The sequence below is a fragment of the Pinus tabuliformis genome, chromosome 8 (genome assembly GCF_031772625.1).
Source record: "Pinus tabuliformis cultivar Carrire ecotype Pingquan chromosome 8, CPIR1, whole genome shotgun sequence".
Lineage (NCBI taxonomy): Eukaryota > Viridiplantae > Streptophyta > Pinopsida > Pinales > Pinaceae > Pinus > Pinus tabuliformis.
In genome coordinates this window covers 337043233-337187411 of record NC_142294.1, presented here as the reverse complement: position 1 = coordinate 337187411, position 144179 = coordinate 337043233, and the positions used below count along the sequence as shown (strand labels likewise).

General features: G+C 34.3%; 1 protein-coding gene, 1 long non-coding RNA gene and 1 pseudogene across 3 annotated transcripts; 1 reads left to right on the top strand and 2 right to left on the bottom strand.

The window, feature by feature from the left end:
* Nucleotides 1-22294: 22294 nt before the first annotated feature.
* Nucleotides 22295-23038, bottom strand: LOC149235509 (transcription factor bHLH94-like). Its single transcript, XM_089368570.1, has 2 exons — nt 22629-23038; nt 22295-22538 (listed from the first exon to the last, which is right to left on the bottom strand). Exons 1-2 carry the CDS (start codon nt 23036-23038, stop codon nt 22295-22297), a joined length of 654 nt encoding a protein of 217 aa, XP_089224696.1.
* A 50705-nt stretch (nt 23039-73743) lies between these two features.
* On the bottom strand, nt 73744-77428 carry LOC149235508 (uncharacterized). Of its 2 annotated transcripts, XR_016268298.1 has the most exons (3): nt 76929-77286; nt 76001-76107; nt 73744-73833 (listed from the first exon to the last, which is right to left on the bottom strand). It is a non-coding gene; the product is annotated as an uncharacterized LOC149235508 (long non-coding RNA). The 2 variants fall into 2 exon arrangements; XR_016268297.1 differs by lacking the exon at nt 73744-73833 and having other exon boundaries at nt 75916-76107; nt 76929-77428.
* Nucleotides 77429-88092: 10664 nt separating this feature from the next.
* Nucleotides 88093-110133, top strand: LOC149235507 (potassium channel KAT3-like; annotated as a pseudogene).
* Nucleotides 110134-144179: the final 34046 nt, after the last annotated feature.

Below are 144179 nucleotides of genomic sequence, written 5' to 3'. Positions count from 1 at the left end.
CAGATTCCACCTCTTTGGTGTACCAAAAAAATCATTAAATTTCTAAATTAATTGGATTTAAAATATCGTGGAAGCTCACGAGACATCGTTTAATTTCTAAATTTATTAGAATTATAATATCGTGGAAGCTCACGAGACTTCGAAATTGAAGAAAGCCATGTGTAGAACAATATATAACAGCTAATGTTCAACTTGACAAGTCTTAGATCGATAGTTGTCAATCACGAGAAATTGAATTTTCTATTTCTCCTTCTTGATTTTGGAAGACGTTCGGCAAGGCAATATCTACAACAAGCGTGAACGTGAGCGTTCACCGCAGACAGTTAAATCAATGTACGAGTTCCAAAAAACTCCGTGGACCACCCTTGTTTTGCAAGATATTTTATCCAGAAGAAGCATATATTTATGGTCAACTACGACATTTATCTCAACACCTGTTTTTCCGTGTGGTGACAGGCCGCACAGCCTGCGGCCTCAGCTACTGTCGAAGAGTTTTATGGATAAAATAAATCCATGAATGAGAAACTTCCACACACATATATATATATATATATATATATATATATATTCCATCTGAAATGCCCGAGATAATCTCTCCTCGAATAATGTATAATATCTTACGGTATTATATTGATCCGAATAAATTTGAAAAAATATATTTTTCCATCTGAAATGCCTCACATCATATCAGATGGATGAAGGTATAATTTATAAAATATCGCGTTTATTGGCAACTAGCGAGTAAATGATGATTATCAAAGTCGATAACCAATTTCAAAGATGCGTCGTGAAAATACCAAATTATGTGAAAATCGTATTAAACAATACATGGCAAGAATGTTTTACGTTAGTCAGCAATATAAATGAAATGATTCTATGATATTATACGGCCAAATAGTTATTTTATAAGTAATTTTATATCACTAATATTAACAAATTCATAAATTAATTGATTAATATTACTATCATTACTTATAATAATAGCAATAATAATATCAACAAATCAATCATAATAATAATTAGTCCCATGGTTCCCAAGGAAAGCTCAACCCGAGCCTTCTTCAAGATTTCATGGCAACCTCTCTTGCCATGCAACTCCCTGCATCATGCTTTCACATGTCAACCACATCTTCCAAATATCAAGACAATCATATTTATCAATTTGAAATCAACTTTTACAAACAATCATGCCATAATCCATAGTCATTGGACATAATGTTACAACTATCAACTACATTCAAGTACATATCAACTGTCTCAACACATACATGTTAGTACAATCATCTTAAAACAAGTCATTTGAACACATACTCATATTAAGCAATTCATCAATCATTCAACCACTTGCAAACATACCATGTTAAATAAATCAATTAGATGACATAATAGGCACCAAACACTCAAATATCAAATAGATGACATAATCAACTATGAAACACCAAGTATGATACATAAGAAAACTCATACCTTAGTGTACCTCAGGGAAGGCTATATTGTCTGTATAATCAATCTAGTTAGAAAATAATTATTATTATGAATTATTTTCATAATTAAAAACTAAATAAAAATTTTAAACTAGTATTATTTAACAATTAAATCTATGAATAATAATAATAATAATAATAATAATAATAATAATAATAATATTTACTATTTAGAATATTACTTATTAATAATAAAAACCAAAAAATTAAAATTAAAATTAAAAATTAAAAATTAAAATAAAGTTATTAGGCAACTTTCAATAAAAATATTTCTTTAACTATTTATCCTTCCACAAAGCTCTTCTTCTATCATCATTCAGATTAGTACTATAATGAATCTTGTTGGGATTTGAAACGTTGATAGAAATATGGTTTTCACTCTGGATACAGACTAAGCTCAATAAGTATATATAATTTAAATCAAATTTAAGAAATATAGACATATTTTTTTAAACTAAATTACAAAATATATAATAAAATAAATTTTAATTTAATATATATTTAAAAAAAATCTATTCGATCTTTTATATATAAATTAAATTATATATATATAACTTTTTTAATATATTTTATTGGATATATATATATATATATATATATATATATATAAAATAAAAAAATAAAATAAAATATATTAAAATATATATATTAAATAAAAAAATAAAATAAAATATATTAAAAAAATATAATATATATATATATATATATATATATATATAATATTGATAATTAAATTAAAATTCTAAATTTCTTTACTTAAAATATTTTCAATATTAAACAACAGTGTATAATAAAATATATATATAACCATAAAAATAATAAATCTAAATAATATGAAATATGCTTAATATTAAGTCAATTGATAAGAATTATTAAAAATTATCCATTGATAAGAATTATTAAAAAAAAATTATCAGATTTAAAAGTGCCTGACCTACCAAACTTAAAACGTTTAAATAACGAAAAAATTAAATCCATATCTTCTCAATAACAAAGAACAAAAATACCGGGAGACCAACTACCCTCTGCCTTGTCCCAAATTTTCTTCACATTTGGAATAAGATGTGTCTGTGCTCTGGTCAAATATTTCAATGTTTAGTTTCAAAGAAACGAATCGTGCTTATCTACTGCAAGCCTCTGAATGAGATTCATTAAGAATCCATGGTTGTCTAACCCAAGAGACCATCCTTGAAAATTCTAAACTCCTTCGAAAGATGTCATGTAGCTAGAAAATGCCGTCTCTGCTCACGCATTCGCACTTTAATCTCTCTGTCTTGAAGATCGCATGTCTCTTCTCAGGTACTCAACATCCTTAAACAGCGTATGGGCGGACATAGGTAGTTCTATTTATAATGAGTTAGAAGAGGTGGCCTATCTCGTGTGTTGATTTTCGAAGGGATATTTCACGAACCTATGCAAGGGTTGAAAGATCCATACTGTATACATATAACTAATTATCAAATATTTTAACTCGATATATATATAGTTTGTCAAAAGCGATTGTACGACCACTTCCGAATCCCGCAGGAAAAGAAAGCCCAACTCCCCCACTCCCTAACTCCAAACTATTACAACAATATAGCCGCAGCCTTCCCCCCAGCCTTCCGGGAGAGAGTACCATGGAGCAGTCCCAGCCAGCTTGAGACCAGTCCCGGAGCCCAGCTTGAATCCCCAGACCAGTCCCAGCGACCATAACGAGGAGCCGCTCCAGGACCAGCAATATGTCTCTCTGACTATCTATATATATATCTATATATATATGAAATCGGAAGATGCATATATTCTGAAGCTCAGGTCCAATTTAAACTTCAGGACGATGGGTGTACTGACTATGGTCACAAAACTGATTCTCTGGTAGTTGTTAACCTTCAGGGAGCTTTCCATTCTTAATCATAAAACATTGTCAGTGCTGAACAAATACCTTCTCATTCTGATAATTAGCAATGAATGGGTATCTCTTTGGGGAACTAATCGAGCCATCACATGTTCTATCTTATAGGAGGAAGTGGTTTCAAAAGAGAAACGCAGACAACCGAAAAATCTAATGTTTAATACATATGCTAGAACGTCCAGACCAAAGTGAAAACCACTGCTGTAATATGTTTTGGAGATAAAAGTAAATAAATCTTTGCAGGTTTGAAACTAGGCCCAGTATCAGATTATCACTATATGAACAATCTGAGTAGGTTTATGTACTAGGTAGTTTCAAAGACTCGTTACATTAGCTCGCTGTTTGTCCTCGCCCACAAACTAAAAGGCTCTATTATTCTAGGACTACAGTCTGAAAAATTACGCTGAAATAAGGATGTTTTCAGATTCTCTTTCATGCTATGAGGGAAAATGTTTATGCAACTCATCAACTAATTCAGGGTTATATTCAAGGTCGAACAGACAACGAATTAACGAATAACTGCAATGTTTATTTGCACCAGAGACTTATAATATTGACTTGATAAAGCGTTGTCTCTGCTTCCATAAATCAATTGTCTGCAACAGAAAAACATTTTTTCTTTTGTACAAACTTTGGAATAATCATGAATTTAAGCTCAGAAGGATTATAATTGAAGTTGCTGGAACATGTAAACATACCCGGGACACCACGCTTCTGCTTTTTTGTTTGTTTTCCTGGCAATTGTCTCCTTGCATGCTCGCTGTACCTGAACATGGTTTAGGGCCTGAAACCCTGAGTAAAAGCGAATAATAGTATATTTATAGCTATATAAAAGGTATTAGGTGAAATACAGAATGTACATATGGGTAGTTCAGGGCCAGTAAAGCGCGCATGCATTTGACTAGTTGTTAGAGGAGCTCAGCGCAGCCGAAACTCCACCTTCCAAACCGTCAACTGTTGCGGTAGTTACATTTTATTATCATCCCAATGGAGAGCGCCCCTATTCAGGACTATCAATATTTAATTTGACAAATAAATATTTTAATAATCAGTTTTCAAGGAAGCGTGATCGCAACAACACCCCACCTTTGAGTAGTGTCTAACCTTCTCCTAAAGATCATGATAATGATAAGACATCCGTTTTCCACATACTCGTATTTTTTGGACTTCACTGGTTCAGACTCGATGGTGTGTATGGTACGTTAGCGAGTATTACAATAAATGATGGGACCGGTATTGGAATTTGCCGACCAAATTGTCTTATTCCAGCTATCAAATATTTACTGGTTCAGACTCGTTGGTCTGTATGGTAAGTTAGCGAGTATTACAATAAATGATGGGACCCAGTATTGGAATTTGCCGTCCAAATTGTCTTATTCCAGTTATCAAATATTTTTCACAATTTTAGGTTTATTTATAATAACTAGCACAACCACATTTACCAACGTGATTGATAAACACTCATACGTTTATATGAAATATATATACAACCATATTTTTCAATATGGTTGATATACGCCCATAAGCTTATTTCAACGACATTAATAATTATTATAGGTATTTAGGAAAATTAATAACTATATAAATATTATCAATTAGACTTAAGATTATTAATAACTATATAAATATTAACGACCAGATTATTTCTATGTATTATTATATAAATATTATATTAATATTATGATAATAATATAAACTCCTAATATATATTAATTAATAATAAGCTCATAATAATATTTAGATGATAATAATAATAATATGTTATTATTATTATTATTATAATATACAAATATAATTATTATTATGATAATAATATAATCAATATTATTATAATAAGAACAATAAAGACCAATTATTTATTATTTATGATAATTAATAACTATACAAATAATAGCAACTATATTCTTATATAATTATATATTTATGATTATTATATTAATATTATTATAATAATATAAACTCATAATAATATTAGTATTATTATTTATTATTATTATTATTAGGCTTTAGTATTTTTAATATTTATCTTAGGGTTTGTATACATAGAGTTAATTATTATCCGTATTTAAGATTATTAATAACTATATAAATATTAACAACTAAATTATTTATATATATTATTATATAAATATTATAATAATGATATAAACTCCTAATATATATTAATTAATAATAAGAATAGCTCATAATAATATTAGATTATCATTATACTATTAAAATAATATAATAATATAAAATTATAAAAAAAATAACAATTATATTGTATTAATAATAATAATAATAATATCGGATTATAATATTATAATAATATTTTTCCTGTAGAAAAAGTCGTAATTTATATTCATATTGAAATAAATTACATTTTGTAGATGCTTATAGCATATGCATATAGCTGTCCATGAAAAGGACCAGTATACTGATAAAAATAAAAAATGTTTACAAATACATCAAGCCTATACTTTCCTGCTCTTCTTCTTCTCCACCCTACGCCAACCCTGTGAGTCAGAAGGGGGGACAATGAGGGCCTGCAAGTACTCTTGTGTGTTCACTGGAGGTTCTTTGTCGGATTCTGATCCTTCAGATCCATGAGTTCTTTTGTTGCCACTAACTTCCAGCTGTGGAGTTTTCTGCTGCTTTAAATGGCCCTCCATTTGAGGGTCTGGTGCTTTTTCTGTCTGTGTGCCATTCTGTTACATATTTGTGTCGGGTTCCTATTGGTTCACTGCGTGCCCTGGATGAATGTCCTCTTCTTCCAGCGATTCTGTATTCTGCCACCCATTTGGCTTTTTTTGCTGTTTCTTGTTTCCTTTTGGATTTTTTCTGGCCAGTGGGCAAGAATTTTGGAGGTGTCCTATTTGCCGACAGCTGCAGCATCTGAATGCAGTGTTTTTATAGTCTAGAGGTTGTATCCACTCAGTGTTGTTATAGTTTAATGAAATTTTATCAGGCGGTCCCTGACTCAAATCCACTTCAACGCAAATTCTGGCAAAAGTGAATATTCCTCTGCTATATCTGTCTTCATCAATTTTTAGGAGTTTCGCCAAGGAATTCCCAATGGCAGTTAATACTGTATGGTGCCAGAAATGTAATGGGAGGTTGTGAAGCCTCACCCAAACAGGTGTTGTTGAGATTTTCATAGTGTTTGCGTCAAATTCAGCAAACCAAGGGGTAACAAAGAGGCCTGCATTACCCCAAAACCAAGGCCCCTCATTGATGATACTATCCCTTTCTTCCTCTGTATGGAAATTTACAATGAAAAAACCTTTTGAACATAGGTATATATCACATTCTGGTGTCCAGCGGGAATATATCCATTGATGTAAAGCATCGGATTTTGGCCAGTAACCATTAAATCTACATATGACAGCATGTTTAGAGAGGTCAGAGTGTAGTGTAATTACCTCTGGTATAGTTACTTTGAGCATGTAATATTCCAGTTTTTGTTCTACTATATGTGGCCCTGGTTGCTCTGGTGGTGACTCTGGTTTGTTCTGCTTTTTTCCTTTCCCCTTGACTGCATCACGAAAGGAGCCTGGAGTCTGTGATCCACTGGCTGCTGCACCTCCCTGAAGCCTCATGTTGACAATAATGTTAGATCCTTGCTTAATGTTGTAGTGGCCAATTTCCCTGTGATCTTGTATCGATCTACCTTCTGAGAGCAGATGTTGATATCCTTCCGGGAGGCCGATGTGATTGGCAATGATTTTCTTCAGTTTAGAGACTTTATCTGAAGCTTGAACCCAGATTAGGGTTGATTTCCCAGAGGGGGGCTTTATAAAGATTTGGAAGCGTGGATCTGATGAGGATGCCGCTATAGAAAATGTGGGAACTATTCTCCTCATTTCTGTGTTGAGGCTGTCATCCTGCCGTATAGCCCCTTCTGAAATCAGGGGGATCAGATTGTTGAGGAGGACCTGTTCAGGACCCTTCCCCGCTACCAAAATCGATTTCTTGAATGCACAGTGTTTTGGGTTTTCCGCATCCCGGATCGGATAGCGTTTCGCAGGCCAGAGTTCCTGGGCATTTGGATCTTGTCGTTTCCTTTGTTTGTTGGGTAGATCCAGTCCAGATCTAGGCTGTTTGTATCTGATCTCAGCAGGAGGGGGTAGATCCGCCGCATGCAGCCAGCCTCTGTTGGTTTTGCGCTAGATCCGGTGGAGAATCTAAACTCATCTTCGGACTTCGCATTGTCTGCCGTCGTATCAAGCCCTCGACTGCCATTGTCAACGGCTTGAGTATTCCTCTGTTCTTGGGCGAAAAAACAAAGTCTGCTCCCTTTGTAAAACACGTATTCCGGGCGCCGTAAACCAGCCAGCTCAAATCGGCCTGACGGCGATGTGTTGGAGCCAATAACAGGTTTCCTGCGTCCAATGCAGGTTGTCACAGGACTAGAGTTTTTTGTCCTGATCGCCATTCCTTCCTCTCAGCAATTTCCTTCTCCTTATAATAATATTATATTATTATTATATTATTATAATAATAATATAGTCAATATTATTATAATAATAACAATAAAGACCAATACTTTATGATAATTAATAACTATACAAATAATAGCAACTATATTCTTATATATTTATATATTTATAATTATTATAATAATATAAAATTATATTATTATTATTATTATTATTATTAGGCTTTAGTATTTTTAATATTTATCGTAGGGTTTTCATGGTGAGAGAATCCTTGTCATAATGTGACATTCAGCCATGGTTGGCCATGGTTGTCTATGGCTGACAATGGTTGACCATGATCGATATTATAAACCTAAGGGAATAATAAACCCAAGGCATTGATATTATAAACCCCAAGGAATAATAAAACTAAGGTATTAATACGAAAACCCCAAGGGAAAAATATTAAATCCATGGGACTAATATTATAAATCCAACATTGTTAAACCCAAATATAAACACTACAAACACTAAAATAAACATGGTTTATTTTCATGGTGAGTCAATCTTTGTCGAAATGTGACATTCAACCAAGGGACTAATGTAATAAAACCAACATTGGTAAACCAAATATAAATACTACAAATTCTAAAATAAACATGGTTTATTTTGACAGTGAGATAATTCTTGTCACAATGTGACATTCAACCATGGTTGACGATGTTTGGCTATGATTGACAATGGTTTACCATGATTTATATTATCAACCAAAGGGAATAATAAACCCAAGGGATTGATATTATAAGCCCAAATGAGTAATAAACCCAAGGGATAAATACTAAAACCCAAGGAATTATGAAGCCAAGGGAATAATATTAAACCCATGGGACTAATATTATAAACTTCACATCGAGTAAAGGCAAATATCAATACTACAAACACTAAAATAAACATATTTTATTTTGATGGTGAGACAATCCTTGTCACAATGCGACATTCTAACATGGTTCACCATGTTTGGCTACGATTTATATTATAAACCTAAGGGAATGAAAAAACCCAAATTTTGATATTATAAACCCAAATAAATAATAAACTGAAGGGAGTAATACTAAAACCCCAAGGGCATATGAACCCAAGCAAACAATATTAAGCCCAAGGGACTAATATTATAAACCCAATATTTGTAAACGCAAATTTAAATATGACAAACACTAAAATAAACATGTTTTATTTTCATGGTGAGACAATCTTTGTCGAAATGTGACATTCAAGCATGGCCCAACATTGGTAAACCCAAATATAAATACTACAAACACTAAAATAAACATGGTTTATTTTGATGGTGATGAAAGATAATTTTGGGGTTTAACCAAAATCCCTTTCATTTACAAATAATCGATCTTAGGACCTATGGGTTATGAGCACATTACGTTATCGGCACAATTTCATAACGGAGGCTTTTTTAGCACTATCGGCACTATAATTCCATAGGAATTACATAATACACTATCCTCGCTATTTAAAATGGAAATAATGTAATTATACGTAAAAATCCACTATCGGCGGGTTATTCCATAAGAAATGGAACAACAATATCGATGCTTCGCTATCAGCATTTCCCCGATGTGATATAGCTGTGGCACTTATCGACGATAACAGTTGGCAGGTTCAACGCCATCCTACTAGGCTCCTCCCACTTAAAGCTTGCGATGCGAATAGTTATGCGATGCACTGATCAAAGCAACACGATATTAAACTCTGTCTATCCAATAGTTCCGATTGATCACGATCCGATCAGATCTGGTTATGTGTTATGCACTGATTTCCAATAGAAATCGGATTTATGCTTGTAGGACTTAATCAATGCATGAATTAAAAATTATTTTTCGTACTCAAGATACAATAATTTTTATGGATTATTGCCATGCCTTCTACTGTAAAATAATTTGGGATATTTTTTTTAGTTGGGTATGTAGTTTCTTAATGCATGAGATGGTTGTTCAAGTTATTCTCTCTTTTGAATTTACACAAGTGTTGCTATTGTATTTTCATTGGATATAGTTTACATGTATGATGGTTTAGCGGGAATTTACTCATAATTACATGTTATTCCTTTCCGAGCTTTGACACCAAATGATGAAAGTCAAGCATGGTTGACCATGGTTGGCTATGATTGACAATGTTTTACCATGATAGATACTATAAACCTAAGGGAATAATAAACCCAAGGGATTAATATGGGAAACCGAAAGGAATAATAAAAGGAAGGGATTAGTACTAAAACCCCAAGGGGTGATGAACCCAAGGAAATAATATTTTACCCAAGGGACTAATATTATAAACCCAATGTATATAAACCCTAAGACAAATTTTATAGACATTGAAATAAACATGATCTACCATCATTGATTTTCATATTGAGACAATCCTTATCACAATTCCATGTTGGATCATGGTCGACATCATAATAAACCATGTTTGACTCAGGAATAATAAACCCAAGTGATTGATATTATAAACCCAAGGGATTAATACTAAACCCCAAGGGATTATGAACCAAAGGGAATACTATTAAACAAAAGGGACTAATAATATAAAACCAAGGGAATTAAAAACCCAAGGGATTGATATAATAAACCCAAAGGAATAATAAACCAAAGGGATTATTATTTATTTTCATGGTGAGACAATCCTTGTCACAATGTGACATTCAAGCATGGTTGACCATGGTTGGCTATGATTGACAATGGTTTACCATGATTGATATTATAAACCTAAGGGAATAACAAACCCAAGGGATTAATATGAGAAACCCAAAGGAATAATAAAATGAAGGGATTAATACTAAGAACCCAAGGGATTATGAACCCAAGGGAATAATATTAAATCCAAGGGACTAATATTGTAAACCCAACATATATAAACCCCAAGACAAATATTATAAACATTAAAATAAACATGATCAACCATCATTGATTTTCATGTTATAAACCTAAGGGAATAGTAAACCCAACTTATTTACATTAATACTAAAATCCCAAGGGATTATGAACCCAAGGGAATAATATTAAGTCGAAGGGAGTAATCTTATAAACCCAATATTGATAAACCCAAATATAAATACTACAAACACAAAAATAAACATTGTTTATTTTGATCGTGAGACAATCCTTGTCACAATGCAACATTTAAACATGGTTGACCATGGTTGGCTATGATTGACAATGGTTGACCATGATTGATATTATAAACCCAAGGGAATAGTAAACCCAAGGGATTAATACTAAAACCCCAAGGGATTATGAACGCAAGGGAATAATATTAAACCCAAGGGACTAATATTATAAACCCAACATATATAAACCCTAAGACCATGGTCGACATCATAATAGACCATGTTTGACTCGGGAATAGTAAACCCAAGCGAGTGATATTATAAACCCAAGGGATTAATACTAAAACCCCTAGGGATTATGAACCCAGGGGAATAATATTAAGCCCAAGGGATTAGTACTAAAACCCCAAAGGATTATGAACCCAAGGGAATAATATTAAGCTGGGGGACTAATATTATAAACCCAATATTGATAAACCCAAATATAAATAATAAAAACATAATAATAAACATGGTTTATTTTGATCGTGAGACAATCCTTGTCACAATGCAACATTCAAACATGGTTGACCATGGTTGGCTATGATTGACAATGGTTGACCATGATTGATATTATAAATTTATTGGAATAGTAAATCCAAGGGATTAATACTAAAAGGCCAAGGGATTATGAACCGAAGGGAATAATATTAAACCTAACAGACTAATATTATAAACCCAATGTATATAAACCCTAATACAAATATTATAAACATTGAAATAAACATGATTGACTATCATTGTTGTTCGTATTGATACAATCCTTATCACAATTCCATGTTGGACCATTGTCAACATCATGATAAACCATGTTTGACTCAGGAATAATAAACACAAGCGATTGATATTATAAACCCAAGGGATTAATACTAAAACCCCAAGGGATTATGAACCAAAGGGAATACTATTAAACAAAAGGGACTAATAATATAAACCCATGGGAATAATAAACCCAAGGGATTGATATAATAAACTCAAAGGAATAATACACTCAAGGGATTATTATTTATTTTCATGGTGAGACAATCCTTGTCACAACGTGACATTCAAGCATTATTAGCTATGATTGACAATGGTTTACCATGATCGATATTATAAACCTAAGGGAATAATAAACCCAAGGGATTAACATGAGAAACCCAAAGGAATAATAAAACGAAGGGATTAATACTAAGACCCCAAGGGATTATGAACCCAAGGGAATAATATTATCCAAGGGACTAATATTATAAACTCAACATATATAAACCCTAAGAAAAATATTATAAACGTTAAAATAAACATGATCGACCATCATTGATTTACATATTGAGACAATTCCTATCACAATTCCATGTTGAACCATGGTTGACATTATAATAAACCATGTTTGACTCGCAAATAATAAACCCAAGCGATTGATATTATAAACCCAAGGGATTAATACTAAAACCCCAAGGGATTATGAACCTAAGGCAATATTATTAAACAAAAGGGACTAATAATATAAACCCAAGGGAATAATGAACCCAAGGGATTGATATAATAAACCCAAAGGAATAATAAACCCAAGGGATTAAGGCTAAAACCTCAAGGGATTATGAACCTAAGGCAATATTAGTAAACAAAAGGGACTAATAATATAAACCCAAGGGAATAATGAACCCAAGGGATTGATATAATAAACCCAAAGGAATAATAAACCCAAGGGATTAACACTAAAACCTCAAGGGATTATGAACCCAAGGAATTATTAATATTAAAAAGTTGAAGAACGATGAAAACCAATAATCTGATATTATAAACCATTGGGAGTTAATAAACGTAAGGGAAAAATACTTTTTTAAAGCCTTGCTTTCAAATTACTTCCTATCGGGACAAAAACCCCCTCATTAACCTTTATAAAAGCTTCGCTAACCCTTTAGCTGCACATATATAACCTTTTCCTCTTTAAACCTTGGTTACATATATATTTAGCGCATAAACCTTCTATGGGCGCTATTTTCTTAATAAACCATTTAAAAAGGAAATATACGCTTACCACACCTTTTTTGCCTTGGTACAGCCTTGGCATTCTTTTCAATATTTACCTTTTCGCTTATCGCAATCGCATTTCTCCGCGGGTTTTGTTAACAAAGACCTCTATCGCATCCGATATGCGATAATACGATTCAGATCTCAAAACTTATTAACTACGCCACATAACACCATTAGGTACACTCCTTTGTATGTTTCATTACTTCTCTACCATTGATCTTCTCCCAAAATATCCAATGATTCACATTGGTTTCGAGTTGACCACATGCACGAGGGTTAACCGCCCAATAAAGCGGTTGCCCACTACAAATCTCTCCCACGTGTCGTGATATGTATGGAATAAGTTGATCAATGCTCAAACCACTTACCATCTAGTCCTCACCCAAAATACCACCTATGGTTATAAACCCACCTTTTCTCTGTGTTAAGTCCTGCGCTCCTTCACCGTGCGATGACTGTCGATCTATGAGATCGACGGTTCTCGCTCTTTGTCGTCACGCTGTTGATCTATAATATCCAACAGTTCTCGTATACTGAAACCACACTTCTTCGTTTGTCCCTTTAAATTGACTTTAATTCATTCTTCAGTGTTTTCTCCGTGTTTTTATTTTTTCTTCAGGGTTTCTTTCTTCAACTATTCTGCTGCTCAATTCTTTTTGAGCCTCAATCCTCTGGGAATTCTCACGTCGATTCCTCTCTAGAGCTTCATATGATTCTTCAGCTGGATTCCAAAATCCCTAATGATGCCTCTGAATCATTCTCTCCTCTCTGCGTGTGTATATATATTTTTGAAATAAATTTTTAGTGTAAGGGATTAATATCATAAATACAGGGCACTAATAAACCCATGGGACGACAAATGCGTATGAATAATATTAGACATAAGGAATAAATATTATAAACCCAAGGAATTTAAATATTATAAAACTTAGGATTAACATTATAAACCTATCTCATTAAGAAACCTAAGAGATAACACTAAAACCTCAAGGGATTATGAATGCAAGGAATTATTAGTATTAAAAAGTTGAAGAACGAAGAAAACCAATAATTTGATATTATAAACCATTGGGAATTAATAAACGCAAGGGAAAAATACTTTATTAAAGCCTTGCTTTCAAATCCTTCCTATCGGGACTAAAACCCTCTCATTAACCTTTATAAAACCTTTGCTAACCGTTCAACTGCACATATATATCCTTCCCCTCTTTAAACCTTGGTTACATATATGTTTAGCACATAAACCTTCTATCGGAGTATTTTCTTAATAAACGATTTACAAAGGAAATATACGCTTACCACACCCTTTCCGCCTTGGTACGGCCTTGGCATGCTTTTCGAGATTTACCTTTTTGCTTATCGCAATCGTGATTCTCCGTGGGTTTTGTTAACAAAGACCTCTATCGCATCCGATATGCGATAATGCGATTTCGGATCTCAAAACTTATTAATTGTGCCACATAACACCATCAAGTCTGCTCCTTTGTATGTTTCATTATTTCTCTACCGTTGATCTTCTCCCGAAAGATCCAAATATTCACATTGGTTACGGGTTGACCACACATAGGGGGGTTGACTACCCGATAAAGCAGTTTCCCCACTCCAACTCTCTGCCACGCGTCATGATATGTATGGAACTGGTTGATCAACGCTCAAACCACTTGCCATCTAGTCCTCGCCTGAAATACCGCCTAAGGTTATAAACCCGCCTTTTATCTGCGTTAAGTCCTGTGCTCCTTCATTGTACGATGACCGTCGATCTATGAGATCGATGGCTCTTGCTCTTTGTCATCACGCCATTGATCTATAAAATCCAACGGTTCCCATATACCGAAACCACACTTCTTCATTCATCCCTTTAAATTGAATTTAATTTATTCTTTAGTGTTTTCTCTATGTTTCTGGTTTTTCTTTAGGGTTTCTTTCTTCAACTATTCTACTATTCAATTCTCTTTGAGCCTCAATCCTCTATGAATTCTCACTTTGCTTCCTCTGATTCTTCAACTGGATTCCAAGATCCATAATGAATCCTCTGAATCATTCTCTCCTCTATGCGTGTGTATATATATTTTTGAAATAAATTTTTACTACAAGGGATTGATATCATAAATGCAAGGGACTAATAAACCCATGGGATTACAAACGCGCAGGAATAATATTAAACATAAGGAATTAATATTATAAACCCAAGGAATTTAAATATTATAAAACTTAGGATTAACATTATAAACCTATCTCATTAATAAACCCAAGAGATTAATATTAAAAACCCAAGCGAATAACATTAAACCTTAGGATTAATAGGGATTAATCAACCATGGATTAAGGACCATGGTTGAACATGATTGATTTTCATATTGAGACAATATTTGTTGTAATGTGATGTTGGACCATGGTAGAACATTAATAAAACTGCATATACAAACATTGTTAAATGTGGTTTAGAATGGTTGACAATGGTTGATTTTCATATTGAGACAATATTTCTCAAATATTGTGATGTTGGACCATGGATATGAATTGCCATGGTTGATGATGGTTGAAAATAATTTACTTCCATATTGATACAATCTTTGTCACAATGCGACATTGGACAAAGAGGCCTATCTGATTAATAAACCCGAGCAATTAATATGAAAAACCCAAGCGATTAATATTAAAACCCTGGGATCAATATTATAAACCAAAGCGATTACTAAAAGAATTGGACTAATATAAAAAACCTGAGGGATTATAAACTGAAGGGAATAAAATTAGACCCAACGATTAATATTAAACCTTTGGAATATAAACCCTACGATTAATATTATAAACCTTAGGATTAATATTATAAACCCAAGGAATTTATATTATAAAACTAATAGATTATAAACCTAAGGTATCTATATTAAACCTTAGGATTAATATTATAAACCCTATAAATAATATTATACCCTAGGAATATGGACCCTCAGATTAATAAACCCAAGGGACGTTAGACCATGGTTGATAATGGTTGACCATGGTTGACGATGGTTGACGATGGTGATTTTGATATTGAGACAATATTTGTGCCAATGTGACGTTGGACCATCATTGAACATGATTGACCATGGTTGACCATGATTGAGCATGATTTTGAGAGAATCTTTGTCACAATTCGACATTTGACCATGGCTTATTTTCATATTGACATAATCTTTGTTATAATGTGACATTGGACCATGTTTCACCATGAATGACCATGGTTGATGATGATTGACAGTGGTTTAACACGGTTGATTTCATATTGAGACAATCTTTGTCACAATGTAACATTGAAACATGGTCGACCATGGTTGACCATGATTATAAACCCAAGGGATTTATATTGAACCTTAGAATTAATATTATAAACCCTATTAATAATATTATACCATAGGAATATGGACCCTTATATTAATAAATCGAAAGGATTAATATTATAAACCTAAGGGACTAATAAATACAATGGATTAATACTAAAAACCCAAGGGAATAATATTAAACCCAAGGGTTTAATATTATAAACCCAAGGTATATAAACCCTAAGATAATGATGAAAAACCCTAGAATAAACATGGTTGACTATCGTTGACAATGGTTGATTTTCATATTGACACAATCTTTGTCAATGCGATGTTGGACCATTATTTCACATGATTGATTTTCATATTGCGAAAATATTTGTCGCAATGTGATGTTGGACCATGGATAACCATGGTAGATTTCCATATTGACACAATCTTTGTCCCAATGTGACATTGTGCCATGTTTGACCGTGGATGACCATGGTTTTCATAATGTGACATTTGACCAAGAGACCATCTTCATCACAATGTGACCATGGTTATTGACCATGGTTTACCATGATTAAGAATGGTTGATTTTCACATTGAGACATCTTTGTGACAATGGGACGTTGAACCATGGTTGACCACGATTGACCATGATTGATTTTTATTTGAGACAATATTTGTCACAATGCGGCATTTGACCATGGTAGACCATGATTGAAGATGGTTGACATGGCTGATTTTCATATTGAGACAATAATTATTATAATATGATGTTGGACTATGTTTGACCATGAATGGCCATGGTTGACGATGATTGACCATGGTTGATTATCATATTGAGACAATCTTTATGACAATGTGACGTTGGACAAAGAGACAATCTTTGTCACAATGTGAACGTGATTATTGACCATGGTTGACCATAGTTGACAATGATTGATCATGGTTGATTTTCACATTGAGACAATATTCGTCAAAATGCGACGTTGAAACATGGTTGACCATGGTCGAAAATGGTTGACCATGGTTGATTTTCATGTTGAGATAGTTCTTTCATAATGTGATGTTGGACCGTGGCTGACCATGATTGACGATGGTTGATTTTCGTATTGACCATGGTTGAGCGTAATTGACCATGATTGATTTTTATATAAAATCTATGTGACAATGCGACATTTGAATAAATATTATAAACCCTAAAATAAACATGGTTGTCCATCATTGACCATGGTTGATTTTCATATAGAGACAATCTTTGTCACAATGCAACATTGGACCATGGTTAACCATGAATGACCATGGTCTTCATAATGTGACATTGGAGAAAAGGACAATGTTCATGACAATGTCACCATGATTATTGACCATGGTTGACCGTGATAATATTATTTAATGTTATTAATATTCATAATTAACGTTAAAATTAATATTTATTAATATTAATAATATTAAAAGTAATATTAATATTCATATTCATATCAATTAATATAAATATTAATAATTAATATTAAAATTAATATTTATAAATAAATGAGAGTACATTTCGGATTAATCACATTATTAGGATTTGGTCAACATTTCGAACCAACTAATGTGGTTCATCCATATTAGATGTGATTCATCCACATTAGTTGGTTCAAAATGTCGACCAAATCCTAATAATGTGATTAATCTGAAAAGCACTATCATTTACAATATGGATCATAAAAGCCTAATATCTAACATTTATAAATAATATTAAAACTTAATATTAAAATTTTATTAATATTTAATGTTATTAATGTTGATGGTATATTATATTAATTAATTAATTAATATAATATCAATAATATTAATAGATTAAAATAATAATAATACATAAGATTGTAAATTAAAAAAAATTAATATTATTTTTAATATTAAATGTTGATGATATTACTTATAATAATAATGCTGATGTCATTAATAATTTTAATATTGTTAATTAAATATGATGAATATTAATATTTTGTAATTATAAGTATTAATAATTAATATTAAAATTAACATTTATAAATATTAATAATATTAAAAATAATATTAATGCTGGTATTCATATTAATCAATATTAATATGAATATGAACATCAATTTTGTCCACAGTTCTTGGATAGTTGGTAATAAGATGCTCTATGAAGGCACTCCTTCATGTGAATTCATTGGTTCAATTTCATGCCCGGATTGAGGTGATATATGAGACATGATGAAGATGTAGTCCTACCAAGCTTAATTTTTTTTTATTAATATTAATATTAAACTTCAAATTCAAATAGCTTAAAAGGCAAATTTATATTATATATTATAACCTATAATGAATTTTCAAATGAAACCTACCTAAGTTATATATTATAACTTAAAATCACCATTAAAAGTTAAACAATATTATATCTTCACTCATAACTTTTTGCTCATTTGTGAGAAATCAAAACTATGTTAATATTGGTTAAATGAATATAGTAAGTCTTTTCTTTTCATTCCAAAGAAACAAAAACCATATTAATATTGTTAAAAGGTAAAACTGTTATCACCATTTTAAAATTGGTTTTAAAACCATGTTAATCACATGATTAATTAATGTAAATTTATAATCCAACACTAATTATACAAATAAAGTTTTTTAATGATTAGCATAATGATATTACAAACGCGTAGGAAATGCGGGCACAAAATTGAACCAATCACCAATTTATTTATCATTGTAAATTTACAAACCAACACTAATTATATAAACAATGTTTTTTTTATTACAAGAGTGGATTTCCTTCAGATGCATAAGGCCCCTACATATGCCAAAAACAAGAAAAAAGTATTTAATACAACCAGAATTTTTGGAACAACAAATTTATTTGTAGGTATTTGTGATCTCCGTAGTCTGGCTCTGCATTTGTGAAATGTCAGTTTATCTTTAAAATCTCAGAGTTTATTAGATCTGGCGTGTTTACAATTGATTCTTGAGTCATAGTTAATAATGAGTCGAGCTCGGTTTTTAATTCATGCTTTAAAAGAAAAGTCCCATAAGTGCAGTCTAATTTCCATTGTAAATGGGCGTTTATCATAAGATCTGGACCTGAAAATTTACGAAGGTGGACTTTAACCCTATCGGGTCTACGACCCTGATCGCATCAGAGCATTCAAGCGACATTGTATCGAGCCTTCAAATCTTGCGACTTGCGAAATTACGATCGGCCGATATGCAATTTAATCACAACCATTGGATCAGTGATTAATTGTGACTGTTGGATCATAAAGTAATATCGCGTTAGCCTGTGCTAAGTGATATTGCATCGCTTGTTAAGAAAGGGACGAAAGGAAATAGACCTGGGAGCATTGCGATTGCGATATGTGATCGGATATCACTAAGTATTATCATGTCACTTCAAAGAGGAGCTTTGGCTTACGAAGATTGCGATTGTAATACAGTGATCGTTGAGTTTAATCAGATCGGAATATTCAAAGGTAAGAGCCCCGGTCCTTTGTGTATTGCGAAGTGCGATTACAATAATATTGCATCACATCCCTTTTAAATAAATGCATCTAATTTTTTTTAAAGGAAACTCTGGTTATTGCGGTTATAAAAAGAGTTAGCCCATTAATGAAGAAATAGTCTAATCTAAGGGTAAACGAATGATATTCTGATTGAAACTCAAGAAGGAATTCCGCCAAAATTAGAAGAAATTGTGAAAGGTTTTGAACGTTTTTCAATCACGCCTGCACCCGTGCCATCATTTCCCCTCTCAGTATACGAAGATCTTGAAACGCTTCTCCAGTTCTTTGTAACTCCTCATGATAAAAACACAGAAAATTCAAATCAAATAAGCTCTACTAATAGTGACCAAAATCCATGTTTTTAAGATATAATGAACCAGCGTGTGTATATATATTTTTGAAATAAATTTTTACTGCTGAAAGGCACGAGCATTTTGGTATATGTCACCAGTTGGAACAAAGAAATACCCCAGCTCCAGTTTCTGTTCCTTTTCTAAAATTGCTTTGCTTATGGCTACTCGAGCGTGTCTCAGGTCGATTTCCACCTTCGGAACATTACGCCTCCCCTTCTGCATTGCTTACCATGCATCCATCCACAAAAAAAAATTCAATTAAATTTTGTTCCCATTTCTTAAAACCCATTAAATTAACTAAAAATTATTATAAAAGTATTGTAAAATATTATTAAAATTGGCTGACTCGTCTAAAATTTTTCTCAGAATACTATTGGCTATTATCAACGAGAAAACAAAAAAAGATTCACCTATATTAGGTTCAATCACCTTATGGACAGAGCTGTTGTTATAAGGAATTTTGCCAATTGATTCGATCGAGGGTGAGGGTGCTGGGGACTAGGATTCATGTATTGATACAGAGGGACCAGGTGAAGGCAATCCATGATTCTTTGCGAAATAAATGATAGCACCAGATTGACATAATAGGAATCGAGGAGCAAAAAACCAGCGACGATTAATACAAGAGCGAGCACTAGACTCCACTTCGGGTTACATAGTTCATCCATAATGGCCGGGCTTCATGGCATATCCCCTTCACAAGAGTTTTCCCCATGTCTTTGAGGGCATCATGCATTCATCCGTCAAATATTTTCAATTGTATCAATTTGCATTACATGCATAGTTCCCGACATACATTATTTTATATTTTCGGGATATACACTATGTTACATGCCTCGAGCGAAGCTTCATCTAATGTGTCACTCCATCTAATGTGTGGTTATTTGCATGGAGGAGGCCAATTGAAACGGTAAGTGTTGGATATATGAAATTGAAACTGCTAGTGATTGCCATTCTAAATTAATGTCTTACATCCCTCTGGCCACATTTTGTATAGGAGTATTGAAACGGTGAGTGATGTCTAGGTAGAATTGAAACAGTTGGTGTTCCTAAGGGAATTGAAATGGATGGTGATGGTGATTCGTACGTTTCACAACCATTTTTAATCTTTGCACTTCGTCTTAATCATAATAGGTGGCGATTAACAAATGGTATGGTAAATCTTTAATGAAGGTTTGTAAATTTTTAATTTAAACACGGTTTAATCACATGATTTAGATATGCAAGAAAGTTACTGTTGCGAATTTCATTCATTGATTTAGTGACGACTAGGAGAATGCATTGGCATATTTCAATTTAGGCCGTTCGATCAAAATATTAATTAAGAAAATGATTAAAGTGCCCAACTCCAATGGGAGGGACACCTATCGGCGTAGAAATATAGTGAATAGTGTGAAAAGTAGCCCATAAAAAGCACAGGGAATAGTGCGAGAAAGGCATAAATTATAGGAAGTTAGAAACCATCTTTCCAAATTTGAACCATTAGAGATCGATGAAATCTCGGTTGGGATAAAGCCTAACTTTTCCTTATTAATAAAGATTTTTTTTTAAGAAAAGATGTGTGAAAAGGTAAATTGATAAGTAGATTATAAATATGTATCTAGTTTAATGCAGTTCTGTGTAGTGATATCATGCTATTACTGCAGCATTTAGGGTTTGATTACCGGCACTAGGTTATATGGAAAATATTGATTTGAAGGTAAATGACAAAACCGAGAGTTATGGAATCAACTGTTGGACACCTAATCCTCTAAGGGTTTGTGTGGAAGCTGAACAACCAAAAGGAGTCCAAGAGACCACTTGGAATATGAATCCAAGGGTCACACCATGTACTATAAATGTATATCATTGTTAATAATATAGACAATCTCTTGCTTATCTTTCCTATTTTTTTGCTGCCATGTGTGTGTTTAACATGGTATCAGAGCCGACCAATTCTGGCCCTGCTCAAATTTGCCACTAATTTTGTGGCCTTTTCTGTGCTAGGAAATCTGTCCCAGTTCAGGGATTTGACAATCTTGCAACTTTTCTTCTTGTGATACAATAGACCCAGCAACTTAAGTCCCTCAGTTCTTTACATTCTAGTTTCCTGATACGTTGGAGAGGATTATATGATACAAACATGCAGAGTAAAAAGTAACTAAGAAACGAGGCTTCTCACTAGATTTGTACTGTTGGAATGGTTGATACTGAATATCTACTGAACTGCACTTGTTATTTCATTTGCAGATGTGAATTGACATTCTTCTTCAATCTTGAGGTTGAAGGAGTAGAGCACTAAAATATCAAGAGTGGTAATATTCAAGTGTAAAATTGTCATATCAAGATTCTCAAGAGCCAATATGACTTTGAGAAGTTGTCCAGGCCTCTTTAGAGAGAGAACTTTGAGACTGGCATGTGTTTCAATCACAGTCACCTCTACATCAGTGATTGCAGACTTGCTTTCTACAGTAATTTCATTATGCTGATCCAAATTAGAGCTTTCCATCTCACATTTTAGTTATGTTCACTGTGATGAATATGAAGTATACTGTCGAGGGAGGAAGAAAACGTTGAAGGGAGCGGCAGTTGATTTCGGACTCTGAGATCCTTCCAGTTCACATTGTTTTCTACACTTTTGAGCTTGAGCTTGAAGAGACTGCAAGAGTTGTTCCAGTTCTTTAACAAAGTCAATTTCACCTCCAATAATGGAGGCCTGATCTCCCCTTTGGATGAAAGAGACTGGCATCAGGAAACACAGGACTGTAAAATGCTCATTCATTTGCTTTCTCCTATTGTGCTCAACAATAATGTGAGTCATCCTTTGGCTCTCAACTTCTTCACTGTTCTTGCAGACCTTGGAACACTTCCTCTTCCTAATTCGTTCACAGGTGGCTGTATTGGCTTGGTAGCCATTAATATTCCCCAATCTCTTGTCGTTGCAATTGTCTGAAGAATTCATAGTGTTGATGCATCTGTCAAAGGCCACTTCAGGAAGCCAAGATTCACTACTAAAAAATGTGGAAAGATTTATCATTTGGGCACAAGTTCTGTATGGAAATTTTTGGCTGAACATACACATATGTATCCTCATTCTTGTGCTTGTAAGGCAAAACTGAGATCCTCTCCTGAAGATTCATTGAAAGGAGCACAATACAATATTGAGCTAGCCCACACTAGAGGTTAACCAGACAATAGTTGCACTTTTTCATTTCTGGGCCAGCCCAAGCCTTCTTTTGCATAGAATGGTCACCTGTAGCCTAACAATGATTGCTGCCACAACTTATTATTCCTAAACAGAGCTTGAAAGATTCAAGAAAGGTCACTCTATTCATATGTTTGATGGCAAAGCATCTGACTTCAACAATAATGAGTTCAACTCCTGAATGCATTACACCCTTGCCATTCCATTAGTCATATGGAGCAAGTCAATTCCATGAGAAGTTAAAAAGGTACGAGAAAATGTTTATTTTATAATATTCAACTACTTGAATGCCACTATATGCCCTGAGGAGAAAGTAGGGGTGTAACGGTTTTGCACAAGATTTTTATCCTCACCATGATGGTGGAACGAGGTCTACGTAACTAGATTTGAAACTGACCTATTTCTTATTTTGAGTCTCATCATTCGGGAATGCACAATATACTTTTCCTTGTATATGAATGCAACCAACCACCGTTGTGTGTGAATTTGGAGAATAATTGTAGAGTTAAAATCTTGCTTTTGATTCATTCCTCAAGGAAGAATATCACTTGATTGTCGTAGTTTTCTCGGAGAACAAATTTTGAAAATACCTTGTAGTGACATTGGTTCATAGTTGTGAACAAATTTTAAAGTGTAAATTTGACATTGAAAAAAAATGGCCATAATTAATGAAGTATTAGAGTTCCTCAAAACTCTAATATTGTCTACTACTCATGATACATTAAAAGTCAACAAAGTTTCTCTCACAGACATTCAGGTCTATCTACAAAATGCACAAGAGAAAATTGAATTTTTGCAGCTTGAATCTCAGCTACAGCGAGCAAAATTACAATAATGGAGTCATCATTCTGAACTTGTTTCTGTTCAGAAGATTGAAACAAACTCCCATAAACAACAAGACAATAATGTTACATTTGATATAGATCGAGTGCCCAATAAAACAGCTGAGTTACATACAGATGCAAAAGTTCAGTTTGCACTTCCCAAGCCCATCATCAAACCATGGGAAGAGCTTGTCCACAACAAGCACAAAACTGGTCTTGGATATGACAAGGACGTGTCCTTTCATATTCCAGATTACTCAAATCCCATCTAGTTTTAGAGCATTGGATTCCTTCATGACAGTTCACTTCTAGCTGTTCTAGATTCTGCCCCTTTTACATAGCAACAGATTGTGAAATGCCAACACTGTGACCGAGTTGGTCATCTGAAAGATCATTGTTTTGATCTTCATCCATGTAAGAACTCTCATAAAACTGGTCATTCTTCAAACAGATGCTTCAGAAACAAACCTCCTGCAAGAAAAAAGATTCATCTTGGATGGATCACTTCTTGGCAATGGGTATCAACAGCCAAGAAGATATTCCAGTCACATGTTATAACTTGTTCTAGAGTATTGAACAATCTTGTAGTTGAGTTTTCTCCATCATCTCACCATGTATTTGACAGTGGGGGGAATGATGGTCATCTACAAGCTTCAAAGTCACATCAAGCGAGCCCGAGCCACAACTTGACACACCTGATTCAGAGTTGTAGCCAGAGACAAAGATTTCCCTGAGCATGCCTTCAGTTTGTGACACCTCTTCAAAGAATTGGGGACACTTCCTCTAGCAGAAGACTTCAGCTTCTTGCTAGTTTTGGAAGAGTTCCAGGAATTGCATTAAGCATTCCAGAGTTGTTGTTCATCCTTAAACCATCATAGGTTGAGACCTCCCTTTTCAGGTTGAGGTTCTCCTTTTTATGCGGGGTGAGACCTCCCTTTCATGGTTGAAGGTTTCCCTCTTCAAAAAATCAGGAGCACTTCCTCTAGCAGAAGACTTGAGCTTCATGCTAGACTTGGAAGAGTTCTGGGAACTGCGCTAAGCATTCCAGTGTTGGTGGTCATCCTTAAACCATCGCCCTTGATACCAACACTTTCAGAGAGCGCATTCAGGCTACTGCTCCCATGCATTTTTGCACGTTTTGTATTACAGCTCTCTTCTTGGACTCATACATAACCCTTCGGATTAAGGGGGGAATGTTGGACACCTAATCCTCTAAGGGTTGGTGTGGACGCTGAACAGCCAAAAGGAGTCCAAGAGACCACTTGGAATATGAATCCAAGGGTCTCACCATGTACTATAAATGTATATCAATGTTAATAATATAGACAATCTCCTGCTTATCTTTTCTATTTTGTTGCTGCCATGTGCGTGTGTAACATCAACGAATACTAGACATAATTGGGTAGCCGACCGTCCCATGAATGCCATATTATTCTGAAGTTTATTAGCGATCGAGTAAATTGTTCTCAACCTTGTGAGTTTTTCCTTAAAAAAATTGATTGTAGAAGTGTTTGAATTTTGTTTTTATGGTAAAATAAATTCAATATTATTAAAATTTCAAAAACACTAAAATCTGGAAGGTTGACTGCTGTACGTGAGATTTCCAAATAATTTTAGCAAATTTATCAGAATCTCAGAAAAAATCCATTAATTTCGAAGCCAATTTACTCCATTTTTAGAGTACACATATTACTCCCTATATGTTAGGTATAACAGGATTCACGGACGCACTGGGCAGAAGATATAGAATCTGACGTTAACGGTCTGAATTTAAAAATGAAATATACACGCGCTGACATTGCGGCGGTGTAATGGTCTTCGAAGCATGATCGTATTTTATAGATAATAATATGCTTTTAGTATGGTGTGGTGGAGGATTGAAGTAATTGCTAGGTTCTATTCCATAATCTTGGTTAATAATATCTTATTATATTGTAGATAAATTGGTATTTTTATAACCAATAAATAAAACAGCGTACACTCAGCAATGATTCAAACCAGTAAATAATAGTAATAATAAATATAAATGAATGCCCCAGGAGTTCACTTCTTTTAACCAGTGTTGTGTATTCATCTTATTAGTGAGAACTTTTTGACTATAAAGGGAAAAGCACAAAAGCTAATACATGAAAGATTTTGTTTTCTTCTTGTTTGGCGAAGCATTCAAGTTGATGACTCGAAATATTTTGAAGGGCTTCTGAACTTTTAATCTTTACCACCTTATCGGTTATCCGTAATCACAGAGGCGATAGCGAGAATACCAAATTTAAAGAAGGAGAGCGAGAACACAAATTATACAATGGGCAGCGAATTGCCCCTTTTTACCGGTATTTTAATCCATTGTACTGCCTTTACCTTAATTATAATATTTTGTTTGATTATTGTTTTTATCAGAGTTTAGGTAGGGGTTAGTTTTGGGAAAATAAATTATCGTATAGATTGCCTGAGGTTATTGAATTTGGTATAATGTTAGTTACAGTAACTCATGTATAAATAGATAAAGAGTTCTTTTGTTCCAACATTAAAATTGACTTGATAAAAAAACTCTATTTATTTTAAAGGAAAAGAAAAATACCAACGCTCCTTTTAATAATTTATAATTTTAGTCTAACATTAACTTGACAAAAAAATTTATTTATTTTAATGGAAAAGAAAAATAGCAATGTTATTTTTAATAATTTATAATTTTAATTTAACTTTTCTTTTCAGTTATTGTTTTGTTCTAAATTTTTATGGGAAAAACCTTCTTGTTTTTGGATATTTTAAATATTGTATTTTTTTAAAATATTTTTGAAAAGAATGAAAGAAGATGTGTTTGGTTTTTTTTGTGATGCTTCATAATAAATGTTCCGAGTTTTTTGACAAATATCTCGCTAAATAGATTATCCCATGCGCTGGCTGTCAACATATCTGCATAATTTTCCATGTTGTCTTTGAATGCCTCACATTCTAAAATGAAATTCTTTTCTGTTTCCACTTTTCTGGAAGAACAAAAAATGCATACTCTTTCCTCTCACACTTCTTTTGGCCTTTTCCAACACCATGTTTCATAACGGAGTTTATGAGAATTAGTCTTTAACTGAGCAATAAGAATTTTTGCTCCGCAAAAGATATTTGCCTCTATGTATGCTTTTGGTTGATGACTATGAGTGGGATTAAACACTTCAATATAATACTTTTTCTTTATTCCTAGCTCCTTATCCCATGTATGCATGTGGAACTTATCCATAAAAAAAAGCTTTTATCTCTTTGTTGTGTATGAGACACATGTCTAACCAAGTACCCCATTTGCTAAACCATTTGTTATTTTGTTACATCCAAGTCTTTTTTTTGTTGCACAATGTGTCATTAAAGACAATATTAGATCATCTACCGTCTTCCATTTGCTCAATGTTTTTTAAATACCTTATGACTCGCACCATATTAATTGCTTCAATAGGAGCAACCCCTATTTCACTTAACAAGATAGCATAAGGAACTGCACTTTTAATCTTGAATTTGTTTGTAATCAAACACTTCTGAATTTCCTCAATTTGTTTCCACTGGATGTCGGATGTAATGTTGGCCCATAGTTCACAACCATAGAGAGTCATCGGGATCACTAGAAGCCCAAAAAGTGTTTGAGTGGTTTTCTAGTCCCATAACTCTGCCTCTCTACACCTATTTTGAAAAGCATAAAATGCTTTCCTACCTCGCAATGTTCTTTTCGTTCTACATCCATCCCAGCTTAGATTTTTGTTGAAGTCAATTCCAAGGTATTTGTAATCCGCAGCTTCTTCCAAAATTTTGCATTCAAAGTAGAACTTATCCTCTTTATGTTTTTTTTTATTAGAGAAAACCACTACTTCCATTTTACTGATATTGACTTGCATCCCCACAATTCTACGAAAATGCTCAAGTGATAGTAAGGGCTCTTGCAAACCAAGAGTCAATTTAGCAATCAGAATAAAGTCATATGCATACAAAAGAAGCCTTATTTCAAACTTTCCCAAATAGATACCATCACCCTTAACCACTCCTCAAACTTGTTGATATATAAACCAATACCTTGCAGTTTATTTTGTTCATAAAAATCTTAATCCAAATTTAACATCCTATTGGTGACTCTTATTGTTTTTCATCATGCTGGAAACATTCCTTTCTTTAGTTTTATTTCTAACATTTCCTCCTGTTGCCAATATTATTTTCTTTAAATCTCTTTCGAACTTAAATAATAAATCCCACTTGCTTCAAATTAATTATTCTTTTAATTCTTAATTTTTTAATATTTTTATTATTTTTATTATTATTTTTTTAAGGTTAGAATTAATATAAATAAAAAAGTTACAATTTAATTAAATACTTTTAATGAAAAATAACATTAATTAGCATAGATTTATATTAATTTTGAATTTACCAAAATTTATAAAAACTAAATTTCTCAAAATGCAACTTTTTTTCCATTGCAAAATTTGTATAAAAATTTAAACCTCTAGACATTTGTTTCTTCTAAGCAATTGATAGAGCTAAAGTTAAAATAGGTCTATATTGTTACTTAATAATATTATTTATATTTACATATATTTCACATCACTATATAAAGAAATATTCTTAATTTTTATTCTATTAAAATTTTGATTATATATATATATATATATATATATAGGAAGATTGGGAGAAAGTAATGAAATAACGACCTTTGTTCTAGGGCACAGAAATACACTTTAATCAGCCCTTTCTTACTAGATCTTGACTCATCAATAATGTGGTGTCAAAGATGTTGTAATACCACTCAGTTATTGTAAATGTTGTGTTTTATTTACATCTACTGAAAAGACTTGGTAAACCATGCGGTATGTGGAAATCGAAGTCAAAAGCATTAATGTTTAATGTTTATTTTTACTTTATAATAAAGTAGATTAAGGAAAGTCATGGATATCAAGGGGAAAAGGAACTAAATGAAAGAGTTTTGATTTATGAGATATTTAGAGGACAATTACACCATTTCCCTAGAGATAGATCATTTCAATTGGGAAAATAAGTCAATGGGGCATGAGAGGAAGCCCAATGAAACTACGAAGGGAGAGATGTTGTTAAGGAAATACAAGATGATGCTAGTTATGATATTCTTGATCTTGTTGGTGCTAGTGGAATCCATATGTGAGATTTGTTGATTCTGTGAGTTCTTGGGTTGGACTTGTTGATCCAAATTCTCTTAGCTACCAAAATTAACAAAGATCTTTTACTTTTGTGATGTTAGAAAATTTGCATGTGAAAGAGTATGAAGAAACCACATGTGCATAATTTAAAGAAAAGGAAATATAAATGAAACCACCAAATCAAAGAACACACACAAATTGATAGCGAAGTCCACCTAGTCTAGGTTATGTCTCTGGGACTGATGTCAAGAGTGGGGAGGCCGCTTGATTGAATGCTGCAAGATGATGATGAGGACATGTTGTATTCTTTGTCATTAAAAGGAAGAACTACATTAACTAGATTTCCATGTCTCTCCATGAGATGTACTCCTATAAGAACTCACACACATATAAGCTCTCCTGCATGTCTGCAGAAGGCTTGAAAATCAACTGCTCAGATGAAGGAAATTCTTGCGCCATCGTGTTCCTTGGGAAAATCCATGAAATATGAATGTAAACTCGACACATTTCTAATTCGGTCAAATCTCGGCTCCCTAGGAATCTCAAAGATTGCTCACAAGATTCTATTTTTGGACACGGGAAAAAATTATGCTTCTGAGATTAATAACTGGACTATGCCATTAAAATCCTTTTGAAAAACTAGTTTATTTGAGAATAAACTTGGCACCCTCATCTCTCATATATTCTCCATGGTTCCATTTGAACCATTTGAATGGCATTTTATAACAAAGTGTGAGGGTGAATAATATAAAGTGTGTGGTTGGCACAATGTTTGGCATATTCATATTAAGTTACTTGCCCGAAATCAGTAAAAGATCCTCTTGATTCTAAACACCACAAAGGGGTTTATTTGGTCCCTTGTTAATGCGGCAAGGCCTACATTGGTGAAAGCGGTTGTTCTATATTAACTTGGATTCAAGAACATGCAATAGACATTAAGCATAACTGCTCCAAAACCTCAGCTTTGGCTAAGCACTCTAGTAAAACCAATCATCACATTTGCATTGAAACTCCTGTGTTGTGGCCAAAATTGAGTAGTACCACCATAGAAAATTTAGAGAAGCTATCAAAATAGGGAAACACCCCAATAACCTCAACTGTAATGATGGTTAGAAAATAAGTGATAATTGGATTCCCATGCTAACAATGGATTCTACCATCTCCTAGACAATCCCAACCCCATTTCCTCTTGGTCCTCCTCTTTCACTCCTTAAAAAATTTAGTAAGATTAAACTCATTTAATTTCATTTAACCCATTAGTTAACCTAACTCAAGTATTATTCAATACAAAACATTAATCTAGCATCTGGAACTTATGAACTTCATTAAAATATCTTAATTAATTATCAATTAATCTAAAACTTATGAACTTAGAATATCTTAATAAATACTAATTAATATAGATTTAATATCAACATTAAAACATTAAATTCTAAAAACTATTAAATCAAAGTTTAAGGAAAATACATTATTAACATTCAAGTAGTAATTTAATAGTTTAATTATGTTTAAAAAGAATACAGAATAAAAAATAAAAATAAATAAATAAATTAGAATTAAATTAAATTAAATTAATTAAAACCACACCAATATCAAACTTGTCGGCTCTTCACACTACCATCCCTACAATATCCTCTATTTATTACACATCATTCTCTGAATTCTTCACATATCTAATCGTGATGATGAACCACAGAGGATGGTTGAAAATGTCAATACAAAAAAAAGTAAAAATGCGATGAATCTAGAAGATAAAACCACACAAAGTTACTTGTTATTAAGGTGGTTCTGGGTTCAAAACCCATGGAATCCTGATTTTGGTTTTAATATAAATTTCAAACGATATAATATATTGTATATGTATGTCCATATTGTAATGACTCCCAAAACCATGAGAATAAGAGAAAATGGAGATTGCAACATGCCAATGCCACTAGGGCCTAATTTGAGGTCCCATGTGATACCATATAATTGGGCCATGTGACAATTACTCATTGATCCACATCATATTCCACCTATTTTCCTTCTGTCGACTTGTGATAATGCCATGTCACTTTCTTCTGAGTCCACTTGGCTTGTTGACCAGGATGCCACATCATCTTTGTGGGTCCCATTAGGTCTACTGACTATGCTTCCTTGTGGAAGCCATTGGAAGTGCCACGTATAACCTTGGTTGACATTGGCTTTGAATTTTGCCTCGTTTGACCAAAACTTTCACTCACTATAACTTTTGCATACGAACTTGGATTGAGGTGTTCTTTATATCATTGGAAATATTATGACAATCTCCTGGGTATGATCTTTGTTTCACTAAAATCCAAGGACTTTGATTTTTGAGCTTTTCCTTAGCCCTCTTCATTTTCTGAATGCTTCTCGAGCCACCTAGATAATTCTTCCCCACAGAGGAGATTTTTGTCCTTTAAACACATGAACACTATCTGCAATTTTTTGTACTCCCTCATCTATACAAAAGGTGCCTTAACAGGTTACAAACCAAGTGCCTTAACAGGTTACACTTCCTCCTCCACCTTTCTCCTTCAGGGCCATAAGTGATGAATCGACACTTGTACTCTGTGAAAACCTAGAGTACATCTTGAAAAATGCATGTTCAATTACATGACCTATCATGACCCAATCAAACCCCATACTTGCGAAGAGTTTATAACACTCTCTTTGGTGAAGTTTATATTAGAATCATAGCAGAAACCAATACCCCAGCTATAGAAAAGGGCAAAAAATATCACCATGTTTTCATAATTGATGGAAAACACTTCATCACTTTTACAGACATGTCGCAACATGTGATTTACAAAATGTGGTTATGCCCAACAACTTAAAAATTCTACCCATATCTTAACCAACCAGGTTGATGGGATTTCTTCCTGTAGTTGGCTTTGTCATTTATTTGCTTTACTAATAGGTCCTTCTTCCTTCATAGGTTCTTTCTGGTCCTCCTTCGGTCATTGCTCTGGATGGAGCTCCCAACATGTGGCTCTCTAATGTCCATGCTTGTTATAATGGCTGCAAAAAATATTTTTCCTCCAGACCTTTCTGAACTTCTTCCTTCCCTAATGTGGATAAGGGTTTACATGTCTTGTTATCTTCCTAGCTTCGATTATCCTCCAACACTTGCAAACAACATGGTTATACAAGCCACAAAAAGTACATGGTCTTCTATGCAACATTTTTTGTTCACCATTAACAATATGCTTGTAATAAAAAAAACATTAACATAATGAGAGCTCTTATGCCTTTCTTCATTGTTTCTGGTGTGAAATTGGTGATGAGACTCGCCTTAGTTCTTCTTCTGTAATTCTCATTGTCACGAGAATATTTTGATGTACTTTCAACATATTTTTTCTTCAATGGCTTCAACAATGGCTTGGAAGTTTCTTCTACGTTAGAACACTATCCTTCAATGTATCCCAATCATTCAAGTAGAGGTCTTTGTACAACCTCCAATGGCTAAGTCATTCCTTGGCCATTAACACCAAGTCCTCCTCCTTTATACCTCATCTTGGTGATGATTCTCATGTTAGTTGTTGAAATTGGTACGTCAATGCTTCCAACAAAAATTACGTTATATGAAAATGAAACTGAAGAATTACGAACATTGTTTACCTCATTTGTTGATTCTAAAACAGGTGATGTTGGCTTCACTAATCCTTCATTGCACTTCAACTTTTCCAAGGCCACTTATGTGGCTCGTAATTGAAGCTACAATCTTTTCTTCTCCTCTTTATCTTCTTGTAGAAGTCTCCTGAATTCAACATTCTTTGCTTGAAGCATTTCATTGATATCTTCATTTGAATGATGGGAAGAAGATTACGAAGAAGTATATTCAACCAAGGCTGGATATGGATAATCATCCTCTTCTCTCTCTTTCTCCTATTCATTTTCTTCCATTTCCTCCTCATAATCTTCATACATTATATCTACCATGATTTCCATCCTGAGGAGGTCCTTTTAGAGATATTTATGATCCTCCATTTTCCTTCTTATTGCATGTTCAATCTTTGGTTTTTGTTCACACTCACAATTTGAATCAGCAAGAAGACCGCTTTGATACCAAACTTGATCCATATATTTTAATTCAAGGATGCATAATTAACTGAATTTAAAAGAGCATGTAACCAGGTGAAGCATACACATAACAAAAGAGGAAATCAATAGAATCCATGAGAATAAAGGAACACAAACAAGTTGATAATTGAGTACACCCAATGTGGGCTATGTATCTAGACCCTTCTCAATGTGGGGAGGCATGTTTCATTAATTAGCAGAGAAATAAAATTACATGAAATTATAAAATGACACCTTACACCTCCACTTATGTGGATGGCCTAAAAAAGTAGACCTCTGCTAATGAAATAGACTACATCACTGAATTCCTAGTGAAAAATCATAAAAAATGACTATAAAGTCAACCCTTTTCTGTATTGGTGACCTCTAAGCTGCTGAGGAATATTTTAGACTCCCTACATGAATATTCTCCCAGGATTCCTAAGAATATTTCTCAAAATCCCCAATGCGATGGGATGCAAATCTGGCTATGGGTTCCTGCACGCTGTTGTGTTAGGCCTATAACTGCTCCATGGATCCTCCTCTACCCGTCACTCAATTTGAATGAGTTTAAATAATGTTGGTCAAGCAGACCAACCATAGCTCGCTTGTGGGCATAGTGGTGGTCGTCCGGATTAGGCCCCAGGAGGCCCAGGGTCAAATCCCACTTTAAGAATTGTTATAATGTGGTTTTTAGCATGTATTTAATTGTGGATTGACACTGACGGACTAGCCGATGGACCCATTGGTGATATATTATATATTTATTATATTGATTGGATTATTGGCTAGGTCATCTTGGGGGGATTTACCGCTCAGTAGTCGTTCAATTTTTTTTTTTTTTAGTTTTAATATTATTTAGTCCCAAGGGTCCATTTCTCCCACCATAATTTTTGGTGTTACAGGAAAAATCAACCATGCAAAAAAAAATTGTCATCAATCATCGCAAAGGTCAAAATTGTAACCTTCTTATGAAAATTGGCCAATTTCTGACTAGGCATCATGTGGCATGTCCTGATTCATTTGTACTGGCAACTAGGTTGTTGGTTGGGTCGCTGATGTCACCTACCATGTGTCACCTTCTGATTGGCCCTCTATCGACAGTACTAAAAAATGATCGTCCTCACATCATCATCTGTACTACCAACATCAGCACCACGTGTCATCTTGTGTGGGTCTTGCATATCAAAAACTTAGTTGTTTCATAAAAACTTTAGCAGGCCATATCTTTCTCATACGATGTTCGATTGAGGTGTGATTCATGCCGTTGGATTCAGAATGATGAGCGCTTTGATTTTAGATTGGTGTCACTACATTTAGAGGACTTTGGAAATTTGGCCTTTTAGGATTCTCCTATATCATTCCTCCCAAGTAATGAGATCTTGGGCTCCCAAAAGCCTTATTAGTCAATTAACAGGTGAGGAAATTGCTTACACGCTTTCTCCTTTTTAATCGAGTGAGCCTTACTTGGATGCATTCCCTTGACACCAATATGAATGTACTCCACATCTCCTCGTCATGAGGTCCTATTTCTCCTATCAAGAATGATACCTTCAGGTAGCTTGTCCAAGTATTCAGGTGCAAAATTGTCCATTGTAGGAACGTGTCCAAACTCTTCGGTGTCTATGACCAAAGGAGCCTCATAAAGCTTCAAGTTTTCAATGTTCACAACTTAGTACATCTGCATGTATGTTGGAAGATCTAGATGAAAACCATTCTCTCCAATCTTCTCTAATATGGTGAAAGGACCATATCAGATTGGTCTCAAATTATTTCCTTCCCCCTTCATTCTGTCATTATGGATGTGGAGCCAGCCACACCGTATCTCTAACCTGAAATTGGTAATCAACCTAGTACTTGTCATGTTGAGCCTTGTATTGAGCTTGAATTTTCTCCAGTTGCTTCTACACTTCCTGGTGAATCATTTGAATGCGTTCAATAAAATTCTATGCCTTTCCCTTGTCATTTTTCTCACTTGAATCATTGTCTCTCCCAAATACGATGTCTAAGTGATCCTTTGGAAAATATCTAAAGCATGTCTCAAATGGTTATCTCTCAGTGGGTGAATGCACAACATCGTTGTATGAATGTTGTACATAAGGAATGCACAATATCATTGTATTAATGTTGTACATAAGGAAGTTTCTCATCCCACAATTTTGGATGCTTCCCACAATAGCCCTGGAATAAATGTATTGTTGTGCGGTCAACAACCTCTATTTTCCTGTCATTCTCCAAGTGAAATGTCATACGCCTCTTCAGCTTGGTGTCCACTATTCTCCACAAACTCGCCCAAAACTATCCAAGAAAATGAGAGTCCTAATCCAACACAATGGATGTGGGAAACCCAAAGTGAACCCATGCAAATTAGAAGAGATGAGTAGTCAATTTTGTAGTGATATTATTTTTACAAGGCACTAAGAAACACATTTTACTAAATTTATCCACGACAACATACAAATAGTCATGACCTCTCCTATACAAAGGAACACCAACAACAAAATCCATTGACACACTTTTCCATGGATGACTCAGAATAGGGAGTGGTGTGTAGAGCCCCAATATTCTATTAGTGGGCTTGCAAATTGAACACAACACACATCCGTTTACATATCTTGTTATATGTTTTTCATATTAGGTTAATAATAAAACCTTTTCAAATGACACAAAGTTTTCCCTACACCGAAATGACGTGACACAAGAGACGTATGTGCCTCTCTGATTACATGTATTCTTTAATTGGTGGGGATAAAAAGTTTTCGAAGATGGTACAAAATTTTTCCCTATAAATGGTAATTGTCTACTTGTGATCCACGAGTCAAATTTTCATAAATCTCCTTGAAATCTTCATCATCAACATAATTTTCATCATATATTTCAAAAGATAAAGCAGTTTTTCAAAACAAAGATGCATAAATAAGAGGGCGAGAGAGGATATTTTCCACTTTGTTGCTAGTTCCCTTCTCGTACTTTATTACCAAATGAAAATGTTGAAGGAACCCCATCCATCTGAAGTGATGAGCCTGTTGAAGCTTGGTTTGCGACTGGACGTATTCCAAGGGCTGGTGATCTGCGTAAATGATGGTCTCTTTCCAATCAAATAGCGCTTCCACTTTTTCATGCTTTGTACCAAGGAATACAAATCCTTTTCATATGTGGGATAGTTAACAACAGCTTGGGAGAATGTCTCTAAATGGTAACATAGAAGTTTCATTTTCTGTATCAACACAACTGCAATGGAATACCCATTAGCATCTATCTCAATCTCAAAATGCTGTTATAGATAAGGTAAGGCCAAGGCTGGTGTGATACTGATATTCTCTTTTAGTGTATTATAGGAATTTTGCTACTTCCACCCCACCGAAAGGTATCTTTCACACTTGTCAAAACATGCAAGGGGGATGCAATGATAGAGAAGTTGGCAAGGAACCTTCTCCAGTATTTTACTGCACCCAAAAAGCTATGAACATTTGTAACAATTATGGGCTTAGGCCACTTTACAATCACATCAAATTTAGAAGGATATATTTTTAACTGTCCACCTCCAACCATATGACCCAAGTAAACAAAAGAGGCCTTACCAAATTCACCTTTAGACATTTTGACATACAATTTCCATTTTTGAAAAACACCAAGCACCCTTTTAACATGACTCACATGATCTTCCCATGTTGTACTGAAAACAAGAATTTCATCAAGATACACAAGTACAAAATCACTAAGAAAAGGTTTGAAAATGTCATTCATCACCCTCATGAATGTGGCCGAAGCATTGCATAGTTAAAATGGCATCACCAAACCCTTGTTTTTTGTTGAATGCAGTCTTCCATACATCCCATTCTGTAATCCTAACCTAATGATAGCCACTACGCAAGTTGAGTTTTGTGAAATAGACAAAAATTTTCAATTGGTTTTATATATCATTAATGCAAGCGAGAGGGTATCTATTCTTCATTGTTATTGTGTTTAGTTCCCTATAGTCCGCGCACATCCTCCATGTGCCATTGTTATCTGGAACAAAAACAATGGATGAGTCGTATGGAGAAGAACTTGGCATTATGACTCCTTGGTTCACCAATTCTTGCACTTGTTCCTTTATCTCCTCCATCTCAATGGGTGACAAGCTCTACATACCAATATTTAGTAAAGAAACATCCTATCACAATTGAATTTTATGTTGGATATCATGCTTTGAAGGAAACAAACTTGGTTCTTGAAAAACTCCATTATAGTAGAATCAATTTCATACAATTTTTTTTTATGAGTGGGATCACCATCTTAGAAAGCTTCAAATGTATCCACATCTTTTTGGCTCACAACCATGAGCATGCACCCTTTTCTAGAATTGATCAACATCTTCATCTGACCTACACTTACACGACTTGCACTCATCTTGGCATGATGAGCCCTAACATTGTATTCCACCTCATCTTTCATGAGATGATACTTGTTTTCAAGGTGAAAGAGAAGTTATTTCCCGTCATACATATATGGACTCCCCAATACAATGCCACAAATATCTAAAGGTACAACATCAATATCAACCTCATCTACATGTTTGGATGCAATCATAAATCAAACCTTACATTGTTTGGTTACATGCAACTTTTCTTGGTCACACACCCAACCAAGAGGCCATGGTTTTGGATGAGGCTTGGTTTCCAACCCTAATTTATTAACCAGGGATTCTGAAATCAAATCTACTGAGAGCCCTGATCAATCAAGGTTTCCACTTTAGTATGTTTCATCAAAACTCTAATATGGAACAATTCAGTCCTCTTTCATTCATTAACAATAGACTCATGTAAAGGACTCGTACTTGCATGCATTTCCAAATTTTCATTAGCATGAAGAGAAATTTTACCTTGTATAGTCATTTTTGTGATTTGTGTCTTATCACCGGATTCGCATTCAAGGTCTTGTTTCACGGTTGCCACCGTCATTTTCTTTTCTTTTCCACCAACTCTCTTTGGCTTCAATTCTAGATGCAACTTCCAAAAATGTTCATCTTCATGGCCTTCCTTCTTACAATGTGTGCAAGATGGATTTTCTCCTTCTTCCTTCCTGGTTGTAGATTCCTTCTCATCCTTTCCATTTCCTTTTATTTTGAACTTTCCATTATGAGGTTTGAAAGACGATTTCTTGGGATGGTCCTCCTTGTCATTCTTTCCCCTCCTTTCAAGGTGAATGGACTTCACACTGGCCACATCAATAGTAGTAGGCTGAAATAAAAATAATGAATGCCTGATGTAACTATGTAAAGAACCAATATAATTTATTACATTTTATGGTGAATCAAGTGGAATGCCTAAATTTAAAGCTTGTTTTATAAACTCTTTTGTGAAGCTTTGCACATTTTGAACCTTGCCTTGTCTTAAATATTTCCATTACATTAAAGCTTTTTGTTGATAACCAAAAGGATAAAGTTGACATTTTATGTAGAAAAAAATCAAATTCCTTGGATTGTAATGTAACCATGTTTTTTCGTATAGTCTTCATTGCTTTAGACATACCTTGCTAGGTCACTATTGGGCAACTATTCTAGGAGTGGAAAACTAGCTCAAGGATGGAATTGATGGTTGCCATTCTCATTGGTTGGGAGGAGTGGTATTTCTCCTTTGTGAAATCCTTAACAACCTAACCCTAAGAGATAAGTTTTTTATCTTGTTTATGTTTCCCTTAGAAAAAAACTTTTATTGTAAATGATAATAGTATGTGAAATATTCAACTATAAGTAGTGACTTAATGTAAAGGATTTATGAAATTATCTGTAAATTAATAGAATGGGAATATGTGAAAAATATCTGATATACTTATGGTAAAGTTTTTATTCAAGGATCTGTGTGAAAGGGAATGTGAAGAAATATTTCTTTTTTTGCTACAGTTCAATTTTGTATATGATGATGATGATGATTGTTAACATCTGCTGAGACCAAACTTTGGTCTATCAAACCTAAAGAAGCAAATTATTTGTTTTGATTTAAGATTTTATTCCTATGCTCAAACATCTTAGAGAGAAGCCTCTCGAGCTCACTCTAATTTTCACATTGTAAAAGGTTAGGAAGGTCAGTATTGTGACAAAGATTATGAAATTGAGATCTAATATGGTTGTATGCGGGGCACTCTAAGAGGATGTGGTTTTCATCCTCGATGTTCCTATTCTCACATAGATGGCAGATCCTTTCCATCCATGGTGTTTTAGGAACTGCCCAATGACCTGTTTCACTATGGATCTCATGAGAATTTGTTCTAATCTTTGCTATATTGATTTTCTTGTTTGATCTTGTTAAAATAGAGAGATACTTTTGATCCTCTAGGGTGGGGTTGATGACCTTCTTATAACAACTTAATTTTCTTTTAGCCGCTAAATCTTTCTCATGCTACAATTTTTCTTTGAACTTAGAAGTAACAATATCTTTAATGTTATTAATGTTTTGCAATGCATCATTCTCATTGATCTCCCAATAGTTTAACCAGGCCCTCGTGTCTTTATACCACCCCCACTTGAGCCTTAGGTGGTTTTGACTGGAATTTAAAGCTAGCTTAGGAAGTCTATGATCGCCTATGTTATTGAGTTTGTGCTTGTACAATAGAAGCCTAATCATAGCTAGGCTCTCGATAGGGGAAAGACCTACTTCAATAAGGAGAATAGGATAGGGTGTATTACTTTTAATTTTCAGGTTATACGTTATAAAATGCTTCTAGATTTGCTCAATCTTTCTCCAGGATTCTCTAGAGATGCTGCAACCCCAAACCTCACATCTATATAAGATAACAGGAGTGACTAAAGTTTCAAAGAGGAACTTATTTTTATCCCATGTTACGAGGTTTTCCATTTTAAAATTATTTTCGAGACCAAAATAAGCTTTCCACCCCCCATTGATCCTTTTCTCAATGCTATAGTTCCAGTTGAGCTTGTGATGAATATCAATTCCTAGGTACTTGTAAGAATACACTTCCTCCAAATTATTATTGTCATACATAAAATTAGCGTAAGTGTCCTTCTTGGATTTGATAATCATAAATTTTTTTTTTGTTAGTGTCAACAATCATACCCATGGTGGAGCAGAAATCCTTAAGAAGCCTGAGCTGCTTATCAGGATCAGATGGGCACCCTGTGAGAAGAACAATATCGTCAACATAGAGAAGAAGGATGATGACAATCCCAGCTAAGATCATGCCAGCACATCCTACTTCCTCTAAATAGCCTTCGAGATTGTCGATGTAAATGCCAAATAGGGTAGGGAAGAGCGGGAAACCCTACTTAACTCTGATATTACACTTAATATCTTTCGACCATCCCTCATTGCTCTTAAGCTTGGAAATTAAATTCTCTATAACCTTAGAGTGGTAGCTCTTAACTCAAGAGGAACCTTTAGCTCTTCTAACCTATTCCAAAGGTTGCATCTAGGAACCGTATCGAAAGCCTTTCTAAAGTTCACAAGGCAACAAAATAAATTGGATTTATCATTAGGACATTCCTCCACAATGATTCTAAGTGTAATGAGGTGGTCTGTTGTTGAGTGATGCCTTCTGAAACCTACTTGGCCTTTAGCCCGCTTACCTTCATTTTCAAGCGAAATGCTTAACTTCTGCTCCAAAATACTACCATATAACTTGGCTAAGAGAGGGCTGATCATAATTGTCTGATAATTAGAGGGGTTATCTGTATCCCCACATTTAAAAATAGGGATAATGAGGCTCTCAGTCCAAGGTTTAAGGAACCCCTACTTGATAGCTTGATTCAAAATCTTCTGGATGTGGGGGATGAGGACAGGACCTCCAATTTTTAAGATTTTCACCTCGTAACCTTCAATTTCCTTGGATTTTCCATTAGTGAGGTGATTATCACCAAACTTAATGTCTTCTAAAGAGAAGACTTCCTTCATTGTGGGTAGGGTTTCCATGTTATACATGACATTTGAAGATTCATAAAGCCTTTTAAGATAGGAATTCCAATCGTGAAGAGAAATTTTGTTATTATCTTTAGTCTTCCTCATCAGAATCTGCCTCCAAAATTTCTTAGGAGCTACCATAGAGAGGCGTAAGAGATTCTCTTGTCTTTGACGAATGTACTGCCTCTTTTTCCTTTTAGTTAGGCTTTGTATATTTTTATCTTGTCCATTTTGAGAGATCATAAACAACTTCTTTAGTTTCTCTCCTAGCATTTTTAAAATCTTTGTCATACCATGGGTTGGTTTTGTTATTTCTTTTATTATTTGAAACTTCAACTGAGAACTTATTAATAGAATATGAGAGGGTTGTAGTAAAATTATGATAGAGGTCTTCTATGTTGTCTATACTAGATAAAGGAAGCAAACTAGTTTTAATTCATTTAGAAAGAGATCGGTTTTATTTCTATAAACAATTATGTTCTTCTGGCTATAAGGATTATTTTTTGTGTGATCTCTATGCATGAGAAAATTGAGAGTTATAAGTAAAGGCATATGATCAGAGTCAGGCTCGTGGTCGTTTAAGATGTCAAAAGTTATTATTTCATTGGATAATGGGAGATTGGAAATAACATAATCTACCACACTGCTACCAAGTCCATGCAGGTCATCTTACTGGAATTGGGCCACTTCTTTAGACCGTTCCAAATTATGAGATCTTGAGCACTACAGAGCTTGACTAGCTCTGACCCAAACAAATTTTCCCCAAGGTCTTTAGAGTTCCTTTTGTACCTACTAGCTAGAGTAGGGTCTTTGTCTAACCAAAGAGGATTAGGGTTGGAATGATTGCTTACAATAATAGCTTGGTTGCTCGAAGTTAGAGCATTAAAGTCACCTATTAAAAGGATATTACCTTCATTCCTTAGGCTAGAAATATCATTCTCTTAACCACTGTAAGGGTTATTTTTATCTAGATTCTTCTTCTTATAGAAGTTAGAATTGATGGGGGCGAATAACATATTGTTATGTAGGTCTTTTTATTATTAATGTCACTGATCTCTATCCAACTATATTGGTTGTGAGGATCATTTCTATAAATCATAGCATGGGGGCAGATGTACTTCTCAATGTAACAAGCTATTCCCCTAATGCCTCTAGGGAGGATCACTTGTTCCAGGTAGACCATAGCGTAATATGTTAGGGACCTTAGATTCTTCGTGCTCCCAAGTTTCAACAAGCAAAATAATATCAACATTATTTGAGATCCAACATAGCTTGGGGCCTTTGTTTCATGGAAATCCCCGAAAGTTCCAAGAAAGGATCTGGAGCATGTTGAATTGCCATTTATTACTATCTTTTTGGTTTCTATCTCGAATAAAGGCTTTTCTATTTTTGATTATTGTCCATTTTCCTTCCTTTCTAGCTTCTTTTACATTTTGAACCTCCTTTCTTAATTTTGCTTGATCTTCTGGAATGAGAACTTCATTTATGAATATTCCCGTTCCTTTTAGACTAGAGGTTATACTAAGTATGTTGTACTTATGATCAGCGGAGCTCACCTTTATGCGGATTAGTCTTCCTTTAATCTCGGTTAATTTCCCCAATCTTGTTCCTTCTGTGAGACACACTATTTCAATTTGTAATCTATTATGTAATTCTATCTGGGCTATGGCTAGAGTATCCTCATCTACTTCCTCTTTTAAACCAAAGATTATAAGGTTCAAGGCCATTTTGTTATGCTCATGGTCTAATTATATTAATTTTTTCATTTCATCTTTAATTGGTTTGATATCTAATTTATCTACTACATTATTTACGGTGAGGTGGCTATTAAATTTTTCTTCTAGTTATTTAATCATGTCTTTCATTTTATGACTCTCTACAGTATCAACATCTCCTTGCTGGGATGTTTGGTTAGTATCCTGGTTTTGTTTTTCTCTAACCTACAACCTAGTTTCTATTGCCTACATTTTATTCTCCAATACTTCTATTTTATTTTCTATTTGTCTTTGAATTATGTCTTTAAGAGGTGCAAATTTATTTTCCAGCATGACTTCTAACTCTGTTTGTAGCTTGGCTTCTCTTTCTTCTCTACGTTTTTCTAAAGAGTCTATATATTCATAAAGGCCTTGTTGAGTAACTGTGCTAGGTCTGCCTTTTGTGATCTTTGGTAGTTGTGGTGAAGTATACATACTTAAGAATACATGAGAAAATATGTATTAGAAAAAAGAAGAAGTTAAGGAATGTGTGCACTTGGTACTGGCAAACCTGACTGCAGATCGCCCATGACCACTGCAGCCCACAGACCTGATTGGATGAATGCGAGCCTCAGAATGTATATATATATTGAATAGGCAGGCCTCTGTGATTATATGATCTGCCTCAGAATATATGCGAGGAATGCCCAAGGTATATCACAACTAAATATATGTGAGTTCAGAATCGGAGCGAGGAGTGTGGAAGATATATTGGAGATATATATAATGTTTGACTGCGAGCCTTAGAATCAGAGCCTGAAATCCCTTACGTTAAAATATGAGAGAATCCTAAGGAATGCCTCAGAATATATGCAAGGAATGCCTCAAATGTGAGGATTAGAATGCCCAGAAATAGAGCGAGGATTAGAATGATAGAATTCGAGTTCAAATCCGAGTTAAAAAAGGGAACACCGAAGATATATATGCGAGGAATGCCTCAGAACCGGAGTGAGGATTAGAATGATAGGTATATCAGAAATATATATATGAGTTAAGAGCCAGAGCAAGGAGTGTAGAAGGTATATCAAAGATATATATAATGTTTGACTGCGAGCCTCAAAACTGGAGTTCAAATGCGAGTTAAAATGAGAGCACCGAACAGTGAGGATTAGAATGATAGGTATATCAGAGATATATATGTGAGTTCAGAACCGAAGCAACGAGTGCAGAAGGTATATTAGAGATATATATAATGTTTGACTGCGAGCCTTAGAGCCGGAGTTCAAATGTGAGTTAAAAATGAAAGCTCTGAAGATATATATGCGAGGAATGCCTCTAAACCGGAGCGAGGAGTGCAGAAGGTATATCAGAGATATATATAATGTTTGACTATGAGCCTTAGAACCGGAGTTAAAATGCGAGTTAAAAATGAGAGCACCGAAGATATATATGTGAGGAATGCCTTAGAACCGGAGCAAGGAGTGCGTAAGGTATATCGGAGATATATATAATGTTTGAGTGCGAGCCTCAAAACCAGAGTTCAAATGTGAGTTAAATATGAGAGCACCGAAGATATATATGCGACGAATGCCTCAGAACTAGAGCGAGGAGTGCGGAAGGTATATCGGAGATATATATATAATGTTTGACTGCGAGCCTCAGAACCATGGTATTATTATCAGTAAACACACCATAGAAACTAGTTAGTTCCTTCTAGTAGACAAAAGTCTAAATTGGGAAAATTCCTTGTTTCTGTAAATAATTATGCCTAAGCACTCTATAAGGGTGAATGATAAGTCCTGACAGGTGACCAAGTCTCGTTTACCCACCAAAGAACCTAATTATTAGACAAAAATAGGAAATAAATATATAGTTATTGATGAACATAAACTAATATAAACCAGATAGAATAAGGAAATGAACAACATTGATTAGGTATAACTTAACTAAAAAAGTTCAGAACTGGAATTGAAAAAAGGAACAATTAGTAGCCATGCAAGATTCACTTCTTAATAATAAAATTTAGAATTTGTAGTGCAAAAAATACCAGTTTATGGTTAACAAATTGACACGTTCAAGTAATATATATATATATATATATATATATATATATATATATATATATATATATATATATATATATATATATATATATATATATTTATATCAAATGCCAGTAAACATATATATTTGAACTGTATTCTTTAACAACAATTGAAACTTGATATTAGAAAATATATTTTGTAAAATATAACTGAGAATAAACTGTACGAATCAAAACAAATTATATACAAGATGTGACTTCTAAGTCACCCTTATTCAATTCCCTAAATTATATGATAAATTGTAGCCCTAAGACTAAAAAATATTCTTCAAGTATTAAAAGAAAGCCTTGAAGAAACAAAACAATGTCGATGAAACCTCAAAAAATATGAACCCTGTATCTGATAATGGTTTGCAAACAAGAGCTTTAAACAAACACCTAGATGAGGATGCCAAAATTATTAAATAAATGAGACAAACCCTAACATGGATCAACCAAATATATTCCAGGTTAATATAAGGACCCGGAGTTCAAAAGATGGAGTAAGGTAACGATGGAGGAAGGATTTGTTACGGAAAAAGCAAAAACATAGTTAACTAGATATCTTCACAAACTAGAAAGTAAAGAAAAGGGAAACAAGATTATGCAACCTTACATCATATTTGTTCAAGAATAACAAAAGCCATTAACTTGGAGAAGTCTTAGGGATTGTCACAAAGCTCCACAGGCTTCAATGAGAATGAGAGTGAGTGGTATTGAGGGCAGGGTAGGGGATAGCTACCCATTAACCGCCGCATTTTCATGACTACCGTTAGATGAAACAACTACGAATTAAACGATGGAGAATTTAACAAGTGTACATGATAGTGGGCTTGGGAATAAGCACTTCAAGATAGCTCGACCCTTCGAGAGAGTTCTAATCTCACTAGGTTTCACTCACTGAATTTTAATAGACCCTATGAATGACAACGAAGTTCGAAGGGTGAATGAATCAACTCTATATTTGTTTCATATCACAGTAAGTGTTAGGTCCCTATACTACTAGTGTAACCCCTTATTTTTATTAGTACAACCCCCTTATTATATTGTTGTGCCCATGTAGTCCCCATATTGTTATTGTTATGCCCCATAGAAGCCCACTATTGTTTTAATTGTGCCCTTACATTATTATTGTTATGTCATCTCTGATTATATTACAACCCCTTAGACTCCTATACATAGAAAGGAGGTCTTCTCATTTGTATCATCGAAGAATTGTTCATTTTTGTAATGTAAAGGAGGTTTCCCCCTCAAACGAGTTTATTTCTAAGGTGTTGATCTATCTTTTCTATATTTTTGTGAGCTGGTTTCACAACATTTGGTATCAGAGCTTTGGATTCTAGGGTTTTGCTGCTCCATACAAGTCATCGTTGTATTTTCGCTATAAATTCTTTTCTGTGATGTTTTAGAAGCTAAAAACAAAACCCATGTCAGAAGAAATCTTTCTGAACCATGAATGCAAATTTCAAATCTCGTCTCACTATACTTTTGGTGATATGATATGAGGAATTTAGGGTTTTTGCAAGCTCCAGAATTTCATCTAAAACAGGTCATCGTGGTACTTTTGCTATAAACTTTTCGTTATGAAGTTTTAGAAGCTAAAGAAAAACCAATTTTGAGAAGAAATCGTTCTAAATCTCGGGTCCAAATTTCAGATCTTGTCTGACTATATTTTTGGATATATGATCTGAGGAAGTTAGGATTTTTGCAGATTCCTGAATTACATCCTAAACATGTGATCTTGGGAAAACCATCATAAATTTCTCTCTGAGCAACAAATTGAAATTTCATAAGAAGTTACAGAAAGAGGACGAACTAAAATTTTCGGTGTATATTTTTCAGATCATAAGGTCGAAATAGTGACACGTGGCACATCGTGCAAGTTTTCTCTACTGAAATATTATATAATCAAGTCATCTTAGGAGATTGGCCATAACTCTTTCTTGGAGAATCAAATTCTGATCAAACTTGTAGGGTTAGAGAGAGGACTCAGAAGGCTACTGCAGGAGACAATTTCAGTACTTTGAGTTTTGAAAGTATAGAGTTAAATTTATTTCAAGGTCGAGCTCATGAAATAAAGAAAAGGCGATATGAGGAAGTTTGATGGAAAGGATCCAGTAAATTGGATACTATAGATGGAAAATTATTTTGATCTACATGGTGTACCACTGTTACAAAAGGTATGTATTGCATCTTCATATTCAGAACCGGATCAATTTTTATGTTATAAAGGGCTTTGTTCTCGTAAACAACTTGTTACGTGGTCAATTTTCATGGAGGAAATGATAGCACATTATGAGGATACAAAGAGCAACACCTTGTTTAGAGAAACACCACCACAATTGGAAGAATAAAGAGAAAAAGGGCGTTGTTACAAAGTGGAAAGAAAAATTATGGCAAAAAGGAAGTCTACCCCTCACCACTATAAATATGGAAGTGTTGTTTTTGCTAGCCTTCCACAACCTACAAGGGTTACACCACAACAACTAGAAGAAAAAAGATAAAAAGGACTCTGTTACAATTGTGATAACAAATGCATTAAAGGTCATAAGTGTGCTGAGAAGTAATTATTTTACATTGATTGTGGAGAGGAAGAAGAAAAGGATCAAGAAACGTCAAAAGAAGAGTATATACGCCAGGAACCAACCCCAGAGAAAGAAGAAATGAATCCGACCATTTCTTGTAAAGAATTGGAAAGAATTACCACTCCTAAAACTCTCAAGATAGAAGGACATATCAAGAAGAAAATGGTTCAAGAAGTGAAAGATCACATCGAGAAAGAAGAAATGAATCTGAGCATATCTTGTAATGCATTAGACAGAATTACCACTCCTCAAACTACCAATAAAAAAGGACATATCAAGAAGAAAAATGTTCATGAATTGAAAGATCACATTGAGTCTCAAGAAATCAATCCGACCATATCTTGTAATGCATTGGAAGAAATTACCACTCCTCAAACTATCAAGATAGAAGGACAGATCAAGAAGAAAAAGGTAAGAGTGTTGATTGATTCAAGTAGTACCCATAATTTTATTAATTGTAAGATAGCCAAGGAATTGAATTGCTTCCTATATCCAGCAGTAGAGTGTCAAGTGATGGTTGCAAGTGGAGGAACCATAAATTGCTCTGGCAAGTGCCATAATATGAAGCTATCCATGGGAGAATATGTATTGAATAGCCTATTGCTACAATCTTTGGGTACAATAGCTTTTAATTTTCAAGAAATTTTCTTGAAATTTTTTCTGGGAAGGAAAGAAAGTTGAATTGAGGGGTATCGAAGGGAAACCTGGAAAGATAATCAACTCTAAAAGCATGACAAAGCTTCTAAATAAAGAAAAATGGGGCATAATTGCACAATTATGTTGACTAGAGGATCCCACATCGAAATCATGTATGTCTCCAGATCTCCAAAAATTTTGTACAATCATTCCAATCTATTTGAGACTCCCAAAGGCCTCCCACCTATTCGTGAACATGATCATGCCATTCATTTGATTCCAGGAAGTGTTCCTCCAAACATGAAGCCTTATAGATATTGATATGCCCAAAGGAGTGGGAACTCATTCAAAATTTGTACAAGATCCCATTTCAAATAGTATTGTGAGAACTTGACAAAGGAAAAATCATATTGGAACCGAAGCAATGACAGAACCAAAAAAACCATAGCTACGAAATAGATCAATTTTAGAGTATCTCATCAAGTGGAAGAACTTACCCGCTGAAGATTCCACATGAGAGGACAAGAATTTATACAGAAGCATCAAGAACTACTCAAGCGTTGAGGACAACACTTTTTGAAGGAGATGGGCATGTTAGGTCCCTATACTACTAGTGTAACCCCTTATTGTTATTAGTACAACCCCTTTATTATATTGTTGTGCTCATGTTGTCCCCATATTGTTATTTTTATGCCCCATAGTAGCCCACTATTGTTATAATTGTGCCGTTACATTATTATTGTTATGTCATCTCTTATTATATTATGACCCATTAGACTACTTTATATAGAAAGGAGGTCTTGTCATTTGTATCATCGAAGAATTGTTCATTTGTGTAATGTAAAGGAGGTTTCCCCCTCGAAGAGGCTTATTTCTAAGGCGTTGATCTATCTTTTCTATTATTTTGTGAGCTGGTTTCATAACAGTAAGTTACAAAGGTCGAAGTTATAAATGTATCAATATATAAAATTGTAAAGATGCACCCAACAAGAAATCATATACATACATTATATCATGAGAACATTAAACTAACATTTGAGGTAACAAATTTTAAAAAATGCCTACCATAATAATGAATGTTCACATATATCAAATAAAAGGATTATAGATTTTATTCCTCTTGGTTAAATGAAACTATTGTTGTGAGGTATAGTAAATATAACTTTAGCCAATGGGTAAAGTAATAAACTTATTTTTTTATGGAGGTTAACAATGGGTGTTACAAGTGGTATCAAAGCCATGGTTTATACATTGTGGTCCGTTTCGGAAATTAAGGAAATACTAAAAATTCATTAATTTCCACAAATAAAGCATGATGAGGAGAGGATTTAAAAATACACCAAAAATAAGACCATCCATAAGATCTAGTTTTTACCATCTGTAGAAGCAAATTCTAAAATGTGGGTTCATTTGGGAGAGGAGTCCCGAAACCCAAATACCATGCTACTAGAGACAATTCAATAATTAAAAAATAAAATGGCCAATCTAAGGGTGACAATGAAAAGTTGATGTAACAACAAGAGAGTATTATGAAAAGTTTTATAGATACGAAAAATCAAAGAAATTATATTCCAAGTCTTAATAATGGGAATAGAGCTGCAACGTATAGACGAAGAGATGATGACATGTAGGAGAAAATTCATAACCAAGAATTTGAAAGAGGTAGAGACAAAAATGAAGAATAATTTGGTAATGTTTTTGGCCAATTTTTTTTGAAAAGACAGAATATTGAATTGCAAGGAGAATTTAAAAAAATTAAACCTTTGACATTCGATGGTGAATCAAAAGAAACCATTGAAGCTTGGTTCATTAATATGAACAAGTATTTCCAAGTTTACAAGTATGAAAATAATCTAAAGGCTCAGTTGACAAGTTACCAACTTGAAGGGGAAAACCACTTTATGGTGGGAGAAGGTTAACACTGTGCAAGGAATCTTGGACAAGAAGTGACATGAGAAAATTTTCAGAAATATTTTAAAGATAAATATTTAACTGTATGATCTTATAACGAGAAATCAAAGGAGTTTCACAAAATAAAATTGGGGAAACTGTCTATGGATGAATCGGTAACAATGTTTACATATTTATTAAGCTACATTCCCTATATACATGAAGAAAAATCCAAAGTGCAATGTTTTATCAGTAGCCTTCCTATCTCTATGAAGGAGCGGTTGGAATTTTATAATCCTTAGACTATGGATGAATTTATTTAGAATGAAAGAATATGCTATCAGTAGATGAAGCAAAAGGGGAAGGTTGTTATAATTGGTCGAACAAGAGAGGAAAAAGTAATTTCTCGAGTAATATTAACATAAAAATTGTTAGCAATAAATATTCACATAAAAATCAGCAAATAAGTTCTCTGGGAAAAATTTGTAGATATCACGATGGCAAAATGAGCCTACACAAATAGAATCAGCTAATAAACTAGAATTCAATCAAACCTAGAGATATTTGTTACAGTGTTGGGGTTGGGGGGGACCTAATTTTTATAAACATTTTCCCTATTGTGCAAGAACAAAACAAAATGATAATATTTATGAAGCATCTATAGTTTAAGACATGGCTAGAAGCATACCAAAAATTAGTTCTACTTTGGAGGATTATCACGTTAAGTATTTACTGTCACCAAAAAATTGATCATCTAGCCTAATTTACTAGATGGATCGAAGTACAACATGTAAATCCAATTTTACCATAGTAAAATTGCTTTCACTATGAGAAATTACTTACTAAACCACCTTTGTTAAGTAATTTATAGTTAAACCCATGAAGAATAATTAAATAAAACACTATTTATTTGATTTTCTTATAGGAATAATTAATTAAACCATTGTTTAATTATTATTCTTTGTCATATTTTACCTACTCATGAGAAATAAATAGATAAATCATTGATTATCTTTTTTATCTCTAAGAATAATTAATTAATCACTAATTAACTATTATTCTTTGTCAAATTTGATTAAATCCCTTAGGAATAATTAAATAAATCCTTATTTATTTATTATTCCTTAACCAATTCCTTGAGATGATAAATAAATCGTTTATTTATTTATTATTTTTAAATAAAAGTTTAAATATTTTTTCCCTGCTAACCAAATATAATAAAATATTCCAAGTGGGGTTAATAATAATTTATTATTGCTCATTATTCAAGGATAACTCAAAATTTTGTTATAAATAGAAGTGTTTTCTATTCATTATTAACTTTTGATTATTTTCATTATTGTACTCGTTGTTGTAACTCCAATTATTTTCATTGTCACACACCATATTTTTGCTAGGTTTAGAGACTCTACATGAGCTGAAGACATTTGAGGATAGGTAAGAGCCCATCCCATAGAGGAGGAGTGGTCATAGGAGCTAGCCGCAACAGAGGCAGCAATTTTTTCGAGATTTGTTGACCAGGATTCAAGCAGCAGAAATCACACTTTTTAGCCCAAAAAGTGCGATTGGGAGGCTAGAGCACACTTATCATCCAAAAAAGTGCGATCCTACTTTAAAAAATAGGTCAATACCTATGATGTTTGGGTTTCCAGGTTTTTGTCAAATCTGTTTCTGGGTTTTACATAAGCTATCTGTTGGGTTGTCTGACCTCTGTCCCATATCTCTTAAGGCTTGATCTACTTTGATTTACTCATCGAAGTGGAATTTAGCCCCCCTAGGGCTTATAGTGCACTTCCACCTTTATAGGAAGAGTTTAATTGAGTGAGTAGTCTGAGTTTCTGCAACGTTTTCAACCATATTTTCTAGATTGGTACCCTTCTGTTTCAGATCTATAAAGGTAGGTTGTCATCATCCATAGTTTCATATTACAACTTGTTTGTTCATCGGCCTTAGGGTCCCATTGGTTTCCCTAGGTGTTTCACCCATCTCCCTATGTTTTTACAATGATATTCCTCTCTGCCTTTTTGTTGTTTCTATAGCACTTTCTAGCAGCTTAGTGTCACTTGATCCCAGTCACGCCGACATTTAGATATCTTGACCATTTTAGTGTATTTTCTATCAGCTTAGCCACCAACCAGCACATTATTTGCAAACTAAGTTTGGGTGGGGTTTAGTTAATTATTTTTCTATTCATTTTCAGTTGTTAATTTCAGTTTGTTTTCATCAAGCTTTTTTCTTTTTTATAAAAATGATTTGGGCTTAATCAATCAATACACTCACACACACAAGGACACCTTAAGCAAAGGGCACTTGGTTTACACCGCCAATCCAAGAATTAACATAATAAATTTATCTCCCCTCACCAAGACAAAGGAATATTGTTGGTCTCCCTACACTATTTCCATGTCGCGTGTGTCTTACCACCATTGCACCACCAAGGCATTTGTCGTGGAGACTATTAGGCCTTAATCCCTAGTTTCTGCTTGGGCATATTACCCCTCCCCATCAGATTCGAATTCATAGCCCTCCGAGTCCCCATACCAACTCTTCTCCTCGTCCTTCTAATTCCTAAACTGATTTGGAGCCTCCTTCACTACATATCATCACCATGTCTGGACCCACAGCTGGTGTAGGAACCTAACCTGATGTTCGCTCCATTCCATCTCGGTGGTCACATGAAGTGGAACAATTGTAGGAAACATTCCAACACCCCCCTGCTCCCCTTTATGGTTGGTTTAAGTCTACCAGATTTTAGCTAGTTGATAAAATACCTTATACACCATGATGCTGGTTAACCTTCTATTCTAGCTAAGCTTCCCTCTAACATCCCAAAGTTTGAGGGTAATGCTAGAGAGGATCCTACCAACCACGTCTAATTCTTCCACATGTGGTGTTCGTCCAACTCCATTACCAATGACTCCATTCATCTTCAGCTATTCCAATCCACACTCACTGGAGACAATGCAAAATGGTATGTAGACCAGCTCGCCGCTTCTAATTCCATTTTCGCAATGCTTGATAGAGATTTCCTTTCATATTTGGAGTTACCTCTCTGGTATGACACAATACAAAGCTATTAACCTCATTCCATCAATCCTCTGACACTTGCCTTCTCCACCATTTTCAAGAGTGGCATCTAAGGATGAGCACATGTCATTCCCCTCCTTTCGAAGACTGTGACTATCTATATTGGTTTCTTAGGAGCCTTTTAACACCCATTAGAAAATATGTCACTTCCCATTTTCCTCAAACTGAGGAAGAAGCTCTCCAAACCACTCTAAGATATGACTTGATTTATGCACAATTCAGTTATGTCTCTAACATCATTCTAAACCTCCCACGTCCTGGAGGTACTAATGCACCAGGGGCATCTCACTTCACTGACAGTTTCGATGGAACCATTTCAAATCCTTCACCAGATACTCAACAAAGTTATGGCTATCCTTATAGGCGAACCATTTCCTCAAATGCTCATTCCCATCCTACTAGGAACATGTTTTTAGGAACTAACGTGTCTACCAAACTATTGTTCTGCCTTATGCACAACCTAACGCTCTAGCCCGTCAAGAATTAGTGCCACAACCTCCCATGCACCCTCATCAATAGCAGCCACAGCCCCCTCAAGGTCAAGTGTTTGCATAGGAGAGTGTGACCAATCCCAAAAATTTGAAGAAAAATAATAAGGGGAAGGGTAACAAGGGTAACCAAGGTAAACAAGGTAATCAACCTAGTGAACCCCAGGGGAACTAGCCAAACACCAACGACCAACAGTAGGGAAGGCAACCCAAGAATAACAAGGCTATTCGTACGAAAAATCCTTGTGCATGTTGTGGTGTACATGGCCATTATACACATGAGTATCCTTATGAGGATTCTTGGCCGAATGTGGGAATCTTAAGCACCTTCTAGAGGTTAGTAATCACCTTAGAATCCTGCACCATCTCAACCAGTAGTGCTTACAAATCCTTTCCCTCAACAAGGATTTGTTGTTAGTCAACTACAACTAGGTCAAGCAGCCCATTCCCCCCAACTGTTTGGTCCTGGTGACTACCATATCCTTATGATGAATTTAGATCAGGTTAATCCCTTCAATATCAACATGTAAACTCGGTCGCGTCAATATGACAAACCATTGACTTCATCTGCCACTGAATGCAAAACCAAAGCATTTTTTGAGCCTCTTACGACACCAAATCGTCCATTACAGATCCCTCAACCTAAAGTTGAGGCCATTCCTAAGATCCCAAAGGGACCATTATATCGTAATGCAACTTCTAACTGAGCTTTCCATACATACAATATAATAGACGACTTCACACTTCTAACTGAGCTTCCCCATACATACAATATAATAGACGACTTCACACAATCACCTACTACCATGTCAACGCTACAAGTCCTCCAATTGTGCCCATCTCAAAAGAATGCTCTACTAGCTGCCTTGGGTGCAGTAGATCCTTCTAACGATCATATGCTTGCTTCCTTATGGATACATCAAAACATCCCCTATTGCCTTCATCTATTGATTTCCATAGACCAATCTGAGTCCGCAATGTCATCATCTCTCAATGCATTATTGGCGAAGCTGCATCCACCTGTGTGATGTCTGTTGCCATTTGGAGACAACCTAAGTCACCTAAGTTATCTCCCTCCACCATCACTTTGTGTGCTTGGGACAGACACTCCTCCCAGCCCCTTGGCATGTACGCAACTATCTAGTGACCCTTGCGGGAAAGAATATCTATGTCGAATTTGAAGTTATTGATGCCCCTCATTGTTACACAAATGCCATATCATATATAATGTCTGTGGTGTTCTGCAATATGTGCTTCTCCCATGAAGGGAAGATCGTGACCATAGATCAGTTGACTTACTACGAGCCGACATTCGTGACCTTCCCTGAGTCCATTATCTTGTCAATGTTAGATAAGCAGTCCTCACCTCCTCCCATCGGTGTCTCACCCGCAGTCTATAAACATTACTCATTGTTGGGTGCTTTCCCTACTCCTCCCCCCTCATCTCAGAGCCTAACTCTATAATTGTTTTCATGTTATAAGTGTCACAGGCTACTCTTAAGCAGTCTAGTACATCCGATCAACAACCAACTCCTCAGCAGCCTATTGTTCCCATCCCAACCAAACCCTTTGGATCCACCCCCCCAGGACCTCCTCTATTTGTGGGTGCCTCTCCTATGTTTCCACCAAGAACTGTTCCTCTAGATTGCAACCATCTAGGAGCTATTCCACAGGGACATTACCTTGCAAGCCATATACCTTTCTTGTTTGCCCCTCTGAGAGTATTTTTTTTCCCTGTCATGGTTTCGCTAGTCCTTCCTAACATTACTTTGGGGATCCCAATATGTTACATCAATCCCCCTGCAAGCATTTCACCTGGTCAGCTCAGACCTTATCATGCTTTGACCTCGGTTCAAATGGCCCCTACAACCCCTGTCACTGCTTCAGTTCCATCACAACCCCAACAGGGACCCACTACTGTTGTGCAAGCATCTGGACAGTGTGGCAAAGCTAAGAGGAGAGAACCTAAGGATAAGGCTCCTCAAGCTACTCCATCCCCTAAGGCCCCAAAGTCGTCACCTCTGTGTGCTTTGTGTAAACTTGTTAGGCATGCCACCAACAATTATCCCAAGCTTCCTCATCTCAAACCTTTGCTTCATGAAACGTGCGCTGAGTCAAATATCCCTGAAGTCCATGTTAACTTACTCGGTCCACCCAAGAAACTTAGAACGTTACGCAGAAATCACCCTTGTTCCTTATGCAATCATCATGGGCACTACTCCCATTGTTTCCCTCGTCTCGATGAATTTTGCGATTGCCTTGAAGAGCTTCATGAATACGAGACCACTAGTAGTGGAGCACCTACTCCTCTACCCATGGCTTCTGCTACCACTAGTAAACCAGAACAAGGGGACTCTGCTCCCACCATTGTGATTCCTCCCCCCAATGTCGAGATGATGGACACCATGACCATATCCTTTACATGTCGCCATCCTTGAGTTCCTCGTATGAAAGCCTTTCTAAGGTCTCTACACACACTTCAATCAAACCTCTTTCGACAGAATCCCATGTCTCAACATTCGTATATCCTCCATCTACTAGCTTGTTGTTTGCCATTCTAGATTATGCACATGTGAACCTTCTTTCTTAGGTTTATGCACCAGGTATAGTCACCGCATCATGTAGTTAGTCTTCCTCCCATCTACTCATCTTCTATTCTGGTGGGGACATCATCAAAGCCATGACTACCCCTAATTTCCCTTGGGATGATATGGACCATCATGCATACTTCATTCCATATTTGGAGTCCAGCACTCTAAATACATCCAATACACCCCTAACATCCTGTGGGGCACATAGGCCCCTACATCTCCTTACAATCCTTTGGAGGATCTTGTGCCAAGTTGCATCGAGATGCTTGAATCCTTTTTTCAAACACTTGGAACACAATGGTGCTCTACAAACTGGTTTTGCTAGGGGGCATCATTCCCACCTTTGCTTACCTAATCAGTCTCGTCCATCAGTCCCATATTCCATGCTTGGTGGAATTATGGTTTTCTTGTAAACATCTTCTCAACTGATTAACATAAGTCTCGACCTAGATCCCATTAGATCTGTATGGTCGATTATCCTCTGATTCCTTAGATATTTTGTCCTACCGACCCCTCCTGTGAGCCCTATGCACATTGCATATCATATATGCTTGATACCATATCTTCAAATATTCTACTCTATGTCCACATAGTCCCCATGATTGACTTCATGGGTCAGGATGATTCTAGACCTCCTCTAGTAGTTCGTTCATGTTTTCCTCTTCCCTTAATTATTCACTAGGAACGATCGTTCCAAGAAACATTAAGGCCATCTTTAGAAAAGTAAGGCCACTTTCCTAAAAGTTGTAGATCCTAATTCTGATGGTTAGTTTTTCCTCTATGATCTCCATAATGTTTAGGGTCTTCTCTTCCTCTCAAATTGGAGGGAAAGCGCCCTTTTATAGGAAAAACCACTATTTCTCTGTCGCACATTGCCACCAAACCGCAACTCAGTTTGATGAACCATTAGCTCCATTGGAAAGATATAATCGAGTATTATAATGGGTCTTTTTCATTTTTCGATGATTTGACATTTCACCCCGAAACCGTTTTTCCAATAAGGGTCGCCTTCTCGCCTCTTAAAATCGAATTTCTTCATATGCAATACTTGTATTTTTGGACCAACCTTCCCTTGGGGCTTTTCAGCTCACATGTTGATTTTCGTCATGAGTAACCATCATTTACTCATGCTTTCATGGTCCCCACTGGGCCTATTTTGTGTTGGAGTGTCACTGAGTCACCCTTGCTGAGAGCATCCACAATGAGTCGCCCTCACATCCATGGAGTTTGTTTCATGTCCCATTATATCATGTCATAGTATTGCATCCATATTTTCATGCCATTCATCCTGTGTTCCCCATTTTTACCTGTAGGCATATTGTCCCCATCCCCTCCAGAGTCAAGTCAATCGCTGCCAGGTCAAGCATGCTCTTTATGCTCTGCCAAGGGAAGTTGTTTTTTTTTTCCCTTAGTACCATTTTTCCCATTATCCCTGGTGTTAATCCATCAGTCACATTACTATTTTCCCGCATGCTTTAGTTAAGGATCCTCATTGCCTCATCTATCGCGGGCCCTATTATGTTGACATCACCTAATTTATTCTAGAAGAACAACCTAGAGGGTGATGTATCTTGGTTCAAGCTTCCATTGTTCTTCGACACCTCAGATAAAGCAGAGGGACTCATTATTGCCCTTTAACTTGTTTGTTTCATGTTCTTGGTTCATACACTTGATGGTCTAGTGATGTAGCAAATTGTACTAGTGATTCCCGGTTGTGTGTGTGAGAGATGTTTCAGACCTCATCAAAGGGTAGATATTTAGGTAGCCCCCCACATGCTTGAATGCATTCCTACTATTCTACAGCCTCAGATGCAATTTCGTAGATTTGATGGGTTCGATTCCTACCAATCATAGTGTTCAGAGCATGCACGTCTCCTTCAGATGATCCATTAAATTTTGCATAGCCCTTCCCTTTTTAGCAGGGCTTCTCCAGTTTTTGTACAATCCCTCCCACCCATTTTTTATGGAAGGGAAATTATATCTCATGTACTCAGATATTATTGTGTTCAGGCCTGATTCATATTTTTCCAGGTACATTATGTATGTGGGACACATTTTATTATTTTATGGCTCTGTTATGCCAAAATATCATGTACCATTCAACATGTACTTCATTGCTTAGTTTTATGTTTCTGGGTGCAACATTATTTTTGTACTAATTTATCTCAGTGTGTATGGGTATACCTCCCCCACCTCATTTAGGTCTGGTACCACAACATAAAATAAGACTTGCATTAGTATCACCCCCTCTTCCCCTATCCTCTTTGACTTCCTATGTATTGCTCTCTCTCTCTCTCTCTGAATCACCTATCTTGTCTAGTGATTGTGTCTTTACAACATACATTGGTCATATGTTTTACTCTGAACACTCGTACATTGGGGGGAAATCTATTATCACCAAAACATTGATCATCTAGCCTAATTTACTTGATGGATTGAAGTATAACATGTAAATCCAATTTTACCATAGTGAAATTGCTTTCACTGTGAGAAATTACATACTAAACCACCGTTGTTAAGTGATTTATAGTTAAACCCTTGAAGAATAATTAAATAAAACACTATTTATTTGATTTTCTTCTAGGAATAATAAATTAAACCATTGTTTAATTATTATTCCTTGTCATATTCGACCTAGTCATGAGAAATAAATAGATAAATCATTGATTATCTTTTTTATCTCTAAGAATAATTAATTAATCACTAATTAATTATTATTCTTTGTCAAATTTGATTAAACCCTTTAGGAATAATTAAATAGTTCCTTATTTATTTATTATTCCTTAACCAATTCCTTGAGATGATAAACAAATCGTTTATTTATTTATTATTTCTATACAAAAGTTTAAATACTTTTTCTCTCCTAACCAAATATAATAAAATATTCCAAGTCATTATTCCAAATATGGGGTTAATAATATTTTATTATTTCTCATTATTCAAGTATAACTCAATATTTTGTTATAAATAGAAGGGGTTTCCATTCATTATTCACTTTTGATTATTTTCATTGCTACAGTCACTATTGTAACTCTGATTATTTTCATTGTCGCACACCATATTTTTGTTGGTTTAACACATTAGAGGAGAGAGACTCTACACAAGCTGAAGATGTTTTAGGATACCCAAGAACCCATCCCATTGAGGGGGGCTGGTAAAATTTATTTTTTCACTTCACAGGTGTTATAATAAAACAATTCTTTGTATATCTAGTTTCCATTGGATGATTGGAGTTATTTCTGTTTATTTTTGTTGTTTAACTATGATTGTGGCATAAATCAGAATTTTGGAAAGTTTTGTTTTTATCAGTTGCTGCAGATATACAATGTTTAGCAACCATTTATATTGTTGAGATTTTTTGTCATCCAAAATCTTAAGTGGGCTCTGTTTGTACATCTTTGAGAAGAAAACACTACAACAATATCAACCTATGATGATAGAGTTTGAAATATTTAACCATGCTATATATATTATAATAGAACTGGGAGTAAGTATGAGTTATATTAGCCCCAAAATCATAGATTCATTTCATTTACATGCTAGTAAGTTTAAAACCCCTTATCAGTACAATTGGCCACTGATGTTAAGATAAGAGTGACTGTCAAGGTATAAATTTCCCTAAATTTGAATATGATACCTTTAGGGTCCTATGATATCCTAATTGGTATGGAAAAATGGGAAGGACATTTGTCTTTAGTGAACTGTAAAGACAAAACTATTAATTTCCATAATAAATAGGGTGTTGTGTAGGAGATTCAAGGAGTGAGGAGGCCTATAAAATTAAAACCAATTACAGTCTATCATTTACGCAAATGCATTAGGAAACATCATCGAACCTATGTTATCCAAGTGGGTACGCCAACTCCAAAGACAAGACAACCACCTTATAAAATTTACCAGTTGTTAAAGATTTTTTATGATGTGTTTCGAGAGGAGATTTTAGGGTTGCCTCCTAAGTGGGATTTTAGTTTCGCAATAGAATTGGTCCCAATGGCTAAATCATTTTCAAAGGCTCCCTGCCACGTGAACACACCTGAACTAACATAATTAAAGATGCAACTATAGGAGTTTCTTCATAAGGGATATATCCTCGAAAGTGTGCCACCTTAGGGGGCTCCTTTGTTGTTCTTTGAAAAGAAGGATGACACTCTGAGAATTTTTATTGACTATGAATAGCTAAACAAGTTAACTATTAAAAATGAGTATCTGTTCCCTAGAATTCATGAGCTGTTTGATTAGGTGAAGGGTGCTACAATATTTTATAATATTGGTTTGCGGTCAAGATATCACCAGACACGAGTTAAGGAGGATGACATATGTAAAACAACATTTAGGACTTGTTATGGTCATTATGAATTTTTTTACTACCATTTGCGCTTACTAATTCCCCAACGAAGTTTATGAGTCTTATGAATGACATTTTCCATCCTTATCTATATAAATTTGTCTTAACTGTCATTGATGACATACTAATTTATTTGAGGAGCATAGAGGAGCAAAAGAAACATTTGCAAATAGAATTACAAACCCTATAATAAAATCAACTACATCTTGAGTATAGTAAATGTTGTTTGATAAGGATCATATTACATATTTGGGACACATAATCCCATCATATGGAATAGTTGTGGACCCTCAAAAAATTAAAACTATTATGGAGTGTTCTGTCCCTAAAAATGTTGTAGATATTCGATCTTTTATGGGTCTAGCTAGTTATTATCATAGATTTGTAGAGGAATTTCTTAGAATTTCTTATCCTATAACTTCTTTGCAGAAGAAAGGAAAAGTATATAACCGGATAGTGGAATGCAAATGTAGTTTTGAATAGCTGAAAGATTTATTGACTACAACCCCAGTACTAAGAATTTCAATCCCGAAAAAAGAGTTTGTGGTTTGCATAGATGCATCAAGATGGAAGAGGAGGGGTGTTGATGGAGGAGGGAAGAGTAATATCTTATGAATCTCAAAACTTAAAAGATCATGAGCAGATATATTAATCATATGACTTAGAATTTATTGTTGCAGTTCACGCCTTGAAGATATGGAGTCATTACTGGTTGGGAAAAATTTTAGTTTTGATGACTAACCATAATAGTTTAATTAGTGTCTTCAAACAACCCAACCTTAATGCTCGTTAAGCCAGTTGGAATGTTTTTCTAAGTGAATTCAATTTTGATATTAAACATATGAAAGGGATAGAAAATGGGGGTGGTTGATGCATTAAGTAGGAAGCTCCATTGTGTGTATGAAATTTCCTATAGTCAAATAGAATTTCACTTTTCAAATCATATTCAAGAGGTTTCTCTATGACATCTAGAATATGAATTTGAATGGAAAAAAACTAAACAAGAAAACAACTACAAAAAAAATCTTGAATGTGTCATTGATGAAGATAATTTATTGACCTATAGGAAAGAAATATATGTTCCTAATCAGAAAGTTGTTAGACAACAAATTTTGAACTAATTTGGCAAAATTCGCTATGTTTCCCATCCTCGAAATTATCTTTTGCAATAAAGAAAAGTTACTTTTGACCTCGTATGAGAAAATACATTCCAAAATATCTAGCCAAGTGTCTGGAGTGTCAGCAAGCTAAGGTTGAACATCAACACCCAGTTGGTTTACTTCACCCATTACCCTTTCCTAAGTGGAAATGGGAAATTACATTATATTTCAGTAGAATTTTACCTGGATTAAAGAGATAGAATGAATCAATTATGGTTGTGGGGTAAAAAATGAGTAAATCAACACATTTTATTCTTGTACAATCTACATATAAGACTATTCAAACTATTGATATATTTATGAAAGAATTTTGTCGGTTAAATGATATACCTAAAGTGGTGATTTATGATAGACATGTGAAGTTCATGTCCACATTTTGGAAGACTCTTTTTACTAGATTAGGTACCAAAGTTCAATTCAGTACCGCATACCATTTGCAGACACATGGGAAACAAAAACGTGTAAACCGTGTACTTGAAGATATGTTAAGGATGCATGTCATGCAACAACCAACCATGTTGGAAGACTATCGTCATCTCGTAGAATTCTCATATAACAATAGTTATAATGCCTCATTGAAAATGTCTCATTTTGAAGTATTATATGGAAAGAAATGTGGGACACTTATCAATTGGAGTAGTCCTAAAGATAAGTTGATATGAGAGACTGATATCCTAGCGGAAATGGAATAGGCTATAAGAAAATTTTGACAAAATTTGAAGTCTTTCCAAATAAGGAAGAAGGCTTATGGGTATCTAAAGAGGAATTATAGATAATTTTGAGTTGGAGATCATGTATATATGAGGGTTAAACCGAAAAAGAGTACCCTTATGTGGGGTGGTTGTGAAAGACTAGCTCCTCGATTCAACAAATCTTTCTAGATATTGGAAAGAATTGGACTTGTAGCATACCAGCTAGCACTACCTAATCACACATGATTACATAATGGGTTCTATGTTTCTCTCTTAAAGAAGTACATATAATATCCTAGACATATCATTAACTAGGTGGATGTGCAGGTAAAATTGAAGATTAAATTTTTTGATATGTATATGTATTCTATTTGATGATTGATATAAGCTAATGATAGCTTTTATGATTGTTGAATAGGTTGAACCGAATGGAGAATTCCTGGTAGAGCCTCTACATATTCTTGATTATATATAAATAATGTTATGGAGGTGAGAAATCACCCAGGTTGATGTTCAATGGAGGACTTTAGCCGGGAAGAGGCCGACTGGGGAGATGCAATTTTTATGTGAAAATCATATCCCAACCTATTCCAAGGGAAAGAGTAAACACTAGGGAGGGTGTTCCACATGAGAGCGGTGATGTAATTCCCCAAAGTTATTGTAAATATACGTCTTATTTACTGTTACTGCAAACACTTGGTAAATCATAAGGTATGTGGAAAACATGTTGGAAAACATTAATGTTTACAATCTATTTTTATTTTATATAAAAGAGGTTATGGAAAGTCATGGAACTCAGGGGGAAAGGATGCTAAGTGAAAACATTTTCACTTACGAGATAGTTAGAGGAAAGTTACTCCCTTTTCCTAAAGATAGATCATTTGAGTTGGGAAAAGAAATCTAGGAGGAATTAGAGGAAGCTTGAGGAAAGTAAGAAGGGAGAGAGAAAGAAACTAGTACCTTGAATAGCACATTGTTATGAGAAGGTATGAGATTACTGTTTAGGGTATTCTTGAGCTAGTTGGGGCCAACGGAATCCATAATTTAGACTTGTACATTCTTGGTGCCTTTGGAAAATCCTTACTAGATCACTATCGAGCAATTTTTCTGGAAGTGGAAAATTGGCTCAAGAAGAGAAGTGGTGGTTTTTATTCTCATTGGTTGGGAGGAGTGATCTTTCTATTTTGTGAATTCCTTGGAAATCTAACCATAATAGATAAGTATTTTATGTTGTTTATGTTTCTATCATAATGGAACTATTATTGTAAATGATAATAGTATATGAAATCTTTAACTACAAGTATTGACTTAATGTAAAGGATTTCAGATGTTCTCTGTAAAGTTAATAGAGTAGGAATATGTGCAAAGTTTATGGAAAAGTTTGTATTCAAGAATCTGTGTGAAAGGGAATGTCAAAAAAGATTTATTTTTATGCTACTATTCAAGTACATATGTATGATATCATTATTAGTATACACACTATATAAACATGCTAGTTTCCATGAGTAGATGGAAGTCTAAAGTGGGAATAATCCTTGTCTCCATAAATAATTATACCTAAGCACAACAGAGGGGCAAATGGCATGTATCGGTAGGAGAATAGGCCCTGCCTACCCACTCAATTTCCAGCACTAATATTTCTGTAAGAACCTAATTATTAGAAAGATACCAAAAAGAAATATGCAACCATCGATGAACAATCGTTAATATAAAATAGAAAAAATATGGAACGGAGAACATTGCTTTGGTGCAAGAAGAACAATTTGATCTGTATCATCTCTGAATAATCTTGACTCGATCTTGTTCTCCTTGCTCTTCCAAACAAAATTGAGTTCTTTTCATACGCACTAGTGCTAGATCGGTTCAAACATGCTGATTCAAGTTCATGTAAAACTTGCTTGATCAAGATAGGTAAAATATTACTGATTTTATGGGACCATATCTTATGATTCGAATCAGTCGGAAATACTACTTTCGACAGGATTCACTTAGAATAGGCTCCATTTTTTTTGTAGTAGTGTGAAAAGAAGGAAGGTCTGGCTTCAAGTTGTTCGATTCTGTAGAACTTAACTAGACAAGTTCATATCAGGAATTAGAAAAAAATAATTGTGTAGAAGCCATGAAAATTTCACTTCTTAATAGTAAGGTCTAAAACTGGTAGTAAGAAAAAGACCAGTTTACGCTTAACAGATTGAAAAATGTAAGTCATATATATAGGAATGCCAAAAAACATATGTAATTAAACTGTAATCTTTATCTAGAGTTGAAACCCAATATGAGAAAATATGTTTTAAAAAATATATTTGAGAATAAACTTTACAAATAAAAAAATTATACACATGTTGTGACTTATGAGTCACCCATATTCATTTTCCTAAACTCTATGAGAGTTTGTAGCTGTAAAACTTCAAATTTAATTTTCAATTATTAAAAGAGAACCCCAACCAAACAAAATGGTGTCGACAGAACCTAGAAAAATATGAACCTTGTATCAGATAATGGTTTTAAAATGACAAAAACTTCATAAAAACCCCAAAACAAATATGCCCAAATTGTTGAATAAAGGAGACCTACCCTAACTTTCATCAACCAAATATATTCCATATTAATATACGGACATGGGATTAGAAAATAAAGTAAGTTAACGGCAAAGGAAGGATTTGTTACCTGGAATTTAATTCTGTGTTATTATTATAGACATCGCCATGAAAGAAAGAGAAATATGATTTAAACCCTGGCATGGATACCCATAGAATTAAAATCAGACAAGAAAAAAACAATTCTCATATAATTATCTGGATAGACAAAGTGTTGAAACTCAACAATTGATTAAACTTTGCTCTATGCAGTCTGGACAGAGGAAAATAGAACAACAGAGTTAACCAGTTTTCTCTGTAAACCAGAAGGTAACAAAAAGGGAAGCAATAGTATGAAAAATTTTGTCTTACCTATTGAGGACTGACATAATCCATTAACCTGAAGAAGACTTAAGGTTTGTTGTAGAGCTCTACCTGCTGCAGTGAAAATGAGAGTGAGTGGCAGCGAGGGTAGGAAAGGGCATAGCCACCCCTTAACCACCATCCTTGCGTGACGACCATTAGATCAAAGCCCTATCAATCCAACGATGGAAAATCTAACAAGTGTACATGCTAGTTGGCTCGGGAATAAGTAGCGGGAGACAACTACACCCTTCGAGAGAGTTCCAATCTCACTAGGCTTCGCTCACCGCCTTTTAACAGACCATATGAACACTAACGGAGTTGACAAGGTAAATGAAGCAATCCTCTATGTGTTTCATATCAAAATAAGTTACAAAGGTATCAATATATAAACTTATAAAGACACACCCAACAAGAAATCATATACATATATTATATCATGAGCACATTAAAATAACAATATGAGGTAACAAAAAGTTAATATTAATAATGCCTACCGTAATAATCAACGTTCACATATATCAAAAAATAGATTATAACTTTCATTCCACCTCGTTAAATGAAATTATTGTTATGAGGTATAGTAAATATAACTTCAGCTAATGAGTAAAGTAATAATGTTTTTAAGGGGTTATTAGTGGATGTTATAGATTCCAGTATGGGGGATAGCTTACCTTCATCTTCACTTATGGCATCGGAAGGTACTCGAGGATATTAGGAATGCTTTGTATCATCTCAAAAAATGGATGTTGAAATAATGGAAAAATGGTTATTCATATTTTCCCAAATCTTCGTAGAAATACATTTAAGAAAATTTCTACCTAATCCACTAATAGTGGCTCTGAGTGAGTTGGAAATGCTACATGTTTAGCCCCCTTCACAAACATGGCAGAAAGTTTAGAGGAAGAAAGGAATGAAAGATAATTGTAATTTTCAAAACACTTAACCTCTGTTTAGCCCCCTTCACAAAGATGGCAGAAAGTGTAGAGGAAGAAAGGAATGAAAGATAAGTGTAATTTTCAAAACACTTAACCTCTCCTATGTATTTTATTATTTTTCCGCTTTTTGGATTTATGAGACTAGAGATTGCTCATATTAAATCTCTTTAGCATGTGCAAAATCTAATTTCGTTCCATTGTCAAACGTTAAAGCAAAATTATAATTTTTTCAAAAAATGTATATTTGTCATTTTTTGTTTGACATATTTTATAATTTTTTAATATAATAAAAATCTAATTTCCTTCCATTGTCAAACGTTAAAGCAAAATTATAATTTTTTCAAAAAATGTATATTTGTCATTTTTTGTTTGACATATTTTATAATTTTTTAATATAATAAATAAATTTATAACTTAGGAAAAAATCATTCTAAAGATTAAATTCCAATATACCTATATATGGATGGAAATACCACTCTTATATAAATCATTAAAATCTAAATTTCTTAAATTGTCATATATATTATATGATTTTTTAATAGAAAAAATGTTTTTATTTTTATCAATAAAATTAAACCTATATTATAAATAATTAAATTGGGAAAATAATTATTTTTATTATTTTTTATTAAATTATTATTATATCTTTTTATTATTATTTTTTAAATGATATATCTTCATATTAAACTAATATTTACACTTATTTACAAAGCTACTTATTATACAAACTCTCAACACGACATTTTAGTTTTTTCTAATATATTAATAAAATAGATTAGATATATATATATAATTTCCCTATATATTTATTTATTCTTTATTATTAACGTATTTATTCCGTGTTAACTATCATATCTTTCAGACTCAAATAAATTGGTATGCTCACTCACGAGGAACGCTTTTTCGAAATATGTGATTAGAATGAATGCAAATAATTCACAAAAATTTAATCTTATCCAACATATTTGTCTGGCTATTCCTTTCTGATTGTCATACATGGTCGTGAATTTAATAATTAAATTATCTGAAGGAAAATATTTTTGAAGAGGTGAAGATATATTGATTTGTTACCTTAGCAAGAAAAACACTAGCTAATTGTTACTGAAGATATATTGATTTGTTGCCTTAGTAAGAAAAACACTAGCTAATTGTTACCAATATATAGATTTATCAAAATATTAATTAAATTATTGCCGTATATATTTTATTATAAAAATATTATTTAAAAAAGTTAGAGGAAATAATAATAGGTGTATATTATTAATATAGAAATGTCTAGTTTTAATTAGATTATTGGAGAATAAATATATTAATTTGGAAAATTTGCAGGATATTAAAAATATTATTACTTCCAAAATTTAGGAGAAATTGTGGTGAAATAAAGAGATAAATGGAAAAGAAAACTATGATATTATAAGAAGTTGATCAACTCTAATCCCAAAAACCAAATTTTTTTGTTTTTCTTCACTAATTTTAAGAAGAAAATGAATATTCAAAGATTATAATTAATTCTCATGAAATTTATATTGAAACTCAATTAGTCAAATCCTAAAACACCGTGCTATGAAAAAATTTTGTGACAGGTGGGATTTTAGGAAAGTTGAAGATGGAAAGCAATTTCTCTTAAATTTTCCATCTTATACTCACATTTGATCTAATTTTCAAAATTTCTTACACTACCAACTTTTGCGACCTTTTGATTCAAAAAACTTTAATGGACCTAGAAATCCTTCTCTTAGATATCACTTAAAATAAAAACAAAATGTTAACAAATTCTAACTAATATCTTACCTTATTTATTAAGCTTTGATAGACTATATATAAACTTAGTGGACATTAATCTTCACTACCATCCTTACAAAAAAAATTGATATTTCATAATAAAAACTATTATATACGAGTATGTTGTAACACTCTCCTTGGTTTTGATGAAATATTTTCCTTTTTAAATATATTTAAAAAAAATAAATAAATGAAAAAATTTAGTTAGGAAACAACACAAACAAGCCTAAAAGAATTAAGCCACCTCTAACTCATTCTTCTCCTAACTTTCTAATTCTTCTTTTCCTCTAATGCTATACAATAATTTTTATTTTATAAATAAATTTTGTACTCCAATCAAAGGCTTGTTTGAATGAATGTTTGATCAGTACCTTAAGGAAGCTAAATTTCTTAGCACGAATGAAATCAGAACATTAACTTTCTCTTTACACCGTGATAGTAATTTCTCTTGTGTAAGTAAATCTCAAACTCTAAAAAAAAAAAAAAATGTTTAAATGAGTGTTTGATGAATATATCTACATATTAATTAAGTATCAGGTGAGTTAAAAAAAAAAATACACATAAATATACTACCTTAAAAACTAATATAAAATACCCTATAACAACTGCATCACCCTGCAAATTCTTACGACTAACTCTCTGTATATATAAAAAAAAGGTATTAACTTAAAGACTAATATATGATATATTTAAACAATTATGCCACCTTAGAACTTGTTGTGATGTTGGAATAAGGAAATAGGTTAATGTGAGGTGATTTATGTGAGGGAATAATATTTTCGCTTTGATTGTTGTAATTTTGTTAATTTATTACAAGTATATGATATTTATATAAAATATTTAAAAATAATATATTAAAAAATTAATATTAGAAATTTATATCATATTATGTTTGTTATTAGAAATTAAAGATAGCTGTTTTCATTGTTTATTTGATAACTAAATTATGATAATTTTTCTTACTAATAAAAAAATAAAAAATAAAAATCTATTATATTAAATATTAGTTTTTTTATTTATTATATTTAAAATTAATTAATTTTTAAATAATTATATTAATGTGTCAAGAATCTATCTTATAATTGATTTTTGTAATTACATTTAACTTTTACATTAAAAATCATATCCTTTTCTATTTATATAACTTTCAATATTAAAAATCATATCCTTTTCTATTTATATAACTTTCAATAGATCATTAACCATTACAAAACTAATTATAAATTAAATTTTTATCTAAGTAAACTTGTTAAGTTAATATACAATATATAGTCCTAATAAGTTGTAATTAATATAATAAATTACGTTTCCAATATCTAAATCAATTTTAAAGTGCACTTCTCATATAGATAAGTTGCCAAACTAGATTTTGGGAAATTATTTTTATCTCATCATTTGAAAAATGTTTTCCATCAATTTTTAGTTGAGCAAATTCTCAATTTTTAAGTTAGCAAATTCTCCATAAAATTCTTACCTATTTACAATGCAAAAATAACATAACATAATATAATTAAATAATTTCATTTTATCTAATCCATATATCCCAGGAAAAGATGCACTTCTCCTTTATCTAAATTAGGTTGAAATTGCTTTTATTTTTAACTAAAATTTAAATATTTACTTTATATCAATATTTAATTGAAAAACTATTTTGGTTTTTTTTAATTAAAGAAATATTTTACTTCTTAAACAAGTAAAGGGAAAAAATAATTATATTATTTATATGAAAACATTATTAACAATAATTTTATTTAACCTATTATATTATATAAAAAAATTACAACTTATTTAACTTTATAAAAAAAATTAATTATAATTATATTATTTATATGAAAACATTATTAACAATAATTTTATTTAACCTATTATATTATATAAAAAATTTACCACTTATTTAACTTTATAAAAAAATTTAATTATATTTTTCATTAAAATAATTTAATGGGAAAAAAATGTTATTAATGCTACTGGTCGAAGTATTGGTACTTTTTAGCATATGTGCAATACTAAAGCTTTCAATAAAACATGCAATAATAACTCTTCTTGTATATAAATGTTGAACCAATGCTCTTTTCATAAAGAAACTTCAACTAATATTTTTATATTTTTTTGGATTACATCAACTAATTTATTAAGATATTTTGGAAAAAAATATATTACCAATTTATTAAATAATTAGTATAATTATATAATAAAATTATAATTAATATATATTAAAAATATTAATTTCCATATGCTAATAAATTTTTATAAATAAAATCAATTAATATAATTTAATATATTTATTATTAATATATTTGTTATTAAGCTCCAAGAGTTAGCTCAATCAGTCAAATCAAGTGCCTCGCTAATGGGAGGTCACAGGGTCAATCCCGAAAGCTCTTGGGGTTAGGTCAGTAAATAGGCCGAGGGGTGTTGATGCACTTCGGGTGGCGTCCACTCAGAGTTTAAAAACCCTAGACGTAGCGGCTACCCATTGACCCGGGTATCCGTGAACCAGTAAGTGAAAAAATATATTTATTATTAATATATTTATTAAGATTAATCATTAATATCTAAATGAAGCCAATCATCTCTTCATTTCTTTCTAAACCGATACCTAACAAATTAAAGAATACAAATAACCCTCAAATTAAAGAATACAAATAAGGCTTTTGTCTATAGCCATGGATCTACAAAGCCAAACAATACAAAGCCCAATAGCGACATGGTTTATCATTTTGACACGATATGTATAATTAGTACTTTGTTGTCAATCTAATATTCATTAGAAAGCTCTGTACACCTAGAATGTTAATAACAATTAATTCCATTTGAAATCCCTGTAGATTCTCGATGAGTATTCATTCTATTAGAAAACATTGTTTTCTGTATAGATTGAAATTGTATATGAACAAAGATGAATGTTTATAGATTGAAATTGTATATGAATAAATATGAATGAGTAAAATTGTATGCGGATATATATATAAATGCGCTACTCACTCCTTTTTATTGAACCAATGATGTCTTATCTTTTACTTTTTGTTCTTTATCTTTTACTTTTTGTTCTTTATACTTTCTAAACAAGGACTGCAGGCAGTGGTAGTCCCTGCCGATTTGATAGGGTTTGATAGGGGAATGAAGTTATTCAGGGTATTATGTATAAAATTTTTATTCTAAGTTTACTCAGGCGTGATGAAATCCTTAAATTTATTACCCTGTTGAAAGTGCCAATGATGAAATCTTTAAATTTATTACCCTGTTGAACTGGTCAATGTTTGATATTTGTTTTGAACTCATAAATGAATTACCAACGAGCCAAAGTCGATATATCCAAAGTTAGATCGAAATTACAAGCGAACTAGCCAAAATCAACATATCCAAAGTTAGTTCGAAATTACCGGCATGATGAAATCCTTCCGCATCACGCCTTCGACATATCCAAAGTTAGTTCGAAATCCAAAGTTAGTTCGAAATTACCTGCGAGATGAAATCCTTAAATTTATTAGCCTGTTGAACTTGCCAATGCTGGTTATCTTTTTGAATTCATAAATGTTTATCCAAATTTCACAATTACCAGGGAGCTAGTCTAAGTCGACATACACATCCAAAGTTAGTTCCAACCAAATTACCAGCTAGCCTGCCAAAATCAAATATCCAAAGTTTTCATAATTTAGCACGATCTTTTCTCCGGGCACTTGTTATATCAATATTGGCCTTAATACATTGTTTAATTTAGCACGATCTTTTCTCCGGGCACTTGTTATATCAATATTGGCCTTAATACATTATTGAACAGTTGTTGCAAGCCACTGCAGAAAGTTAGGAAGCTAAGAGTAGGCCGAGCAAGAAGATGAAAATGATGAGCAACATTTCAGATGGCCCACTGCAAGAGGGTGTAACCTATGTTGTATTATTTAAGGAAGTGGTCTTTCCAGCTTGGAATATTCATTGCAAAGAAATCGGTGTCAACAATGAACCTATGTTGTATTATTTAAGGAAGTAGTCTATGTTGTATTATTTAAGGAAGTAGTCTATGTTGTATTATTTAAGGAAGTAGTCTTTCCAGCTTGGAATATTCAATGAACCTATGTTGTATTATATAAGGAAGTAGTCTTTCCAGCTTGGAATATTCATTGCAAAGAAATATAATTAGCAGTCTTTCAAGCTTGGAATATTACTCATTGAAGATGGAATCCATCAGTGTCAAAAATCCAAGATAATGAATTAATGAATTAATAACTCATACTCGGGGAGTTTCCTAGATTTATTTAACCTTTAGAAACTTCAAAACCTGTAAAACACAAGGCTAGAGTGAAAAACAGATTGTAAGATAAGGCTAGAGTGAAAAACAGATTGTAAGATTGTTTTTTGAAATAGATTATTGTTACCTGATTTCCATCAGTGTCAAAAATCCAAGATAATGAATTAATGAATTAATAACTCATACTCGGGGAGTTTCCTAGATTTATTTAACTATTAGAAACTTCAAAACCTGTAAAACACAAGGCTAGAGTGAAAAACAGATTTATTTAACTTTTAGAAACTTCAAAACCTGTGAAACACAGATTTATTTAACTTTTAGAAACTTCAAAACCTGTAAAACACAAGGCTAGAGTGAAAAACAGACTTCAAAACCTGTAAAACACAAGGCTAGAGTGAAAAACAGATTGTAAGATTGTTTTTTGAAATAGATTATTGTTACCTGATTTATATTATGTTGGATGTATATTATGATTTTTTTCATTTTAATTATTGTTACAGATTGTAAGATTGTAAAAATCATTTTAATTATTGTTACAGATTGTAAGATTGTTTTTTGAAATAGATTATTGTTACCTGATTTATATTATGTTGGATGTATATTATGATTTTGTTCATTTTAATTATTGTTACCTGATTTATATTATGTTGGATGTATATTATGATTTTGTTCATTTTAATTTTTAGAAAGCAATTTTTTCAATAAGCAACAGATGAATAAATCTTAGTTAAATATGTAAATTAACTAAAAGTTAAATCTAGAAGCAAAGCAATTTTTTCAATAAGCAACAGATGAATAAATCTTAGTTAAATATGTAAATTAACTAAAAGTTAAATCTAGAAGCAAATCAAACGATTGGTAAAACTTGTGGGTAAAACTTGTGGTAAAATAGAAGCAACAAATGAATAAATGAATAAATCTCAGTTAGTTAAATATATAAATTAACTACTAGTTAAATCTGTTTAACTTTTTAAAAATCAAACCATTGGTAAAATATGTTGCAATATAAAAATTTTACTAACGAAATTTTTATCATTGAAAACCAAGCGGTGGTAAAATATGTTGCAATATAAAAATTTTACTAACGAAATTTTTATCATTGAAAACCAAGCGGGTAAATTTAAAGGCATAAAATACATAATATATAATGAACTACAACGAATTCTTAGCCAACATTCATGGTTTCTCACAGTCTACGCCCATCATAGAGGTCCCGTTTGAGAATGACAAAATATTAATAAAATATGATGTCCTGTTTGAGAATGACAAAATATTAATAAAATTGTATATTTTAAGCGGTTACGGTTACCTTTTTACTTCCCTGGCAGTCGTATCTCCCATCACTGTCTCCCACCATTTCTTGGTGTATGTTTCCACCTGTCCACTCTCCTCGGTTTCCTTCCATCCCACGTCTCCCCCTATTGTTCGTTTGTTGTTGGTCCATTACCTGCATGTTCGTTTGCTAGTAGTCCATTACCTGCGACATGCAGATGCCACGTTGGTTACATGCATGCAATGGAGTAGGTGAGTAGGTGGACGTGAGGTAATGCGCTGTGCCACCCTACTCGCCTTTACAAATTCGCCAACACAACACAAACATTGTCTTCCCTCAGCATGACAAACATTTTCTTCCCTTCGTTGCTCTCAGCTTCCCTGTTTTTCACTCAGATTCCTTGCTCCAATCCTCTGTTTTACTTTGGTATTCCATTTCCAATTCCTAATTCCACTCATCGTTTTTAGAACATTAATTCTGCTAACTTGGATCCCTGAAAACCTAACTCGCAATACGTGCTGGATATGTACAAAGCGAAGAACGAGCAAGGGGTGGCGGAAGTTTTCTGAGAAGAGGTGGGAGAAAGTGGGTTTAAGTTCCAGGAAAAGGGTATTTGTTGCAGTGAATGGGTTGTTTTCTAAGAAGGGGTGGGATAAAGTTGGTTTAAGTTCCACGAAAATGGTGTTTGTGGTAGTGAATAGGTTATTTTTTGAGAAGGAGTGGGAGAAAGTGGGTTTAAGTTCCACGAAGAGGGTGTTTGTTGCAGTGAATGGGTTAAAAGAAGGATCGTAGGGGCAAAGATAGGGGCAAAGATGGGATGGGATATGACAAAGAAGACACTATGGGTAAAAATTGTGGTAAAAGATATTATATAAACAAAAATGTTGAAACAGCCTTCGTACAGTGTTGGTCACACAGGGTGTGATGGCTGCCGTTGGTCACGGGCGGTGTGATGCCTTCCTTTCTAAGAAAGTAGGAGCACTATGATATATAGCCCTTTATGCAGGCTTAATTCTCTTTACGCAGGCCTAATTCTCTCTTGTCAAGCTCTGGTGAGCATTATAAGGGCTTGGTGTGGAAAGGACTTGGTGTGGATGTGGTAGGCTTGGTGACTCCAAAAGGAGGAGAAAAAAATGCATACATGTTTTCAACCTCGAGTTTTTAGTCTAAATACCTAGATAGCACCCGAGCTCATAAGGTTCATTGGTGGGTAGATGGTGATTCATTCAAAACATGCAAGCGCTGCAGATATAAGGTTCATTGGTGGGCAGATGGTGATTCATTCCAAACTTGTAAGTGCTGCAGATACAACTCAAGGCCAAATCATTAATCTCTCCAAGGTACACAAAAAAATTCCTATTATTTTTTACTGCAGTATAGATATAAGAGAAAATCAAACAGAAACAACAACTTGTAACTTGGAATCGATTGCATAAAGTGGAATCTATCTATTACACTTCCTAGATATATTTTCTCTTTGTATTGGTATATTTATTATATATTGCTCAAGGTTCCAGAAATATTACTAGAAAGCGTACTTGAGATATTTTTTTACTGGTTGTGCAGAATACATCTAATATATATCATTCAAGGTAGCAGAAAGCTCAAGCTTGCATAAAGCATACCAGAGAAAGAGTTGCTTTAAAAATTCTTAAATGCGATGCTGTGGTGCTGATGATGCACAGTGTTGTGCTAATGATGGTCTCCACAAAAACTCTTTCGGAAATCTCTTCCAAATTGTTCATCAACAAAGGGATTCTTTCTTTCTATTATGAATTGATTTGAGTTGCAGGGAAAAGAAACTCAACGCTTAACTACTCTTATGCTCTTCTTCCTGGGTTACACGTCAGGGTTCTTAAATAAATACAGAAATAGCCATGCAGAAATAAATACAGAAATAGCCATGCAGATAACCATCTGGCAGTAAATTTGTATATAAATAAATTTCCTCTTGTTCTAAAAAGATTAGATATAAAAAACTTTTCCAAGATAAGACTTGACTTTAGATATTAGAAAACCTTGCCACCACCTTACTTTGGATAAAATAAAATTGCTGATATTAGAAAACCTTGCCACCACCTTACTTTGGATAAAATAAAATTGCTGATATTAGAAAACCTTGCCATAACCCACTTTGGATAAAATAAAATTGTTGCAACCTTACTACATGGGGGCATGTGAAGTTTGCAATAATGGGTGGAATATTTTATCGCCCAAAAAACATTGTTAAAAATGAATGTAAAATAGCAACCCCACATTAAGCATTGATTGTTATGGGTGAACATATGAAAGCAAAACAGAATATCGTGTATTGATCTGTGAAACATGAATACAATATGTAAAAATATAATAAAAGAATCAATCTTCTTACCTGATTATAGTATGTCTAAAATTTAATAGCTCACAAGCGTTCCATGGTGGTTCTCAGCTGCTGTTGTTGGTTGATGAATGAATGCTTCGCTTGCCTTACGAGAGGATCTATGCATAAGCCATGGCTGATGATTAAAAAGATGGAGAAGGACAGAGCGAAGCTGATATCACCTTTTCGACCACCTTTTAGACCATGGAGGGAAGGTGACAGTTTCTCCTATGGTGGAATAGGCCGTGAAATAACACAGGTAAAATAGCAACCCCGTGTTAAGCATTGATTGTTATGGGTGAACATGTGAAAGCAAAACAGAAACCTTACCTGATGTCTGCCATTTCTCGATCTCAATAAAACAAACACAGTAACAGATGAATTAAGGAAAAAGACCGTTTAGCAAATCTAAAAAGAGGTACTAAAGTTTTGCAGCAAGACTTTGAAAGCAAAAAATACTTCAAAGTGCCTAACGAAAAATATTCTTGAAACACAACAGCAACTCGTTGATTTTGGTGGAAACGAGAACCAAACCTTTCTGTGAAAATTTTGGGCAATTGTAAAATTTTACAGGAAAAAACCATTGAAAAAATTACAAAATCGAATCAGCCTGAAGGAAAAAAAAAGAAAAAAAATAATAATCAAATACAACAGAAGAACTAGTTGAATTTGGTATCAATTTCTACGTAAATTTTGAAAAGATATGAGTGCATGAAGAAAAGCTTCAAAGAACAAAAAAATAACGAACTACAGTCAGTAATATCGATGACATCGGCGTAAAATCTTTGGATTATGAATTCTTTTCCAAAAGCCAAAATGTAGCGCCCATAAACAAGAAAAGCAAATACATAATTTCGCAGGCAGAAAAGATATGGTTGATCAAGATCAGCTAATTTTTAATTAGTGATAGAGGGAAAAGCATTAAAGGTCGCACGAATACCTTCTCAGCCCCTCGCGCATCCCGAGGTTTCTCCCGGCCGGACGATCAGCCATTGCCACAATTTCAGTTGTAAAAGGCCGCCAGGGCTTTCAACAGCGAGCTATTAAACATCGGAAGAAGAATCTGCAGGCTTCCATGTATGGAATCGGTCTGCGCTTCTTTAAAGTATGAAGCTGAGAAACAGGGAAACCTCCACAGTTGACGTAGGAAGCTGAGGCCAGCAGCAGATACAGCTAAATTAGGGCCGATCAATTGAGAATGCGGGAATTCCTGTGTCAGCTTAGGGGCACAGAGCCCCTTTAATGTAACAAGGTCGCATTGTTCAATTTTCTGGAATAGATGAAACTACATGCAGCGGCCATTCAGCGACATGTGCTGCCACGAAGTTATCAGCGAGAGGAGATAGGAGCGTAGAAGAAGTGACAAGTGCCCAGAAGAAATGGCAGATGGCAGCTTGCTTGCGCAATTGAAAAACTTAGGATAAAATTACTTGTCCCGGCTGAAATAAGAAATGGCAGATGGCAGCTTGTTTGCGCAATTGAAAAACTTAGGATAAAATTACTTGTCCCTGCTGAAATAACATCTAAAATTACTTGTCCCGGCTGAAATAAGAAATGGCAGATGGCAGCTTGTTTGCGCAATTGAAAAACTTAGGATAAAATTACTTGTCCCTGCTGAAATAACATCGGGGCACGTGAGGCCTGCAATAAGACCACCGATATCCTTGGGGATAAACTTTGCTTAAAATCACTTAAACACTGTAAATTTATGGTCAACTCAAGAACTAATACGTGGTCAACGGTCCATCGAACGCTATAGTCCGGCAGGGACTAATAACACCTAAAACTCAATCTAATCGACTAAAACAAGAAAAACGAAGACTACAACGAAATCTAGTTTCAAGAAATATTAATTGTAACCTAAAAATTTCAGGTATAACTTTAACTATCCTTTAATAATTATAATGGACAATTTGTCCGGGAGTAAAGTAATTTTTTCACTGAAAAATCAGAAGAGAGTCACCGCTCTATCTTTGAAGAAGTATAGGATCAATTTATCCTGCAGTAAATTACATTTGCCAACTTAAAGATTAGAAGAGATTTAGGGCTCTATCTTTGAAGAAATATTAACGGTAATAGAAATTCCGGCTGTAATTATGAATGCCGTTCCCGATATAATTATGAATGACACTCAACATATAGAAAATTGCCTTGTAGTTTAACATTTTTCACATCGAATCATTTAACAACAATCTCTATCTTGGATGAAAAATTAATCGTGACTCATATTAAAATCCAGTTGTAATTTTAAATGAGATTTAATAAATTGATATAAATTTATTTTAAATATGGATTTAATTGTGATTTATATTAAAATTTGATTGTAATTTTAAATGACATTCAATAAAATAGTAAAAATTTATTTTAGATATAGATTTAATATAAATTTAAAAGGATCTAATTCTTTCACTTATATATATTTTTTAAATTCTTATTTTAAATTTCAAATTCCTAAATTTTACGATCCAAACATTAAAAGATTTAAACGGACTCCTCCGCGCTTGCATTTGGCTATTATTGTGCCTTCCTTGTTATATATCTACCTAGCCACTCTAGCACAGTGCTAGTGCTCTGAACAGAAATAAATACGTAGTAAATTTAACATAAAATTTCTTAACCAATCTCTGTCTTGCTAGTGCAGTTTACATGGGCTATGATTACAAATAATTATCACCATGATCAGAGGATAAAGATGAAGATATCGACAATCAAATATTTCCGTGCCTCTCGAGAATGTCACCTCCACCTCTCAGATGTTACACAACACAGACATCCAACAAAATCGCATACATCAACAAAATCGCATACAGACATCTGAGAATGTCACCTCCACGTCTCAGATATTACACAAGACATCCAACAAAATCAAATACACATGATCCCCAAAACTTCATGGACACAAACCTGAGCAAAGGAACAGTCCAATATACAAAAGGAACAAACCTGTTAAGGATAGTTATTTTTCACAAATGATTTTTTAATTAATTAGTTAAATAGAGTATCACATTTGAGAAATTGAAACACTATTCATAAATTTTTTATATTATCTATTACTTATGAAAAATATTCTTTCTGTTAGAAATCTTAATCTTAAATTTTATTTAAAAAAAAAAATTAAACACAAACGTGTAGATTTTATTGAAAATATAAATTTCTCAAACACAAATACAGTTTTTATATATATATTCAAGTTGTATAATCCTGTGCCATCATAAAAGTTTAAATTTTGTTCATGTCTGCGAAATAAATTAATTTAATATTGTAATACAATTATCTTATGAGTTTAATAATTATTTTATCATATACATTGAATTTGAATGGATCATAAATTTACCTTGAAGAAAAAGATTTACCACATTAAAATTTCAAATGAGGTAAAATTTTAAACATCTTTACTCTTTACTACATGCAATACCATTTCTTAAAATAAAATAAAAAAGTTATTTCAACACAAAGAATAGAAATTGGTTCTCAATCTTTTAATAATTTTTTTTAATTAAATATTTGTAAAATGAATCTTTGGAAGTAAAACCATACCCTATGGATATATTAATATCTCCAAAGGCATAAATATTTTTGTGTCAAAGTTGGAATATTTGAAAATTTTCTTATCATGCAATGTAAAAAAAATCATTAAATCTATTATTATTATAAATTTAATAACATAGAATTAATAAGATATTAAATTTGTCATATTATAAGATATATTGATATATAATGATATATATTGAGTCTAGATGTATATGGGAGGATATATATGGGAGGGAAGAACAAATACAGATTGATAAAGGTGCAGATATAGAGGGAGTGAAAGGAAGGGTTAGAAAGGGAGAGAGAGGAAGGATGACAAAGGACTCGAGAGAGGGAGGAGAGAGGGAGGGATAGAGGAATGGGGTTGTAAGGAATGAGAGGGAGGGAACAAGAATCACATAGAGAGAAAGAAGTGGAGAGAGTGAGAGAGGGAGTGACAAGAGAGAGATGGAGAGAGTGTGAATATGTTTCTGGGTGAGATAGAGAGATAAAGAAGGAGAGACAGAGAGAAGGGGTGAGAGACGAAAATAAAGTGATAGAGTTGGAGGGAAGAGAGAGAGAGAGAGGGAGACAAAGACAAAGAGATAAGGGGGAGAGACATACGGAAGCAGGAGAGAAAGGGAGAGAGAGGAAGGAAGGGATCTCATACATGAGAGAGAAGGAGAGAGGAAGGGCGAGAGGAAGGGAGAAAGAGGGAGATAAGAAGAAAGACAAAGAGAGAGAAAGGTGGAGTGAGAGAGAGGGAGTGATAGGGGAGATGGAGAGAAAGGGAGAGAGGAGAGAAAGAGGGAAGAGATATAGAAGGGGTGAGAGAGGGAGAGGAAGATGGCGAGAGATAGATAAATATGGAGAAAGAGTGTGTATGTTTTGGGGTGATAATGGGAGAGAAAAGAGAGATAGATATATAGATTGAAGGTGAAGAGGGGGAAGAAGAGAGAGGTAGAGAGAGGTTGATATAGATAGATATGGATGGAGAAAGAAAGTGTGTTTTGGGGTGGGGGGTTGATATAGAGGGACAACGAATGGGAGATGGAGGGAGATATAGATATAGATGGATGGGTGGGGGGAGAAGGAAAAATAATTCTTGCACAAGATGCATTGATTTCAGTGTAGATGGTGATTTCTAATCCTATTTGATTGTCTGCATTGAAGGAGATAAACTGAAAGAAATGGGAGAGGAGGAATGATGAGAGAAAGGAGAGGAGTGAGAGCGGGAGATAAGGGTAAGAAAGAGAGTGGGAGACACAAATATGGAGGGGGAGAGAGAGGGAGAGGGATAAGGAGAGAGGGAGGTAGATAGTGACATGGTTGGAAGGAAAAGAAAGAGAGAGAGAGTAGGAGAGGGGAAGGACAAAGAGATGTATTTTGAATGGGAGAGAGGGAGGGAAGAAAAAATACATAAGAGACCAAAGTGGAGTGAGAGATAGGGGTGGAGTGAAAAGGAATAGATGGAGGGAGAATGTGTATGTTTATGTGCGGGATAGAGAGACAAAGAAGGAAAGATAGATTGAGGGAGGGTAGGAGGGACGGGTGGGTAGAAGAGGGAAGAATATTTGTTGCACTAAATGCATTGAATTAATAGTTGATGGTGATTTCTAATCCTATTTTATTGCTTGCACCAGATGCATTAATTTTATCATAGATGTTGATTTCTAATGATATTTGATTGCATTCACTAGATGTATTGATTTTAGTATAGATATTGATTTATAATCCTATTTGATTGTTTTCACTAGATGCATTGATTTCAGTGTCAATGGTGTCAATGGTTTCTAATTCCATTGATTGCTTGCACTAAATACGTTGATTTCAGTGTAGATGTTGATTTCTAGTTCTATTTGATTGCTTGCACTATATGTATTAATTTCAATATAGATGGTGATTTCTAATTCTCTTTGATTTCTTGCACAAGATGCATTTATTTTACTCTGGATGCTTATTTCTAATCCTATTTGATTTCTTGCACTAGATGCATTGATTTCATTGTAGATGTTGATTTCTAACCTTATTTGATTTCTTACACTAAATGCATTTATTTTACTGTAAATGTTGATTTCTAACCTTATTTAATTGGTTGCATTAGATTCACCGATTTCACGGTAGATGTTTTCTAATCTTATTTAATTGTGTGCATTAGATGCATTGATTTTAGTGTAGATGATAATTTTTGATTTGATGTAACTCAATGTATGATGGTTCATTAACTTAGAGCGATTGGATTAAAAAGGTGCATTGACTTTAGTGTAAGAACAAAATAATGATTGATAGTTTGCATTGATATCTGTGTTAGAGTAATTCAACCTCCTAATATTGGAGAGCAAGAGACAAGGTATGGTGTTTACTACAATAATTGGTGTTAAAGAAATATATGGTTTACAATATAAACTATGGTTTTCATATAATCGATATGAAATGATTAAAACACTAACAAATAATGTAAGGATTTTGTAAATCTGACCACCTATTAAAAAAAATCAAATTTACATTATTTCTTGACTTTTGCAAAACAAACTATAGAGAGAAAAAAAAAATAAACATCAAAATATTTTGAAGGAAATAGATTATTCAAACATTAGCAATGAAACAAATGATTTCAAGAGTGATTTTGATGCAATGAATTATTAAAACTATTCTTCAAAAAATATTAGTAATACCTAGGGGGACACTATTAAGAATTATTAATTGTCAAAAGTTTTTATACCTAAAATTAAATGAAATATATGTGCAATATCAATAGTCTTGCAAACTATGGACAAGATTGTCTCCCTTCTTCATCACGAACTAATTACTAACATATAATTACATACACATATAGAAATATAACACAAAAATTATAACATTCACAAGCATTACCATCCAAAGGCAAACACATAAACAAACAAACCACTCAAAGCATCCAAGGGCATACAGTAAAAACTATAGCAATAAACAAGAACGAAATTAAAGAAGAGAATGATGTAGTCATGCCAAACAAAGAAAACGTAATGTAAATTTCAAAGTATGGAGTTTATCTCAAACATATACATAATAATGATAATTTAAAAATGTGCAATTGTTTGCAAACCTTTCCTCAAATTCCACGCTCCAAAACAAGGTTTGCACCTCAAGGGATTTGATCTCTCTGGGCACATGATAGATCTGAAGTTAGATGGGTCTAAGTTGGTTATACTTGAGAGCAATAATGACACATTTTTAGATTATCATTATTATGTATATGTTTGAGATAGACTTCATACTTTGAAATTTCCATTATGTTTTCTTTGCTTCACATGACTATACCATTCTCTTCTTTAAAAAAAATTTGTTGCTTGCCTTGAATGGTTTGTACTTCTACCCTTGGATGCTTTAAGTATTTTGTATGTTTATGTGTTTGGATGGTAATGTTTGTGAATGTTACAATTGTCGTGTTATATTTATATATGTGTATGTAATTGTCTGTCAGTAATTAGTTAGTGATGAAGAAGGGTGACAATCTTGTCAATAATTTGGAAGATGATTGATACTTGACATATATTTCATTTAATTTTAGGTATGACAACTTCTCACGATTAATATTTCTTAATAATATCCATCTAAGTATTACCAAATATACTTCAAAAGATTTTATCTATCTAAATGCATAATAATCCATAATTAGATGTATCTAAATTGGTTACAAAATATTTATGAAATTTTATTAAATTAATTTATTTAACACTGTAAAACATTATAACATCATTTGTTTTACAACATCATTAATTTAATGATTTCAATAAAACCATATCTATGTTAGAGAGATTCGTTTTATATCCATATCAATTAGTACCACGTTAATTACAGATTCCATTAATTAAAAAAACGAAAAACATAAAAGACATATAAAAGTATAGCAGTATATAGATTATATAGATGTGATAGATAGTCGTAAACATTTATTTTTTTGTAAGCTGGGGCGGGACTCTCTGATTTACATGTCCATTATGTACCCCTCTATGGGGGAGGGGTAGCCCAAGATTTGAACCCAAGACTTCCGGTTCGGTGAGACTTCATTTCCACGGCCCTTGCCACTTGAGCTACCCCATGTGGACCTATAATCGTAAACATTGATGTAGAACTTTGAGAGCTATAAAAATAGCACTATTTTATATATGAAATTAAAATACTTGCCATGGAACCCACCAATTGGTTAATATGACATTATATAATATAATAGGAAAAGAGAATATATGGTTATTTATATATATTTCTAAATTATATATTTTCATAAAAGTTTTGTAAAAATAAGTATAAATATTTTTCGTTATACTCCTTTATATTTATTTTTTACACTCTACACTCCATGATTTTAGGAGCGAGAAGAATACCCAGATGTAATGGATTCTTTTAGAAGCTCATATAAATTTATATTTACTATAAAGACTAAATAATTCAATTCTATTATTTATTAATTATTTAATATCATATTTAAATACCAGCTTATTTTAACTACTTAATTCGTTAAATTTCTGGTGAACAATTAATGAATATTAAAGAAAGTGAATTTTAACATTTTTATTGTTGTATTTATACATGTACAATTTACACTACTCATAATATCTATTTGAATTCGTTGAGTAATAGTTGAGCGTTTTGCAGACATTACAATACTTTATTTGCGTCAAATTTGTGCATGTGCAGAAACCCTTATGACTGTATAGCTGCCTCTCTACACGCCTGTTGGAAGGTTTCGAGCCATGCCAATGCGCGTCGCTAGGGTATTTAGTTGAAATGTTAAGGCAGTTACATGAAGAAGCATTGTTCGTTGCAGGAAGATTTGCCATGGAACATTGTTTGCTGGAGCACTGTGTTGTGTGGAAACCCTTGGAGACATTGCAGATGTAAAAACTCGGGGACGCGTGACTGCTCGTTAGTGCCGCAGTGGAGAGTCGTAGATTGGCATGAATCGTTGTTGAGGTACGTGGGATTGCAATGTCTTCTCTGACCCCGAATCGATCGTAGGAAAATTAGCGATAGTGTTAGTTGGACTGCGTTGAAGGCCACCGGCGTGGGGTTGATAGCCAGGCAGTTTACTGCTCCAACGAAGTCGGAATGTCAAGGTATTTTTGGAAGTTTCAAGATTAAATTTATTAAATTCATCTGCTATCTTATTCTGAAAGTCGATCACTCTGTTTAGCTCATTGTTGGCATATGCGATACTTGTTGCTGAACAATATGGTATTTCTGGAATAAATAATGCAAAATTCATTTGGGCAAGAACACACTTGGTTTCACAGTTGAAGAGGTTATATGTACTACATCAAGGACATTTTAAAGATATTTTTTAAAACCAAACAAATTTTGTTTTAAAAAGTTACCTTTTATTTTAGTTATTTTACATTAAATTTTTTATTTTAGTTATTTTCATTAAAATTTAAGACAAAAGCACTTTGAGAGAAAAGTATTTTAAGACAATTTTATATTTAACCATCTAATATAATGGCAATTAAGAGAAAACTCATTTAAGAGAGTTAGCATAGAAATTCCATGAGTAGATAATGGATAATTATATTTCTTATTTTTGAAAATAGATATTCAAACAACATGAAGTTTAATCATGTCAATTTCTTTCTTTTATATTATATTTTTTCCTTTAATTTTTAAGTATTTAATTTAATGTATATTTATTTGAAAATTATATAAAAAACTACATAAAAGTAATAAATGAAAGATAATTTGATTTCAAAACAATTACAATATACATACAACATTCTAAAAATATAATAAATACATAGACAAATTATTATTTTTTGGTTGGCCTTACTCGAGCAGATTTGAACTTTGAAATTCATGCTTTTACATAATACTTCATAACAAAGCAATTGTCAATTGAGTCACACTCCATGAGCTAATTTTTTTTTTTTTTTTTTAAATATGTGAAAAAATTTAAATTACTTCAACTAAAACTTTGATATAAATTTGCAAGAAATTAGATACAATATTAACCATAAAGTAATTAAATATTTTCTCAATTGTTTTCTACCTTTATATATGTAAAGAAACCTAAAAAATCTAAAATACAAATTCATCCATATATGAATTTTAAACCTTTATTTTTTTCTTTCTAAATGACAAATAAAAAATTTGATACTTGCATATGTCTTATACTGACATCCCAATTTTGTTTTCACTATTGAACATATATATATATATATATATATATATATATATATATATATATATATATATATATAACAATAATTTAGTTATTTCTTAGATAATATTTTAGTATTTAAATTTTTTCTTAATATAAAAAAGCTTTCTACATATATATAGATATATATATATACAAAAGACAGTGTAATATTTTTTTTGTTAATTTATTGTAAGGTATTAAGATGTTGGTAAAGATTTTCATAAGTAATTAGAAAACTATGAACGTAATATTAAGAAACTAAGTAATATTAGTAATTGATATCGTTTCAAACTAGGAATAATGACTATGTGATTTATCCTCCTCACTTAATAGAGATATATATAAATAAATTATGGAGGTTGGAAGAGTACCTCTAGCACAAAATTTAATTTAAACTAAAAAGCCATTGTCATGCCCCTATAGTCACCCACATTTAGTGTAGATGGCCCATCACTATAGGTTTTTGGTGTATCATGATTCATTTCATCTCCTCGATTTTCTCAATATCTATGTGATTATATACTACACCTCACTTTTTATATTTCATGATTATTAAAATTCATTTTTAACACTTAGTATGTCAATAATCATTTAATACAATTATGCCTTAACATAACCAATATGCAAATGATATGAATGAGAGTAATATTATAGAATCAACAACTTAACTGACCTAACAGTTGTCAAATATTCAAATGTGTTACAATCAAGTGAACTCTAGTCTCGTGTAGCAATTTAAATTATAAGAGCAGACAATTCATACAAACCTATCACCAAATTTCTTATTTGATTATATTAATGCCATCAATTGCAACTTTGCCATAGATCAAAATTGTTTCACTTGATAGAAATAGTTAGTACTCTTATATGCATGCAATGATGAAGAGTTAAGTTAATTGAAGGAAAACAAGTTAAGTCTAATATTATAAGCCAAGTGAGTCAAAGTTAAAAAGGTAATGCCTTGCTAAGAAAAGATAAGTGAAGGAAAACAAAAATGAAAATTTATGTTAAAGTAAGGTGAGAAAAGTTTAGTTAAAGTGTCAAGTCATAGTATGCATGAGGAAAAGAAAGTTAGAGTTTGAATGATTCAATATTTATAAATTTTAGTGCTTATATACTCATGATTACGTCATTGTAATGTGAAGTAAGAAGAGAGAATAGAAGTAACTAGGTGGATGTATATGTGAGAATAATTAATGAATAGAAATTCTTTATTCAAGCAAAATCTTGTGTACTTATTTGCCTTTTGTTTGCATGTTTATCTTTGCATATAAATAACAAATGGTATGAGAGCAAGGTTTAGAAAGGTCTCAAAGAACCATAGGAGTTAATAAGTTCATTAGCTACTTCCACTAAGAGCCTTGGCTATTGTGAGTAGTCTACAAATCAAAGTTTGCATTCATTGGTCCATAATTAGAAACTAGATCTCGTTAAGAGTTTGTAAAACCAACTACTAAAAGATTAGGGTGAGTATCCTATACAACCACTGCCATATCAATAGGAAAGATCCACTACCACTGACCAAAGAAGGAGTCTCCACCATAAGTTGTAGCCATGAGCCTCCATAAGAATCTACATAGAAGATCTTAGCAAAGTTGCTAGTAGTTGTTGGGAGCCACTGTTAAAGTGAAGGTTAAAATGTTTAGTTTTAAAAATAATCAAGTGTATGTGATGTTCATTTCTAGAAGGCTGACACAATAACGAAAGAAGGTAGAAGACAAAAGAAAGACAACAACCATGGGTCACAAAGTAAGACTGAAGCAAACCGAGAAAATAAATCAAAAGGAAGAGCCAAAGTATTTTAAAGAGCTCATAGAGGTTCTCGCCAGAGTTGAGGCATCTAAAAGATAGGTAGATGAAGAAGAAAATTTGGAGGATGAATAGATCAGGATAAATCAGCAAAACTTCCAAAATTTACTCGTAAAAATTTAATTTTTGGGAACTATCAAAATGAAAAAATCTCTTCGATGTAAATATTTAATTAAGTACGATCTAATAACCCATCTGATGAAGTATGTCATACCTTAGTATTCGATCCTATAAAACATGCATTGGATGAGAAGTCCTTGTGCAAGTTATGAAAAGATACATCTTCCTAGGAAGCATGGAAGACCCTAGAAGTAGAATTTGTTATAATGGAAAGTGACATAAAGGAACAAATTAAGTTACAGTCTCTTGAAGAATCAATAAAAAGTCAACTACAGGTCTGAGCATAAATGAGTAAGCCTATAGGAGCATAACAAAGCTTGGAGAATACCATACAAATGTGGATGATGGTCATAAAAACTATAAAAGTGAAACCCATCATGAAGACATGCATATGGATAAAGAAGACACAAAAAAGATTGCAAAGTGAGAAGTTGAAGCCTCTACGTGTGAAGTACAGTAAAAGCATATAAATGCTTGAGAACCCCACTGTAACATGGAAGGTGAAGATGATGGTGAATCCGACTATGATGAGACAGATGTGGATGGTGACTAAAAAGTGAGTTGTGAATTGGTGAATCCAAAATAGACCTTGTTAATGATGGTGAATCATCCAATAAATAATTGAATAACATGTGTGATATAGCTGGTATGGTTGTACTTGATGATGACCTCATTGCATCAGAGTTTGAGGCATTTAAGTTTGGGAATAACAAAGATATTTTTTCATATGAAGTAATGGTTTGTATAGTTGAATGTGCATCTCTCTTGAATCCAACAACAAATGATGAATTTGGTTAACTTGAAATTGTTAGTGAGCACATGCATGCTCAAATATTTCACCACAAAGTCGATTAATATTATGTCAATGAAATATATGGTCTCTTTTTCAAAACAAGGATTGATTGTGGAAATATGGAAAGTTGCATGTTGATGAAAAAGTGAAGGTTGAAGCTATAACTATAGCAGCAAGTTGTAACAGCCCTGGTAAAAAATACATGTAAAATTTAATAAAGGTAAAATAAGACCTTAGTCATGGGATACGTATTCCAAGTTGAATGTTGCCTGAGAATATCCTAGTGGGTGTTCATTTTGGTTTATTAATGTCATGGAAATTGGAAATGGATATCGCAAAGGCTTTGGAAAGGCATGAGACATTTATTGGCATTTTATTTATGAAAATAATGTAAAATAGGAGAAAAGGGAGGTGATAGGTCACACATTGCATGTGAGGAGGAAAATGAAGGAAAATAATAGAAAAATAAAGAAATTAGAGGCCTTATTGATAAAAAGTATTTTGAGGATCAGTGGGTAGCTTTTGCACAAAATTTTGTTAGTGTAGTTTTGGAGCTCTCAGTATATTCTCTCTCTCATACTCTTGGACACTTAGAGTTTTCTTAGATAAACCTTGGACGAGTGTGGCATACTTGGGATTTGGAGCAATAAGGCAAAGAAAAAGAAGGAAAGTGTGGGAAGACAATGGGACCAACAACTACAGCAAATTTTTCTTGTAGGTACTGAGCTGCATGTATGTTACTCTTACTAGTTTTGGAATGCATGGCATATGCATGTGGATATTTGGTTATTATTTGTCATTGGAATGGAGGATTTCCTATATTGACAATCGTTTTACCTAGTCTTTCCATTTGTTTAATAGCGATGGTGTTGTGGGTTTTACTTTTGTTTTCTGGTTGGCTTTCTTGTGCCATTGGTTGTGGGTTGAGTTATTAGTTCCTAGAAGCCTTGGTTGGACAAACGCTCTGGAGGCCCTATAACATCTTGGGTTGAGTTAGTAGTCCTCGAATCCCTAGTTGGACAAACACTGTAGAAGCTCGAAAACAGTTGTGGGTTGAGTTACTAGTCCTTGAATCCATGGTTGGAACAAACACTCTAGAGCCTTGGCCAGCTTGTGTAGAGACCAATATGGTTATGGTTAGTGATGTTTGACCATGAGGTGGAATCATCGGTTGAGGTTTGAGGTGGTTTGGACTTTGGAAGCCCTAGTTTGGTTTTGATTGATTTGTTTTATGAGATCCTACATTCATGCTTGGAATATGGCACGAGGGTGATTGACTAAAATAAATATTTGGTTTGGCCTAGTCTATTGTCGGTGGTTCTTGGAGGTCCCATACTTGGTTGGCCTATGAAATCATCAATAAGAGCTATTTCTCCTTGGTATTTTATGGGTAAATATACTTTTTTATATGTGGATTATATGGTTGTTATATCAGTTATATTTATGTTAGTTATATGTTGGTTATGAGTGAGTTTTAAGACAATGATAATATATGGCTCTCATCATGTTTTGGTTAATGATTGAATGCATAATGACTATATGGATTAATAGATGGTAATGCAGTTATTATGATGAGCCATCAATGCTTCTTAGTGACTCTCAGATACGTGTGAAACCCTTAAGGTCAAGTCTATTGTTTTAACCTATATAATGCATATTTGTGACTTGTTTGATGAACTGCATGTCATGGCTAGTAGGGGTTCAACCAAGTACTTGTTAAAGTATTTGAATTTTTATCATTTTTTTTATGTCAATTCTCATTTCTAGAAGTTTCATGGACTTCTAGGTAGTTTCCTGAGTCCTGGCCTTGAAAAAGTGGCTCAGAATCCAGAGTCACTGGCACAAAACTACCTAGGAAAGTAACCAGTCGCGGGCATGCATTGTTGTGGGAGTAACTTGAGGTTCTCAATCACATGCATTCCCATGTCAATAGATAGACCTAGCTTTGATGCAGAAAAATGTCAGTTTGTATAAAGGGTTGGTCACCTAGATAGGTTAGATGGCTCCTAGGGGTTTTGTTGCATGTGTAGAAGGTTAGGTTGGTTGTGTTTTGTTGGTTCCACTTCCTTAACTAATATATAGGGATTTGAATCATATCGTAGTAAGTCTTCGTCACATGTTTACCCCGGTTGGCTGGTTACTTGGGTAAATGTGTGAGGAGGGTGTTGCAGAGTGGTATCAGAGAATGGTTTCATTCTCCTTGGATGATGTCTAGTTTCCATTCCCCTTGCATGAATGTTTTATCATATGTACATGTCGGTTGCATTTAGGTCCTTGTGCTTGTGGTCTATGTGCTTGTTGTGTATGTATGGCATTGGTCATGCTTGTAGTGGTGTTGCCATGTGCAAGTTGATGGTGCCATCGTTGAAAGTATTTTTTGTGAGTGTATGTCGGTCATGCATCATTTATGTGTGTCAATGTTTATACATTGTTATGCATACTTTTACTAGATCATGGTCATTGTGCATGAAGTCATGGTATGTGGTCAGCATAGTCATGCATTGGTAACTAGATAATGGCTGAAAATATGCATATATGTTGATCTCATCATGCTTATATGTGTGTGTGTGTGTGTTTGTGTGTATTATGCTAATATGCTCGGTTTTGAAGACAAGATATCCTCGCTAAACTATACTAAGGTACATTGCTTTTTTTATGATTTGTTTTAGCTGACATAATATACCTTGCGGGAAGAATAGACTAAACATGACTAGCAAGATGGTAGAATAAAAAGGTTCTCCCTATGAATCGGATGAACAACGTGGTGTTGGGTGTAACAAACCCTCCTAGGTCTGTCCAAAGTAACCATGCCAACTAGGGTAAACATGCGATTAGAGGCTACTATGATGGGATTCAACCGCCTATGTGTCCTTAAGGAAGTGGAATCGATGAAAAATTAAAAACAGTCATCCAACACCATCAACAACTCCTTAGGAGACAACTCAGCCATGCAGACAGCTTCTCCCGGAGTTCCACTATTGTTTTAGAAAATTAGGGTAGATTAACGAACCCCAGCAGTAGCCCAGGTGAGTCATAATGCTTCCCAACCTTTAGCCAACAATGTTGGTCCCTAGGGTAATGCTCTATGGGCCATTAATCTTAGAAATTGAGCCATTTTTGTAGCCTAGACTTCCAAACCTCTGCCCAAAACTTATTGGAACCTTTTGGAATCATTAAAAACATGATAAAAATTCCAATGAATAAAACTCAAGCTCAGAATTTGGCCTGAGCATCCCCAATTGGGACTGAAATTATCTCAAACACTTGGCATCAATACAACCTACAAGTCTAAGATAGAAGATGGAGCATAAATGACTGAAATAATTGATGAAACATAACCAGAAGGATCATATCCTTCTCCAATGAACTATTATATCATCAATGAGGTCTTGTATCCATTAATTTAATAATTACAAGTAAATACATAAAATAACTATGACATGAACTAGTCATTTAACCATGCTTATAACTAGCATAAAATGATACAAATATAAAAGATATGGCATTAATTAAATCCACATATAAATCAGTCCACAATTAAGATATCTTAGCTGTTATTAATCATAGGCATATTCGACTAGGTTTGGGACTTCCACATACCACTCAACCATAGACATGGCTGAACCAAATCTCTCTTTCACCCAGTAACCCCCGTTCCATATTCAAAGCATAAATATGGGATTTCATAAAAAAACCATTCCAACAACAACCAAGGTAATCCAGAGGCTAAACCACCTCCACCCTGATCAAACCATGATCACACCAAGACCAGTGCTCCAATCACCACCAAACCAAACTTGGAATTCCATCCGAAATCCGTCACTATCCTTGAGAAATTTTCCATCTCCTTGTCTCTCAGGCTTTACTGCAACCCAAACCAGATCACTAGGCCCTAAACTGAGATTAGTCTCTTAGGATTTACCACAATACAAACCCAGATCACTAGGCCCTACACCAAAACTTCTTCCTTAGGCTTTACCATGTATCTTGACAAAACTTGTCAAGGGATTCCTAGGCCTTTGGGAATGTAACTTGAGACCACCTCCACCCTAGATTTGAAAATCCATCCAACAAACCAAAGTTCAAAAACTAAATAAACATCCGAACACCATGGCATCTAGAAAAATACAAGGTTAGGCTGAAATCCATTGTCATAACCTAGCAAAACCATGCCACTGATAGCAAGAGAACCATACACTAATATACAAAGCTACACATGTTCAAACTAGCTAGGAAATCACACATGTAAAAGGGTACTTGCAAGTATTCATGCTAAAGTTGCTTGATCCTTCTTTCATTTCTTTTTTCCTTCCTTCCTTTTCCTTTCCCTTGCATGCTTTTCCTTTCCTTTTTTCAAATGAGGGTGCTCTAAGAAACTCTAAGTGACCAAGAGTGAGAGAGAGAATAGTGAGATAGATATATAGCTAAACAAACAAAAGTTTACCCACTGATCCTCATAAGCCTTTTTATTAATGAGACCTCTACTTTCTTCATTTTCCATTATTTTCCTTCATTTTCCTCCTCACATGCAACATGTGACCTTTCACCTTCCTTTTATCCTAATTTCCTTTATTTTCATAGATAAATGTGCCAAAAATGCCTTTTTTCCTTTTAATTCATTTTTTTTAGCCTCTGCCATTTTTCCTTAGCCAAAACACACATCTAGTGATGCACACTAGGATATTTTCCCAACATTCAGCTTGGAATAAGTGTCCTTTAACCATGATCCTATTTTTCCTTTATTAACTTTATTACATGAAATTTTCACCAAGGTTGTTACATTGGGCACTCTTCTAACCTAGAAGATGCATTGAGGAGTTTGAATGTGGAAATGAAGAGTTGCGAAGCAGATAATGATAGGACCATGTAGGCATAGGAGAAACACGTAGAATTCAATGGAGTAGTTCTTCAGAGTTGTGATAAGGGGATTAAGGGCCACATTATCATAACCCATAAGAACTTAAATAATAACAACTAAATTCCCTATCCCCTTAACTCCAAATCGATAATCCCTTAACCCCTACACTCATAACTCATAACAAATTAACCGATTGATCCCTTAATCCCCAAGTCACTAGCCCCTTAACCGCTAACGCCTAACTTAGTATCCATGAGCCCCTTAAACTGTAATCCATTATCCTATTAAACCTTGACCCTTAACCCTTAACCCCTAACCCCTATACTCATTAACCCCTAACCCCTAATATCTTTCTTGGATGGTTACATGCCATAATGTTTTGGCGATATCAAACCTTCTTTAATCTTGATGTGATTTCCTTTTCTTGGAATACTACAACCCCCAAACATTCTAATCCCATGTGTTCACCATGCATTGTCTATATATGTTGACATTGTTCAATGTTTAAGGCATATCTAAAACCAAATTACTCACAATAAATCACTCATAACCATGAAACTAACAATTTGCACATCAATTATTAACTATCAATTCTTCAACTATTGACTATGATCCCAAAGATATTGAGAAGTAGAATTAGACGAAAAAAATATAGTAAATAAAATATATCAAAATGATCTCATCCATCCATAGTATAACTTAATATATCTATATAACCATATAGTAAAACTTAATTCACATGCAATCACACAATAATTTATAGGAACACAAGTTAGGAGTTGTGCCCATTCAATGAAACTACAAATTTATTTTCTTACCATTCCCATTTCTACATTCTCATGATAAATGGATCTATTTATACATTATGAGACAATCAGATACAAAACTCTCCAAATAAATTTGAATCCCCTAAAAATCAAACAACATCGTAAATTCTAACTAAAATTGCTAAAATTTTGTATCCTAAATATGCAATTAGAAATTCTATAGAATATAGGGCAACGAAGAAACCAACTTCCTCTTCTGTAAATCTCTAAGACCTTCTCAAGGACAAATACAATTTCTGAAATAAATTGTTGAAATTATGCACTGGCATCAATAGCTACCAATGTATCTTCATAGGCCAAACCCTTTAGCAATAGTAATACCAATGTCATTTACCTACAAGGAACTCACATAATTCTCTCTTAGATGCTACCAAGCATGATAATTTTTAGTAAAATGGATGTTCACCCTACAAGATTCTATTCTCATGGTCTAAGATAAGACATCCCTCTATGTCACCCATGATTGCTGCATTAATGGTACACTATTAAAGAGAAACAAACCTTAAATGAATCATTCCTTATGTCTAGTTTCATTGATATTATAGGAGAGTTCGTTGATCAGGTTTTGTAATTTTTCATCATACTCTTCAGAACTTTCTCCAACCATTTTCTTAATCTCCTTCAACTTAGTGATTTTTTATTTTTCAATGTTTAGCCTCTTGGACTTAGCTATAAATAAGACCTTTAATTCATCCAAGAACTTAGCTACACCCTAGGGATAAATCAATATGACCTTCATGCACCACTAGAGAAGTTGCCCCCACAATGTGGTTAGGAACTTTATCAACTTAGAAACTAGCACTACAATCCTTTTCACCCTCCAGATGAATCCACATAAGAACCAATGTGGTTTTTCATCACCATTGTTGTTCATAAAGTTCTTGGAACTGCTATAACCATGTCGTTGGTTGGATTGTTAACCAAGATAAAACATTATGGATGTGTTTGAATAATTAGGCCTACTCCCCCACTTGAACTAAAATTCAAACATAACATATGCCACTTCTACTTGTATTCCCACCTTCATTTTGTTCTCACGACTACTATGTCCCAAATTATTATGAAAAGGCGCTTTCAAGTCAAAAGTAGAATAAAAAGTTGGGATTATATCTAGGATTTTAAAATTGATAGTATGGTTGGTTTGGATTGGATCCACTTTTCTTAGGCTATATCATGTCTACTACTTCACCTTCCTCTAACTCAAACAATTAGAACAAACTACTAAGCATTTTTTCCTCTTCTTTCTTTTTGATGATATCTCTCTCCATAAGTTAATCAATATCTTACAAATTGGGGCTTCCTTTTGTACAATTATGATCTAGCTAACTGAATGTGCACACCACCTTGTGCCATCACTTCTTTTTTCTCTTCCAAATTTCTAGACATATTATCCCCATCTGTTCTTCTCTCCAAGCTCTTTCCAATTTTTAAATCCCCCTATTTGAAAAAATATTTAGTATTCTCTTGACACCTTTGAAACCTTTTGAATTCTTTTACTTGGGCCTCTATGTTTCCATCCTCATTAATACTCATTTTCATTACCATATTATTGTGATGAATCCCCTTCATTCTATTCATCCACCACTTCTTAATTATTTCATTTTGATTAAATCCTATTTCCCTCTTTAATGCATGTGCTTCATCCATGGAACCGTATTCCCTTAGTTATTTAATATCTGTGAATCTATTCTAGGTCGCCTCCGAGCATTGGTGTTTACACTTCCATGGTTCGAGAACTAAAAGACACGTAATCCTCTTCCACCATAAAATTATTTATTCATGTCACAATCTCCTTAACCAACCTTTTATGAACTCCTTTCTTGAACTACTCCTCTTCTCTTGATTTTAAAGAACTAGTTCAACTATACTACAATCTCAATATTCTAAGTCTATATGGTAATTAACCCAAATATCGTTTTCTCCCGAGACTTTCTAATCGAACTACTATAACATAACCAGATTATGGTCATTCCATTAGATCTCTCTTGTTATTTTCAAAGCCTCTTCCTTAGGTTACAAATCAAGATTATCAAGTTCCATGTCCTCTAGGGCATCTTTCTCAGCTAAGTTTTCCACTTATGTTATGATTTCTTCATTAGGCGAGGGTTTTTCCTTATTTTCCATATTATATAGGAGACATAGGGTACCACTATATTTTACATATTAATCAATGTTATGCCAATGCTAAGTTATGTAGCTTTCAAGACCCTAATTTGTAGACTATCTTGATTGTTGATCTTTGTCATGATACATCTCTAAAACTTGTGCCCTTCTAAATTTGAGATTCCATTATTTTCCCCTTCATCAATCTTGTGAATGTCTATTTGATGTAAATTTTATATTGGTTAACTTATTTGTAATGGGCATATAATGAAAAAACTACAACAAAAAAAATACCTTTAAGAGTGGTTTGGGCTTGCAAAAGTCTTTTCAAAATTGTCTCTAAAAGTTTTTTAGGGATTTAGTGGTGGCTTTTTAAAAGTCCTTGGAAAGTCATGAAAATTGAATATTTTTTTTCTTTTGACCGGCGGCGGGGGTGTAGGGGGGAGCACTAGATCCATATAATATAAGAAAATATCACATAGCTATTTTGCAACATATCACCACCACTTACAAGATTAAATCAATAAACATCAATTGTCACTAGATTTATCTAATTTCAAAAATCTAGCATAATCCTTTTGCACCATTTACAAGATCAAACACACAACTATATAAATTGCATACACGAAATAAAAATGCTCAAATAATTAATAAATTTTAACTTTTCCTTATTATAATGTATTTCTGCATTAGTTTTTATCATGCCAAATAATAATTTTGTTAAATATCAATAATGTTAACAAAATTATTTCCAAACAATAACATACTAAGCCAGTATAGATTTTCCACTTGACCTTCCATTTAGGTCAAGGAACTTTTAACTTTTCCTTATTATAAGGTATTTTTGCATTAGTTTTATCATGACAAATAATAATTTTATTAAATATGAATAGTGTTAACAAAATTCTTTCCCAAAAAATAACATACAAAGCCAATATAGATTCACCACTTGACCTTCCATATAGGCCAAAAATGACCCTTGTATTCTTTTAATGGCCAAAAGCTACAAGAAATTGCAATCCCTCATGCAATTGAAATTGATGGAAGGACCAAAGATAAAATATCTGGGGAGGACTTGCATAATGTATGTCCAGTGCCCATATTTGATTTTGTTTACATTTGATGTTGATATTTGATTATTCTCACATCTGGTGTTCGATATTACCTTGAAGAAACAACGCAACTATACAATGATATTAATTTTAAAAAATAAAGTTTGAATTATCACCTTTCTTTAAGATGAAAGATGTTTTTATTTTAAGGCTTTGTTTTGGTTGGGTTGTTCTCTTTTTCTTTTGTATGGAAGGTGATAATGCGAAATTTTCACTACCCAGCAATAGGTCTGCCCCTATGCTCTCTCAATCCAAATCTAAATGCGTCGTCTTTCCTATAGACGGCCAGTGAATAATCTCATTTCTCTACATATCATCCAACCAGGACTTCGGTTGTTTTTCCTATGGCACAGAGGAGGGTTTCCAAGTTGGACTTCGATTGTTTTTCCTGTGTCATAGAGTAGGGTTTCTAGGTTGGACTTCGACTGTTTTTCCTATGGAACGGAGTAAGGTTTCCAGGTTGGACTTCAGTTGTTTTGTCTGTGGCATAGAGCAGGGCTTCCAGGTTTACAATTGAAACCTGTTCAAAGATACCTTTATAAGCGTCTTAAAAAATGGCGGTATTTTTGTTGTGCAGATGTTATTCCGATGTGATATTTTGGCCCTCGTCAAAGGTGTTTCGAATCCCCACTACCCACCCAATAAGGTCATGATTTGGGATGATCATCAGAGCCACCGTATTAGGGAATTATCATTCAGGTTTGTGGTTGGACTCGTGAAGCTAAGACGGAATCAGATTACGGTGGTGTTGGAGCACAAGAGTTTTGTGTACAGTTTTGTGGATTTGAGGTTGGTGCATCATATTGAGATGATCCAAAAACCTAATGGTTTGTGTTTTGTTTCTCATGCTCCCAATAGCTTCATGTTGGCCTACTCAGGCTTGCACCGTGAGCAGATGAGAGTCGAGCATAATGGCCTCGAGAGGACCAGATTTGTAACAACCCGTGACTCTCGCATCACCTTCTTTGCACTCACCCTTGATGGTAGCTTCATTGTGGCTTCTAGTACAAAAGAGACTCTTATAAGAATCTTCAACACAGTAGAATCCACTCGATTGCAAGAGGTATGGCATGCATATCTACCTATTCTGTTGGAAAAATTTATGTTGGCCGTTAAAATCCCCATGAATCCTTAGTTAAAGTCTCATGCCTTGAAGTGGAATTTAGGATTTCTATTAAAGCATAGCGGCATGATTTCTTAGAGAATGGATTGTTGAGCGTAGTGATTTATATTGAACTCTCTTTGCTTGCAGGGTCTGGCAAAAATTCTTAATCGTGCTAGTGATTTACTCGGCATGGGTTTCACCGTTTGAATTTGCGTTTATCTAGGAGCTGAAAGGAGGTTTACTTTTTACACACCTCATTGTAGATAGATTTTATGCAGTTGAAATTATTACGACATTCTTCGTAGCTTACCTTCACAAAATAACATACCTACTAGAGGACAAATGCCAAAACATTGCTAAACGAATAGTTGATTTTTCAATTTTCAAAAGCATGGAGTAGATGATTAGTGGCATTCTTTCATGGAATCTGCTTGAAACCTACAATAAATAGAAATTTCACTCTCCATAAAGAATTATTGCATCATCGTCCTTAGTGACACGAGTATATTTTCACATGGTTCATATTTGATGTCTATTCAACAATACCCTTTTAGGCAGCTAGTCTAATATTCAGAGGGAAACTTGGGTTACGGTTCAATGCCCTTAATATGCTACACCTCTGGCATTTAAGGTGGGTAAGTACTATTTTATCAAGACTATAGAAGAATATCCGATTCAACTATTTATGGACATGATGTTTTAAGCTTTTTTTTTGTGCATGTTAACACCTGCAATTTCATTTTGCTTGAATTTATTGGAAGACAATATTTAATTGCAAATAGTATTGACCAACCTAATGAATTTGAAACTATATTTTCTCAACTGTGCAGGTAACACTTTTTGAAGTTCACTGTGCTGCATGCCTTTCATATATGCTTGCTACTAGATATCATGAGCCAAGTAGGGCATGGATTGGTGTTGCATTTCGACATTTTATGAAACAAATCCTTTGGATTTTCTATATTATTGCAATCTATTTTTCCATTAGCACTCTGACCACTATTGGATATGGAGACCTGCATGCTAAAAATATGAGAGAAATGATATTTGATATTCTCTACATGTTATTTAATCGGGTTTGATTGCATGCTTGATAGGAAACATGATAAATTTAATTGTACATGGCACAAGTTAGAGCATGAAATTTGTAAGGAATATATTTTTAATAGATTTGTGTATGGAAAAGTTATACCTACATATACTCTCTTTTCATTGGATAAATGCTAAGTCATATGAGGATTTAAATTTCATTTTGATTGTAGAGGGACACAATTTACATAGCTTCAAGATTTGCTTTTAGGAATTAGTTGCCACTTCAATTGCAACATCAAATGTTAGCACATATATGCCTGAATTTCAGGACAAAGGGATTGCAGTAAGAAGAAACATTAAATGATATTCTAAACGCCATCTGTGCAAGAATTGCAAACGTCTTGTTTTTTCCTATTGTTGATAAATTGTATCTTTTTCAAGGACTGTCACATGATTTTCTTTTCCAGCTGGTAAGTACTACCCAATTATGGTAAGGATACCCTACTTTTTGTCTTTTCTAATGGGCTTCAATACAACAAATTGAGGAAAAAATAACCTAATAGTCACCCTCTACTTGAAAGGTTTCAGAGACGAAGGCAGAGTACTTCCCCCCAAAGGAAGATTTCATTTTCATGAATGAAGCATGCACAAATTTTTATGTGTTAGTGTCTTGTGTTGTGGTAATTATCTTTCTAAATGCTACAGAGTCTAAAATTTCAAAAATTTTAGCTGGTTCACTTTATTTCTTTTTGCAAATGTGTGTCTTGAAACAAAGAACTGCAACAAAGCATTGTAAATGTTAATGTGGAGCTACAATAACATTGAAATATTGTTTCATTTTGTAGGACATATTAACACACAAAGACAAGGGTAAAACAAAGCAGGCAAGATATATTCTTTTTAAAGGAAAGTGATTATTGATGCTCTTAGTATCCTCTTGGTAGGAGAGTCATTACATAATAAGCATGAATATTAGAATGTTTGCATCTTCTCTACAAATAAATTTGGAACAACCATCTATTTCACTTTATGTTTTAGTCACATTAGAAAATGCGGGGTATATAAATGACATATCTCATTCCAAATGACTTGTTTGTTTTACCCCCGACATTACTAGCACATGCCTTGTTTTGAAATCACAAAACTAAGTGAGCCGGTTTCTTTGTTGTAAACTCGACTGCTACTGTATTCCAGATTCTTGGGTAGTCCCAACATTAAAATTCATAATTCTCATAATTAATGTTTCATTCAAAAATAAATGATAGAGATAAAGAATGTTTCACTTTTATTATGAAGAAGATTTTATGCACATGTTTTTTTTCATTAGGATTTATTGAATGGACCGTTGAGGTCCAGTGATTTCTACAGGAGCCCTAGGCTACCTCCAAATATTCTTATCGGATAAGGTTGGCTGATCTAAACATATTGGAGAATTCAATAGTTGAAAATATATTTGATTTTCTTAGGCCAAGGGGTTTGACAAATCTCGGTCATCCATAAGATTGCAATAGCCTACACCCAGACAATTCTACAATTGGAGGATCTAGAGAGGTATGAATATCTAAACTAGTTAAAACTAATTTATATATCCAAGATCTTTGATTTCTTATATATAAGCATCTGAATGGTTATCCAACTTCATATTGCAACTAACAATCTTAAGTAGACTCGTACAGTAGCATGAGATTTTGAATCAACAATTTTTTAATGCCTACACCTTGAGTGCCACATTGCAATTCATGATGCTAGAAGAAATTAGAAAATTCTACTACATTGCAATTCATGATCTTAGGGAAAACGGGAAAATTTCACTACATGTATTTAATGAGTATGTATAAAGAGGTGATTCTAGATTTCATGTTAGATAATAGAGTGGAGAAAATGTGGACTAATATGGATGTACTAGTCTTCTTGATACTCTTAATAGGACTTGTATATCATCATGCAAATATATCAATATAAATGAGCATAGAGTTTTATTTTCGTAATCTATGATACAAAACTATAACAAAGGGAATGGAGATACTTATCTACTCATACATATTGGGAAAATATGAAATTAAATTGCTTGCAATATACATGAAGAAAGGTGAAAATTCTCTTTATCAATTGAAAAACATCCAACATATTTTAAAACCATTTTGTTGTCAAGAGGTTATAAAAAATACCCACAATAAAACAAAATTGAACCACTTATCTCCTCAATCCAACTTTCACATGGTATCAGAGTTATTTATGTGATTGTGATTCTTAGGGATTTGCGACGTAGGAAGAAAGGAATAACAATCAGAGGAATTCAAACTTAATTTTAGATTTAGGACTCTGTGCAGACAACCTTAGGTGTGAGGACAGATTGGATGGAGAAAGTAATATCAATCAGTCTATCGGAAGGAATTAAAACTAATTTTTAGATTAGGGAGTTTGTACAGCTAGCCTCAGGTGTGAGACAAATTTTATGGTGCCTCAAATTTCTTATGATGAAAGGTGAGAGTTACATTTCTACTAGAAGAGAATAATCTCAAGGACATTATGACTCTGGTTATAGATCTATAGCACTCGAAAACTCAGGAAAAAAGGGAAGTAAAGGTGAAGTGGATGACTACATATGATGTTATATTGGATCATTGGATCAATTTTATATCCAAGAAAAAGATGGTGAATGAGATGTTTGATGGCTTACATTTTCTACCCTAAAGGGTTTGTCACTTGGAGATTAGGATTTTGTGATAGAACAATAGAGATTAACTAAACTAGTTGTTGGAGATGCTATTGGGAACTTTGGCTGATTTCATGCCCACGGTTGTATTGTTCAGTTCCTCCTAGGTAGGGCACACTAGGGACCATATCCATCAAAGTGGAAATGCATCCATTTGGTTTCCCTACAAAGTATTCCTTGGAAAAATAATCCTCGAGGGGTTAGTTCATGTGTATATATTTATATTTGGTAACACATAGGATTAGGTTTAAGGGTAGATGGCACAAATTGTATACAAAAATTCGTAGGGAACTTTGATTGTGAAAGCATATGATATTGAATGATGATTCTTAGGAAAGAAACTATGACAACCATGTCATCTAAGGAAGTCATGCAATTGCAAACAATATAAAGTGAAGAAAATATGATAGATTATTTTGTATGATTAAAGAAGAGAATTGGATCTTGTCCCCCTGTATTATTTTTTTGACAAGTTTGCAACCAGTTCATACAACCATTTCAGCTAAGGAATTCATGCATCTAAAAGCAAAATAAAGTGTAGTAAATATGGTAGCTTATTTGCATGATTAAAGAAGAGTCTTGGATCTTGCTCCCTTGTATTATATTTTTGACAAGTTTGTGACCAGTTTATATTGATGTTCGCATATGTTGAACTACATTTTGTTAAGGATATGCTTCAAATACTATAGGATCTACGTTATGCATTGTGTTCAAAATTTGCATCTACTCGACTAATTGCTCCCAAGATTGGGTATTTTCTTGTTACCATCAAATACCTTTGGATCTGAGGTAGAAAAAGTGCTTATTTCTTACGATTCTAATGATATTTGGCACTTGTGCCAGTGTTCTTAGTAACTTAGAGGGAGGAAGAGGTTATTCTCGTATATTCCATGTTATGTTGGACTTCAAAGGACCAAATAGTTTTGAGCTTTGACTTCAAATGACTAGGTAGTTTTGAGTGGACAGAGCTATTATGTGTTCTTAATTCAAACATGTTACTATCTTTTCTTGATTCGAGTAAGAAATCTCGTTTAAAACAAGATTTTGATTTGGAGCAGACAAAATAATATAGTTTGAAAGAGTATTTTCATTTGAGAAAGGTGTAGGTACTTTTTGATCGCCTCAAGAAAACACTATTAAAATGAAATTTTAATCATTGGTATCAAATACTCTGACTATTTCAATACTTGAGAGATTTGAGGCATGAAACTTTCCAAGAAAAAAGTCTTCCAACTCAACTATTCCAATGCTCTGTTCTCAAGACTAGAGAAGAATATTCGACTCAAGTATTTATGGACACTTGTTTTAAGCTTGTTTCTATAAGTTAACACCAACAATTTCATTTTGCTTGAATTTAGTGGAAGGTAATCTATAATTGAAAATAGTATTCACTAACATAATGAGTTTAAAACCATATTTGCTCAACTATGTAGGTAACACTTTTTGAGGTTCACTATGCTGGATGCCTTTCATTTTTGCTTGCTTCTAAATATCATGATCAGAGTAGGACATGGATTGGTGCTACATTTCCACATTTTATGAAACAAAACCTTTGGATTTTACTATAATCTACTTTTCCATTACCATTCTGACCACTGTTGGATATGGAGACATGCATGCTAAAAGTACAAGAAAAATCATATTTCATATCATCAACATGTTATTTAATCTGGCTTTGACTGCATACTTGATAGGAAAAATGATATATTTAATTGTACGTGGCACAAGCTAGACCAAGAAATTTGTAAGGAACGTATTTTTAATAGATTTGGGTATAGAAATGTTATACCTACATATTCTCTCTTTTCAATGCAAAAATGCTACATCATATGAAGAATTGGCTTTCGTTTTGATTGTAGAGGGACACAATTTAGGAAGCTTCAATATCCTTTTTTTTACGAATTAGCTTCCACTGCAATTGTAAGATCAAATGTTGGCACATCTATGCTTCAAATTCAGGACAGTTGGATTGTAGCAAGAAGAAACATTAAATGATCTTCCAAATTCCATCCGCATAAGCATTGAAAACGTCTTGTTTTTGTTCTGTTGTGTTATATTCTTTTCATGACTAGCCCCAGTATTTAAGCCAGGGGGTTAGATGGGGAGTTGAGCTCCCCTTCATTCCGTCGGGCGTAGCGGGGGGGTCACAAGTGGGGCGGCAGCCCCCCCCCCCCCCCCCCCCGTCGGGGGCTTTGAGGGTGGAAATATTTTTTGGACCCTATATTAGGTTGATGGACCTACCTGTGCTTTTGTATGTGGATTTTGCACATGGTTTTAGGCGCGATGGTTTTCAGTGTATGGCATTCTGTACATATGGTCAAGGGAACTATAGTTATGTTCTAATCCTAGGTAATGGATTGGGATTTATGGTTGCTTCGGCATGTATATATATGTATTGTAACATTGAAAAGAACATAATGAAAAATGAATCTAGTAGTCTCGGTTTTGGGATCGAGGGAAAAATCTTTGTGTATAATTGTTTTAGGTGTTATGATCTCGCCATTGTTTTTTTTTTTTTTAAGAATTTGTATGCAGGTAATTTTTTTACAGCGTTAAAACCTACATTTGGTATCAAATTTGTTTTGGCTTCAAGCGGATGCCTTTGCTACTAAGGGGTTTTGCTCAGGCTTGTGGTAGACTCTGTTTAGTGGGAGATCTACACGATTGATTCTACTAGTGAAAGAAGATGGTGAGCAGTGGAAATATAGAGATCGACAAATTTAATGGTCAGAGTTTTGAGTTATGAAAACTCAATATGGAGGACCTCTTGGTGGATAAAGATCATTGGATTGTGGTAGATCTAGGTACTAAACCAATGGCGATGTCCGATGAAGATTGGAAGAAGTTGGATTCGAATGAAAAAGCACAATATGATTGTGTGTCTCAGATTCAATATTGTTGAATGTATCAGGGGAAGCTACGATGAATTATTTATGGGGCAAGTTACAAAATTTGTACCAATCTAAGTCTCTGCTGAATAAATTGTTCCTACAGAAAAAATTGTATAACCTGAGGATGAAAGACGGTGACTAGATGATAGAGCATCTAAATTCATTTAACATTATGGTCATCGAGTTATTGTCTGTTGATATTAAAATTTTAGATGAAGATAAGGGCATCAATTTTTTATGTTCTCTACTAGATTCATGGGATAGCCTAGTTGTTGCAATAGGTAGCAATGCAACTGCCTTGTAGTTTGATGGAATAGTCTCATCGTTGCTAATGGAGGAGATGAGACGAAAAAATATGGAGAGCCAGAAAGGTGATGACTTATATGTACGAGGATAGTCCCAGAACAGAAATAAAAAAAAGTCCTCAAGTGGAAGATCTAAATCTAGAGGGAGATCTAAATCTCCAGAGAAACCTGTAAAGGTTTGTTGGAAATGTGGAAAGGAAGGGCACTACAAAAGGGACTGTAAATCTAAAGCTCCTGAGAAAGGAAAGGGTTCTGAGGATGCTCCTTCTGTAGAGGCGAAAACCACCTGAGATGAACGTGGGGATGTGTACTTGGCTTCTTCTTCAAGCACACATGTAGATCATGAGGCACGGTTGATTGAATGCAGTGCATCCTTTCACTTCACCCCCCATAGAGAGTGGTCCTGCGAGTATGAGAAATATGATGGTGGAGATGTCTTCCAAGGGGATGAGAGGAAGGCTATAATCATTGGTCGTGGAAAAGTCATGTTGAAGTTGCAAGGTGGAAGGATTAGAATACTTCCGGGTGTTCTCCATATCCTTGCATTAGCGAAAAATCTGATTTTTGTAAGAAAGCTAGATGATATAGGTGTAAAAATAATGTTTGGGAAAGATACCTGCAAGATGGTTCAGCGAGCACTGGTATTGATGCAGGGAGTTTAGATTGGAACTATGTACAAGATGTCAGGTAGCACTATTACTGTTGGGTGCAACAGTTCTATGGTTCTTGAAAGTGGAGAAGAAAATCTAGTGGTTTCTGGATAAAAGACCATGATATGGCATCAAAGGCTTGGAGACATTGGAGAGAAGGGCCTTTGAATACTTCATGGTAAAGGCATGGTAAAAGGCATGTCTAATAGCTCTCCGGATTTTGATTTCTATGAAAATTGTGTATATGGGAAGCAAAATCGTTTGACTTTCCCCTCTGGTGGTAAGAGGACGAAACAAATATTAGAGCTTGTGCACAGTGATGTGTTTGGACCTATGTCAGTTCCATCACTGGGTAAGTCTATGTACTATGTATCATTTACATATGACTTCTCAAGGAATACATGCATATATTTCCTCACGAATAAATCTCAAGTCTTTGATAGGTTTAAAGAATTTAAGGCTCTGGTGGAAAACCAAATAGACAAGAAGATCTTTAGGTGCTGAGGATAGGTCACAGTGGAGAGTTTTGTAATAAGGAATTTGAAGAGTTATGTAAGAAGTGTGGTATAGTATGACAGAAGACTACTCCATACATGCCTGAGAACAATGGAGTTGTAGAAAGAATGAACGGGACATTGATGGAAAGGGCAAGAAGCATGCCCAGTGGTGCCGAGTTAGGATAGGAATTCTGGGCAGAGGTGGTGGACACTGCATGTAACCTGGTCAATAGATCATCTTCATCAGTGTTGGAGGATTAGACTCCATAAGCGGTATGGACTGGTAAGAAACCATCTCTTTCACATATGATGGTATTTGGATGTGATGAATATGTACTTGTTCCAAAGGAGAAAAGACCAAAGATGGATAGTAAATCTGAAAAGCACATCTTTATTGGGTATAAAAATGGTTGAAAAGGTTATAAGATTTGGAACCCAGTAGCAAGGAAGGTTGTCTACAGCCGAGATGTGGTGTTTAGAGAGCTGAAAGATGTTATTAAACATGAAGCCTCACCAAAGGAACATGAGAAGATATAGTTTGAGCTAAAGGAGGAAGAATCACACTCTACAACAGAACATGAATCAGAAGATGAAGAACCACAAACTTCAGCTGTGAGAAGATTAGTTCGAGAAACAAGGCAACCAGAAATGTATAGTCCATCTGATTTCTATTCAAATTTTTCTCTATTTATTACTAATGATGATCCCAGAACTTTGAAGGAATCAGTAGATTCAAAGGATGGAAAACTCTGGAAAGAGGCCATGGTTGATGAAAAGACATCTTTGGATAAAAATGAAGCTTGTGATTTGGTGGAATTGCAGGCTAGAAGGAAACCCATTTGTAGAAAATTGGTGTTCAATAAGAAGATGAATGCAGAAGGAAAGTTGGAGAAATACAAAGATCGGTTGGTAGCAAAAGGTTATTCCCAGGTTCTGGGAATTGATTTTGGTGATATTTTTTCTCTTATTTCCAAGGTAGCTTCTATTAGATTACTTTTATCTGTTGTTGCTGCTTTTGCTTTTGAGGTAGAACAGATGGACGTGAAGACAACATTTCTTCATGGGGATCTGGAAGAAGAGATCTACAAGAAGCAACTTGAAGGATTTGCGGTGAAGGGTAAGAAAGAACTAGTATGCAAGTTAAAAAAAGTCTTTTTATGGGTTGAAATAGTCCCCAAGGATGTCGTATCCGAAATTCGATACATTTATATGGGGATTTGGCTTCACCAGAAGAAAAGAATACCACTATGTGTATTTTAAATTAATTGGTGACCGTGTTATTTATATAGTCTTGGATGTGGATTATAGGTTGTTGATTGGAAATGAAAAAGAAATTATGCAGGATTTGAAGACCAAATTGTCCTCCAAATTCGACATGAAAGATCTTGGTGCTACAAACGATATTTTGGGCATAGAAATTAAATGAGATCGCACAAAGAGGAAGCTCTGGTTATACCAAAGTAAGTATGTCGAGACAATATTGCAGAGGTTTAATATGAAGGACAGTAAACTTGTGAAGGTGCCTACTCCTGTAGGTGTAAGGTTATCTGCTGAAGAGTGTCCCAAGATACAAGAAGAGGAGGAGGACATGTCCCATGTTCCATATGCAAGTGTAGTTGGTAGCCTGATGTATACGATGCTCTATACTAAACCAAACATTGCACATGCAGAGGGAATATTGAGTAGGTTTATCTCAAAACCAGTGAAGGGGCATTGGATAATAGTGAAGCAGGTTTTCATGTATTTGCATGGCACTAGTGATTATGGTTTGTGCTACCAAGGAAGACAAGGATTGGATAGAGTTTTGGACATATGTGGCTTTGTTGATGCATACTGGGCAGGATATATGGATCAAAGATGATCTACAAGTGGGTATATGTCTAACCTATTTGGAGGTGTAGTCACTTGGATGAGTAAGAGACAATCTGTAGTGGAATTATCAACTACAGAGGAAAAATACATGGCATCAACCCATGCAAGCAAGGAAGCAGTTTGGTTGTAGAGATTGTGTTCAAGTATGAGGTTAGTACAGTGAGCTATAAGGATAGACTATGACAACAAAAGTGCAATATTCTTGGCAAAGAACCCTGGTTGTCATTCAATTGCATAACACATTGATGTTCAATATCACATTGCGAGGATATGGTAGAAGACAAAAAGGTGTTGGTGGTAAAGGTGGAAAATTTGAAGAATAGTGCAAATGCATTGACAAATTCTGTGAGCACTAAGAAGTTCTCTTGGTGTATAAAAACAATGGGTGTCATAGGGCTCGATCAATGACTAAGCTCTCCTATCGTCCCTTGTGGAAGGAAAAAAACAAGTAGGAGAATGTTGGGTTGTGTTATATTCTTTCCACGACTAGCCCTAGTAGTTAATCCAAGTGGTTATAGGGGCGACAGAGCCCCCCCTTCATTGCACCGAGCAGAATGGGGAGGTCACAAGGGGGCAACCCTATATTAGGTGGGCAGACATACCTATGGTTTTGTGCATGGATTTCGCACATGCTTTTGGGCGCAATGGTTTTCGGTCCATGGTATTTTGTAGATCCGGTCAAGGGAACTACGTTACGTTCTAATCCTAGGTTAATGGATTGGGGTTTATGGATGCTTCGGCATGTATATATATGTATTTTAAAATTGAAAGGAACATAATGGAAAATCAATTTCGTAGTCCCCATTTTGGGATCCAGGGGAAAACGTCTCTGTATATTTTTTTTATGAGTTATGCTCTCGCCATTGTTTATTTTCTATTTTTAGAATTCGTATGTAGGTAATTTATGTATAGGGTTAAAACCTATAGTTTTTTCCAGCTGGTAAGCACTACCTAATTATGGTAAGGATACCCTATTTTTTCCTTTACTAGTGCGCTTTAGTACAACAACTTTGAGGAAAAAATAACCTAATAGTCACCTTGTACTTGGAAGGCTTGAGAGATTAAGGCAGAGTAATTTTACCCAATGAATATGTCATTTTAATGAATTAAATACCCACAGATTTTTACGTGTTAGTGTTTGGTGCTCTGGTAGGTATCTTTTTGAATGTTACAGAGTATAAATTTTCAGAACTTTCAGGTGGTTCACTTTATTTCATTTTCTGAATGTGTTTCTTGAAACAAAGAACTGCAACAAAGAGTTGTAAATGTTTATGTGGAGCTACAGTAACATTGAAATTTTATTTCGTTTTGCAGGAAATACTAGCAGACAAAGACAAGGGTAAAACAGAGCAGGTAAGCTATTATTGTTTAAAGTAAAGTGTTTATTCATGCTCTTAGTATCTTCTTTTTAGGAGAGTCATTACATAATAAACATGAATATTAGAATGTTTGCATCTCATATACAAATAAATTTGGAACAACCATTTCTTTCACTTGGAAAATTTGAAGTATATAAGTGACATATCTCATTCCAAATTACTTGTTTGTTTTACCCTATGCATTAGTAGTGCATACATTGTTTTGAAATCACAGAACTAAGTCTGTGGTTTCTTTATTGTAAACTCGTCTCCTGGTACATTCTAGATTCTTTGGCAGTCCCAACTAGGAGATGTTTTTGGAGAAATTGGAGTGCTCGGTTACAAACCACAACAACACACAATGCGTACAAGGAGGCGTTCTCAACTTTTGTGACTGAATCATAGTTCATCATGAATAGTGTAAGATATAATAATGATATGGAATTACCATCACGAACAACCTTTTGCAGGTTTGCAAGCAAGAATTATGATAAATGTGTTGAGTGAACTTACCATAGTAAGTTTTTATAGAAATAGGTTCAATTAAATGTATTATTGTAATGTCTTGGTTAGTATTGTAGGAAAACATAGCTTTATGTTGATATGACTCTAGAAATTTAAGGAACTGAAGGAACCAACTTTTGGACAACTTTCAAAAGACATAGATCGATTACTAGCAAAAGGAAGAATGGATGTACCTATTAGTCTCTGTTTTGTTGCTTCAATAGGGTATGCCCTTCTAATGGACTAATTATTGAAAAGAGGGATGGATCCTAATTAATCATACAATAATGGTCAAACACCCTTGGTATATTACAAAACTAAAATTAATTTTGATCAATAGAGTTTCATGGTCTTCGCAACACTTTCTTTACATTTTTGTGGTTCCTGACTTAATTACATCTTTTCATTTGAAAGCATACACTTTTATGAGCGGGATAACCCATTAAAAATATCTATTTTGTTTTGTTTTGTTATAAGCACCTTGTTGTAACAAATGGATTTAAAGATTCTATCAACCTTCTTTTAGAATATGGAGCAGATGTCAATAGCAAGAGTATATTCTCCCCTCCCTAGTGCACTCATTAGTTGTTTTCCCAATCAAGGATTTTATTTCTTAATATAAACATTTGTTCTCAAAATTTCTCTAAAGCTCAGTAAAATCAACATATTTTTAAATTTCAAATTGTTTCCACCATTAATAAAATAAAGAATTTGACCATATTATATTTAACATTTCATAGACTTAACAGATGAAGACGGAAGCAAGACTAGGCCAACATAAACGGATTTCCACATTATTTTGTGAAAATGGTGGAAATATTTTGTCCAGTACTGTTTGCAGTTTCCTCTGCACTGTTGCACAAAATAAGGATTTGGATATGTTGAACAATTTACTAAGTTATGGAGAAGATACAAATGAAAAAAATGGAGATGGGAACACATCCCTCCATGTTTCCATCGGTGATGGATTGAAAGAGGTAGTGAAGTATCTCCTGGACCATGGAGTAGACATGAATAAAATAGATTGTAGTGGTTGGACACTAAAAGCTTTGGTTGAAGCATCAAGGGGATGAAGAAATATGGGAGTTATTTCAAGAAAAGTCTTAGTCAACATATTCACACTTAGGTTTATCTATCAAAGATTCATCTCTCCCATCAAACCTAGCTGAGAAATATCATGCGGAGATCATGAACCCTTTAGGATATGGAGAGGAAAATGACATTCATCATTTCATAAATAAAATTTCCACTCCACCTAATGGATTGCAGAGGAAAATAGTTGTTAATATTCACAATTCTCATTTGGGTATAGCCACGATGCCTTCCAACACCAACCCTAGTGTTTGTGGCATGAGTCATGCAATTAAGTGTTCCTGTTTGACAAGCCCTTCTCTTCCTAAAAGAGTGATGATCCACATGCATCACCCAATTTAAACCAAAGAAAACAAGCACCCAGGGAAAGTGATACTCTTGCCAAATGGACCTTAGGGGCTACTAAAAATTGGTGGTAAATATTTATTTTATACATGAACTCATGATTTCATGAGTTCATATTTCCTATAATATTCGAAATTAGAGCATTGTAGAAGAACTTAGAATTAGTCATTCACATAATTGTTGTTCTCGGAGGTGAAAATTTTGGTTATTTGCTTGTGAATGTTTTGAGTGAAGATTCTACAGAAATATATGATATCGATGTCATTACAGAACGGGATCATCTATTCCTTATTGAAAATGAAGAGAATGAAGAGATGTATAAGAAGGATGATCAACGATAGTTGTAGACATTCTGTCAGCATGCATTAATGATAGTTGTAGAAATTTTAGGCATTAGATTTTGTAATTATTTGGCTAGATTTGTGAGGCCCTTCACAAAGTTAATGAAATATTTCCAAAATAACAAGTCTTTCAACAAATTAATAATATACTCAATAAAAACTTGACTTTAAGGAGAAAATCATATAGGAAAATATTGCAAGGCAGAGACATGGTGGTGGATTTCTTGTTTATTGTTAATGGTGATCTATCAAGACTTCTAATACTTTTTTTTGGACTCCACATAGGTGGGACGTTGTGGGCACGGAGAGAATAATTAAATATGGCCCCTTTCTTGTTCCCAAACAAGGACTTCCAGAAAATTTCAGGCCCAAGATTGAAAAATCTCTGGCACATGATCCTCCTGATCAGATACTTCTCAGTAGTTCCATTAATAACAATAGTGGTAGTATGAGACATAGATACGAAATATTTACGCACTACTACACGGGGTTATTTAAGAAATTTAATTAAGATGAAATTAATATTTCATCTGAAGCATTTAATTAAATTAATTTGGATCTAAGATCATGTATGAGACTTTTCACTGTTTTCATTTTTATATTAAAATCAGTTGACAGATATGCAAAATTGAGGATTTCATATAGACATGGCAGGGAGGATCATATGCTGGGCTAAACAATCTATTTAGTTTTCTAAATGAGCTTTTCATACAAACATGAGTGTTTAAATGGGTTAAAATAACTAATCATTTTGCTCCAATCAATCAAACCAAGTGGTAATGGTGTCAATGAAGTGATTTGAAGCTTTTTTGGGACCCTTTTTCGTATTTGTTTGTTGAAAGAATATGATGCAAAAAGAAATATTAAAGTTAATTGTTGTGGAAAGATATTAACAACTATTGCTAATTCTAGTTACTTTTATTTCTAGGACTAGATTAAATTATTTGTAGATTATTGTGTATTATTAGCTTGTTGTGTGGGTCATGCTACAAGGGTGTGAAATTCAGCTAACTTGATTGAGTTATATTTTATTAAGTTAAAAATAGGTGCTGCATCATTATATATTTGTAAATATTGCGTCATTATGTGTTTAGCATTTTTTTTTTAAATCAATGCCTACATATGCAATTTCAAGGACTGCTATAACTCACATAATTTTTTAAAGGGTGCTAGCTTAATGGAAAAGAACCTGCCTTATAAGAAGGAGGTTGGTGGTTTGATCCCACTGTGCCCTAACATGAATTAATGAATGATATTGTATTTTATTTTTAAATTAGATATTTTTCATATTGATTTATTTCCATGGTGAGAGGTTTTTATAGACTCATTGTTTTGTATTGTCTCTAAAGGGGCAATAGGTAGGATTAAAGATTTATTGTCTCTATAAATAAAATATATATTTAATCCCAACTATTGTATTTGGAGAGACAAAAATGAAATTGTCTCCTAGGAGACAATAATGTTTGTGTTATATATTTTCTTTATAGAGAAAATTTTTAAGACAATAATATTTTAAGACAATTAATTTGAGACACTTGCTTAAAGACAATACTTAAGACAATACACAGGTTTTTTTTGTCTCAAATTGAGACAATTTACCCAAAAATTGTCTCAAATATTTTCTTAAATGCCCCTCATGTGTAGTATTGTAAACTCTACAAAGTTTGTTACCATAGCTTTCATTGACGATGTGTCTTTCATTGAATAGATAGTACATTGAAAATTGTTATTTCAACCTAACCTTTAGAAATGCGTAGCCCAGTTGAAGTAAAGGAAGTGATAAAATATCCATTGTCTCAAGTGTTTCTGTAAACCATGAGCAGTTCTTTTAGTTTTAGTGTTTGTTTTTTTGTCTCTCACAGAAGAATTAAAGAAAACAAAAAAAAAAACAAAAAAAAAAGTGGTTCATTGTTTGTATACGTAACCTAAAAGAGGCATATGTACTTCAAAATTTGTTGGTGGAGATGGCCAACAAGAATTGATGCGATCGTGAATCCCAAGCGACTTTTTATTCAATTTTGTAATTTATATTCAACAGAAAATTGAAAAGCGGTTGTGGGAAGGTTGTCGACCATCCATTTGGTTTTCTTTATTTCCTACAAATGTGGTGTTTTGCATTGTGTCTAAATTCCATGGATGCCCTGCATGTGGCTGGCCTATGAGTAATTCTGAACAAACAAGAACTAGTTGAGACATCAACTATTTCTGTTATGTCTAACACGAAGATGAAACGTGACGTTGGGAAAATATATTAATAACAAAAAATATATTTTGATTTCTAACATAAATAAAATATTTTAGGTAAAATTTATATATAATCTCTCTCTCTCTCTCTCTCTCTCTCTCTCTCTCTCTCTCTCTCTCTCTCTCTCTATATATATATATATATATATATATATATATGAATTTGATGCATATAATTATATAGAGAGATTATATATAAAGGGGATGATGAATTTAATGTTTAATATATAGTTTGATATTTCAAATTTAAAAAGAAAATCTTAATAATAAAAATATTTAACTACAACCACAAATAAAATATATTTATGTGCATTAAATTATTAAAAGAGTGATCAAAAGCGTGATTTATGTGATTTGTCTTTAGTGAGAGTTTTTGGAAGCACCAAAAAGTCCAAAACATGGCACTAAAGACAACTCCAAATTTGTATAAAGCTAATGTAGAAATGAATGCATGGCATTTAAAAAAATGTTAATTACAACAAAATATTTCAAAAATAATATTTTCATTTCCACATAAAAAAATTATATCACACTCACACATATATTTCAATTGAGAGTAAAAAAATTCTCATAATTAGAACATTTCAATTTTACATTTCCCAATCTAAGAGAGGTGTATAAGTCCTTCCATGCTCAACATGATATGTTTGTGTATATAACATTTCAATACATATTGCTAATTCCAAATTATATATGTAATTTCTTCCATAGTCAGTGGAAATTTGACATAGTCATATATATATATATATATATATATATATATATATATATATATATATATATATAACCAATTTAAACTCATAACTCCATATCTATCGTGTACAATGAGGCATCAAATTCCTTCAAAAACTTTTGACTTTTTTTTTTTTTAACATTTCAAGAGATTTGATTTCTCTTCGCCTATAGTAAATCCTACTTCAAATAAATCTATCCTATTTTTTTTATGAGCCCCAGTATTGTAGCAAGGATGTTGCAACTCCTAGGGTGACCATACTTACTTTATCAACACAGGGTTCATACAAACTTGGGGGTGACAATGCTATGTGTATAGCAGATGCAACAGTCTACTCTTGTCACTTCGGAACTGTGACGACAGACCACTAGAGTTTTTCAAGCCACTATTCTATTCACTAAAAGGAAGTTGACTATTGATAGTGAATCTAAAGCTATCTTTGATGCAGAAAGTAAATGCTTTCCTATTTTAAGGATATGAAAGTGATGAATAGAAAATGATATGGAATGACATGAAATTACCTAGATAAGAATTAACACACAATACTTTGAAGATGGGACCTAATTTAACCTTGCATTCTATCATCTAGTTATCTAGATTAAGTAGACATGGAAATTCTCCTATCATTTCTATGATGATGTATGCATGCACTAGCTAAATATTGCATAAAAGAGTCTTTTCATTTTCAATTTAAAAATGTAAATGCTAAGCTAAACAAATTCATCTTTTGAACAAGAGGAAGGTATGGGAAAACTGGTCTAAAATGGCATTGAGGGTTTAGGAGGTCAAGTTGATGGTCTACCCTAGTATTTGATCATCATTTCTACCCAAAATAGTCTAAAGTAGGCTGTTATAGGGTTTCCTATAGTTTCTATAGGATTTCCTATAGTTACTATAGGATGTCCTGGTTTACTACAAGAAACTTAGCTGAAAGTTGTAGGAAGGTAGGGAAGGTGGAAGAAAGTATTGAGAATATATATGATGGTTGAATAAGGTATGAGGAAGTTGTACACTGCCCAAGAATCTGCCCAAATCTTCAGGATGGTTGAATTTTCTCAAGGTGGTTGTCCACGATGGCTACAAAATAGAAATATGAATTAGTGGTTTGTAGGATTGGGAAAGAGGTGGAGACATAGATGAGGTTGCTAGAATGATTTCCTCCCTTTAGATCAACAACTCTTGTAGCAACACATATTATTTTCATCATTCATGCACAACTTTATGTAAATGTGGAAAATATGAGTTGAATTTGAGAAATTTATTTACTGATGGCTAATGGCATAAATATATGGAATGGAATGCTTTCTAAGATGCAACAAACTCAAGAAACCAAAATGACAATTGCAGGTTCTTCTAAGAAATCATCAATAATGATCTACTCACCAAGAAATCCTAAGCTATGTAATAACAAAAACATAAATTTGTTTTTGGGATTGTGAGAGTGGGGCCCTCAAACCATGATCACATGAAGGACATGAGGATGAGGCAGCTATCACAAGATTTTATGAACTCTTTTATTTCACTATTGTAACAATGATCTACTTCTCTAACTAATGGAAGCAAAGCTAACCAATCATTCAAAGACTTGTAAATTAAACAAATCAGAGATAACTTCATCAGCTAATCAATGATTCTAATCTAAGTATACATGTACAAAAAGAGGAACATTTGTTGCTAGGGTTGGTCCCTAACCTAAGATATTTATCCCTATTGTTCAACTTAGTGTTGGATCAAAGAAACCCTTTTCATTATCACAAAAAATTTAAAAATAACATGACAATAATAGTCAAAATATCTTAGATCGAAATTTCCTCTTGGCTACAATAAAAATTCAAATCCTAATGAGGCCCCAGGCCTTCTTATTTAAACAACCGAATCTACCAACAACTTCCATAAAATTACAAAGGCTTGGCTCCCAAACTCGAGATTGACTTATCTTCAACTATCACTGGCTTCCATGCCAATGATCTTGGTGGGCTTGGCTACTTGTAACTATGAGCTAATGAGATATGGTGGAGAAATATTCGAGTGATTTAGGAGTTAAGGAGGTAGACCCAATCTCCTAAAATCCCTCTTCATTGTCTACTTCTCATTCATGCACTTAAGTTATGTTAGGTCCCTATACTACTAGCGTAACCCCTTATTGTTATTAGTACAACCCCATTATTATATTGTTGTGCCCATGTAGTCCCCATATTGTTATTATTGTGCCCCATATAAGCCCACTATTGTTATTATTGTGCACTTACATTAATATTGTTATCTTAGCTCTAATTATATTATGACCCCTTAGACTCCTATATATAGAAAGGAGGTCTTGCCATTTGTATAATCCAAGAATTGTTCATTTGTGTAATGTAAAGAAGGTTGTGCCCTCGAAGAGGCTAAATTCTAAGGTGTTGATCTATCTTTTCTATCTTTTTGTGAGATGGTTTCATAACATTTGGTATCAGAGCTTTGGATTCTAGGGTTTCGTTGCTCCAAATAGTGACACGTGGCACTTCGTACAAGTTCACTCTATCGAACTAGTATATAATCAGATCACCGTGGGAGATTTGGAATAACTATTCCTTGGAGAATCGAATCTTGATCAGACTTGTGGGTTTAGAAAGAGGACTCAAAGGGCTACTGCAAGACGCGATTTCATATATTATAGATCTGCAGTTACAAAGATACAACAGATTCAATATCGAGCTCTTACAAAGTGAAGAAAAATATGTGTAATTTTTTAAAAATTTTGCATAAGATTGGTTTGAAAAATTAGTCTGAAGGAATTCAAAGGGAATAGTAAAGAATTATTAGCATTAATTGATGCCCCAAAGAAAGAAAATCGAAACATCTAGTAAGCAGCCTAAAATCTGTAGCATGACCCGTGAAGAAGAGGAGGAAATGCAACATGATATATCAAAATTACAAGACCATGTACAACAAATTTCACTCTCACAAAAGGTAACTGAAGCCAAGATGAATGGCATGGATGCTAATATGAATGGTGTGCAAGTTAAGATGGATGGCATGGAAGCTAAGATGGATGGCATGGAAGCTAAGATGAATGGCATGGAAGCTAAGATGGATGGCATGGAAGCTAAGATGAATGGCAAGGACACTAAGATGAATGACATGGATGCTAATATGGAAGAATTGAAGATAAATTTGAATAAGTTTCTAAATGAAATGGTTACTGATGGTGAAATGGTAGAAAAGGAAACTCATGATGAGAACAAAAGAAATGTTAATCATGATTTCATAGACTCTAATGTTGGATTGAAGACCCACCATGTTCCAAAAATCGATATGAGGAAGTTTGATGGCAAGGATCCTAGAACATGGATACTACAGATGGAGAGATTGTTCGATCTCCATAATGTGTAAAACACACAAAAGGTATGTATTGAAACTTTATATTTGGAACCAAATCAGCTTGTATGGTATTGATGGCTTTGCTCTCATAAACAAATTGTCACTTGGGCAATTTTTACGGAAGAAATGATAGCACATTATGAGGATACAAAAAGCAACACCTTTTTTAGCCAATTGATAAATCTCAAAACAAAAGGGTTCAATGATGGAGCACATTGAGGACTTCCAAAAATTGAACATAAGGGTAAAATATATTCCAGAGGAGCATGGGATTGATGTGTTCATAGGGACTTTAAAGGATAATATCCAACATGAGGTTCACCTTTGGGAATGTGATTCAATTGAGAAGGCATTCAGGTTATCAAGAAAAATGGAAAGAAAAATTATGGCAACCAGGAAGCCTACAACTCACAATTATAAAGATGGAAGCGTTGTTGCCCCTACCCTTCCACAACCTACAAGGTTGACACCACAACAATTTGAAGAAAAAAGAGCAAAAGGGATTTGTTACAGTTGTGATAGAAAAGACACTAAAGGTCATAAGTGTCCTAAGAAGAAATTAGTCTACAGAGATTGTGAAGAGGAGGAAGAAAAGGAACAAGAAATGTCAAAAGAAGAGGATATACTCCAGGAACAAACCCTAGATAAAAAAGAAATGAATCTGACCATATCTTGTAATGCATTGGCTATAATACCACTCCTCAAACTATCAAGATAGAAGGACATATCAAGAAGAAAATGTTAATAGTGTTGATTGATTCAAGAAGTACCCATAATTTCATTCATTGTAAGATAGCAAAGGAATTTAATTGCTTCCTATATCTAACACCAGAGTATCAGGTGATGGTTGCAAGTGGTGGAACCATAAATATCTCTCGAAAGTGCCATAATATCAAGCTATCCATGGGAGAATATCTAGTGAATAGCCCAATGCTTTCCATTCCAATGGGTGGTGTTGACGTTGTACTAGGAGTCCAATGGCTAGAATCCTTGGGTGCAATAGCTTTTAATTTCCAAGAACTTTTCATGAAATTTTGTGTGGAGGAAAGGAAGTTGAATTAAGGGGTATTGCATGGAAATCGGGAAAGGTAAATAGCTCTAACGATATGAAAAAGCTTCTAAAGAAGGAACAAAGAGGCGTAATTGCACAATTATGTTTGCTAGAGGTTCCCACATCAAAATGATCTATTTCTCTAGATATCCAAAAAGTCTTGGATAATCATTCCAAGGTATTTGAGACTTCCAAAGGCCTCCCACCTATTCATGATCATGATCATGCTATTCGTTTGATTCCAAGAAGTGTTCCTCCAAACATCAGGCCATACAGATATCCCTATGCCCAAAAGAGTGAAATTGAACGTATGGTGGCAAAAATGCTAGAGGCTAGTATAATTCATTCTAGTCAAAGTTCTTTCTCCGCTCCAGTAGTATTGGTGCACAAGAAGGATGGATCATGGCACATGCGTTTGGATTATAGGGAGCTCAACAAGATCAATATTAAAGATAAATTTCCCATTCTTGTTATTGATGAATTATTGGATAAATTGCATGGATCAATTCACTTCACCAATTTGGATCTTCATTCAGGATATCATCAAATCAGAATGAAGACTGAAGACATTCTGAAAATAGCATTTAGAACTCATGAGGGTCATTATGAATTTTTGGTCATGCATTTTGGCCTTACCAATGCACCTTCTACATTTCAAGGATTCATGAATTCCATTTTCAAACCCTTCCTTAGAAATGTTTTGTTAGTATTTTTTGATGATATACTAATTTGCAACAAGTCTCGGAAGGATCATGTTCAACATGTTGACAGGGTGCTCAAACTATTGGAGGAGAAATAATTATATGAAAAAAGATCCAAATGTTCCTTTGGAGTACAAGAGGTGGAATATATGGGTCATATTGTATCTCATGAAAGTGTTAAGGTAGACCCTATCAAAATTAAAGCCATTGAGGAATGGAAAATCCCCACATCCATAGAGAATCTGCGAGGATTTCTTGGGTTGACAGCGTATGATTGCAAGTTTGTTAAGAATTATGGGAGAATAGTAGCACCTATAACAACATTATTGAAGAAAGAGGAATTTTCATGGACTCCAGAAGCAACAAAGGCCTTCGAAAATCTTAAAGAGGAAATGTGCCAAGCATCGCTCTTAGCTACGGTGAACTTCACAAAAACATTTATTGTGTAATGTGATGCTTCAGGAAATGGAAATGGTGATGTTTTGATGCAAGATGAAAGACCCATTTTTTCGAAAGTCTTTCAATCAAAGGAAAGTATTTACACAAAGCTATTTATGAGAAGGAAATGTTTGAAATACTACATGCACTTAAGAAATAGAAACCCTACCTATTGGGAAGACACTTCAATGTAAAAATGGATCATGACAGTCTTAAATACTTCTTAGAAAAAATATTATCCTCTTAAGAGAACTAAAAATTGATCACAAAGATGTTGGGTTATGACTTTGAAATCATCTACAAAAAAGGGAACAAAAATCTTGTGGCAGATGCACTCTCAAGAAAGGATGAGGATGTGGAAGCATTGTTTTGTGTTATTTCGATTATCCAACCAGACTAGATAAACGAAGTAAGGGATGAATGGAAGAAGTACAAAGAAGTGTGGCCACTCATTCGAAAGTTGCAGAAGATCCTAGTTCAAACAATATTGCCAGAACTTAACGAGGAAGGAAAAATCATATTGGAACCTAGAGTAGTCACAGAAACAAGAAAATTGATCAATTTCACAGTATCTCCTCAAATGGAAGAACTTAACCGCTGAAGATTCCAAATAGGAGGACAAGAATTTTATACAGAAGCATCAAGAATTACTCAAGTGTTGAGGACAAGACTTTTGGAAGGAGAGGGGCATGTTAGGTCCCTATACTACTGGTGTAACCCCTTATTGTTATTAGTACAACCCCCTTATTATATTGTTGTGCCCATGTAGTCCCCATATTGCTATTATTGTGCCCCATAGACACCCACTATTTTTATTATTGTGCACTTACATTATTATTGTTATGTCGGCTCTGGTTATATTATGACCCCTTAGACTCCTATATAAAGAAAGGAGGTCTTGTCATTTGTATCATCCAATAATTGTTCATTCATGTAATGTAAAGGAGGTTTCCCCCTCGAAGAGGCTGAATTCTAAGGCATTGATCTATCTTTTCTATCTTTTTGTGAGTTGGTTTCATAACAAATTAGCCCAAAACCATGCTAAATCCTGTAATTAATGCACATTAGGCCACATGACATAGCATCTCACCTTTACCCTTCTCACTAAGAAAAATATAATAAAATATGTAAAGAAATGTGATAAAATTTGATTTTAATAAGCTAGAGAGTGGCATTAAGTCCCATATAATTTACCTATTAATGAGCCTCATCATCACCCCTCTACTGTAAGTGTTTCTCATCCTTTGGGAAACTTAGTCTATGTCCATATATTTCATATATCTTGTGGCCTATCTAACATCACATGCCTCTGTTGGTGTTGTTTCATCTTGTGCATAAAACCCTGCATATTTCTTTGTTTCCTCCCACTGCTTTATTTCCTCTTTATTATTTCTACCTTCTAGCATACCCAATAGAAAGGGTTGACTAATTTTCAAACCAATCCAATTGATTTTGAGTCTCTACAGTGAAATATTATATAGTGGGGTCCTTTCTAGTGCATCTCTCATCCTTTCAGGGGAATGCTACTCCCTGATCCTTAGGTTGTTTGGTAGGATGCTCCATCTCCTTTGGTATGCTTGCTCGCTTTCATTCCCTAGCAATCTCAAGTTGTTCTCAAAATGTGTGATGGTCTCTCTTGTGTAGTTACGTATCTTGGTGTAATCTAGGGATGATTGGCGATGATTTTGTGGGTGCTAATGATAGCCATTGAGTTTATGTGTTCTTCTCTAATGTAGAGGGGCTCCCTTTCTTCTCTTCCTAAGATCCTCTTCACCTCCTTAGCCCTAACCTCCTCATGACTAATACATGATGCACGGGCCATTAGTTGTAAGTCCCCAAACTTTTCATTAGTGTCCCACATATTCAAGTATATTAAGGCTAAGTTGTGGAAATATAATTCAGATATCTTGGCCTTATCCTCTAGGGTGCTCTTGTCACATATTTCAATGAACTACATATAGTCTTGGAAAGGCATAGTTCCATTTTGTGTTATTTTCTTGATCTGAAATTGTAGCCATTGATCTTTGAGGTACAAGGAATATGATTATAAGAAGAGCTTCGGCGTAAATCACATATAGAAAGACCATTGTCGACGCGTTTCGAGCCAGCAAGTGTGGCTCGTCGTCAGGACAAGTTGAGGAGGTGTAGTGATTCTACTAATTACCTCAGGAGTAATTCTAATTGACAGTCCTCTTAACATAGTAGCACCATTGGTTCTAGCCTGAGGGTTGAGTTCCATGGAAAATTATTGAGGTATATCTTCATCATAACCTCTGAGCAGCTCAAATAATCCCAACCTGTTATGACTTCTAAATATTTCCACCACAGGGTGATGGAGGTTTATCTTGAATGTCTCTATGGGTCCCCTTCTGTTAAACCCTCCTATCATGTCTCTTCTCTGGTTGGATGACGGTAGGGAGTTTGGTAGGCTAGCCTTAGTTCTTAGGGTGACTGAGAGTTTATAATATTGGTGGATGGTTGCAAGTTCTTTCTATCTCCACACAACTTTTAAACTTTACACAATTCTTTTAAAACCCCTAGGCCGACTATAATCACTTAGAAAACTCATATTTTTCTTTTCCTAGCTACCAACTCAAAGCATAGGAGATATGGGCCACCTACTTTTCACTGTGATGCTTTGGATAAGGAGAATTTCTGAACAACTAGACCCTAGGCACCCCCTTGCAGAGTTCTTTGTGAATTTCCAATGCTTGATATAGCTCCCTGCATTTCCTATAGTTATTCCTATAGCTTTTCTTCCTGTAGGGTGGCTGAAACAAGTTCTCTTCCTTTTTATGGCTCTCCAAGGTGGTTCCGGTCTTCTATGATGTTGAAATGAACAAATGGTGCATGAGAGTTTGGAATTTTTTCTATTTATGGTCGATTCCTTATAGCATTGCATTGGCTAGTAGTGTATGAGATTTCCTCTTTGGGACTGTTGGCCCACCGTTATTTATCATGAAACCTCCCCTCGTAATCATCACCCATTTTCACACAACCTAACTCGACCATATTTTTAACTCATTCTATTTGACATCACATTGCAATGTGTAATGCGAACTAGGAGTTCACATTTTGTTTTTGAGCTAAGGGTGGCAAAGTTAACTAGCTACCTCCAACTTACAAAATTGAACTTTTTCATACTCCTACACTTTTATCATATCATACTTAGGGAAGAGTTTTGATTAGGCACAATACCCATGCCTTCCTTTTCTTGGTGGATGCATGATGCAGGGTGACTTCGGTGCATTTCATTTTGTTTAGGTAAGTGATTTTCCTTAGTCACCTTTCTGTATATTTCTTCTTGTTGATGTGGTTATATTCTTTTTTATTATGTGCAAGTGCTTGGCCTTTGATACTTCTGTTGAGCTCTGGATAGGTGTCATGATGTCTAAAGGGGTGTTGGAGCTCTTTACTTGCATGGATGGTGAAGTAGAATGCATGGATAAATTGTTGTTGTGATAACATAGGCTACTACAGGGTTTCCTATAATTACTAGAAGAAATCCTATAGCTGCCTTTTCTTCATCATTTTTTTTCACTTGGAGGAGGAATGGGTGGTGATGTAGGAGTGGAAGGATGGAAAACTAACCTCTCCCCTTGGTCGAGTCACTTAACATACCTTAAGGCACTGAGAACGATGATCAAGAAGCATTAAGTTGTCTCGACTAAAAGGAGAGGTTTTTGGTGCATGAAATAAGGTTGGTATGAAGTATGGTGGATGGATATCCATGGAGGAGATGGAGTGGTAGGTGAGTGAGGCCAATCATGGCATGACAATTTGACTCTCTTTTTTGCTTTTTTCTAAGTGGTTTATGATGGACACAGAGGTTGGTATGGCCATGAGCTGGTGTTGGGTGAGAGGTGTTCAGGTGTATGGTCCTCTCTTCCACCCTATAACATGCATGCATCATCATTTTCCAATTGCGGCTTCATTCCTATAGTGGTTCATGACATCGTGTAGTACTACAGGAAACTCTTTCTGTAATTACATGAAATGTTGTAGAAGTTAGAAAACGGCATACAAATTAGTTTTTCATGCTTGGATGTGAGGATGGATGATGGAGACATAGTATGCATGATAGATATGACGTGAATGGAGGAAGAATGGGGTGATACTTGGCTTGTGTCCCCTAAACTTTTGCAAAAATCACAAAATTTTACTAGTGGGCAGGTTTGAGGTCCCTGCCATGGCATTTTGTTTTTCTCTTTTCTCTTTCTCTTCCTCTTCTTGAAAGACGCACAGGTCGCCTCAAAGGAGGTTTTCAACTTCTTTACCTGCCCTAGGTGCCTCAAAGGAGGTTTTCACCTAGATCCCTTATCGTTTTTTTTTCATTTAAAAAAAAATAAAAATAGTCTTTAAGGATTTGGTGACCTAGAAGGTCAAAGAGTTCCAAGCACATTCACTTTCTTACTAATGGTACCGATGAAATCTTCCTTCAGAAAGGTATTTTATAATCTTTCAATATGTATCCATTGACAAGAAAGGGGATCCCTTCTTCATCAATGATCCTTATTTGCAAAGTCCCATTGTCATGGAACTTTTATATTAGATATGGGCCCAACAACCTGGTCATAGATTTTCCTTTGAAGTCCTTGAACTTGGAGTCATATAGTAGAGCCCAATCACCTTCTTGATTTTTTATTTTTTCATGCCAAACATTTATTTGTACTTGAATAAATTACGTGTTTAGGAGGGACTACATCCTGAATTCATCTAAACCATTGAGCTGGAGAAGACTCTCTTGCTATTCCTTTGTAACATCCAAATCCATATTTTTTTCCATTCTCAAAGAGTTGTACTAAAACTCAATGGAGAGTAGAGCCTTCTTCCCATAGACCAAATCATAAGGGGTGAAGCCAGTGGTTGTCTTACAAGTTGTATTACACGCCCAAGTGGCCTCCATTAGCTTGTCAGCCCAATCTTTTCTGCTGATTCTCACAACCTTGGTAAGAATTCCTTCCAATGCTCTGTTAGTAACCTATACTTGTCCATTGGTTTGAGAATGATAAGCATTTGACTTCCTGTGTTTGATCTTATCCTGCCTAAAAAAATTTTCAATCACGTGTGAGGTGAATTGAGCTCCCTGATCAGTGACTAGCTGTCTAGGGTACCTAAGCTTCTAAAATACATTCTCACTTAAGAACACAACCACTTTCTCTTATGTGGCTACCTTGACAGCCTCGGCTTCAGCCCTCTTTGTCAAATAATCAATGTATAGAATTATGTACTTCTTCTACCCTGATGGTGGATCAATGGGCCCAATGAAATCATTGCCCCACTTGTCAAATGGCTAAAGAGTCACTTGAGGTTGCAAAGGCATTTCATCCCTAGGAATAGGTTTCCCCATTCATTGGAACTGGCCACATCGACTGGTGTATCGTCTTGCATCTTGGTGGAGAGTGGGCCAATAGTAGCCAACTTGCAGTACCTTGAATGTTTTCATATTAGCTACAAAGTGACCTCCACAGGGCTCATAATGACATTCTAGAAGAATGTCAAAGACATCCTCCTCCTTGAAACATCTCCTCAAAATATGATTTGGGCCTAGCTTAAATATATTGCCCCCAATCCATGTGAATGGGGCTCTCTTTCTTACAATTTTGCTTTTTTCCTTTGGGGACAGATTTGGAGGAAACTGTGCAGCCACTAGGTAGTTGGCTATGTTAGCAAACCATGGAGAGAGAACTGAAAAATCAAATAAATTCTCGTATGAAAGCAGGTCATCAACCATTATTTCCTCACCTGTAAGAGAAGCAAGTCTAAACAAAAACTCTGCAACAACATTTTCTCTACCAGGCTTATTAATGGTAGCTAGATCAATTTGTTGTAATAAAAACAACCATCTAATAATTCAAGCACTCACATCAGGCTTGTTCATCAAATATTTAATAGCAACATGGTCAATATGTACAAAGGTCTGGTAACCAGTGATGTAGTGTCTAAATTTGTTCAATGAATAGACAAAAACTAGAAGCTCTTTTTCAGTCACAGTATAGTTCAATTCAGCCTTGTACAGGTTTTTGCTAATGAAATAAATGGCATAGGGAAAATTGTCATCTATCTGGGCTAGATCTACTCCTATAGCTTTGTCAGAGGCATCATCATGGATGTGGAAAGGAAGAGCCCAAATTGGGCCTCAAAGTATGGGTGCAGTAGTCAACTTTTCCATTAATGTTTCTAGGCCCCTTGGCAGCTTTTTGACCAGAAAGATTAAGAGTCCTTGGCCAATAGTCCATAAAAAGGTGAGGCTACTTTGTTGAAGTACTTTATGAATCTCCTATAGTATCCAGCTAAGCCCAAGAAACTTCTGACATCCCTCTACTTCTGAGCAGTAGGGAGCCTCTTTATGATATAAATTTTATTTGGGTCTACTTATAGTCCTTCCTAGGATATTAAGTGACCTAGAACAACCCTTGCATTCATCAAGAACTCACACTTCTCAGGCTAAGGGATAGGCTCATTTCAATGCACTTATTTAATAATTTCTCCAAGTTAGAGAGAGCCTCCATGAAATCAAACCCATAGGGAGTGAAATCATCCATATAGATTTCTGCAGAGTCATGGACTAGCTCTGCAAAGATACTCAGAACTTCCCTCTGAAATGTGGCAGGGGCATTACATAATCCAAAAGGAAGGACCCTATAAGCAAAGGTACACCAAGGACAAGGGAATATTATTTTACCTTGGTCCTCTGAGCTAATCTAGATCTAATTGTAACTACTGAATCCATCCACAAAAGAGAAGAACTTCTTTCTTGCAAGACCATCAAAGACCTGATCAATGAAAGGTAGAGGGAAATGGTCGTTTTTGGTGGCTTTGTTTAACTCTCTATAATCCGCACAAATCCTTCATTTTCCATTCTTCTTTTGGAATAGAACTAGAGGAGACACCCACTCACTATGTGATATGGGCTAAATGAACCTGACATCTAGCAACTTCTATAGTTATTATTTAACTATGTCTTTGAGGGTTGGATTCATTCTCCTATGAGGTTGACACACTGGCTTGCAGTCTTCCTTGATGTAAATGTGGTGAGTAAACACCGAAGGGTGAAATCCTTTCATTTCCTTATAACTCTAGGAAAAGACATCCATATTCTCTCGTAGCATGTCACATAACTCCTTTTCCTGATGTGCAGAGAGACGAGTTGATTTTTAATGTTTTATTTGGACCAACCTCTATCATCTTGACATGAGTAGGACTTGAGTCGTCTAGGCACAAATTAGTCCAAGGGTTATCTTCAACTTTCTGTACTAACTCATCAAGGGACATGGTGTTGGGTGTATGATTCTAGAGGATTTGATCAATCATGTAATCTTCATCAGGTTCCCCCCTCCTACAACAACATCTAGGGTACATATTGGGTAAGATGTTCCAAACTAGACTTCATATTCCTACTCCTCTTCTAACAATAAAGGTAAATCATGCTCTAGAGATGGTTGAGCAGGAGGGTACAAGATCAATTGTTTGGACAGATGCCCATTTTTAGTGGTCATATTCCTAAACCTGAAATTTATGTAAGCATCAGCAGTGGCTAGCCCTGGCCTTCCAAGGATGAGAGGATAACCATTGAACTTGGTCTTAGGTTAGAGAACTAATAAGTCAGTAGGGTATTCCCAGGAATCAATGGAGACCATCACATCCTCAACAACTCCCTCAAGAGGTACTATGGATTGGTCTGCAAGCTCCAAGACTGTTGTGGTCTTCCTTAATGATCCTTGGAGATTCAGTTTAAGAATAGGCTCCTTAGTCTTCACATTTATGGAAACCCCAAGATCAATCAAGGTATGGGGGACAATGATACCACTAATATGCACATCTACCACAACACTTCAAGGGTCTAGATATTTCGGGCAAATCAATCTCCCCAAAATTTAGTCAGACAATTATCCAATGACATTAATGGTAGGGGTGTCTTTCTTTCTCCTCCTAGGATGTTTGAAGAATTTCTACTTGATTAAATTTTTGTATATGGGGACATCATTGATAGATTGGAGGAGTGGGATTTTAAAACAAGTTTTTTAATTCACCCATAATTTTAGGCTCTTTTGGGGTGTGTTGGCTAGGATAGATTAATATATCAGGAAATGGAGGTGGATTGGCTTGAGGAACACTCTCTTCCTTTTCCTCTTCAATCGTCTCATGTGGAGATGGAGGTTGATTATCTGGAATCACTCTTCCAGACCTGAGGTTGACTTCTTGAATTTCCATAGCATAGGCAGGGTAAGATGTCTCTCTACTATAGACCTGTTGTGCCATCTTGTTGTTTAGTTCAGATTTGTCTGAGAAAACATATAAGGTTTCTTAGGTGGAGCAGGCTGAAGGAGTTGTGGTTGAGATGAAGGTGGAGGAAGTAAGGCTAGAGATTGCCTATATGGGGGCCTCCACCCCTATGATGGTGTATTCCACTGAGGTTGTAGGGGAGCATATGGATGAAATGATTGATTGGCAGGTTGGGAATGGTATTGAGGTGTAAAATACCAAGGAGAAGGTGTGGACCATGAAGCATGAGTAGGAGGACATTGAGGGAGAATGGATGCATTTTGGTTAGGGTTGTAATATGAATAGGACACTCCTTGCATGCCTTGTTGGTATGGTCATGGTCCATGAGGCCTCCTTTGGTTGATATAGCAGAGTTGTTTAGTAACACCTTTAGTTCCTTGATACACAACTTTTAATCTAGGCACAGAAGGGCAATTTTCTATGGGGTCATTCTCCTCACAGACTATGTACATCTCTATAAGATTCAATGGACATTCATTTCTAGGACGCCTCCTGGTGCATCTAGGGAAAAATATAGCTAAGGCTCTTTCTGATTCCTCCTGCTTCTTCTTGATCTGCATGGTGTCCATTTTCAGAGCAAGGGTATGCAACATTTCACTCTTAAAGTCTTCTAACATGTTCCCAATCTCACTTTTTGATGGATGTGTTGGACGTTGAACTAGCCAAAGCTTGGCTAGCCCTACCCTTGTTTCTAGTTTCCCTATAATGCTTTTTGAAAATGGTCTTGATATCATGAAAAGACAACTGATATATGTCCTCTCCTGATAACATGTTTAGGGTTTCTAGGATATACTTCATGATCCCTTTCAGAATTACCATCTTGAGTGATTCAGATCGAGGGTGCATCTAGCCCTTTTGTAGTTGAGTTGGAACCTTTCCTCATAATCTTCCAAAGATTAATCATGTCCCAAGGTCATTTTAAATATTTCCTCTTTAGTGACTTTGGACCTACAATAATCCATGTAATTGTTGTTGAAGGCTCATTGAATTTGAGCCCAGGTAGTGATGTTGTCCCCAAGTAAACCCATGAACTATCACAAGGATGCATCCTTGAGGGTGGATGGGAACAATTTCAACTTCTGGTCATTAGAGGTATAATCATAAGTTCTATAGATGATAGCAAACTCAAACAAAAATGTACCACGGTCCTTTTATGGTTTTTTCATAACTACCTATAGAATGGAAAGAAAAAAGAAATTGAAACTATTTGCTCAATGGAACTACTTACAGAATGGATAGAAAGAAAAAATTGCAACTATATATTGAATGAAAAACAAAAGGAAAGAATGAATTGCATCTATTTACTGAATGTCAAATAGAAATGAAAGCATAAATTACATCAATCTAGACACCTCCCTGACAACGATGGCAAAAAGTGATGAGCCCCATTATTGCAGCAATGATGTTTCAACCCCTAGGGTGACAAACTTTACTTGATCAACTTGGTGTTCATACAAACTTGGAGGTGACAATGGTATATGAAAAACATATTCACCAATATATTCTTGTCACTTCTCAACTTGGGCGATAGACGACTAGGGTTTTTCAAACCAGTCTTCTATTGACTAGAAGGAGGTTGTCTATTGACAGTGAATGAAAACCTATCTTTGATGCAGAAAGTAGATACGTGTGTATTTTAAGGAAATGAAAGTGTTGAATAGAAAATGCTATGAAATGACATGAAATTACGTAGCAAGAATTAACACACATTACTTTGCAGATGAGACCTAATTTAACCTTGCATTCTATCATCTATCTATCTAGAGTAAGTAGACATGGAAATTATCCTAACATTGCTATGACTAATGTATGCATGTGCTAGCTAAATATTCCAAAAGAGAGTCTTTTTGTTTTCAATTTAGAAATGTAAATGCTAAGAAAAACAAGTTGATCTTTTGCAGGGGAGGAATTTATGGAAAAATTGGTCCAAAAAGGCATTCAGGGTTATGGAGGTCATGTTGAAGGCCTACCCTAGGCTATGATCATCATTTCTACCCAAAACAGTCTAAAACATGTTGCTATAGAGTTTCATGTAGTTGCTGCAGGATTTCCTGTAGTTAATACAAGATGTCTTGGTTTACTACAGGAAACTTTGTTGAAAGAAGTAGGAAGGAAAGAAAGTGTTGGGAAGATGTATGATGGTGGAATAAAGTATGGGGAAGGTGCACACTACCCAAGGATCGGCCCAACTCTTCAGGATGGTTGGATTTGCTCAAGGTTGCTATCGATAGTGGCTACAAAACAGAAATCTAAATTAGTGGTTCATAGGATTGGGAAAGAGTTGGAGATGACGTAGATGAGTCTACTGGAATGAGTTCCTCCTTGTAGATAATTAACTCCTACAACAACACATATTATTTTCTTCATTCATGCAAAAATTTATGTAAATGTGGAAAAGATGAGTTGAAGTTGAGAAATTTATTTATTGATAGCTAATTGCTTAAATATATGGAATGGAATGCTTTCTAATCTACAACAAATTCAAGAAACCAAAATGACAATTGCATGTTCTTCTAAGAAATCATCAACAATGATCTACTCAACAAGAAATCCTCAGCTATGTAATAACCAAAAGATAAATATGTTTTTGGGATTGGGAGAGTGGGGCCCTCAAATGATGATCCCAAGAGGGAGAGGAGGATGAAGCCATTATCACAAGATTTTCTGAAGTCTTTTCTTTCACTACTATAACATTGGTCTACTTCTCCTACTAATGGAAGGAAAACTAACCAATCATTCAAACACTTATAAATTAAACAAAGTAGAGATAATTTCAGTAGCTACTCTATAATTCTAATATAATAATACATGTACGAAAATAGTAACCTTTGATGTTAGGGTTGGGCCCTAACCCAAGAGATTCAACCCTTTGATTCAACTCAGTGTTGGATCAAAGAAACCCTTTTCATTATCACCAAAATGTCGAAAATAACATGAGAATAATAGTCACAATATCTTAGCTCGAAATTTCCTCTTCGCTACAATAAAAGGCAAAATCATAATGAGGCCCTAGGCCTTATTATTTATACAACTGAAGTTACCAATGAATTCCTTAAAATTAGGGAGGCTTGGTTCCCAAACTCGAGATTGACTTGTCTTCAACTATCACTGACTTGCCTACCAATGAACACATTGGGCTTGGTTGCTTGTAACTCTGAGATGATGAGATTTCGTGGAGGAATATTCAAATGATTGCTGAGTTAAGGTGGGAGAACCAATCTCCTAAAATCACTCTTTCTTGTCTACTTGGAGTTCATGCACTTAAATTAGCCCAAAACTACTCCAAATTATGAAATTAATGCACATTAGGCCACATGACATAACATCTCACGTTTACCCTTCTCACTGAACAAAATATAATAAAATATGTAAAGATATGTGACAAAAGTTGATTTTAATAAGCTGGAGAGTGGCATTAAGGACAATATAATTTACCTATTTATGAGCCTCATCAATTTCAATGATGCATTTGAATATAAATTAATTATTTTAAAAATAAAAAAAATAAAATATTGAATTATTTTTAAATATTTCAAATAAAAAAGTTAATAAAAGAATAAACTTTAATAACACTATAACCACAATGCTAAGAAAGGAAAAAACATGGCAAGAGAAGTAGACTTGGTTAGTGCGCTGGAAAATCTCCTCTGTCATGCACTCTGGCCTCTCTGGGAACACACGAGTAGGGGTTTAGACCTGAAGAAAGACATCCTCCCCACACAAAAACTCGAGCATCTATGGCAGAACCATGGTTATTTGTGATGGTTGCATGATCTCATATCGAATCAAAGCCTGGCTTATAGATCAGGCCATTTCCCATTAGATCGACGCTGTCAGAAACTAGATTTGCCCTTGCAATGGCTAGATCTGAACGTATATGATTTATCTAGCTTCATCCTTTATAGATCTGACACTTGTAAAATAAAATATAAATGATTCCTACCGAAAAAGACCGATAGGCTATCTTTAACAAGCTGGGGATGCATAAACACTAATCTCTGTTTTATGAAGATTGATTAGACCTCCCTCAGAACAAATCTTCCTCCTTTATCGGGGATAAGTTACAATAGCCCAGATCTGGAGTGAAATTATATACCTAGGTTTATTTCTTACACTGATACTCCGAACTTAATGACGCCCGCAGTGGATCTAGACACGAGGAGGAAAATACTTCCTAAGGCTCCATGATTTTGGGGTTTACCTTAGCCTAAGGATTGGGGTTATTCACAACAGGAATGATGGGGTGCCAAGTTTAAGATTTGCAAAACAAAGGAGAAGATGAAGCCTCGCAACATTGCTTGATGGCATACCACTGCAAAAGGCCACAGGTTATGGCATACCTTGGCCCTGCATATGATGAATCCTGGTGGGTATCGTAAATCTACAAAAACAATGGACCATATCTACAACATGCACCAACAATTGAACATGATCACCAAGAAAGAGTGCCCATGCCCCTGGATCTTGAAACACCCTTATCAGAAACACTTGAAGGAATACAAAATACTCTTTCTAGTCATGCTGATCTAGCAAGGCTGGTTCAAGTAAAGCAGATGGAACAACACTGCTCAAATCCATTAGAACCAATAGATTAAGCACTCTTAAGGCTCGATCGTCCTACCACAGACCCAAAGCTGATCCAAATCTTCCTAAAAAGTTTGCAACGAAGGACTGCTTGCATACAAATTGGGAAGGGGAGAATGATAAAGGAACTAATGTATTAAATCCAAGCACGTACAAGTATCGTTGCAAGTTTACAAAGTTCGTTATATGCAGGGAAAATAATGGAGGATAATTACACTATCTAGACCTTTGGAATTGTCACAAATTCAACCATCACTCTAAATTTAAGATTGAGAGGAGGATACTATGTATCTAACTCAAAGGGAAAGGCCTCCTTTAAATATGTTGCCAAAGGAAAGAGAGAAGCCAACACCAAACTAGCACCAACACTAGATCTCCCTGGACCTTAGATAGTGGAGAAAAAATCATAGATCCCAACCTTGAAAGTCTATATGCCTGAGGTAAACGAACTTTGTACAGAATTATATAGTAAGGCTATCATATGTAGATTCAATGGTTTTTGGCCCAAAACATACGCTTTAGATCTCGATTTATGCCACATGGACTACAAATTGTGATATCCATCTATGCTCTAAGGGGTTCTTTATTGTCAAATTCGACACAGTCAAAGACAAGGAATATGCACTCAGTGAGGAACCATGGTTTTGGGGCAATGCAGGACTCCTCATGAACCCTTGGTTCCCAGAATTTGATGCCAATACTATGGTGGTATCAAAAAAACCTATCGGGTAAGGATACAAAATCTCCCACTACATTTCTGGCACCTCAAAAGTATTAGAAGGAATGGGGAATGCAGTAGGCAAATTTCACAAGACACATGTAGAAAGAGTCTCAAGAGGCATCTTCACCTTCACCAGAATATGTGTTGAGGTAGATCTTAGTCAAGGATTACCTGACAACATAATTCTTATCCATAACAATACACAGTGGAACCAACCACTAGATTATGAAAACATGACATTCTGGTGTCAAGGCTATCAACAAATAGGTCATCTTCTTAGCACCTGCCCACATGCAAAAAAAGACACCAAAAGAAACAAGAAACCAGCACAAAAACCAAAAGGTTGGCAACACACTGAATATCTAGATGAAACAGTAGAAGAAGAGGAGATAACAAAGAATACTATGGAAAACATGGAGAAGACTGAATAGATAAATCCATAGAAGGACAACACATAGCACAAAACAAAAATAATACAATGGTCCAACAATACCCCGCAGTAGTCCGAGTGACACTCAACATAGGCTAGTGGCAGCAAACACTTACATGGTTCAAAAGGTTCTAACTCTGACAAAGAAGAACAAGCTATCAACAATGAGAATCAAATGCTTATTGTAACATCCACTCTCAACACTCGAGGTTGGCGAAAAGTGGAAAAAAAGAAAGGTAGGAAAGAATAGATTAGTCATTTATGGATTCTAAGAAATCAAAACCTGCTATTACTGCATATGCTCTTCAACATCTACAACATGTAATTTTGATAATTTTTAATGAATAAAATTATGATTTGTCCACGGGAAAAAAAACACTATAACCAAAACTATATTCATTAGAATAAGTAAAAATATTAGTTGATGAAATCTATAGCACAACTACATTAGTAAATGTGGTTGATATACCGAAGGTGTATAATTATAATGATTATGATTATTATTAATAACTATTATTATTATCATAATGATGTTTATTATTATAATTATGGTTATTTTTAATTAATATTGCTAATTTTATTGTTAAATAAATTTAATAGCGTTATAATTAATAAATATTAATAATAATTGATTCATTCAATTACATTTCATTAATTAATTAATTAATTAAATTATAAATTAACTAATAAATTAGTAATTAATTAATTTCATCCATTTTTAATTATTTCATTCAAAAATGTATTAAATAAATATTTATAAATATAAATATTGTTAACTAAATATTAATATAAATATTGTTAATTATCATGGTTGAGACAATGATTGATTTTCATATTCAGACAATCTTTGTCAAAACGCGACATTGGACCATCATTGGGTAATATTAAACCCAAGGAAATAATATTATGAAACAAGGGTATATAAACACAAACATAATTATTATAAACACTAAAATAAACATAGTTGACCATGGATGCTTTTCATATTGATAATCTTTGTGAAAATGTGACATTGGACCATGGTTGACCATAGTTTACCATGATTGAATTTCAAATCGACAAAATCTTTGTCACAATGAGACATTGGACCATGGTTGATTCTCATATTGAGACAATATTTGTCACAATAAGAGATTGGACCGTGGTTGACCATGATTGAATTGATCAAACATGTTTGACAATAATCGATATTATAAACTGAAGGGAATAATAAACACTAGGGATTAATACTAAAAACCTAAGGGATTATAAACCTAAGGGAATAATAGTTAACCCTAGGAACATGAACCCTTAGATTAATAAACCCAAGGGAATTATATTATAAACGAGAGGGATAAAAATTACAAACCCAAGATATATAAACCCTAAGATAAATATTATAAACCTTAAAATAAACATGGTTGACCATGGTTCATTTCCATTTTCAGACAATCCATGTCACATGCAATGTTGGACAACGGTTGATCATGCTCAATCATAATTGATTTTCATATCGAGACAATATTTATCACAACACAATGTTGGACCATGGTTGATTTTCATATTGAGACAATCATTGTAATAATGTGACATTCGACCATGGTTGATTTTCATCTTGAGACAACCATTGTAACAATGCGACATTCGACCATGGTTGACCATAGTTGACTATAGTTGGCTATGATTGACCATGGTTGAACATGATTGATATTATAAACCTAGGGGGATAATAAACCCAAGGGATTAATATTATAAACCCAAGGGATTAATACTAAAACCCCAAGGGATTATGAACCCAAGGAAATAATATTAAACCCAAGGTATGTAAACCCTAGGATAAATATTATAAACACTAAAATAAACATGCTTGACCATGGTTGATTTTCATATTGAGACAATCATTGTCACAATGTGACATTGGACCATGGTTGACCATGCTTAACCATGATTGATTTTCATATCAAGACAATCTTTGTCACAATGTGACGTTAGAGAATGGTTGACCATGATTGATCATCCATGACCATGTTTGATTTTATAAAACATGGTTTAACATAGTTGACTAAGGTTGACCATGATTGACCATGGTTTATCATGGTTGAGCATGATTATCATATTGAGATAAATTTTGTCATAATGCGACATTGGAACATGGTGGAGAGAATGATTGATTTTCATATTGAGATAATATTTGTCACAATACGACATTGGACAATCGTTGACCATGATTAACCATGGTTGCCCACTAATGATTTTATAAAATATTGTTGACCATGGTTGACCATGGTTTTCCATGATTAAATTTATAAAAAATGGTTGACCATGGTTGACCGTGATCGATATTAGAAAACCAATGGAATAATAAACCCTAGGGATTAGTATTAAAAACCCAACGGATTATAAACCTAAGGGAATAATATTAAACCCTAGTAATATGAACCCTTAGATTAAAAAACCCAAGGCATTGATATTATAAACCCAAGGGATAAAAGTTATATACGCAAGTATATAAACCCAAGGTAAATATTATAAAGCCTAAAATAAACATGGTTGACCATGGTTGATTTCCATATTCAGACAATCCTTATCACAATGCAATGTTGGACCATGGTTGGCCATGATTGATTTTCATATCGAGGCAATCTTTGTCACAATGCGACGTTGGACAATGGTTGACAATGGTTGATATTCATATTGAGATAGTCATTGTTACAATCCGACATTCAACGATGGTTTACCATGGTTGACCATGATTTATATTATAAACCCAAGGGTATAAAAAACCCATGGGATTGATATTATAAGCCCAAGGGAATAAAAATGCAAGGGATTAATACTAATATATCAAGGGATTATGAAGCCAAGGCAATAATATTAAACCTAAGGGACTAATATTATAAACCAAAAATATATAAACCTTAAGATAAATATTATAAACACTAAAATAAACATGGTTGGCCATGGTTGACCATGGTTGATTTTCTTATTGAGACAATCCTTGTCACAATGCAATGTTGGACCATGGTTGATTTTCATATCAAGGAAATCTTTGTCACAATGCGATGTTCGATAATGGTTGACCATGATTGACCATGGATTACCATGTTTAACTTTATAAAACATAGTTGAATATTGTTAACCAAGGTTGACTATGATTGACCATGGATGATCATGATTGACCATGATTAACATACTAAGACAATCTTTGTCATAATGTGATGTTGTAGCATGGTTGAGACAATGAATGATTTCCATATTGAGACAATCTTTCTCACAATGTGACATTTGACCATGCTTTACCATGATTAACCATGGTTGACCACAATTAATTTTATAAAACATGGTTGACCACGGTTCATCATGGTTGAATAATATTAAACCCAAGGGAGTAATACTACAAACCCTAAGATAATTATTATAAACACTAAAAAAAAATGGTTGACCATAGTTGATTTTCATATTGAGGGAATCATTCTCACAACGTGACACTGCAGCATGGTTGACCGTGATTTATTTTCAAATCAATAAAATCTTTGTCACAATGCAACATTGGACCATGCTTGATTCTCATATTGAGATAATATTTATCACAATGCAACGTTGGACCATGGCTCACCGTGATTGAATTTATAAAACATGGTTGACAATGATTGGTACTATAAACCCTAGTGAATAATAAACCAGAGGGATTAATACTAGAAACCCTAGGGATTATAAACCTAAAGGAATAATAGTAAACCATAGGAATATGACCCTCAGATTAATAAACCCAAGGGATAAAAATTATAAAGCGAAAGTATATTAACCCTATGAGAAATATTATAAACCCTAAAATAAACATGGTTGACCATTGTTGATTTCTATATTGAACAATCCTTGTCACAATGCAATGTTGGAAAATAGTTGACCATGCTTAATCATGATTGATTTTCATATTGACAAAATCTTTGTCACAATATGACCTTGGACCATAACACCACAACCACAACCACAACTATATTCATTAAAATAAATAAAAATATAAAAGAAATATATCTGGGATTTTCTTTATATATAAGCTCTGTTACCCTCTTCTATAATTATTCATGAAATATTTAGAAGCTAAAAATAAAGATGAAGATATTAGTTGATAAAATTTATTCATGAGAATGGTCATAAGAATATTCAACTAAAAATAAGCCAAATCTATATGTCGCATCTCTCCCTATCGGTATAATATATATATAGAATTTGAAATTCCTTCCATAATTATTTATGGAATATTTACAAGCAAAAAATGAAGATGAAAATACCTATTGATGAAATATCGTTTAGATATGATAAATAATAATTTGGTTTATTAACTTCTTCAATTTGCCAAGCTCTAAGCTCTTAACTCCAAACTCTAAAATCTTAACTCTTGGAAAACCATATGTACTATGTCCATTAAAAATAGAAAATTGTGTCTATCATGATGCCTCTAGAGAATTACGTCCTTTACATATGGGGGTAGCTCAATGTACACTCTCGACATATGCTCCAATCCTCCTCCACCTTTTTTCTTCTGTGAATATATTACATAGATGTAATTGTACACAGAAAGCTTTCATCTACACATCAATGTTTGTTTTCTTCATAGTTTCATTTTGTTCCCTAAACTCTGAACTTTGTTTCATGCACCCATAAGAGATCTCCTAGACAAAAGAAAGCACACATCTAAATTAGCAAATCTGATGTAGGAGCATTCATCTCAAGGAAAATCATTGTATTTTAGTAGACATAGGGGGTCTTGTGTTTTCATGGAAATTGGTTTCCTAAGTATGAATTAATGTAATCATTTAGGCTTTTGAGTAACTAGAATAGGAATTAATTAGATATTGTTAGATATTTGTAAATGCTCTCAAATGTAGGAGAACATGAGTGATTAGTGGAGATTGAGAGAGTTAGAATTCAATAGTAACTCTTATTGGTTTCATGATTCGAGGAACTAGAGAGAGTTCTTAGGGATTAACTGGAGTTAAAAGTGGAGTTAGAGGTTAATTAGGAGTCACTCCGTAGATTGAGGATCTGAACAAGAATTAGTTCAACAAAACCTATCTGGTATAAATTTAACGCTAAAAGGCATAGATAGGAGTGAGATGGTAGATAGTTAATTGGATAGATGGTGCTAGCTAGGTGTGACTGTAAGCCTACGGGCAGACTGTAAATCAGAGGCCACTGATATTGAACATTAGGCCTGAGAGACAGAGAGTCTCGATATGTAATCAATTGTTCATATTTATATATACATAGGTCTATTCCAGAATTGTATAAATGTGTGAAATTAATATTGAATGATTGAATTACGTGTAAGTTGTGTATTCTATAATAGAGGATGCAGGCAGCGTTCTATAGAGCTACACAGAGGAGGACAATGATTCAGAGGAATCATAATGGATCGTTGAATCAAATTGAAGGATCAGAGTACAGCTCTGGAGAGACAACAATGTGAGAAATCGCAAAGGTTGAGCTAAGGAGTGAGTTGAGCAGTGGAAGAGTGAAAGGATGAAACCCTGAAGAAAACCCAAAACCCAAAGGAAAACCACTAAGAAATGAATTAAAGTCAAAGCAAAGGTCGAACAAAGGAGCGAGTCGTCAATGCATATGAACCATTGGAGCTTGGAGATCAACGGACAAATTCAAAGGAATGAACGGTGGAGATAAACCAAAAGCATTGGTGGAAGAGAAATCCAGAGGATCATCGTCGCCGTCAATGGTAGAAGATCTACGGTCATTGGGAGCAAACAAATCTAATCATTAACCAAGACGAAGGGCTGATTTAAAAGTACAAGTGGGATTTCTGGTGGAGTAAAAATGGTAAGTGGTATTTAGAGGAGTGCACCTGATTCCACTCATCATTCGACATGTAGCAGTCAGGTAGAGAGAGAAAACCACTCATTTCGAGTGGGTATTCTTTGTTCTTGAGTCTCACCCGAAATCATTGGGGACCATCAGACCCACTAATTGCAGATCAATAGTGGAGGACTATCGAGCAAGTTGTGTTTGCTCGGAGAAGACATCAGCCGTTGGTCTGATGGCGGAAGATCAACAACGGAGATTAATTCGCATCGCAAATGTTATATGGAGTTGAATCGAAGAATGAATGTGACATGAAAATAAGGCAGAGCCGATAATGTTATAGGGACAGTTATATAGTGTTTGAAATCCAGAATATGATAGAATATCATAAGGTAGAGTGTGTAGTGTGACCATGGAGAACCCGATATTGTGATAGCGATAAAGGTAATCTCAGGAACTATGCAGAGGCTTTGAAAAGTGCAGAAAAGGTATGTTACATATGTTTATTAGTGTATTTCTATTATAAAGAATTATAATAAAAATAAGGCGCGATAAGAAGGTTTTATGGGTTAATCATATATAACCAATGTTAAAGAGTGGGAAGAGTTATATACGGCTAAGGGTAATGAAGGTTTATAACGGTGAATGAGTCTCGATAATAAGGTTAATGAAGGCTTATAAAGGAGAATGAATTCTCATAGAAAAGGAAAGGGATGGATTAAAGGTTAGACTTTGTTAGTCTATAAATAATTTTGCAGAGTTTAAGAAAGGGGCCTTAAACGTTAAAGATTGAAGATTTGACTCCTTAGAGAGTTAAAATTCTTGGGATAGATAGGATTTATGCATTTGACATGCATACTATGGGAAAGTAGGGGTAACCCTGCATCATTTAGTATCAGAGAATAATTGTAATTGAAACAATTGGTGTTAAACAGAACAAAGAAATTCTATGTGAAAGAATTAAAACAAAGTTATGTGTTAAAGTGTATATGCAAGAAAGTGGGATAAGATTCTAATCTGACAAACAGAAGGTACACATAGGTGATGTGTAGCAGATGCAAGAAACATAGGACAATCAACTCAAGGTACAGGTGGAATGGTGGGACAAGATCATGTAGAGATCTTGAAGATGAGATGACATGTTTTGTTTTGATTTGAATACTGGAAAATATGTGGTTTTTATATGGTTGCACAGGTGACAACATAAGGAGGTGAGAAGATTGCAGCAAGCCTAGAGCAAGGAGTGCTCAATTGGTTCCAAAGGAAATAACATGAGAGCTGCTAAAAGACCGAGCTCAAAGGAGAGAAGCTTAGTGAGGAATATGTAGCAAGGAGGAGACTTGTTACTGCAGGGGTTTTGTTGCAGTTCACAAAGGCAATTCCACAAAGGATGTGGGTAGAATTGCCAAGGTAATGAAGGAACCTGGTAAGACTTTCTATGTTAAAGAAGAAGTGGTTAGAACCAAGTATTTCAGGGTGGTTGAAATACAAGAGGACAATTGTGTTCTTAGAAGATGCATATGATTTGGAGCCTAAAAGAGCAAAGAGAAGTGCTCAACGAAGGTTCCAAAGATAGAGAACCAAGTACTTGCTAAAAGACCAAGTACAAAGGAAAACTTGGTGAGGTAAGATGCAGCAAGAAGGACTTATTGTTGCAGAGGCTTTAATACAACTCATAGTGAATGAGTGAGGAACTCATGAATATGGAGAAGAAGATGGCTATTGATAGTCATAACAAAGGTTTTGAGGAAGACCATGGAAGAAGAAAGATGAAGAAAAAGGATGCCAAGGAAAATGGCAAGAGGATGAGTCAAGAGGAAATTGACAAAGAGATTGCATAGTTAAAAGAACAACTCAATGCATTAAGAATGGTACTAGAGGAAAGTCAGAGACAAGGTTGGATTTTAAAGAAGAGGCCAGTGAAGTGGCATAAGTTGCAGAGAAGGATACAACAAAAGCAAGTAAGGTGGCTAATGGGAAAACTCAGAGAAGCTGAGTTGGAAATGGAAGTGTCCATTTCTGAACTAGAGTAGGGTGAATTTATGGGTGAAGATGAAGACTTGAATATTGAAACTTCAAGTGAGACCAAAAGGTCTAACGATTTGAAATCTGACAATTTAATTATGTTTGCAAGTGAAACATGTAAAGAAGGACAATTTGCTGATATTGTCATAAAGAAGGAAGAAGATAGGCAGAATCTAATTTCTTCTCTAAAAGAGAAAGTGGAGAAGGATATCAAGCAATCAAGTAAAGTACTTGATGAGATTGAAGAGAAGACCATCGAAATATTTCTAAGTCATGTAAAGTACTTGGAAAAGTTGGAGGAATGGTGATTGAATCATCAAATGAGATGATGAGGTCTTGTGGTTTTACAACTGACAGGTTGTGTATGCATGAAGGTATTGCAAAAGACAAACCATTTTATGGAAATGTCTTGAATGAAGCTAAAAATTTCCAAGTAAATATGATGATGACTTCCTTTCAAATGAGGATCAAGTTGAGTTATTACAACAAAACGAGTGCATAAATTCCTTGCTTAGTGAAGGAAATATCCTCAGTAGGAATGAGACAGTTATGTCTTATGATGAGGAATTTGTTTTTGGTAAGGATAACAACGAATTGATTTTCTTAAATGATCAAAGGGAGAGTGATGGACAAACATCTAAAACTATAAAAGAGATAAAGGATCAGAATTTTATTCTAATCAAGAATTAAGAATTAGTGTCAACAAGAAGTTATGCTTGTGAGAAAGAATAAGATAAGGTAGGAGTTAAGTCCTTTGGAGAAAAGGCTAGAAGACCAAAAAGTAAGTGTTCATGTTGTAAAGTCAGAATTGAATGAGAAGGAAGAGGTTCACTACAGTGGACAAGATCAGAAATACATCATTGCAACAGATGGTGTGGAGGAGAGACTAGATTACAATCTCATGAATTCTGCTGAGAATTCAAATCAGCATACTGATGTGCTGATAGAGGAGAAGAAGACAGAGTAGCAAACTGAATTGTTTCCAAAGGAAGAAAAGGCACAAAAGCCTTATGTTTTTTGTTTTAATAATTGTTTTATGAGTGGAGTTTTAGTTGCAGATGCTGGAGGAATTTTCACACAGATGAGCAGCCAAATAAAAATTGAAGAAGAGGATTCTGTGGAAGTATTAAATCCATGGAACAGAGATGTTCAATTGCCGGAGAGAATGCTGGAAAGTCATAATTCAATGCGGAAATTAGATGCTGCAGAGGGAGATATCCTTAAGGATATTCAAGAAGTTTGGGTGGAAGAAATGTCTGCTGTGGTACCTAGAGCAGTAACTGCAGCAATGTCCTCAATAATATATAGGGTAGAAAAAGTTGGAGCAAGAGCAAGATCAATGTCTACAATGGTAGCAAGAGCAAAAGTAGAAGAAAAAGTAGACCAGCAACTACAAAGTGAAAGTAACCAACAACAGTTTGAAGAGTTAGTGGACAACAGCAACAACCTGAAGCAAAGAAAAGGCGGAAGAAGTAAGTGGCAGAGTATGGACCAGTCTAAGGATGAGCCGGAAATAGAGATTGAAGAATTATGGCAATTGATGATGAGACAATCCATATGGAGGAGAATGATAACAACAAGAAGGATGATCAATGAGAGTATAATTTCATTGACAAGGAGAGGAAGATGAAATAGAAGACAACATAAGTACAACAACAACAAAGGTGCAAGGCGTTTGGACAACTACAAACTCAAGTTTGGGACCTTAGAGGTTTTTCTATCGACTTATGAACCCACATGATCAGGAGATCATGAAAATTTTCTACTTTGGGAGTCTGATGTAGGAGCATTCAGCTCAAGGAAAATCATT

What these genes read in the sequence shown, in the direction of transcription:
- LOC149235509 (XM_089368570.1), bottom strand. Translation starts at nt 23,038, where the DNA reads ATGAATTCTTCAGACAATTGCAACGACAAGAGATTGGGGAATATTAAT. An exon ending in GTTTTCTTCCTCCCTCGACA is followed by an intron (nt 22,539 to 22,628) that starts GTATACTTCATA and finishes TACTGTAGAAAG; the next exon opens with CAAGTCTGCAATCACTGATG.